Source organism: Pteropus medius, unplaced genomic scaffold, assembly GCF_902729225.1.
Source record: "Pteropus medius unplaced genomic scaffold, Ma_sr-lr_union100, whole genome shotgun sequence".
Taxonomy (NCBI): domain Eukaryota; kingdom Metazoa; phylum Chordata; class Mammalia; order Chiroptera; family Pteropodidae; genus Pteropus; species Pteropus medius.
Genome location: NW_024353908.1, coordinates 2,452,454 through 2,596,632, shown reverse-complemented (window position 1 = coordinate 2,596,632; position 144,179 = coordinate 2,452,454). Strand labels below are relative to the sequence as shown.

The window sequence follows — 144,179 nt, the reverse complement described above, 5'->3', positions numbered from 1 at the left end:
GGTAATTAAACTTGTTTTAAGTATTTGCTGGCTGCGAAATCTATTAACTGTTGTTGACTGTCATCAGCATGGCTTTGAAAACCTTTCATTTTTAAACCATGCCTCTGGGTCTCAGTATTGGGGATGTGTGTGTAAATTAAAAATACACACAAACGAGCATACTATATTCTAGCCCAAAACATATTTTAATCTGATTTAACCAATTAAACAAACAAGAGTGAATTAGGCCATTAGGCTCAACAGGGCTGCCAGGGCAAACAGCGTGGTATAGACGAGGCATGGGAGTTGTAAAGTGAATGTTTCTAGGAAAGAAGATGCTGGAGTGGGAACTGTTTCATGGCAAAGTGATGTTTACTCAGTGAGTTTCATTGTGAGGCAGCTGGAAGGGGGACCCTGGGGGATGACTCTGGGATGGAAACCCTGGGTTGGGGCTGTGAGGGTCCTGTGAGAAGGCAGTTGAGAGGAGTGTGGGTGAGGAGGGGAAACCAGAAAGCTACAATCACACCAGCAAGGATGAAAGAGTAATAGAACGCTAGTAGCACCAGATAGGCACAGCAACTTCACTGAGGGGCTGGTAAAATCCTCCTCCTGGGGGGAAAAAAAATTAAAAAGCAAAATATTATCCTAGAGGACATTAGAAAGCAGAACGAATTCTTTATAAAAATCAAACGGGGCCAATACTATATGTTGTTACAGCAAGTGAGTATCTTGAATTTCCTGGGCAGTCCTTAGTTCAATGGCTCTGTTTTGTAGTCTGACTGTGTGTTAGGTTATATGCCCTGATTTTGGGGTCAGAAAAAAGGACGAAAGTATCTGGGGTTAGAATCCCAGGGTGGCATCCAGACAGTTGGGACATATGAATGGCAGAACCTCACAAATTCAGGGCGAGAGTGGATTCCTGGATCCCACAAGGCAAAGGGTCCAATCGCCCTAGGCCAGGCCACTCAGCAGGGTTTCCAGAGGAAGCAGCCACTGTTTTTCACCTGATTCCAATTCTAAAAGTTCTACTCATAAATTCAAAAATTCAAATTGTTCTCTCTCCACCTGATGGAAAAATTTTATGCCGTGCTAAAGAAACCCGGGACAAAGATTTGTCTTATTGTTTTTTTTTTATTTTTTATCAGTTTCTTCATACACGTATATGTTTTAAAAATAGTTCCACTCTGTCAGTCCCCTTTTGCTGTTTTTATTACAGAGGTTGAAGCTACAGGATTTTTGGTGCAATTTTCAAAGACATTGGCTTTATGACAGCTTGGCTATACTGTGGAATAATTTCATAAGTGAAATTAATTTGATTTAGGGAATGGACAGAAATAGAGTTTAGCAAAGCTTGTCCACTAGGTGTCACTCTTGACCCAATTAAACTTGCGGTGTTAAAATAGAAGTACATCTATAAAATATTTATTTCCTTGGCTACGTAAACATGAATAACAGTGTCCCCATCTGTATGTTCTTAAGCCTTTTCCTGGTGATCTCTGTCATAAAAGGCGACCAACCATACATCAGCTCTGTGGAGGACTAATTCCTATCAGAGAGCCACTTTTATTAGGAGACCTCTTGCGTGGTGCAGCTGGCCGCCTGAGTTGGATGGAGCCTCCTCAATTCACTGATTGCTTTTTATGACACGGGACCCCGTCCCTTGGGAGATCACACTGGACTCTCCTGTTATTAGAGCGAGTGTTTCCAAAACGCCCCATTTCCGCTTGCTGCTTCCTGAAGTGCTGTCTCCTGGTCTTTCCAGGCCCTGCTTTCTCCAGCTCCACCTGTCCATCATCTCCACGCGCTGTCACCTGAGCACAGCCGCTGGGGAAGAGCCACTTATACAGACTGGAGATTGCTGAAGGACAATGTTCAGGGACCCTCAGCTGGGACAGGGTTGGGATGGGATGGAGTTGGGGTGGTAGAGGGAGGCAGCCTCTTCACTGACACCACTCTGGGAGCAGTGCAGGCAAATTGCTGCTAGCAATTTTGTATTTCAGAATATAGACTTGTTTGGTACAAGTATTGGCAAATTTTATTTGTTTCTCTTTTGCACTGCCTTCAGGGATAAAAACACATACAGTTTAGAGTTTACAAGAAAGCAACAATCTGATTCAGAGATTGTGGTTCTAATTAAAAATAGATTTCATTAGTTTAAAAATTGTTTTTTCTCTAAAATGTGAGTTCATCTTCAGAGAAGAAATAGAGCAATAACTAATATTTATATAGCACTTTCTAGTTCAGGAGGTTGTTACCTTCAGCACAACCTTGCAAGACGGGTGATTGTTGCTAACATGATTCTAACTAGGCCTACAACTGTAACGCCCCATGCTTGACAAGCTGTAATTTTAATCCAGACCATCTGACTCTAAAAGCTATAATGTCTGTTAAACCAGTGGTTCTTAACCAGGGTGTGCATCAGAATCTCCTTTCAACATAGGCACTTCTGGACCCATGCTGAACCTTCGCCATCAGAATTCTCCGAGTGATGTTGGGTTCATTCAATAAAGAAACACAAAGTATGTCAGGTAATGATAGATGTTTTGGGAATAAAAAACAAAGCGGAGTGAGGTAGCAGAGAGTGACAGGAGGTGCTATTTTATAAAGGCTCAGTTAGGGAAAACCAATCTCTCCCAGGAGGGGACATCTGAATTCAGATTCTAATGAAATGGAGTAGTAACCTTTATGGATGTACGTGGGAATGCAGAGGGAAAAGCAGATGCAAAGGCCCTGCGGCAGGAGTATGCTTGGTGTGGAGAAACTGCAAGGAGACCAGTGTGGCTGGAGTGGAGTTGATGAGGAGAGAGTACTAAGAGATGAGTCAGGAGGCAGCCTGGAGCCAGATGTTAGCCCATCAACTGGCATTGCACAATTTTTAAAACAGGTTCAGGTACTCTTCAAATGCTTTTTGCCCCTCTTTTACCTTGCCAAGCAATGAAAAAGAAAAACAGGGAAGATAAAAGCACAGCTAAAATACAGCCCTGATGAGTTGCCACCATTGCAATCATCATGAAGCTGCAGTTCAGGGCTGTTAGAGAGACCAAGAAGACTGAAAATGGTTAGTGGTGAATGAGTAGCTGCTAATTTGATAATCACCGTGAATCCGAGTGAAACAGATTTGTTCGCCTCACTGTCTACAATTTACTTTTATTTGTGATTGAATTGTAATTTCCATTTAAAATCATTATAAGGAAACAGTACGTTCCCAACACGCTCACTTAAGTACCATCCTGGAGTTTTTAGTTTTGCTTTAACATTAAATCTGGTCATGCTGTCTTTCATTCCTACCATCAGGGCTCTCTCTTAAGTAGATACTTTTCTTTTCCTTGTTGTTTTTATTGCATGGGGACAAACTACACATGCCTGGAGAAGTGATGATGGTGTTTTGTTTCTAAGAGAAGTGCACATTGGTTACATTTGATATTTTCTCTCAAGAAAAATATCTCCCATAATTTTAAGGAAAAATCTTTCATATAGATATAATTCAAAAAGTATATTTTTTAAAGCAAGAATAGAATGCCATATCCACACAATTTAAATATCGTTCTGAAGTGGATCTTAAACAATTAAATAACTCACTATGATGAATACATTAGATAGTATTAATGTTAATTTCCATTGGCTCAGATTTATTATTTTAAATACCATATGGAAAATAAAATGATATGCTATGATTGGTCACTTGCTTAAGCCAGCTGGAAAAGTAAGATGAGAAGGACCCAGACAAGAAATGCAGGTAACGTGGCCTGTCCTAGCACAGTCACAAACCTGTACTTTGAGTAATTAATTACACAAGTAGGGAATGACTTCAAAACATGTGCACCCTCTCGTGACCTCAAAATATCTTGGTAAAGTAGCAGGTTGCGAAACTGTATGCAAAATGTGGTCTTCTATTGGTTAGAACAAAATTCTTTGTTTACATATGCATTCCATAATGCCTAGGATGATATATTCACAGTATTGCCAGTGGTGTTCCTTTAATGGAAGGTGGTTTCTAGGCGATTTCATTTTGTTGCTTATCTGTTCTTAAGACGAACACATACTTGTGAAATGAAGAAAAACTTGTATAGTAAAGTTTATATACTTTTATATTATAAGAAAAACACCACCTAAAGTTATTATTAGTTTTTTAAATTATGTGTTTGTTGCATGATGTGAAGACCACATTCTGGTTTCCTCCCAGCCTCAGTGGTTGCTTTGTACCTCACCAGTGAATGATTAACTCCTGCTTATTTTACTTCAACACAAACTTTGCCTTTTACAATAGAAAACCGTAGCTTTAGTCCTCTGTAGTTTTTCCTGTTTTTATTATTATCCCACCAATTTAACACCGCAGAGGAAGGGACGATTTTTCCTTGGCCGTTAACACTGTTTTCTGGAGTTAGGCCTCAGGGAGCTCTGGATTCTGGCCCACAGTGTCCGCTGTATCCCTTTAGTCCACTAGAGGACAGCAGATGATAGGACTCATGGGCCAAGCTTCACTTCCTGTGTTGACTGCTTTTTGAGAGAAGCTAGAAATGGTCCTGGGATATCTGGCTGGGTGTCACAGTGACTATAATTCAGAGGGCCATACGGTTTATTTGTATTAGTGCAAATAACAACAGAATGTTTCCCTTCTCTTCTGAACTAGGGGGATGCAGAAAATTTAACTCCTGCCCCATTGGTGGGAGTTTCTGAAAATGCCAATGACACAAATCTACACCCTTAGGAGTGGGACTTGAGTACCAAATAAGGGTCCCTTTATAGGATTTGTACACTATATACTACATATTCTTGAAGGTTCTGGTTAACTAAATTTGAGGACGGGGCAGATATGAAATTGAGATATAAAACATAGGTAAATTGTTCTTGCTTTCAAGGTATATGAAATATAAAAGCCAGATGATATGATACAAATTCGACATGCAATTAAAGGGCTATAAAGGAGTGATAATTATCAAAGAAAATACTAGGGAAATAAAGTTGACTTGGCAAGGATTTGAAGAAAGTAATGTCTACAGAATAGAATTGAGATGGGGTTGAAAACTGGTGTCTGGCTACATCCAAACTGCAGAAGTACTTTGATCAGTAGAATGCTTTAATTTTGTTTTAAATTTGTATTTATTTAGGCGGGCATGTGCGTTTTAGTTTGCTATACTCTCCACCATTCCCTATTGTAGAATACCCAGAACTTCACACATTTCTCTTACCTTCCAAATCTCGGAAGACATTTATGATTTCAATCCCTGGCTTAGAGGAACTGGGGAAAGAGGACACAGGAGGGAGGAGGCAGAGTAGCATGAATGTTGTGCTAGAACTGGGAGCAGGTAAGTCACACTTGGAGGATGTGTAGTCAACTCAGACCAAGAAGCCATGTTGGAAAATAAGTTACAAGGAGCTGAGAGTAGTGGTGGTGGTTATTTGATCTGATACTAATGTAGAGAACTTTGTTAATTGCTCGAGGATGAGAGAATCAGGAAGTTTTGGAAGAAGATGCGGGAATCAACCTGGAAAAGTGCTGAAGATTCTGTTTCCTGTTCACTCTAATATCTGTTTTTTTGCTATAGGTTTTGATGACTAGAATTGCTCAGCTGAAAAGAAACAGCGAACTCTGGAGTCAAACATGTGACATGTAGGGATGCTATCCCTCACCACCACTCCAGACCTCACCACCTACCTGTGTCTCCCCAGAAAAGTTAGGGACTTGAGAGAATCAGCTTCCCACATCTAGGACATGGGTCTCTTCTTGCACGATCTTGGTAGCACCACAAGGTGCCAACACACTGCCCTGAAGTCAGTGCTGGTCCTGCTTCTGGCCTTGAGTCAATGACTCACTAGGGGCACAGTGATTTAATTGCTGCACTTCAGTTTTCTCATAATTATTTAAAGGAATTGCATGAGACAGCCTCAGAAGATTTATTTAGCATTAGTTTCTGATGATTGGAGCTCAGAAAAGAAATGCTGACACCCAGCTCTTACAAATAAACCAAGCATGAGTGCTCTTAGGAAGAGTATTGGCCTCATTGCATTGTGGGAGGAAATAGTGGGAGGAGAGGTGAAGAAGGGCAAAGAGTGTGAGGTCTAATAAGATTAGATCTGGGTTTCAATTCTAACTCCACCTTTTCCTAAACATATGACCTTGGGAAAGCCATTGAACTTCTGTGAGCATCTATTTCATTTGCAAAATGATGGCACTGGGGTGTGTTTGGCAGGGTTTTTTTTTTTTGTTGGAAATTAAATGAAACAGTGTTTGTAAATGTCTGGCACATCTTCATTTCTACTTCATCCCGGATGGAAGTCCTGGAATCCTGTCTGAGAGAGGGACTCTGAATGAGAAGGAGTGAAATCTTAAGGACACGGCGTTAAGAGTTCATCTGTATGAGAAGATCCATGGAGAGCATATGTGCTGTTTCCTCAATTAAACGTCAGTTAAAACTATGAACAGTTAATATGCTGTTTCCGAGCAGTTTTGATTGCCACAACATTTTTCTGTCACTCTGTTATCAAAAGAATCAAAGGAAGAATTGTGTTCAGGGTCCAGAGGTTGCTTCTGGAGTAAGTGGGAAAAGTGCTAGCTGCTAACTGGTGATTTGGCATGTGCCGTAAAAGAGCCTCTGACCAAAAAGCAGCTCTGCCTATGCCACTGAAGCCTGCAGGACGTCACTGGAGCCTTATTTCTTTGACATAATTCATCTTGTTCTTCCTAGAGTCATTTGGCCATCTCCAGCAAAAGCCGTGCTTTTCAACACACCTGAAGGATGCGATACATCCCTTTCCTTAACAGTGCAATTGTCTGTAGGAAGGAAGAGAGTTGAGTGGGGAGATAGGATGGCTATTGATTGAAGCAAGCCTCCAGCAGGTGCCTCTGTGATATCACAATTTCCTCTAGAAAACCTTGGTCATGAATCTAATAATAAAGTGACCCAATCAACAACTAACTAGAAGGGCCCATTTTATCTAAGTTTTGGATAGATATTTGGATGGTTTGTAAGGCATGATGGCACTAAATGCGATTTCATAGTTTTATAGCATAACGAAGAAAATTTCTTTGATTGCTTTTTCTTTGAAATGAGGCCTAGGACTACACATTAACCTCTAAAAGTCTTGGCGGCCTGTTTAAAACCTAGTCACAGATTCCTAAGGACAGAAGCAGCTTGGTTGAGGTTGGTGAGAGCAAGGCTTGGGGTGGTGTGGGAAGGAGTGGAGGTATAAGGTGGAGATTCCGAAGGGAAAGGAACCACAGTGCCTGGCTTTTAGATGGAAGGAAGAGAAAGAGCACTAAGATTTCTGCAAGGGCTGAGGAGCACCAGTCTTGGGAGTTGGTGAGGCGGGGGTGGTACAAGTGCTAAACTTAAGGAGGCACCCTCTGTCAGGTTCAAATGAGCACGGGCCTGGTGCCTGAGAGTGAGTGCCTCCTTAAATTTTATGTCTTGGAAGCTTGATTTGCTAATCCAAGTCCAAGCCCTGGACTGAGATGACTCGACATTTCTGGTTTCTCCAAGACAGTTTCAATACCATTTACTTTGATTGCTCAAGAGGTTCCGATAAAAATCTAAATAGCACAACTTTGGGGAAGAAAGTCTCAGATGAGTATAGAGCTTATACTATAGTAAATAGAGGTTACAGATTAACATATAAGGTAAAAAGTAAAAAAACCAAGTTTTCTCCAAACTAGGGTTTGTTTGTGTTCCAGGTACAGGCATATCTTGTTTTATGCTTTGTTTTATTGCACTCCACAGATGTTGTGGTTTTTACAAACTGAAGGCAAGACCCTCTGCCACCAAAAAATTGCGATTCGCTTTATTGTGGTACTCACTTTATTGCAGTGGTCTGGAACCAAACCCACAGGATCTCCAAGTCATGCCTGTATTCATCTGGTGAGCTGAGATTTCCTTCTTTTCCTTCATATTCTTTTCTCTTTCAACTCTCTCCCTCTATTCCTTTCTCCCCTCTTCCTTCTGCTCTGTGTGACACTACTGAAGTGACTGCCTTTCTTTTTTTTTTCTTCCTCCTTCTTTTGCTTCCCTTGCTTATAACAGATTCAGAGGGTATAAAAGAATCGAATATCTGTTTCACAGCCATTTCATAAACAATACAGGCTCCTTTCTTTCAGTACCACTAGGCAATGAAAAGCGCTGTAGGAGGACATTTGTGACAGTAGAGTGATGAATTCATGACGACTCTGCAGTGTAGACTTGAAACAGGTCCACTGTGTTTCTCTGCATTTAGCCGAGACCAAACTAGAATGAATGCCCATGGGTGCTCAGCTGGATACATGAAACAAAGAGGTTTTCTATTTTGTGATGAAAGGAAATAATTTGGGGGGAGGGAAAAAACCTACCCAAGCCAGAAGTTTAGTTTGTGTTTGTTTCAGCCAAATTGCTTCAAGCCCTGTCATATACTTCATATACTTCTGTGACCCTCCATTGTTGGAGAAATGTTTTTAAAGCTTTTCAGATGTTGTTAAACCTCTCCAGAAGTTTATTTTAAAATGGAGTTACTAACATAGCTTTTTCAATATTAGATCATATTCAACATTTTTCACTTGAGCAACTTGAACTTTTTGAACTAAGTTCCTTTTCTTCAAATTCCATTTTGAAGTAGTCACAACTCACATGAAATGGATTTCAGAAATTTATTTTAAAATCAGATAAGGATTAAAAAGGTCTAGTCTACCACAACAAGAGGAAGGATTAACATGGCTTATGCCATTCTCCTTATTCTTGTTTAAAATTTATCATGATAAAGATTATGCAATAAGAAAACAAACTTTCAGTCACGGGTGGAAGCCTAATGTGTGTGGTTTTGTATGATGCATACTGCACAATGCTGGGGACTCCCTTCACACTGGAGCCATTGAGCACTTGTATATTTATTATAGTAATTTCCTAGCAAATCACTTGGAAATGTTTTGGGGAAGGAGCTCCCCTTCAACACCCCAGTTTGAAAAGGTGCCATCTAGAAAAGCAGTGGCCCTGATGCTAATTTAATATTTAAAAGGTTTATTTTTGCTTCTTTGGTCCTAGGCCTCTAGCTGAATTGAAATGATTAATCTGGATTGGTTGAATCCTGCTGTGCTTAAACTTAGGACCTTTCTCCCAACTTGCTGATCATTCCAAAACCAACCAACCAACCAACCAACCAACCAAACAAACAAAGGTGAAGTATTTGCATACTTCAGTTCCCCTTGTTTTCATTTGCTTTCTCTTAGGCCTGCTTCTTAGTGGGTTCTTGCCTTAGTCCTTCTCTTATGCCAGGTGCTGTTCTAAGCTCTTTTCTTTTTTTTTTTCTTTTTTTGTCTTTATTGAACCATAATAGACAATTAATTGCTTATATATACATTGTACAATTCAACGAGTTTTTTTCCAGTTCTAGTTGGCATACAATAATATATCATTTTCAGTTGTATAGCATATTGATCAGAGATCCACATAACTCACAAAGTGATCACCCCCTTAAATTTAGAAACCTTCTTCCCCCTTACATATTATTAACTATCTTCCTCATGCTACACACACTACATCTCCACGTCTATTCTGCAACTATCCATTTGTAATTTTTAATTCCTTTGCCTTTTTTTGTCCCCTCCAACCCCATCTAGTATCCCTCTAAATATTCTCTGTATCTGTGAGTTTATTTCCACTTTTTCTTGTTGTTGTTGTTGATTTTGTTCTTTAGATTCCACATTACATGAAATCATGCAACATTTGTCTTTTTCTATCCAACCCATGTCATTAAGTGCAGTACCTTCTAGGTCCATCAAGGCAATATTTTTTTCCATCCCCTTTCTTTTAGTCTGCGTGTGTCTTTTAATCTGAAGTGAGTCTCTTATGGGCAGCATACATAGGGATCTTGTTTTCTTATCCCTTCAGCCACTCTGAAGAGGAATTTTCCACTCAAATGGCTAACCTTGTAATCAGCTCTTTGTTCTGCTTCTGTAGACATGCTTGTTGCATAGGCTGAAGGGCACGGTGACCTTGAGATCAACTGAACACTCATCCTTCCCTTTGCTTGTTCTGTCTTGATAACAGATGTATTGCCTTTGCTTGTTAAGTCTTATAAAGGTAAGGTTACCCCTGATTTCGGGGCCCAGATCTTCAGAGCACTAGCTCTTCTGGGACCACCAGCATAATAAACGTGAGTTCTCCAACTCTCTGAGTGGTGCTTGATTTCTTGCTGGTCTGATTTTTCTGCAACAGCTCTATCTTTTGGTTGGAGCACTTAACTCTTTACCATTTGAGGTACTTGTTGATAGTAATGTAGTTGTTACCATTCTTTATTCTTGTTTTTGATGCATATTTTTTCTTCTTATAGAAGTCCTTCCAACATTTCCTGTAATACTGGCTTGGTGATGATAAATTCCTTTAGTTTATTTTTGTCTGGGAAGCTCTTTACTTGTCCTTTGACTGTAAAGGATAGCTTTGCTGGATAAAGTATTCTTGGTTGTAGATCCTGAGTTTTTACCATGTTCAATATTTTGTGCCAAGCCTTTCTGTCCGGCATAGTTTCTTTTGAGAAATCAGCTGCCAGTCTTATGGGTGCTCCCTTGTAGGTAATTTACTGCTTTTCTCTTGCTGCTTTTGTTCTAAACTTTTGATGGATTCTAGCTCATTGAGTCCTGTGTTGTTAACCCTTTTTGAAGGATGAGGAAACTAAGGCTCAGAGAGAATTATTTGCCTGTGGTCACACAGCCAGTCAGTGGCAGAATCAGGATTCAAATCCAGGGAATGTGGCATTAAAGTTCCTACCACTCCACTCTTCTGCCTCTCCTGAGTTGGTGTGTTTTTCTTGAAACCTGTGCCACTGTATAAAGTCCTATTTTAAACTGCTCTGGTCATCCACTGTCTGACAATGGTTCTCTCCTTCATTCATTCTCATATTTACTCAGACCTCCTCTGGCCACTGTCGTTTGGTGCCTCACCAGACATCCTTGAGGACCAGCCCTAATTTGAATCAATTCTCTTAGTCTTGGTTCCCTCCAATTCCAATTTTTTGCCATTCTCTACTGACTGACAGCTGAGGTAGACTCTATCCACCCTGTGACAGATGAGGATAGAAATGGGCAATTGCTATTAAGAGCTATGTGATTCCTGGGCCTTTTTTTTTTTTTCCAACCTACCAATGTGGCAAAGCCTCAGGAGTCGGTGGTGTGCTGCCTTGGTCAGAGTATGGAGAAATGGAAGTCTCTTTTGTTGGTGGGAAGATATACCAGTGCAACTGCTTTGGAGGGCAATTTGGCAACCTGTCACATGCATTCAGAATATAGCTAGACTCTGACCCCATTTTAGTACCTCCACTACTGCCACCCAGATCTGAGCCACCACATTTTTCACACTGATTTTTCACCTCCTCTATGGTCTCCTTGCTTCCACTCTTGCCATTCCCCACCTCCCCCAAACAAAACAAAACAAAACCAAAAACACACATTTCAAGCATTTTAAAACAAAAGCCAGATCATGTCACATGTCCTTCTCAAATCTTTCCATTGGCTTTCCCTTTCATTAAGAGCAAAAGCTCAAATTCCCGTAGTGGGCTACAGGTCACTACATAACTTGGTCCGAGCACCTCTTTGATCTTATCTCTTATTCTGCCTCGTTCCCTTTGCTCCAGCCACACTGGCCTACTTGTTTTTCCATGAACATGTCAGTGATCTTTCCATTCTAGAGCCTTTGCATAGGGTGTTCCCTCTGCCTGAAATAGTCTTCCCTAGATATCTGCAGGGCCAGATCCCTTACCTCCTTCAGGTCTTTGATGAAACACCACCTTCTTCATGGGGGCTTCAAGATTGATTTAAGATTGCAACCTCTTGATCCCATTCCCTTTTATCCTTCTCTACTTATTTCTATTGCTGTTACCTATTTAATATGCTACATGACTGACTTATTGTGGTTTTATCTGTTTCTTTTAATGAGACTGGAAGATCCACAAGGGCAGACATACATTTTTCATTTTTGTTTATTGATGGTGCCTGGCAAGCTGTCAAGTAAATATTTATTTACAATACTTATTAACTATTTTTTGAATTTATTAAATGGCATTTTACTCAGCAATTCCATTTCTAGGAATTTACTTTGTGACACACTTATACATGTATACAAAACAATATAAACACTGCTAGTCATTGAATATTATTTATTATAGAAAAAGGCTGAGCAGTTATCTCAAAAGATTAAGCATTACCTGAATGGGGCTTTTTAAGGGATTGGCCAAAGTCTCAAACCAGATAGGAAAAAAGTTGGTTTGTGTTCCACTACTTCCTAGAAAGTGGGGCCGATGTTGAAGACCAGATAAGTTATAGTCAGAACTTCATTTTCTTTGCACCTCTGAGTAAAAACTTAAAATATATACATATGTAGAGTTGTACTTTTCCCATTACTCCTAAATTGATGAATAGGTTGCCAGTAATGCAAAAGCGTCTCTGTTTCTCCTATTCCTCATGCTCTCCACTTTTAATTCAAAATGCCTGATCCAGAAAAGGAGCCAGACTCTTTCCTTCTTTCTCCACTCAATGATCCTATTCTCAACTCCAGGTCCCTTAAGGCAATGTCAGGTCTTCGCTGGAGTGAAGAGAGGACATGAGACTTATATTGGACATGAGTTGGGGATTTTGAACAAATTAAAATGATATTTAACTGAAAGTGGCAAGAAAGTTATAGAATCTTCCTGAGAAGTCCTGTAGGAGAAAAGAAGATTCTTCAGAGCTCAGTTAAATTATGGTGCATGAACCAAAATTTACCTTGATTTAAACTCCACCGGGCTGATATTTTTCAATAAACTGGATACCTATTTCTCTATGTAAACACAGGAGCATGTCTTGGAAAACACAGTAAACTGTTTCAGTAATTATCTTTGGGGAAGGAGAGTTTGAGATGGGATTCGTGTGGGGAGAAAATGTACTTTTCACTCTGTACCCTTTTGAACTTAAAAAAAAATAGCATGTACATATATTACTTAAAAATGCAAATAATTTAAAACTAAAGTAATTAGAACTGTATGATACCAATAGAGCAGAAGGCCGAGTTAAGAAATAGCCCTGAAAGCTACATGTCAGTTCTATATATATTAAAGGAGTTTCTTACTAATGGGAGGAATAATTGTTGTGGGGTAAACCAGGGAACTTGTAATGGAAAGAAAGCGAGGTTTGCTGGGCATGAGAAGGAAAACTTCTTTACACTTGGAGGAAGATCTGTAGAAGATGGAGTAGGAGACCCTTGGACCAGAGATGAATGTTAGAAATCAATACAAACTGCTGATGCTTTTGCTTGAAGGGAGATAAAAGTTGTGACAGATGCCTGCAAAGCTTTTGGCAAGGAATGGGGTTCCATTTGGTATGATGCATTTCAAGGTTAAGCTCTTTTGTGTCATGTAGATGTGGCATGTTTTTGGCTCAGTGCTGAACCTTGGCGTTTGGGATTTACATAATTGCAGAAGGCGTTTAGTCAAGAGGCAATGAAAAATGATTTGGCTTACGACATTTGATATAATTCCTCACATTTATGTTCAAGCAATAGAAATCACCACCAACATACCAGGAAAGGATTCTGCCAAAGACGAAGAAAAGAGAAAGGTCATTTAGGTTAACACGTATTAAGCGTATTTCCCCACACATGATTAATTCTATTCTCAGTTGTGTGAAATAAATAAAAATTGTGGAATAATACACATTCTGTGTGTACAGGCAGTGGCTAGAGAGTGGGACAATAACCCTATCATATTCCTAAACTAAATAAGTGCTGGTTAAAGGAATTCTGATGAAATGAGGTGTACAGCTGGACGTAGGACTGGATGCAATAAATGTGGCCTGTCTACACAAATGCCTGCCACAGTTCTTTTCCATGATATTCGGAAATAAAAGGAGAAAAACTATAAAATAGTAATATAAATAGTCAAAAATTTAGATCTCTGCCTTGTTTTAGGATTCTTTGTCATTGGGGAGCACACTCCAAGGTGTCTACTGGATCTTTAAAAAAAGGCCACTATTGGCTTTATCTTGATGCTTGTTACTCATTTAAGCCACTGGATTTGATGGGGTCAGGCCAGTCATGTTGCATAGGGAGTGTAGGGAGTGTCTTCCCAAGGAAGAACTGCTATTCCAACTCCTCTTGGCTCATTCACACTCTTTCTACTGGATTTTAAAATGTAAGCTTTAGAGTTAACAAGTAGGAATGCTTCTATTGCATACAGAAGCCCTCACTCAAAATGGCTGGAGCAAAATAAAGATTTGGGTGGAGAGGAATATATAAAAATGGTGGTATATTGAATATATATAGCAACTAATATGAACCAACTATTGTAAGTATCAATGTTAATAAGTATAGAAAATGTGTTAAATGAAAAATAAGTTGGTAGATGGGTTAGTATTTAGGTAAATACACTATTATATATTACTTTGGGACAAATACACATGTAGTAAAAGTATAAAAATATGGGGAGAAACAATAGGTATCACATTTGGAGAAGGGGAATAAAGTAAGAAGAAGGATTTGGAAAGGTTACAAAGGGAGTTTCAAATACATCTATTAATGTTATTTTACTTAAAACAAATCTGGTGAGGATGGGATAGAGATGGAAGAGAAGGGAACAGAACTTGTTGAAAGCCTTACTGTAGAAGTAGAGCAGCTGCTTCATTTTTTTTTTGGATGGCAGTGTCTTTGCATTTCTGAGCCAGGACAGACAGTGGGGAGGGGCAAAGCATCTTTCTACCTTCTTTTCAGCCATCGGGTTTTCTGCAACCCAGTGCCAACACATTCATGGGTCACCAATTATATTTCACGATCCGATTCTAAGGGCTTTACAAATAATGGCCATTTCTCCCAGATTTTAACAATTAATTTCCAGTTTTAGTTTTCACTATTGTAAGTTTCCATCATTTTTTTTTTTTGTGGCGGGGGGAGGGTCTTATTAAGCATTTGTATTAGTCAAAATAGGCTAGACTATACTGTTGTAATAAACAAATACCCAAATTGCAGTGGCTGAATCCAGTGAAGATTTTTCTTTCTAGCTCCTGTAGTGTCCTATTTATATATTCCTGGTCACTAGGCTTTCCTCAATGCATCTCCTCAAAGAAGTATCCTCATTTATCCAGGCTTCTTACATTGTACAACTCTGCCACCTTCTTAGACATAGGGATGGAGAAGAAATATGGAGGCAGTTGTGAAGAATGTTTAATGGCCAGTTCTAAAAAAGTGGTGTACTTCACTTTTGGCCAATACCATCAGCCAGAATTCAGTCACATAGTCTCACCTAGATGCAAAGGGACCCAGGGAATGTAGCCTTCCTCTGTGCCTGAGAGGAGGATAAAATAGTTTGGTGAATCTATAGCATTGTCCAGCCACCAGATTTTATTGAGAATATAAGACCCTGAGACAGAACTTAAAACCACCACGTTTATTTTTTTAAATTTGCTTTTGATTATTTACTTAGTCGTTATTAATCATGTGATAAATACCTGCAAACTCACCAGCCAGAATAAGATCAGGGGCCCTGACAATACTCTACAACTAACTATATAGCCTTCCTTTCCTACATCCCTGACTCTACACAAGATAACCATCATCCTAAAACAACATTGATCACTTCATTGTTTTCTTTTTTTAAATCAAATTTTCATCTTGAGATAATTCTATATTCACATGTAGTTGTAAGAAATAACACTAAGAGATCCTGTGTGCCCTTTACCCAGATTACTCCAGTGGCAACACCTTGAAAAACTATACTATAATATCATAACCGGGACATTAACATTGATGTAGTCAAGATATAGAACATTCCCATCATCACAAGGATCAGTTATGTAGCCACACCAGCTTCCCTTGGGCCCTCGAACCCTTGTTAACCTCTGGCAACCACGAGATTTTTCTACTTTTGTAATTTTATAATTTCAAAAATGTAATCTAAATGGAACCACTTCCCTTTGATTAGAGTTTTTTTTTTTTTTTTTTCTCATCATATCCTTAGGAGAGATTTATCTGAAATTTGCATGTACCAAAAAACATTTCATTTTATTGCTCAGTAGTTCCATGATACGGACGTGTAGTTTGTTTAACCATTCACCCATTGAAGGACATCTAGATTGTTTTCAGTTTTGAACTGTTACAAATAAAGCTGCTATAAATGTTCAAGTACAGTTCCATTTTTGGTGAACATTCATCTTCATTTCTCTGAGATATGCCCAGGAGTGCAAATGTTGAATTCCATGTTTTAGCTATTCTAGTTCCCTGTCTTTCCATGTACTGTAAACTGTAGAATGATCTTGTATATAACTACAAAAAGTCTTGCTGGGATTTTGGCAGAAATTATGTTAAACCTATATATCAATTTGGGGGAGCATCAACAGCTCTACTATGTTGTCTTCCAATCTATGAACATGGTTTGACTCACCTTTTAATTAAATCATCTATGATTTATTTCATTACTGTTTTGTAGTTTTCAGCATACATGTCCAGTACATATTTTGTTAGATATATACTAATTATTTTTTGTTCAGTCATTAATGATATATTTTAAATTTCGGTGCCCACATGTATTCATAGCTAGTATATAAAAATATACTATGATACACTTCTATGATATTTGTCTTGTTCCTACAACCTTACTGAATTCATTTATTAGTTCTAGGAAGTTTTTTGGAAATTCCTTTGGGAACTTCGATTTAGACAGTCATGTTCTCTGAAATAAAACTGATTTTTATATCTTCCTTTCTGATCTGTATACTTTTATTTCATGTTCTTACATTATTTCACTGGCTAGACCTTCCAATACTATGTGGAATAAGAGGATACCCTTGCCTTGTTCCTAATCTTAAGGAGAAAGCACCAAATCCTTCATCATTAAGTATATTAGCTGTTGGGTTTTCTTTTTTCTTTTTTGTCAATGCTCCTTATCAAGTTGAAGAAATTCCTCTCTATTCCTGTTTTTCTGAGAGTTTTTGTAATGAATGAGTGTTAAATTTTGTCATGATTTTTTTTTGCATCTATTGCTATCATCCTGAGATTTTTCTTCTGGGAGTTTGTTAAGCTCTACTTGGTCATGGTGTATAATTATTTTTATATACTGTTGAATTCTATTTGTTAATATTTTATTAGAGATTTTTGCATCAATATTCATGAGGCATATTGGCCTATAGATTTCTTTTTTTTGTACTGTCTTCAGTTTTGTTATTAGGGTAATATTAGCTTCATAAATGACTCGGAAAATAGCCTCTCCTATTCTATGCCTTCTTCTTGGAAGAGATTTTGTAGAATTGTTATCTAAGGTTCTGTTAATTTTTTTTGTTGTTTAGATTAGGTAATTTCTATTTATTTCATTCTATTTTTTATTTGTCCATTCATTCTGCTGTTGATCCCCTTCACTGAGGTTTTCATTTAGTTAAGAAACGTGTTTCGTGTTCTAAAATTCCCATTGGTTCTTCTTATCTTCTGTTTCTTTGTTGATACTTTCTTTTTTTTTTCTGAGACTTTCTAATTTTTCATTTGTTTCAAGTGTGCTCATAATCAGTCATCAAAGCATTTTTCTGGCTGCTTTGCTACCTTTATCAGATAATACTAAATTGCATCTCTGTCTTTTCAACTATTATCTTTTCATTCAGTTTGAGATCTTGTTTTTTTATATGATGAGTAATTTTCATCATATGAAACCTGGACACTTTGGGTATTATGTTCTGGATCTTATTTAAACCTTTTGTTTTATTTGGCTACCTTTCTAGAAGGGTCAAGGTGTGCCGCTGCCTCATTCCTGCCGGGTAGATGTAGAAGTCCAGATTCCCTATTTTGCCTGTTTTGGCACTTGAAAGTGGGATTCCTACTAACTGCTAGGCAGGACTGGGGGTTCTGGTTCCTTATTAGGCCTCCACCAATACTCCCTGGCAGACAGGGTCTGAGTATCTCATTACTCTCCTCACCGGGCCTCCACTGATGCTATAGTGGCAGGGGTAGCCTCATTACTCCTGAGCGGTGATCAAGTCCTATATCTCCCCAAGGTTTCCTCTCATACTACCACAGTAGAGAGAGGATGAGCATCCTATTATAGCCAGGTTGGAAAGGGGAATCCAGGTTTCCCATGTTGTCTCCACCGAACCTGTCAGAGGACCTCATCATCACACCGTGGAGACGAAAGTTGTGGCTCCCTACTCCTCTTTGATACCACCCCTGTGTGTGGTTTGGAGTCCTTGTTATAGCCTGACTGGGTGGGGGATAGGGATAAAAGTCTAGAACCCCCTCATCCCCAGTCTTTGCTGGCATGGGTTGGTCTACAGTTTTTCTGTAGTGTTTTGTTGGAATAAAGCAATTGTTATCCACAGGTTTTCTGTCTTACTAAGCTGTCCCTTTCCTGGCTCTTTGGCTAGGCAGAGTAGGTTTTTGTTGAGGTGTTTTATTTTTTCTCTGAGTCCATTGTTGTTTTTATGTGGTTGGCTTCTCTAGCTTTAAGTCTGGAATATATAAGACAGAAAGGAAATCCAGGGAACTCACTACATATCCTTCCTTGGGTCCCAATCTCTCTAGATGATCTGCTTTTGTTTCTCTAACTCTCAGGCCTTGTGATGATTGTCTTAAATTTTTAAAAGTTAAATTTAAAAATTGAGGTAAAACTGATATAACATTATGGAAATTTCAGGTATACAACATAATGATTCAATGTTTGTATATAGTATGGTGAGATGATTGCCTCAATCAGTCTAGTTAACATCTATCGCCATACATAATTACAATTTTTTCTTACAAGGAGGATTTTTAAGATTTACTCTCTAAGCAATTTTCAAATATTCAATACAATATTATTAACTGTAGTCACCATGCTGTACACCATGCTGTGAAAGCCAGCCTCAGCAACCTGCACTGGAACTGCCACAGTGAGATCTGCAAGAAGGAAGGTCAGCTACTCTGAAATCCCACCATCCTCCCTGAGAGGGAAGTGGAGGAGTTCCAGTATGGGGGCTGTGAAGCAGTGGCACTAGATGGCGGGGACTTTGCTCCCAGAGAGAGCAACGGTGAAAGACAACAAGCAGCCCTTTATGAGTTGGTAAAATACATTTTCAATAAAGAAGAGGCCCTGCGGAGGCTGCCGTTCAATGTGAAGGTGATACGAGCTGGGTTCTGTGATTGGACTGCAGAGGAGTGCATGGGCTTTGAGTGTACCTTCCCAGTGCACCGAAAGAACTCCTGACCCAGGTAAACAAGGAGTGCATAGGTGGGTGGCTGAGTGTGGAACGCCACAACCTGTGGTGGACGTCAGAGCAATACGACTACTTCTCCCAGCAGATGCAGCTGGGCTGGAGGAAGTATGCCTGCCCATTAGGAACCAGAGACGCAAACCAAGACCTTGAATGTGGTGACCTGGAAGCCCTGGCCACCCTTGCGCCTCCCTGCCCCTGTCGCCTGTCGTGAACAACCTGGGCCCCAAACAGGATTCCCTCCCACGGAACCACGCTGGGCCATTGAGTGAGGACGGGCCCTGAGAGTTCCAACAGCTGGATGTGCCCCTGGCTGTGCCCTCATCCCGTTGGCCCCTAGCCCTAGCTGAGCTGGCCTTCTACCTCCAGGCGCAGCAGCTCTAGAGCCGTGAGACAGTCCCAGACTGGCAGTGGACTTGGCCCTGCCCGGGGCCCTCTCCGAGGGGCTGACTCATCTTCAGCCATGTGGATATGAACAGAGAGCCCGAGGAGGCCGTGTGTGGCATTGCGCCAGTGGCCTTTTTGGTCGCAGAGTTTGTATTCATTGGCATTAGGGCTGTGAATCTCTTCCTAGTTGCCCACCCAGAGTGCTGGTCTCTGGGCTGCACTTGGAGCCTCTGGCACACTGCAATGTGATGACCTACTGATCGTTGGTCACAGAAGGGCACGTGGGGCATGGACTGGACTTCAGGCCGCTGCAGGGCCTGCCTGTCAGGCTTCTGGATCCTTCCCCTCCTCATAGGCCTCCGCTAATGCCTTCTCTACTTCAGAATACTTCAAGGACTGGGGTGAGATATGGCCAGGCTTGAGGCCCTCCCGTGCTCTTAGTGTCTAGCACCTTGTCCTGCTCCAAGCTGCTGACCCCGCTGTGGGAATCATCACACAGCTGAGTATGGCGGGCCTAGCAAGAGGAGGCCAGAGAAGGCATCCCTTCCCAGCATCCTGTCAAATGTGGACAGACTTGCAAACCATTTTGATGTTATTGGCTGCCTGTGTTTCCAATTACAGAGAAGGGAGTCCCCATCCTGCAAGTTGTGATTGCTTCATCTCTAGTCACTTCTTGGCAACCTCCACTAACTTTTTACCACATTCATCCACATTGCCCACCAAACATGCCAATTGTAATAGATGGTGGCATCAATGTTGATAATATCTCCATCCTAAAGAGGTTGACTGAGGTGCAAACAGATTTTGGAAAACCTCCATAGCTTAGAGATGAGGGATAGGTATCATGACTGCTGAATTACTGCAGAACAAGAAGACTATCCATCTCTTCAGTTGTCATGTGATCTTTTAAACTCTTCCCAGAAGGAGGATATGACAAGCCCAATAGAGCGTTTGACTCTGACCTTCATTCTTCTATACTGTCTCCCCAGTCAGATACAATGGTCTGTGGTCACATAGTTTGGCTTCTTTATGTGCTCAGGGACTAGATGAACTGAAGAAACTGTAGCTGGCAAAACAGTGCAATGTGAAATATCTTTTTGTCTTCAGAAAAAGCAATTTCTTCTTTGTCGACTGCTTCTGTAAGTAGATAAGATTGACGGGTGAAAGAAAATTCTGTAATAACCTCTGTGGATGAGCAAGTAGACACTGCTGGGCACTGCCATGTTGGTACCAGTCAAGAATAAAGCAGACATAGTCAGGGTGGGGGGGCAGGTGAAATAGGTGAAGGTGGTCAAAAGGTACAAGCTTCCAGTTATAAAATAATTAAGTCATGGGGATGGAATGTACAGCATGATATTTGTCTTATATATTATATACAGGGTTTTTAGTTGTACTTAATGGGAAGAATAGAAAAAATACATTTATCTTCCTCAGAAGTGACAGCTGTTTTCCTTTTTATTTAGATTAATTGTGTCTCTACTTATTCCTATGTAACTTTTATTTTACCCTTTTTTAACTTTACAAAAAGAGTATCATGCTCAACCTATATTTTAGGGACTTTCTTTTTTCATATGAATATATTGTTAGGAGTCATCTTTAAGGCAGCAAATCCCTGTGTAATTCATTAGTTCTGACTGCTATATATGGTATATAACATATATACCACGGTTAAATAATTCAGTTGTCTGTGGATGGCTATTGGTGATAGTTACAGGTTTTTGTTATTGTGAATAATGCTTGTGTGAACAATCTTTTACATGTATCTTGTCTTATATGTGCTAGAGTTTCTCCTGATATATACCTAGGAGTGGAATTACTAGGCTGCAGGCTATGTAAATCTTCGACTATCAAAGATAATTTAAAATTCTTTAACAAATTGGTTGCACTAATTTAGACATTGCCATTAGCAATGTGTTAGAAATATTACGGATGCTTACTGAACTGCAGCCTAAAAACTCTCTCCAGGCAGTAAGCTAGAGTAATTATGAGACTCCTCTCAAATCGTCCCTCTCAGGCATCGCTCACTATCAATTGAAGAATATCTAAAAACTACTGTTGCATATATTTTGGCTTCTTTTTTTAAAATTTTTAGCAAGTTAGTCAACTAGTCCCTGATTCTTTATCTTGTTTGAAAGAAGTCTTTTAAAATCACTTTAACCCCTTTTTCTGTAGTTATTGTCTCTGTTTTTTATTTATAAAATCATTTTTGTCTTCTCTCTACTTGTCTTGATTAATTCTGCCAAATTAATCTGCCAAATTTGACTTTGTTAGTCTTCTCTATTTTACCTTTGTTTTCTTTTATCTTGTATTTTCTTTAGTTGTATCCTATTATTCTGTTTCAGATCTCATAAGACGGGCAATTCATTAATTTTTAGGTTTTAATTTTCCCCATAATATTCATATTTAAGGCTATAAATTTTCCTCAGATCACTGCTTTTGCTGTATCACATAAAATTTGATATAGTTTTAAAAATTCAAAATCCATCGTAGATATTTAAAAATTTCCATTATGACCTCATTTTACCCCATGAGTTATTTATCAGTGTTTTAAAAAAATTTAAATAAGTGGGAATTAAAAATTTGTATTTGTATTATTGTCTAACTTAATTGCATACTTATTTTTATAAAATTGTTGAAATTTTCTTTATAGTCTAATTCATGATAAATTTTTATAAATAATCATATGTACTTGAGAAAAATATTTTTATTTTAATTATCTGCTACAGAATTCAGTATAGGTTTATTAGGTTAGTTTTTAGTTGTGTCATTCAGATCTAGTATGTCTTTGCTCACTTTTTTTTTGTCTATTTGACTTCTCAGTAATTGTGTTGAAGTGTGTTGAAATCTCTCACTATGATGGTGGTTATATTACTCTGCCCCTGCAGTTTCAATAAAATTTACTTCATATACTTTAAGGCAATTGTATTAGTCACTATCTATTTAAAATCATTTCATTTTCTTGGAGAATTGAATTAAGTAGTGAATTGAATTATCTGTCTCTAATAGTACACTTTAACATTTATTTTATTTGTTATTAGTATAACTACAACTTTCTTTTGGTTGTATTTGCTTCATATTTTGTTTCTTATTCTTTTACTTTTAACTTTTGTTTTTTCTTATACTTTAGGTATATCTTTTTTAAACAGCATATTTTAGATTCTATAAAACCCAAACTGTGACTTTTATCTTTTAAAGTTTAGTTCATATTTATTTATACTAATTATTGATATATTTGAACCAATTTAAAGATCTCAACTTATTATTTCTGTTTTTTTTCCCCTCCTCTATTTTGATTTCTTTTATCTGCTTCATCTCCCTTCCTCCTTTAAATTGATAGCTGTATCTACTCAAAATGCTGATCCGGGAATTGTTAGTGATCTATAATGAAATAAAGACCTCATGCTAGAATGTAAATTAAAGCATTACTCCATTCAGAAAGTCCTTATGTAAAAATCATGTCAGCAATCATGAACTAAGCAATGTGGTTAGTGACCTGGTTGATATATACTCTGGAGCAAGATCCTTCTCTTGTCAAGAACTGATAAAGAGTTCACAGACAAGCTTGGTGGCCCTCACTTTGAGAAATGCTGTTTTAATGTGCTCTCACATCCCTTGTGAGAACTCAACTTTCAACATAGTATTTAAGCTTTTAAATAGGGGTTATTATGAATATCTTTCCTTTTTTACTTTGATAATAGATTTCTCACCCTTTCTTTATGATAGCAACCAACTTTAAGATAGCAATCAAGATATTCGTTCTGTTTTATTCATATATCACTTGTAGCATCTCTTGTATTTTTCTTTTATTTAAGAATATCCCTACCCTGTTTTCAACCTGAATCTTTGCATAGCAAAACTTCTGAGGAATATGTTTATAAATATTAGATTTGACTAATATTTGTACAGGATATAAAATCATAAATTCTGAGGTTTTTTTTTTTTAATACTTTGGAAATTCTATTTCTAGAGTCTTCCTTTAGTCAGTGTTGATTTTAAGCAATTTGATTTTATTCCTTTGATGTGATATGCTTTTTCTTTTTGTTAGTGTTTAGAATTTTCTCTTTATCTTTTTTATTCTTAAATTCTAGTATAATGTGGTGTGGATTTTTCTTCGTTTCTCCTCTTTGGCACTCTATAGACACTTTCAGTCTTAGGCCTGTTATTTTTTTAAAAATCTGGAACATTTATCTACATATTTATCTACATTATTTAAATATTTACTCCTCTTTTTAAAATTTCTTCTCTTTTTGTGATTTGGATTTTAGCACTTCTGTTTCTATTCCTTATTCCTTTGACTTCATTTATATTTCTCATTTCTTTGCTCTTCTTAGTGGTTTCCTTTTAAAAAGGTATCTTATCTTTGTGTTCTTTACTTTAACCATTGTAATCTTATCTTTAAAATATCTGCTTGACTCTTTTTAATGTATTTTTTCTTTTATAATATTGATACATTCTTCCATTTAAAAAATATTTCATTAAGCTGATTTAAAATTATTGGTTAAAATATTTTTGCTTCTGATGGAATCTAAAATCCAGATAGTTGTACTCCTCAAATATCTTTTCCTTTTGGCTTGTATTTTTTCTGGGGATACTTTTGAATCTGTTAAGCAATACAGATAGGAGAAGGCCAGATTCCTGTCTCTGTTACCACAGTCAACTCAGGGATGAGAGTGGGTTGTATGCATTAGCCCTAGAGAGGCCCAGGCAGTAAGTTAATCACTTCTCACCCTAAAATAACTCAAGGTGGGGCTTTGCTCTTTGCCCTTGAGGAGAGAGCAGCTTTAGGTGAGGATTGTCTTTACGCATAGCAACTTCCCATAGTCATTACTTCGGTTTCACACTATCTCACAGTGGCTTCTGCCATTGGTTTTTCCCTTATTTTTGAGATCACTTGAACCAAATATGAGTTGCTGTAGATTTGGGTGTGTATTCATTGTCCCAACAGTACCTGTTCTATTTTATCTTCTCTAGACTTTGCTGGGCTGCCTCTTATGCTGGCTGAAGCTACTCCTTTCCTTTTACATTAATTAAAAACAGATCTCTGTCTCCATCTCAGTGATTTTTCATACCTTTCTTGCTGTCTTTGGTTGATCTTGAGGGTGACAGCGAATAAAAATGCCTAGTCACCCTTCTTATAGGATCTAGAAATAGATCCACCCAACTTTTGCTACTGTTATTGGGGACCAAAAAAATATTTTCAGCACAAAGTAACATAGTTTTGTCTCATGATTTTATTTTTACAAAAGGCGTAAGTAGAAATAAAAGTAGAAAACAAAATACTACACCCAAGCTCTTTGTCTGTGTTCTATTTCCAATCTTTAGCCATATACAATCTAACTTTTTTATGCCGCAAGTTTTTTTCAGTTTATATTATTTTGAGTGTAATTCTTTTGATTTGTTCTTTTTGTTTACTTTTATAGTTCTATACTTTTTATTTTTATTTTTAATATATTGCATAATAGTCTAAAATATTATATGCTAAAACTTACCAAACCTCTCTTCGATTATTTTTTTTTTTATTTTTCACTACTAGATATGAGTATAACATCTTTATAAATATATATACATATATTGATTTACTGGTTTAAATTTATTTTAAGAATAAGATTACAAAGTCCATGAATTAAAACCTTGATAAGTATTGCCAAATTTCCCTTCAAAGAATGGTGCTATTTTTTTAATGGTTTTCTATACACTTATTCTGATCTATACTTAATTGCATATGCACAAACTTGCATATCACTTAAGACAAATCCTCTTCTGCCTTTTTACACTACTCTGACCCCATTTTTAAAGGATACATTAAATTAAAATGCTGATAGACCATCTCTTTTTTTAAACCACTATTATTTTCAAATGGCCCTGTAAAATCCTCTTAATTCTAATTCTAATTTAAGTAATTAGGAATATAAATATAAATTAAGACAACGGGTGACATTTACTCCCTCAGATTCTTGCAGTATAGCAATATAGAGAGCACGTATTACTTATATAGTTTGAGGCCTTAAGTGTCCCAGAAAGGAACAAAATATTTTTTGAAATCAGTGTTACTTCTATAGAAAAGTCTGACCCTTTCCCTCTGTTTGAAACCATGTAAGTCCTGAGGATTTCTAACATGCAAGAAAAGGATGGAGATGGAAAAAGGACAGATATTAGACTTCTTGACAACCCTAATGCCTGGTGCTCATTCTAGATTTTAATTTGATATAGAAAAATTCAAAACTGTAACATTTTTTACATATTGGAAGCCTGCTATTCACACCTGCTGTTATCTTTAAACAAATGCTCTAAATATATTGTTTACATTTTTATTGTACAATATAATTTACAAGATGCCTAAAATAATTATGACTAACATGTGCCAAGTTCTGTTTTAGATATTACATGTTTAATCCTTGTATTAATTTTTCGTGAATTACAAACACTGTCAAAATCGTGGAGGTTTACAATAATAAATGTTCATTTTTTCTCTCACAGGTCTGTGATTTGTCTGTGGCTCAGCTGGGCTCCAGGAGGCTGGCTGTGGTTCCAGTCTGTGGATTGGGTTCCCATCTGCTTCACCAACAGCTACCTCGGGCATGCTCTTCTATTGCAGACCACAGAAATGTAAGTGGGAAGGCTAAACCACACAGACATGTTTAAAACTTCTGCTTGTATCACATCTGCTAAATTTCATTAGTCCTATGCAAATCTCATGGCTAAGCTGTTGGCTCACAGTGAGAGGCACTGCAAAGTTACATAGGAAAAGTGTGGATGTGTAACTTTTTAAAGAAATGAGTGAAGAATTGAGAACAATAATCCTATGTATCATAATCCTCAAGGCAATTGTGCAGATTGTATATTGTTAATTCACCGTCATCTCCATCCCCTATATTATATTAAAGGTGCTGATTGTACTACATTTTAGTGGAGAAACCTAGTGTACTAGTCAGTGTGAGCTGCCATAACAAAATACCATAGACTGGATGGCTTAAACAACAGAATTTTTTGTTTTCACAGTTCTGGAGGCTGGGAGCCTGAAATTAGGATGCCAGCATTGTCAGGTTTTGGCGAGAGCTCTTTTCCTGCCTTCTGCCTTCTCTCTGTCTCCTCACATGGCAGGCAGAGGTAGGAAACAAGCTCTGTGGTGTCCTCTTATAAGCACTGAGCCCATTATGGGGACCCACCTTAATGACCTCATTTAAACCTAATTATCTCTCAAAGGCCTCCAAATACCATTGCATTGGATGTTAAAACTTCAAAATATGAATTTGGGAGAGTGACACAATTCTGTCCATGGTTCCTAGGGATAGCATTTCCCAGAATTCCTAGCAAACATAGTTCTGGGTCAGATTCTGTTACTGAGAAACACTTGGAGATAGCAAATGTAGAAAATTAGGAGAAGGTATTATTCTCTGGCAGCATGTGGGCAGGTAAAGAGCAAATGGCAGTCATGAGCTTTATTTTGAGTTCTGGGCATATTTTTTGCAAGTTATTTGCTTTGGTGTGGCCAGCTGAGATCATCAGCAGAGGTTTTCTTAGATTCCTTAAGCCTTCTGATCTCTGAGAGCCAATGGTGGATTTCTCTGACCTTTGCCTCTCCAGACCTTCCTTCCCCTGATTTTGTGAGCATTTGTCATATTTTATTGAATTTCAGATGCCTTCAATTGTGTCCTAAGAAATTAAAAAAATGCTAATTAGATAAAAAATTTTTTATCCCTAAGATTTTTCTTCCATGCTTTTAAAAAAGGTGCTTTCAGACTTAGATAGGTTTAAAAAACATATATCACAATCATATATACATAAAAATGCAAATATGAGCACAATAAATTTGCTGCTATTCTTGAAATAATTTCACATTCAGAAATTTTCTCTTGTGAGTCATTCTTCCACTTAGAAGCCTCAATATGTGTATGCGTTTTCCACTCGTCAGGAGGCATCAAGGGCATTGGTGTTGGATCATTTCTTAAAAGAGTGTTTCATCATTATCTCCTGTCATTTCTTCAAAGCTGCTAACAACTATTCTGCCAGTTTGGCTGGTGTTATCTTGATTTTATGTCAACTCATAGTCTATTTTCAAAGCGTCCTTAAATCATTTGTGGATACAAAGTGTGAGGATTTACAATGGTTCAGTCTGCCACCAGGAATGACCATAGTTTCTGTACTTCTCAATGAGCTAATTCTTTACCCATCTTAATACACATTCCTGTATCAAGAACTAACCTAATTGGGGAGTTCTGTAGGGTTCCTGAATATCTATTCTAAAGATTTTCAGCTAGCTCAGTGGCAATCCATCTATGTTTTTTTGAGCATATATTATGACATCTTGGGAGAAGACATCATTTTTGTATACTATTTTGCAATTTAAAATTAAATATAAAACCGTGGAATGTACAACAGCAAAAGGGAACCTTAATCTAATATTGACTTTGAGTGATAGAGATGTATCAATGTTGGTTCATTGATTGTAATAAATGTACCAGCCTGGTGTGAGATGTTGGTGAGGGAGACTGTGCATGTGTGGGAGTAGGTGGTATATGGCAACTCTGTGCTTTCTGCTCAGTTTTACTATGAACCCAAAATTACTGTAAAAAATAAACAGAAAAATTAAATATAACAAAAATACTTTTATTGGCAATTATGCATAGCTTTACAGGTTTAGACTATTTTTATAATCTGTGTCATGATCTCCATGTCTTTCGTACTTTTAGTAGTGATAATATCAGTTCTGGAGTTTCTTTAGCATTTTCTATTTGACTAAAATAATTTTATTAATTTTCTCAATTGAATGATATATTGCTGGAAATTAAGTAACTTCTGTTCACAGGCAGTAAAAAGTTTCTGACAAATTGATACTTAGGACCTGAAAGATAATCTTGGATGGTGTATGAATTATTCACACAAGCCTGTCTTTTACCTCTTTTGGATAATTTGGCAATTTTTCCTGTTTTCATTTCCCTCTGAACTTGGGTTAAAAGCAGAGCCTGAGACAAGAATGTGGGTGCATAGAGAGCATATTTAAAAAGTGATCTCTGGAAGCAAGTAACTCTGGGGCATTAACTTCACTATTAGGGGCATTTATTGCTTCCCACACCTCAATTTCCAGACTCCTCTGAGATAGAAAAGCAAAGACGCCCATATAATTTTGAATAAAGGGAAAGAACAATGACAAAGACAGAGAGGTGGCTACTGGGAAGCACTATGCTAGTTTTCTCTTTCTCATGTTCCTTGCTAGACCAAAATGCATTAAGTTAAGATTTGGTATGAAAGTATGACATTTATTCTCTCAACCTGTTTGCATCTCTGCCTCTTTAACAACTGCTTGAGATGGATGCTCTCTCTCTCCCCAGTGTATCTACTCTGCATTCTCTAATTCACTCCAAACACCTAGAAACCAATAGTAAATTAATAATTTGGCAACCTCACATAGAAGTCAGATCTTAGTGAGTCTGGTTGACATGCATTCATTTAGCAGAGCCTGTTCGCTCCTCATCACATTTCTGCACATCAGATTCTGGACTGTGGTCACTCCACCAGGCATTGCCATCCCAGGAGGCCCTGCCGAAGCAGCCTTCCAGGATTGGTCTTACTAAGTTAGAGAGGTGTTAGGTACTACTGGGAATAAAAAAGAAGTCCATGCAAAAGTGGCTGATTTCCAGGACTATAGATGCATGTTCAGGAGTAACCCTACATAATGGGCAGTTTACTAAAGTCGGCACCTCAAACTCTGGGAGCAGTTGAGAGAATGGAGAACACTCATGGAATGGAATGTTTTGGAAAGGCCCCGTGAGGGAGCCAGCTCTGAGCAGTGAATTTGAATTGGGGAGCAATATTGATAAAGGTCCATAGGATGCATTCTTTTTAGAGCCTGGGTATCACAAGTAAATGCCATTTTAAAATGTTAAATTAGTAGCTAAACTGTTTGGTAAGTTAGTTGAAGTCTGTATACCTTAAGAGCAGGCAGCTCAACTTGATTGTGGGACTGAGGTTTGAATGTAGGTCTAAATGTGATGTTTTCAGAGGAGGTAGGTGACTTACATTTAGCAATGTCCTTGGAGAGGCTTGGTGGCTTACTTTTATATAGAAATCTCAGTTTCTGAATGCCTGGCAGCTCTGGATAAGATCCATAGATCTAGTAGGACCCATAAAAGGAGAACATGGTGACTCGCTCTCTGGGGCATATTATGGTCCATTATGTCACCTGTGTTTGTCAGGCATATTATGGTCCATTATGTCACCTGTGTTTGTCACTTGCTGTGGGAATTTCTGTTTTTGGCCTGTTGGGTGATGCTGACCAGCTCCTGGGTAGACCTGCACCTTGTGAAGCCATGCCCTCTCTCTTCTTTATCAGTGGGGAAGAGCTGTCACCATTTGCTTTCCCATGGACTATAGTGGGATAGAGGCAAGGATCTAAGGTATCTGGGAGGAGCATTAAAACTTCCTCATTCTTTGTGAGTCTATGTTGTCTGTAAACTCTCGCTCCTTAGACAGGATACAATTCACTTTTAGCTCCAGAGGCCTTGAATGATGTAACGTAAGGATTTATGGTCACTGTTGGAAAGCATTGTGCTTGAGTCTGGGTTCAATGATGCCCCTCTGGGTGATTCTCTTAGATTCTTTGAGTCTCAGTTTTCTCTTTTACATAGTGGTTAATTATATCTGTCTCATAGCATCATCGGGAGATTAAATAAAATAATGATGTAAAGCGCCTGGCACAGAGCTCCAAAAATGTCAATTCCCTTATAATACAACTTAATATATCAGTTGTGATACCTGAAGTGAGAGCTTTAAAAATCCAATTTAAATTTAATGAAAATAATTAAGATGTTTATACATTATTTAAGAAAAGAAACATATAAGAACAAATTTGAATTTAAGCTAAAGGATTTTGGAGGTGGAAATATAGTTTTATTTCCTAAATGCAGTTGTTTCCAATGACTTTTATTTACTTTTGATGGAAAAAATGTCATATAGAAGTATAGCCTTGGTATAAAAGCATCTGATGAAATGCAGCTAATTAAACACATAAGTTGGTACAGACTATGTACCCAACATATTTTGGCACATAAAATATTTACTCTGATAGACTGAAGCTGTTACTCTGAACTGGGTCTGAGTTGTTATTGAAACTGAGTGTTTTTAATCTAGAAAATGATAATGACTTCATCACTTTTGAGTTTGTGTATCTGGTTTTAGCCTGGAATGAGATTTTATTGCCTTTTAGCTTTCGGTAAGAGTACTTACTCGATAGACTATCTCTGTTAAGATCCTGGTTTTGAAAAGAACATTAAATATTTGTTAATTTATATTTATATTTGAAACTCTAAATTGGTACTAACCATAAGCAAGTCTCCTAATTATAATTTTCCCCCATATATTCAGTTTTGTGTGAAAGCCAAGAACTCGAACAGTACAAAAAGTAGATCAGTTCAAAGTTTCTTTTCAAAATGCTTTGATGTTTTGGTCTCTGTGCTTCCCATTTCCTGCATTTGTATTAGAAAAAAGAGTATAGTTTTGGTCACGTTCTAAGTAGGTATATTTTGAAGGAAAAATGCCCCCAAACTTTCTGTGCTTTAAGAAAGCACCATTTGGGTTTATTTCAGTTTTAAGTTTACTTAGTGTATTTAAGTTTACTTCTAGAGATGCAAGTTCTACTTTAGTTCAACTTTAGTTTCCTTCACTAAGTCACTGTGTGGCTTTTAGAGATATAGGGCTTCAGATTAAATTAGGGGCATGGAATGAGAATTTACTAATGTTACCTAAAGCTCAAGTCTAAATGTTTTCCAGCTGTAAACCTGTACCATAGTGTTACAGCACAGATTGAGAAGGTTCAGTTAGTCTGGTGTGGGTGTGGCGCTGAGAGTCTGCATTTCTAACAGGTTCCCAGGTGATGCTGAGGACTGCTGGTCTGAGGACAACACTGAGTAGAAAGAGTGCAGTGCGCACATTTAAAACTTGACTGCTTGGGTTTGAACACCTGTTTTACTATTTGTTAGCTCTATGACCTTGAGTAGGGTATTTAGCTATTGTGTGCCTCCATTTGGCATCTGTCAAAATGAGAGCGATTAAAATAGCATTTAGCTCTAAGGGTTCACTTAAATAATAATCTATATAAAATATTGAAGATCTCATAGTAAAGTGATAACTACCAATAAATATTAACATTTATTTTATCTGGTGAAAATAGTTTTTAAAAAATAGGAGGGGGAGAGAAAGGAGTCCTAATATTTATTTTTGGTTGAGAAACATTTCAGTGCAATTCGGTGACTAACTATCTGTTTTCCTGGGACTGTCTTGGTTTTAGCACCGAAAGTCTTGCATCCTGGGAAATCTCTTACTTCTGAGCAAACCAGAACAATTGGTTACCTTTATGTTTTATATAGCTCTTTTTAAATATTCACAACAGTCTTGTGACATATGTACCATTATCTGAATTCCTCAGATAGGCCATGGCTAGGAAGTGGTGAAACCTCTATTTAAATATGCCTTTGAGTGACTTCAAAATCCTTGTATGCTTCATTACATCTGTTGTACATTCAAATGTTGTTCCTGTATTCTTACTTAGCCTTTCAAATTGGATATCAGAGGCATATTTGGTTTGGAATAAAATAAAGGGATAAAAGATCTTTAACTCCATAAGGTTATTTTAATAAAAAAGTCAGGGGGTAAATATGAATATATTGAGCACACCAGAATCATGAGACTGCCTGAATCCAAGTTCTGAGGAAAGGCATCTTATCCCCAAGACTTGCTTTCTCATCTGAAAGACTTGCTTTTTGTAGACCAAATGAAATGGGTTAAGATGAGGCAGAATATTTAAATAATAATGGGAAAGAGTGGGAATTTAGGGAAGGGGCAAGAGAAATCTGATTTATTACTTTTTTCTTCCCGATCCTTTTCTTTCTAGTCTTCTGCCCAAACTGGCAGAAATGTGTTCCTTACCTTTCTTCATTTCTCTGCCTTTGTAAGAGATTAACTGGAGCAGATACAATTGAGCTTTGTCAAGTGGCAACACCAAGGGATGCCTGAACATAAGGAAGTCCTCAGATTATCCCATTACCCTGTCTGAGCTTTTTATGTGACAGTCAAGAACCACATCAGCTGGAATCCTCCGATTAGTCTTTAAGAAACAAATGCTGTTATCTCCAAAAATATTTCTGCAAATACTTCTCATAGAATTTGTTCAGTTTTACTATTAAGAAAGCTACTGCTTATTGCCAAAGAAAGTTTTACAATGGATTCTAAATCAGAGTTTCCTCAGTAGCCTTGGTGAACTTGGGCCTTGGCAGATGTCATATTTTTTATGTTCTAAAATATGACATTTAACATAAAAACTTTAAAACATTAAAAAATTAATATGTTGACAAATAAAATATAAAATATAAGTAATAAAAATAAATTAATGCCAGTTATTTTACAATTTGTAGAATCAACAAAATTTCAAAGCATGGACACTTATTATGCTCATTTATTTATGTATATTTAAAAATTGTAAATATACATAATGTGTAATGTGTAATGGATTTGAAATATGTGAATCTGTGTTCAATACTTGGTTTTGTTATTTACAAACTTTTGTTTAAATAAAAGATGGAACTCGAAATGGAAATATTCCAATTTTATCTATTTGATTAGTTTGTAATTTTAATCGAAGATAAAACCTGTGAGTAAATCACTTTTGCAGATAAACTGCACAATTCAATAAAGATCACTAAAATAATTGAAAAAACCAATTATTGAAAAGTAGAAGGAAATTTTAGAATTATTTTATATTAGTGGTTCTCAAAGTGTGGTACCTTGACCAGCAGCATCAGCATTACCAGAGGACTTGTTGGATAAGAAAATGTTACTCTCTATCCCAGCTGATTGTTTCAGAAACTCTGGGGGAGGGGCCTAGCAATCCATACTTTAATAAGCTTCTCAGATGATTCCAACATGTGTTTAATATGAGAATCCTTGATCTAGGTCATCTAGGCGAGTGTTTGATGGGTCATTAGTATGGTTTGAGAATTAGAACCAAAATTGATGATTGAAATTGATGATGCACAAATCAGATAACTTCTTTCTCTGCCTTCTAGAAAAGTGATGACCATTGGGCAGTGTGGTGTTATACAAATAATTTGAATTTTGAAGTGTGAAAATTTAGTTTCAATTTGCAACTTTAAATTTGCAAGTCATTTAAGTACTTTGAGCCATGGTTTCTAATATATAAAATGTGGATAATAAATAGCCTCCCCTCAACTCAGTCTTATAGAGTCGTGATCAAATGCAGACATGCACAGGAGAGCAATTTTTAAATTATTCAGTGCTATGCAAATGCTACTTTCATATCATCATTACTATCAGTATGATTGCAATTCTCAAAACTTACCCTTCTCACCTCCCCTTCTTTGCCTCATTAAAATTTAATTACCTCTTGAATTTTAAGTTTTGTAAAGTAGAGATATTTTTGAAAAAAAAAGAAATTGGGGAATTTAAAATAAGAAAATAAACCAAAACCAGAGTTCTTGTAATTTCTTTTATATATGAAATGAGAGATATGGATTTTTTCTTTGTTTCATACATAATCTTTTAAGTCTTTAACCCACAGTATAAAATGAGTCAATAGCACACTTCAGTGTACCCTGGTAATAATAATGCATTTGGAACGTTAAGTGTCAAATTTCCCTCACAGATTTCAAAAATTGTTTTACATTTTTCAGGTTTAACCTCTCTTGACACCAGTGAACTTAAGGCTTGTAATTGAAGGATAAGTGAGCAAAAAAGCAGTTCAAGTGATAATATATCCATTTCAATTCCTATTTTCTGGACGGAGACCTTTTATGCTAAGTTCATGTGAGAATAAATTTTTATGACAAAATTATAACCCTCACATAGATTTTACTCAGGCAGACTGAGATCTGTCCTGGAATAATGGATTTTGTGACAATGAAATGCAAGAGAGTCTCCCAAAAGCTTTGCCTAAGGAATTTCTGACAGTAGCCTATATGCTGCTGAGATTTTCAAGATGCTATTATGACTCATTTCTACTCATTATAGAAAAATGGCTTGGTATTTTAATCATGAAATACAATTGTGTTGAAAAGGAGTAAGATGTGTAAAGGCATAATCTTTGAAATATTGCCATGTATTCATATTAGCTGCACTATTTAGTAAATGATATTGCTTTTAATGTGGTTTTACATAATAAAACCTTCTAATTTGGAAGGTCGCATATATTTGTTACTCCTAATTTGAGTTCCACTCAGAATTTTCTGCATGTCACTAGTTGAATAAAAAGGAGGTATCTTCTTCAACCAGAGGTAATCTGAACTTCATATAATTCTCAATAAATTTTTTCTTTTCTAAGTGGTAAAAATACTGCTTCTTCTCTCATTTCAATGGGTTAATTTTTTTGAGGGAAAATATGTAAAATTGCTTCCAAATATTGTAACATGTGCAGGCACAAATGTCATAGCATCTATAAGAGCCACATTTTTCTTCTTTTTTCCTCTCAGCTTTATTGGGATATAATTGATTTAATTGTGTAATTTAAAGTGTACAACCTGATTGTTTGATACACGTATATGTTGTGAAATGATTATCACAGTAGAGTTAACACCTTTATCACCTCACGTAATTACCTTCCTGTGTGCATGTGTGCGCACATGTGCTTATTGAGAACATTTAAGATTTACTCTCAGCAACTTTCAGGTTATGTAATTCCCAACATCCATCCATTTGGAATGACTAAAGTAATTTTAAGGTTTTTGCGAGAATAAGTTGCTAGGGGAGAACCTAATATGAACAGAGAGAATTTGTGTAGTCTCAGTAATCTGTTGTAAGTTTCTCTGGGAATTACTTGGTTATTTTTTTCATTTAAAGAAAATCAGTCATAGATGTTTGTCTTAAATGAGAAACAGACTCTTGGTCAATAAGCATGTTTGCTTAGCTAATGAGCACTTACGTAGTTTATAGAAACTATCCAATGTGTAGGATGTGAGGTGGGTACCTCTGATAAGACATTTTAAAATCAGTTTGGAGTCATAATGCCCATTGGAAACTCAAATTTATTTGCATTAGTAAAAAAAATCAGTAAGATGTTTTATTTTTCTCATCTGACAATGGAGATATGTGTCTCAGCCACTAGACCATACCAGAAAAAATTTCAAAATATATAACAACGTCCTGGACATGGTTCCATAGTATAGCGGTTAGCGTGTCTGCTTTACACGCAGAAGGTGCTGGGTTCACATCTCAGTGGAGTTATGGTTCATGGTCTACAGCCATGCCATCCTGAACAAGCCTGATGTCTGATCTGGGAAGCTAACAGGGTCAGGCTTGGTTAGTACTTGGATGGGAGACCATCTAGGAAGACCAGGTGCTATAGGCTAAAAAAAAAAAAGTTCCTTGAGTGAATTTTGTAGTAAGAAAACTAGAAGAGGAATAATGATTTAGAAGAATATTGTAAGAGACAGCATAATTTGTAACTTGGGCACAAAATTCTTTTACAGATAAATGAGAAATGATGAGGGAAGAATCACAGCACTGAGTACTCAAACTTTCCAATAAGTATAATTAATTTTAGTATTGAATTTTAACACTTTTTCATATGTTTATTTTCACAGTATATATGAAGTCAAAGAGGCAACATACCCTGAGATATCATGCAAATGCTATTCGATTAATGGTCTTGTTAGGATTTTTTATTTTTATCCACTCAAATCATATTTCTCTGATTGAGAAAACAAATATTAAATTACATAATAGCTTAATATGATGTTATGTAAAAATTTTGTGTTCTTTATAAACTGAATAAAGGATGAACCAAAATGATATTCAGTAATTGAGATTATTCCCAATTATCCTTTCATCTCCTCTATCTATAAACCCAATGGAATTAGAAATATTAACGTAAATTTTAAGGATAGAATTTCTTTCAGTTCTTTCTCAGTTGAGTAAGTGAGTATGAATGAGTATATAATTCCCATGTGGCATATTTAATGGAACAAAATTTACATTCTCATGTTCTGAGCCAGTTTTGAATGCTAAATATTTAAGTATAGATATATTTTTTATAAGGGACAACTTAATCTCATAACCACAGTTTTGTCTTTTACTTTCTTGACTGTCATTTTCCCCTCTTCCACTTATAAAGCAATTTTTTTAGTTCGTATTGGTTTTTCCCATACAATTTTGCATGTGAAACTTTCACCTACCTCATAACTATCAAAAACACTATCACCTTGCAGATTTGATAGCACTCTTTCTTTTACAGGCCCCTAAAGGATTCAAGAGGACTGTCTCAGATTATTTGTTGACCTGCTTTCTCTGGATCTTTCAGGATCCTCAAAAATTTTATCCAGAGTGTTCTGAAAAGGAAGTTTATAGGAAGTCAAGAAACTTTCTACTTGTCCTTCGAATTCTGGTGAGGCATCTGTGTTCTGGATTTCTAGAATTTTGACACCACTGTCACATAATGAGGTATTGAAGAATTAAGGTTGGGAAAAGGTATTTTATAACACTCTTCTTAAATAATAGGATTATAGATGACATAAAGGTATTAAGATACTCTGATTGCCCTTGGTCAACATGAGTTTCTCTTTTCGACTTGTACTAGATTTTCAGGCTTCCTTTCTTTTCTTTTTTTCTTTCTTTCTTTTTTAAATTAAATTTATTGGGGTAACATTGGTTAATAAAATTATATAGGTTTCAAGTGTACAATTCAATAATACGTCATACGTATATTGTGTTGTATGTTCTCCACCCAAAGTTAAATTTCTTTCTGTCACCATATATTTGACCCCCTTTACACTTATCTACCTCTCTGCCTCTCTCCTTTTCTCTGGTAACTACTAAACTCGTAGACAACAGGCTTCTTTTCTATTTATTATGAGGGTACAGCTCGCAGCTGACCAAATTGTCTTGGCTGTGTCTGTAACTGCCAAGAGATGTTTTGGCAGGTAGTTTCCTCTGATTATGGCAGGTGAAATTAAACTCTTTTGAATTTAATGTACACTATGTTGATGGGAACTGGTCATTTAAAGCACTATGACTCACTTCTGTAGGAACCACTTTATTTCCTGCTAGCACATCTTTTTGCTATTGTGCAGATGTAAACAATGCCTACTCATATTTAAAGATACACATGTGTAGGCAAAATATGTTTTTGAAAGTTAAAGATATTCTTGCTTATTATTAATGCTAATAGAGGACTGTAGAGAATATAGTTTATAAAAAACAGAAGATGAATTTTGGAATGCATTTTATTTTTATTATATTAGCACATTAAATGATGAAGCCACATGGTGAAAATCTGGTTCTGGAGAAACTGAGGGTTCTCATATCTTTCCTGTGACCCACTGAATATCACCTTGCAAAATATCCAAAATAATACTTTGTGCTGGCTTGAACTTTACTTGGAGCAAAGAAAGGTAGTTAAAAGCTTTCATTTAAAGCTATTTGATAAGGTGCCACTGAGAGTAAATAAAAACCAAAAGAAATAAAAGGACTTAAGAGCAAGAGTCAGGTGAAGTGGAAGCTTTATCTAGGGATAATTGAAGATGGACTTTCTGGAAATAGGCACAAAGAAGGATTACTTGGCTTATTCCAAACAGAGGACAGTTCTTTAGGAAGTATGCTTGAGGATATACTTGGCAATAAATTTGACAGCTAGCATGGTCTCTTTACAGGTTGGCTTTATCTGTGATTCTGGAAGAAGAAAGCCAAATTCGCCTTTATCTTGGAGCTCAAAGGCAAATGTATGTTTGATGCCCAGGTTGGATGCCCAGTTTGTAAGCCCAGTCTAAAGAAGAACCTGATATTGGGTCTGTAAAACATAAGCAATAAATATTTAATTAGAAACAATGCTAATGTTTTCCTCGAAATGGAAATTCACTGGAGTTAAATTAGCTATAAAAATAATTATATGTACAGTTAATTACAGTAATGAATGGGGGAGTGGTCTGCATACTACAGAGGGTAGAGTAAAATATAATCATGGCATTGGAACACTCTAGCATTTTAAATATATGCTGCATTTTCATACTTACATTTTCCTTAGGTCAATACTCTAAATTGAGTTTGTTTCCTGGGAACACACTGTCACAGATGGAGATGATCTGAGCAAGTGCAAGCAGCTGAGAAAATCAAATGAAGAGGGGTCACTGGTCATTGAAAACCCACCAAGGAAAACTATGTTTACAAACTATGCAAAGTTCTATTCTTTCTATTTCTATTCAGGTCTATTTCTATTCATATTGCTTGGATAAACTCTTATAGTTAAAAGACCAAGAAAGCATAAATCAGATATATCAAGGAGGTATTTAATCCCCTAATTCAACTTCTCCATGTCAATTTTTATGAAATTTTATGAAGAATGTCATTATTTGATAAAAGATTGAAATTATAAACACGTGAAGAGTTTATATATATAAGATTTATATAAATGCATATAAATACATAAATCTGAATTTATGTATATTTTGCTTTACATAATAGAAAAACTTTTTTGTGTGTACCTGAAATTATTTATGTTCCAGGACAAGTATTGAGTTTAATTGACATTAATATTTTAGGTTTGAAAGATGAGAATTCAAAGCTGTGATGAAGAAAGAGAAAAGGAATATTTTGGTAGAAAGAGATAAGGTTGGCTCTTAAGTTAACCAACAGATATTTCTTAAATCTTTAATATGTACAATGCACTTGGGTGGTTTAGGGTGCAAATGTGAAGAAGATGCTATTGGTGTATTTGGTAACTTACAAATTAGAGGAGAGAAGTCAAAGATGCAAACCAATAGAGACAGGGCAGAAATGGAAGCACCAGAAGTGAGGTACGATACCTTAAAAGATTTTAAAGAAAAAAGAGATTATGCTCAAATACCACTTTCATGATGGAGGTGGTATTTGCGGAGAACCTTGAAGAAAGGCTAGTACTTTTTTCCAGATGGAGATGGAAGAAAGGCCATCTGGACAGTGAACTACAAGGATGGGAAATCATGGAGGTGTTTTCAGGGGCCCATGAGATCCAGATAGACTGGAGCAAACAGAGCAGCGACAGTTCGTAGGCAAAACTCAGAAAACCTGATATATCAGGACAAGGTGTTTTGTTCAGCAGGTAATAAGAGTCATTTCAGTGCTGTATTTAGGATGGTTAATCTGGATTGGGAAGAGTAGAGACCAGTTAGGAGGTATTATGAAATAAAAACCTGAACTAGTGTAGGCTCGCTATGCTGGGAGTAGAACTGAGAGCTTGATGTAAGAAATATTGGAATGAAAGTCATAGAATTTGATAAAAATAATTGAGATTTCAATTTAGGTGGGTTAAAAAAATCTACATTATTAACAGAAACTGAAACTCAGAGAGTTTTGCTCATCTTTTTTCATTTTTTTTCCTCTTCAGATTAAATGAATTCTATTGTTTAATCTTTGAATTCACTGATTCTTCTCTTTCATATTCATTCTACTATTGAGCCACTCTAGTGAGTTTTTTAAAAATGTTTAAGTTATTGTTGTTTTTTTTTAGTTCTCTAATTCTACTTGTTTCTTTTTCATCTTACATTTCCTTGGTGAAATTTTCTGTTTTCATTTGTTTTAAGGCTATCTGTAATTGCTTATTAAAGCATTTTTACAATGATGACTTTGACATCTTTGTTAGATAATTCCAACATCTAAATCATCATGTCGGTGCTGGCATGCTCGTCTTTCTTCATTTAAGCTGTGACTTTTCTCACGTTTGCTATAACAAGTGATTTTTGATTGTATCCTGGATATTTTAGCTATTATGTTAAATCTTAAATCTTAACTCAAATCTTTTTTAGCAGCAGTCACCCTGTTTAAGTTTAGCATGCAGGCCCTGGTCTTCTATTGTGACTTATAGTTCTAATGACAATATAATTTTCAGAGCCTTTGCATTGATGTTTTGATTCGGTTGGTTCACCTAGTGCAGTGGGGGTCTCACTGATTCCTGGAGGTAACTGCTGCATGGGATAAAAGTGGTTTCCTAGCTGGGCTACTTGGTACTTCTAGGTGGCAAAAGCAGGCTCCAGCTAAGGAAGTTAGAGAGCACTTCCTGATGAGGAAAGGAGAAGAAGAGGAAGGTCCTGAACAGAGAACCTTATGAAGTATCTGTATATTGTATCTATATTTTGGGAAAATGTCTACTTTTAGAAGCTGTCAGCAGAGACAGAGTGGAAAAGAAGGAGGAAGCAGACCAGGAGAGTTCAGTGTCAGGGAAGCCAAAGGAATGGCAAGAAGAAAAGATATCAACAGGGTCTAATGTTGCAGGGAGTTTGTGGAGCTTGTAAGCTGAGATAATCGTTCTGGCTTTAGTGATCAAGAAGGCTGCCATTTTTAGCTAGAGTTGGGTTTAAGTTCATTAGGAAAAAAGCACATAAGGGTAAGAGTTCAGTAGCAATGGGAGTAGGGTAAATAGAAATTGTCTTGCATGGTAATTTAAAGTGTGTTCGACATTTTAATAAGCTTGGCTAGTTTCTAGCAGTACCAGCTCTCCACTTGCAGTTCAATAAACTTGTGATTTCAAAGAGTTAAAGAGTATTGCTATTCCGTTTTGACAAATCCACTTTATGTAAAACTTCTCATTAAGATTAATAGTGGTGATTGAGAATATATGTAACGTGATTTTTCATAATTGTGTGTAACACATTTTCTTTTATGATACCACATTTTATGTCTTCAAAACCTTAAATTTACAAACCAAAACTATATTAAGGCATAAAATAAATGCAACATTGAAAGCTTTTACTTGTGAGAATACATTATTATAGAACTTAATTTGTTGAATATGCTACTTAGCCTTTTATTATTTACATCTGTACCCACAAAATATGTGTATATTTATAAAATATAATAACAATCACTTGCTAAATACGAGATACCCTTATAAGTGCTTTATGAGTGTTAACTCATTTTATCAATTCCTATCACAACCTTATGATTTAAGTTCTAATTGCTGTTTTACAGAAGAGGAAACCTAGACGTAGAGAGATTAAGTAATTTGCTCAAAGACATATAGCTAGTAAGTGGTTGAGTTGGAAATCAAACCCAGGCTGCCCGTCTTCAGAGTTTGTGCTATTAACCATTGTACTGTCCTACCTACTCTATGCTAATTTATAATTCTCCCAATAAAGAGTCTTCCTTGAGACAATTTGTTTTTGTTGACAATATTTTCTTAATATATCAATGCTAAAAATTTTTTGTACTCCTTTCAAGGTACATTAGATACAAGAAACTTATTGAAATACAATCCAAACAAGCCAAAATAAAACTGAACTGAACTAGGAATCTGGTTTCAGCCCAAAGGAATTCACATAAAGTGATGCTGGTGAATTAATATATGTTTTTAAAAAAATATTATTGATATACATTAAACATAATAACCTGCACTTTTATATCAATACTAAGTGAAAATTCTATTTGAAGCAAGAGCTGAAGCTAGAAATATATGGTGATAAATTGGAACATTTTCTCTGCACTTCTGTTGTTCCTTAATATAATCTCACTTCAATATCTCATAGTATGTAGATATTGGGTGTTGTAAGCTACAAATTCAAGGTCTTGATTTTCTCTTTTTCAAAATAGAGTAAAAAACAGTACAGGTTGAGAAATAAGAGCAGATCTAACAATTTTGATGTGTGGGGAAGGCAATAAGAAAGGCACTTTGAACTTAACTTTTTGATTCATGATGCAACTCACAGATGGATAATAGTAATGATACAAGAGACCTGGTTCCTATTAATTTAATTAACTATTCTCGTTAACCAGGTACTATGTTTAGTTACTTCTAAGATGGTAAAAGATTGGATATGCTGTCAATGTGTAAATGTTAACATTTCACAATCTTTAACACATCAATTTTTGTACCATCTAAATATTTCTGCTTTGTGGCAAAGTGCTTGGTATACCATTTGACTGTGGTCTGGAATGAGATTTTTGTTCCTATTCTGCCCTAAAGTGATAAAATCTTTCTATATATTAATTTTACAGTCTATTTTTTTTTTTTTCTGGAGATCGGAGATCTCTCCACAGCCTGGGTTTTAAAAACGCTCCCTCAGATTTTTTCTTCTGTCTCTATCAAATCAAAGAGAGAAAATACTGGCAAGTACTGGATACTTTCTCCAAATTCTGGGACTTGTTAAGTAATGATCAGGGTATTGGAATGACTAAATTTTAATCGTGGGATGCCCTTATTTTTCCATTTTTACCAAGTCAACAACTTTACTACCCCTTACTTATGAATGTTTAACATTACATCAGATACTTTATTAAAGCAGTCACTCCTAAAAATTTTGAGCATCTATCAAGCTGCTACAGCCCTGTATGGAAGAGGCAATTCTTTCTATATCTGAATTCCTTAAAAATCATTTTAATATAATTAAAACGTTTAAAATACTGGTGCAAAGTTGTACAGAATAGTAATTCCTCTTTTCCCTATTCTCTCATTTTGAAAGTGACACATGATGGCATGGACCTATGGTATATTTGTCTATCTGCTCCTCCCAGTTACAATATGACTCCTTGAGAGCAGTTATTGTGTCCTAAATCTCACTTATCTCTCAAAGCTCCAAAGTGCTGGGATATTACATCAATGCTCCATAAATGTATTGCTCATTGAATGATTGTAATGCAATGCCATGCATAGCTCTAGTATGCTCATAATTTGCACATATATATATGCAAATATACATTGCATATATAAATATGGAAAGTTGAGAGTAACAATTCTTTGATTGTCTAATTGCCATTTGCAGAATTTGTTTCTGTTTAGAACCCTTTGTTCTTTACTGCCAAGAATATCTGTGTGTTTTTCCTGCCTCTGTTTAGAACCCTTTGTTTTTACTGCCAAGAATATCTGTGTGTTTTTCCTGCTTGAGATATAAGAGTTGCTCTTTCATCATATCTGGATGGTTTATTTGGCCAGGTTATTTCTCAGTATCCACTAAGTAGGCTGCCATTCTAAACTGGTGTTCTAGTCTGTTCTCTTGTTCTTTACTTTTCTCACTGTTGACTGCTCATGTAGCTGGGTATATAATCTGTTTTCAAATCTTGTTGTAACCACTTGTATGTATAATGAATTCCTGTCATGGCTATGTTGCAGTAAGATCTGTTTAGATGCTGGCAGTTGGCTGTGTCATTGTATTTTCTCTTCAGCCCTTTGATAATAACTGGTTAATAGGTGATTGCTGATGAATATTCTCTAGGAATGAGACGTGTTTGATTTTTTTCAGTCATTTTTCCAATTCTACTAAAGGGGCCTCCAATAAGTAGGCTATAGAAGTTGTATGTGATAACTCTGGCATTTTCAAATTTCATGGCAATTGCTGAGGGTGTAGACTTTTAGTTCCAAGTTTACGCTTTTAGCTTAGGTTAAAGAAGTGCTTTATAAGATGTGGCCAGGTAAAGTTATTGCAAGGAATCCATATATTCATATGCACAAATTATAAAATTTTAATCCACAAATTCTAAAAGTATAATGGAACTAAGCATATGTGTTTGGTGGTAGTGGATAGTTGATGAAATGCAGTCTTCATGCTAAAAATATTGGATGTTAAGGCTTTAGAGAGTAAAGCAGGCTAAACCAAGTCAAGTTTTGTGCTTTTAATCCACATTCACTCTTTTTGGATAAGTCAGGACACCTGCACTGTGCTAGAGATTATGTGTGTGAAAGGAGACCTGCAGTATCATCCTTGCTTTTGAGAAATTAAGTTTTGTTAACGAGTTAAGGTTTTGTAAGTGGTTTCACTGGCAATTTTCTGTAAAGTTTGGGGCTAAGAACTGAAGCTCGGAAATGGTATGGAGAAAAGGAGATTTTTACTAAAGTTATTTCCAAACTGACATCAGTGGGATCTAGCTACAAAAGCAGAAATGATCTCACTTCCCAGGGTCTGAATCAGTGATCTTTAGTGAAAACCAAATTAATTTATTTTCATTGTCTGAAAATAGGAAAGCATGATTATTTTAGCTTCAAAAACCAAATGGAAAAGCAATATGCACAGTGGTCAAGATCATGGGCTTTGGTTTTTGTTAAAACCTGGGAACGAATCCAAGTTTACCTAGTTACGGCTACTGCCCATGTTATAGGGTGTCGTGAGGATTAATTGAGATTGTGAAAATCAAGGGCTAAGCACAGTGCCTGACTTGTAAGAAATTTAAGTAATTCAAATACACACAAAGATGGAGAAAGTCTGAAAATAGTGAAGAATAAGAAGTGGTGTTGAGACATTAAAAACAACAGAACTAGAACCCTATGACCTTCTGTCTCAATCCATCCTGTAAATTTCACTTGAACACAATAGGAAGAGTCTGGTGAGAAAGACAGGGAAGTGGCTTTATATAGTCAAAGTGGCTGAAACTTGGCCTACACATTTTCTCACCAGAGGCTTGCATGAGGACAAGACCAAGAAAGTAAAAATTTCATTAAAATTAATTCATTTTAAAAAAAGAGTATCAACTTTGTACCAACTAATTCTTATTAATTCTTCTGAGGATAAAATGGTAGTAGTGGTGATGGGGAACAGGAAGGTGGATAAATTAAACTGTAAATCTGTCTTGATTTAATAACTTCTATTGACCTTGTAACCTTCTAAAAAGTTTAGTATAACTTGTTTCTAGAAGAATCTTATCTCTCCAAAGGGTGGAATCTGTCTCCTAGATTCACATATAATTCAAAATTGCCTGTTAAAACTGAAGCTTAAATTAGCAATTCCAGAAATTCTAATTTTAATTTACAAATTCTGTAATTTTCTTTAATATTTTAAAAAAAAGAATTAGGAAAAAAACTTACAAATTGTGGATGCTGTTGGGCCGTATATGTAGAGGGTTTCATAACGAGTTGATAAAATATTGGTGCCGATCTTTGCAACTTTGGCCTGGAGAGAAAGGGAAGTTAGGAATAATAGGATACTATATAAATGACATTAATTTACTGGGGATTGAGAAAAGTCAGTTTTACTGGTTATATGCCATTTGATCTAAATAAAATAAATAGTTAAATGAGAAATTTATTTTCAGTAAGATATTGTCATTGTGAAGACTTCTAAATGTGAAATCAGTTATCTACAGTAATGGTTTATCTCATTTTGTTTCTACACTTTCTTTTTTCTCTCTCTTTCTTCCCTACCTCCCACTCTCTTTTTTCTCTCTTCTTCCCTTCTATCCTTCCTTTTAAAAAACATGTCTTCTTCCTCTCAGATTTTTTTCTGGCTTCAGATTTTTGTCTCCTCCAAGTCAGTTGCTCCTTTGTTCCTTCTTTGCCTTTATAGGTTCCACATCACCATAGGACTTCCTTCACATTCGATTTTAGCATGCCAGGGGAAGAAAGGTAGTTGACTCTGCTTTAAAATAGTTCTGTTAAATTAGAGTTTTTCTTTCAGAGTGGTATTTAATGACCTTTAACACATTAATGTTTTGTGCTATGAGAATGATTTATTGGAATGAACCTTAGTGGAACATAGTAACATGTTTGTATTTTAAATGAAGATATTTTTTAGTCTATATGTATAACATATATAACCAAGAAATATTTTTTTCTTAATCAATTCAGTTGCTGTGTAAGAACTCTTACCTTACTCAAAGTGGTTTGTTGTGTATATTTGTATTTTTTTAATCCACAATACCATTTTTTTAAGGGAAGATTGAGATTGCATTGCTGTATCTTTGCATGAGTTATTAAAACTCATGGGTTCAGATTGGTTAAATAAATGACTCTATAGGCCACATATTGCTTATATATTTCCTTCATTGTATATACACAGATGGTTTTAATGATTGATCCAAATCTCTGCTTCCATTCAAAATTAAATGTGCTGAAACAATTGACTGAAGTCAGAATGACAATTGTGACCTCTTAATTTTTTTTTTTAAATGTGTGAGGCAGTGTTTGAAGCACAGCTTTTACTGGATCTAAGCAATTAAAAATATTTATCCATTTGTATGGATATTCATTTATTTATACTGCCAATTCTTGTGATTCATTGAAACCTAAATGTAGAATTTTTTTTTTCAAAGCTAACATAAAATAGTTTTCCTAGAAAGGAAAGGGCTGCTTAGTGGATCATATTTCTGGAAAGACTGTGTTCTTAAGGAGACAAAGGTTCACAAACATTCTTTGGATAGTAATATTTTTTCTTTGGATAGTAAAAGGGTTAATATAATTTCCAAGTTGATCAGGAAGATAAAAATACAATGGATCTTTTAATATCTGGTGTTTCTGGAACAGGAATAGTAGATGTGTTTGCTATTCTATTACGCTTTTGCTGTGTGTGGTTTTATAGTGTGACACACTATAAATATTTAAATATACAACAGTCTGTGTGGCAATGGAATTCTACTCTGGATGGCCTAGATATTTCTTCCTACTGGCTTTATCTTAGAATCACGTTGAAAGATCTTATATCTCTATACTTTTATCACTTGAAAAGTGAATCTAAGGATTATGATTTTAACTCCAAGGTCAACTTCATTGGCTCTTTTCTTTGGTATTAAAATATGGATTTTTTGTTAACATAACCCAAATTACTAATGAAGAACAGACTGAAAGTCAATAATGGTGTCAATGCATAAACCACAGGCCTTTGTTTACATACCAAGTCCTCATGGTTAGGTGGCAGGTCTGATGTATATCTGTAGGGAAACAACAGCATCTGGGATAGGAATGAATGGTGATGTAGGCCTTGATTGATTTCAGATGGCTTCGAATGAATTCAGTGACAGCTTTGGTCTCCTTATCAGATTTTGGAGCAGGGCCCCAATAGTTCTCCTTGCATGGGTTTTTAGTGTTAGAAAAAGCTGCAGAGGGCATGGATGGATGAGGTCACCATCTGCTCCCCATCAATACAGGCCCCACTTCTTCTGATGCAGAGACAAAATCTTTTAAATATTTTAGTCTCCCAAGTTTACAGGGCTGCTTCAGTGTCTCCGGCATCACAGTCACTGCAGACTAACTTTGTACACACAATTCAGTGTGTAACGGACAGCTCACTGGAGTATTCTTAGCTTTTTTTTTTTTTTTTCCTGCCTTTTCCCAGAATCACAGACTAATATATCAAAAGTAGCCCAGGGCCTGCGGCCAATAAGTCCCAGTTCCATTCAGCCCCAGCTCTAACTTTTTAGGGACTGGTGTAAATTACCTTCGAGCCCATGTCTCCTCAACCTGTTTCATCAGGCAGCTCTCAACTGGGATAGTTGCTATTATTATATTCATTATAGTAGAATAGTATTAAAAGCTGAAGTAGTATTTTTCACAAAGTTAGGCAAAAATTTACAAATTGGTGTAGTGGTGATTTTTCTTTGAATATATGTGATGATAAAGTAATACTTGTGTAGCAACTACAGTGTCATCTGATGTAGCAGGCCTTTGCTTATTATTGCATTTCCATTAAACCTTTTTCTTTGCCTCTGGTGTTTATTTTCACTAAACATCTGAAGAGCTACCTTATGTTGGTTTTAACCACTGGTGTTTCTCAACATTTTTCAAACCAGGAGGAGGGACCTGAGACCTTTCATCAGATTATCTGAATTTTTGTACATCTGGATTGTGCTTGATTTTTAGCAAGCTAGATATATTAACTGAGAGATGGTTTGATAAACAACCCTGCCCTCCACTACCTCCTACACAACGAAACATTCATAATACTTCTTTGGTAGTGATGATTATCTTTCATTTTTTTTTTAGATTAGAAAATTAACGCTCACCCATGGAACACATATTTTTACTGAAATAAGTAGGTGGTTTAACTAAATTTGGTATCTAAACACTTTATGTAGCTACTGTCCTTGAGATCAAGTCAACTCACAGTTCCATGAGGCGTTAAAGTTCCTGTTGATGTCAGTGCCGATGCATTTGGAGTTTTGGTTCTTGGAATGATTTTTTTCTCCACATGCGATTCTGCAGGATTCAATGATGGAAATGTTTACAGCAGATAGATTTGCATTTTTCGATTTGTCATTTTAGATTCTCTCTGCAAGTGTCTACAGCTTTATTTGAAATCTATCTAGTTAACCTGAGGCTCTTTATTATAAAGAAAAAATATATTGTTTTCTTATAACTTGTAATATTTTTAGAAACATAGCTTTTTATATTAGTAGGCATTGATAAAATAATTCAGTTAGTTTTAAAAACTGTTAATTAGTTTTCAGTATTAGAAAATGATCAACGATGTTCTGAAACTACCTATAGTTTAAATTATAACTTCATTACATCTTTCGCCATATATATATTTGGATATAATACAGGTCAAATTGTGACTGTTGGAGCATAATCTTTAGTAAAGAACTTGATGTGATAGTATCTGGCTGAAAGTTTATTATTAATCTTATTTAGCAATAGCAGGGCAACAAAGTATCCTGTTAAAAGAGAGACAGATATCTGAGTCACTCTTTTATTTTTGATGCAATTATTCCTCCTCAAATTCTGTCCCAAGTTGATGGAATAGAGTGACTTTTGCTTTGAAGTCAATGTATTCATAATATCTTTACATGACTTGTATTCGTAGCTAGAATATGCTTTTGCCATGTCATATAACATACATCATACAGCATATAGCATACATCATACATCATATAACATATAATTCCTTTATAATTACTGCTTTATTTCATTTTTTCACATTACCAGCGTCACTAGCAAATATTTCATATCATTTCAAGGACACTTATGCAACTAGGATATTGTGCTTGCCTTAGTCTAAAATTGAGATTTAAAAAAATATACTTTTCTGAATTGGAATTAACTGGTTACTCAAATCTTAAACTTAATGCATGACAATCAGCATGCATTAAAATCAGTAAATAACGTATTATCTAAATGCAAACAAGAAATTACAGCACCTGTGTCCATGACCAAATATATCCATCAATGTTGAACATAGGAAGAACATAAGCATTCATTCGGTCTAGGAGTTTGGTCATGATTTTGTTTTTTTTCCATAAGTTTTGCTTGCCTGTAGGTTTAGGGAAAAAATAAGCGATTGCTATAAAATTTAGCAACCATGTGGAAAGTTGTGGTTATAATGATAATAGCTACTGCTCCTTAAATCATTTGCCTAAGGTCACGTGATTTTAAACATATTTCCCCTACACTGTACACAAGTAAATGACCTATATAGATAATGGGAAAAAATGACACTTATTCAAACTAGTAAAATTAATTGAACCAAACATTCTTTAAAGGATCATTTAATTATTGAGACTTGTGGCATTCTAAATGTAGCATACCAAGATACATTTCATAGGAAGAATAGAGGCCAAGTGAAAATTTAGCTGTACAACTCGTTTTAAATGGATTATTTCCCTCACATCCTTTAGGTAAACATGGATTGAGTCTGTAGGCATAAGAATATATAAATATTAGCGAGGATTCATAAATTAATTATAAATAAGATTAAATAAAAATGATCTATTAAAAAAACTCAAGTTGATCAATCAATTTTTTCTCACATCTGACTGAAATTTCTCCAATTATCTGGACTTTCTATGGCTACCTAAAATCTCTCTCATCATTCTTGGAAAATCTTTTCCAGGAACATCCGTACTGAAGCTAAGAGTTGTCTTGTAGTCCTATGATGTGTGCTCCTTTATGGATTGAGTAAGAGGAGCTCTGGGCTCTCATCTGGAAAAGCGGAAACAACTGAAGGGATAAATCAGTTCTACTGGCAGATTCTTTCCTAGTGAAACGATCCATGCAAGTCATTATCATGCATATTCTATCGGTGTGTTGTATACAAAAGCTGAGGAAAGAGAAAGTTAAAAGATAGTAGGAGTGAGAATACAATAGAAATAGAGCGAGAGGAATTACAAACTCATAAATTTTTTAAAAAGTGAGTTATTTTTCTTTTGGAAAGGAAAATTAAATATAAAAATTCCAACTGCATGTGTGGCCAATGAAATGCCTAAACAGGAACTAAAGGCCTATGCTTTGAGTTTACTGAAAAGAAAGGCCACATCTGCGGGTAATAATATTAAGATAATTTCAGATTTTTCATTCTTAACTCCAGGAAAAACTCATATTGTAACCAAAAAATAATTCTTTTATTTTTATAAACTTTCAGCTAGAGTTCAAGAAATTTGAAAGAAGGTGTCAATTTTATAAAAATTGAATGTTGAGTAAAATCCAGAGCATTTATTTCCTGACAGCACCAAATATGAGCTCTTCTAGGTAAGTGGAACTGCTCTTGTTTGGAAACGGGTGCTCTACTCAGTGAAGTGCTAGAGATCTGATAGTCACAGGAGAATCATTCCAATTCACTTACCTGATAGACAAACCATTGACAGAAAGCTGGGGAGATCCATTCTTGTGCATGAATGCCACAGTCCATAAAAATAGCCTTTTTTCTTTCATCATTTTTCCCAATCTATTTAAAAATAAAGTTGAGATATTATTTTGCACAAATTTACACATTGATCACTTGTTGTCCAATAACTCATTCATATTCTCAAAGAAAATTTCCCCTGTCTCCTGTTGAATGAGTAACTCTGTTAGCATATATTGTTCTCAGGGAAAACCATGGCATATATCCTTAAACATCTATACATAGTTCATAGTCTATTACATAGTATATTTTTCAAAAGTTTTTCCTACTGTCAGAGTTGCTTTTAGGTTTTTTTTTTAAAATCACAACCTATTGTTTTTGTTTTTTAATTTTACTGCTAACATTCTTTGGTCTGAGAAATAAATTATAAAGTTCTTTTGTTTTTCTGTCTTCATAAACCGGGGATGTTTTACTTGCAGTGGAAAGATTTTATAGTTGCGTTCACAGTGGGGAGAAGGACTAGTGGTTGGATATTTATATGGATATTGCTTTGAAGAGAAGTTAGATTTGTTTTGGGTGGTTGGAGAGAATGAATGGTTGGGAGGTCAGAATAAGGAAGGGATTCCCAGTTTTTAAGAGAATGCTTCAGGGAGTGTGTCTTTGGATGCACAAAAATCCAGCAGAAGTTGAATGACAATTGTCGCTTCGGTTATAGAAGGGAATCTCCATCAACATGGGTGGAAATGCCTATGATTCCGTGATTATTAAATTTCTCTTTTCTTCATGACATTTTAGTCATCAGTTTCACTGAATTTTAATGGATGGAAATCTGTTTTATACATCAGGGAATTATAAACTCTTACAGTATAGATATAGGATAAAATATTTGTCTGGATTTGTCCATCGTGTCTGACAAATAGTTTAATCAGGGAGTTTCTTGGTTCCATCTAAAACCACCTGTCTCTTTTATTTTTGAATGGCTGTCTAGAGCGTAAATGTTCTTCAAAAAAAATAGTAAGACTTTTCATTGTATCAAAATTCACTGAATGTGTCAAAAAAAGAGCAACTTTTAAATTCATGTTTTCCAACAATAATAAAAATTGCTAGTTCCTGAATTATTTTTACCTTGAGAACATATAGTGGATTGTCTTCAATAGTGTTTCCAATTTTAATACGAGAGACCATTTCAGGACGCTTATGCACCATTTTTTCAGTCCAAGCAACAATCTTAAGAGCAAAACCAATTTTAGGAATTAGAATAAAAGAAAACTAAATGACAACATGTTTTTATGTTGAGAATAACTTTTTTTTTTTTTAGAAGCACAGGCATTATATACTGTACCTTGTCCCAGTTGTATTTTGCATAGCTGTGCCTGCCTGAGATATCTTCTTTGACATTGAACTGTTTATCTCTTCTTGTAGCTTATGAATCAAGATTCTGTTTAACAGGGGAATAATAAAATCCACATTTACCAAGGAAAGAAAAACACAGTTATCTTTCAGTTGCAAAAAATTTCTTTCTTTATCTTAGATCAGGTTTTCTCTGTTTCTTGATTATTTTCTAACCATTTCCTTTAGACATGTCATGCATCTGGCTTCATATCTTCCCATTTGTCTAGAGCTATGCTGTTTAATATAATCATCTATAGCCACACATGGCTATAGGCCACTTAAAATAGGGCTTGTCCAGAAATAGAGATTGCTGTACGTGTAAAATATCTTACTAATAATTTATATTACATGTTGAAATGATACTATTTTGGATATGTTGGCTTAAATAAAATACTTTGCTAAAATTAATTTTGCCTCTTTTTATTTTTTAATGTGGCTTCTAGAATATTTAAAATTACACATGTGGCACAAATTATACTGCTATTGGTCAGCACTGTCACTCCCAATCTTTCTTCAAAGCACACACACATTCACAAACACACAACGCAGGCAACAGTGGATATTCTTATGCGTAAATTTACTTATTGTTCCTGTCATTTCACACTTTGAGAGCTGGGAAAACTTGAGTAATTATAATAACAGTAAGCACTTACTTGGCACTTACCATGTACCAATCATTGTTCTAACCAACTCATGTATATTAACTAAATCTTCACATGAGATTATTATCCTCATTTTACAGAAGAGAAACTGAGGTATAAAGTGTTAAAATAACTTGCCCATGGTTACAGACCTAGAAAATGGCCAGGCTGGTTTGAAGAGGGTGAAAAAAGATGCAGCAAGAATCACTGGGAGGCTAGTGTTGGAGACCAGAAGGCTTATGTCTCTACCCTCTTATCTATTTTCATCTCATCACCTCATTGAATCCATGGCTATAGTGGTATCCTAATAGTCACCCATATAGTTATAGCCTCTCCCTTGAGCCTGCCTCTCCCTAACCTCTTCCCCTTCTCCTTTTGGCTTTCACATCCAACTGTCTACCTCACATTTTCATCTGGACATCCACTTACTTAATATGGTGCAGATACTGCTTTATACACATTATTTTATTTGGTCTTGTTAGTATTCTTGCCATTTTATGGATGGTGACATTGTTACTCAGAAAGCTTAACTACAATTTGTGTGTGCTGGAATTGGAAATTTGAATACCAGTTGACTTGTCTTCACGATTTATGCTTCAAAAATACCATTGTCATCATATTCACAAATTTTTTTTAATATTTTGTCTGTTTAAGGATTTTCTGTTGTGCTCTATTGATTGTTTTCTCACTCTTGTGTAAGCATCAAACCATATTTAATTATAGTTTAAATGTTGAATTTTAACATTTTTTAAAGTATCTCCCTATTCTTGTTTCCAAAGTTTTTGAGTAATTTCATGTTTTTAATAATTTTTTTGTCAGAATCATTTTAGAAATTATTAGAAAAAATGGACTTTTGATTAGAATTATATTGTTATGAATAAGTTTGAGAAGAATCTTATTATTAATAATAGACCACAATATAGCTCTTTTTGATTCTTCAGTAAAATTTTGTGTATATTTATTCATATATTTTTTATTGGTCTTGTGAATGGCTCTTTTCCCACTAAACAATATCACTGGTTATTATTTGTATATTTAAAAACTTATTATTTGTATATTTAAAAACTTATACTTATTTATTAGGCACTGTATTAGTATAAAAATTATCCTTTTACTTCTAAGATTTTTTTTTAATTATGTCTTTAAGGTTTTCTATGTAGTTATTCTGCAAAAATTATACTTTCTACTTTTTTCTAATATTTCTTTTTTTTTTCTTCATTGCATTGGCTAACTTCTCTGAACAATGGAAATAAAAGGGGTGAAAGAGGGTATTCCATTTTTTTTCTGGTTTTAACAAGAAAATCTGTCTTTCACTATGAAGTATAATATTGATTTCCATTTTGAGATTAACATACCAGTGTTTATAAGATCAAATTATTATTATTATTGTCCATTGATGTATGGTTGCATTAAAATTTATTATTAGATTCCTTAATATGTTAAATATTATGTTGCAGCCACAGGAGATTCACAAACACTCTCACAAAAAGACTTGTTTATCTAATTTTAGATACAGTTATAAAAAGTTTGTTTAACCTTGGAGAAATGCATTGGACAAAAGGAAAATGACTTAAGAAGGAAGCATACTATCCATAGGTAATAGCTGACAGCAAAAAACAAAAACAAAAAACAAAGTAAAACTATCTAGATAGAGGACTTAGGAAACACAGGGGTCAGATGTAAGTCCAAATGACCCAACATATTTTAGGAACTAAAATGGTCCTTAAGGATATCATTCCTTTATAGTAATGAAAATTTGTGTTGATAATGATAATCGCTCAACAAAAGTAAACTATATTCAGTGTACTCTTTTTCAGGATAGATAAATATTTCTGTGAAATATTTAAAGTAAAAGGCTTTTTAAAGTTGTATTTCTCTGAACAATTTATTTAAATTATCTTACTTTCCATTAACATCATATAAAAAAAGACAGTACCCTACTTTTGTTGATGAAACACATATGAATTTTCCTTCTATTAGAAATGAGTCCTATGTAGGAAAATGCTATCTATTTTTAAACATTTATTCTAGTCATTACAGACAGTATCATGCACTCTTTCACTTCCATAAATCCTGTCAAATAAGAAATCAGGAATCTAGTGGGAAGAGGCTCTGTGGTCAGACATTCTTGGGTTTCAACCCTAGCTCAACTACTTAATACTTATGGTGATCTTGGGCAGGTTAATTATCTTTTTGATTCTCAGTTTATTCACTTTCGCAATTGTACCGAACATGCCAGGCAGGATTGTGCTGAAGATGAAATTAAGTGAAATATGAGATGTACTTGGCATGCCATAGGCACTCAGTTAATTTCAGTGTAATAATAAAGATGAGTCCCCAAACTGACACAGTTTTAACGTGCCTTTAAATGACGCTTTCTTGGTATGTACTTTTTTGACTCTGATTTCTTCAATTTCTTGTGATACTGAACTGTGACACTGCAGCACCCACTCCACTTGTTGGTTTTTTCTTGCTGATCTGAGTTTGGAGGCAGAACATAAATGAGGTATACTCCTAATTAGAGTTTATTTAGCACATGAGACCAAATACTGCTCATGAATATTGATTCCCATTAACAGCACTGACAAGCACATTATTATGTACATTATATGCAACTCACTGTTTGCTTGGCTTTTGACTTATGATGAATCTGGGATTTCTGAGGAAAAGAAATTATGACAACCATTTTGGAATCGGGTAGGACATGTTGCGCTAAAACTCAGCTGAAGCCTGAGAAGGTTGAGAATTATATTTTGGGTGGTCACTACAGACATAATTAATTGTTTCAAGCTCTAAAAAGGGCATTAATAGAAATAGAGGAACCAGGCAAAAAAGAAATTTTATGGTCCCAAAGGTTGATTTCTAACACAAGAAAGTATTAATCACAGGAAGCTTGTATCATAGAATATTTTTAGACTTAAACATATCAATTTAGCTCTTGTGATAACAGCAGCAAAAGAAAATCATGTGAGCTAAAATACGACCTTTCCACAAATGCAGCTGCATGAGGACATCAGAATGGTGCCAGCTTGTTGCTGATAGGGACTAGAAATTAGGCCTAAGGCTGAAAATTAAGTACTAGAGCCAGATGTTATTTTCATGAGCCCTTTCACTAGGCAGGTTTAGGCAGTTAAACCAAATTACTTTCTCTCAGATATAACTTTAGCACGCTAATATTTGCTTAATTTATTAAAAATATTTCTAAATGTTGGTGAAAGGATAAATAATTATTACCGAGGATTTAATAATATAAATGATAATGCTTATCCAGTCTTTCTTATGTGTCAGGCACTCTGCTCAGGCTGGTATTTACATTTTATCTTTTAATCTTCACTTCAACACTATTATTTGGGTACTGTTATCACCCCCGTTTGTACAGAGGTTAGGTTCCTTTCCAAACTTCTCACAACTGATAAAATACAGAAGTTGGGATTGGAACCTAGAAATGTCTGACCTTGCGTTGTGAACCATTACACAACAATTCCTGCACACAAGGAGTGAAATCCCTGGATATTGCCATCAGAATTATAGTTTTCGTAGTCTACTGAGGCTTGGGCTAAATTTGCCCAGATGACCAGCTCTTCTAGAAACCTGTGTCTTAATGTCAAGGAGCAGATGAAAAATTCCGAAGAGAGATAAGATCAATCCCATTTTGACAATTTCAGGGTGCCCTCCTGCTGCTGCTTTTAGAGAAAAACAAAGGAATGGAGAACTGTGGGCTAGTGTAGAGTAGTCTTTCTTTCCAAAGTTTTTCTCTCCACGGTTTCAGTTACTTGCAGTCAACCATGGTCCAAAAATATTAAACAGAAAATTCCAGAAATAAACAATTTGTAAGTTTCAAATTTCATGCTGTTCTGAGTACTTCACTTCATCATTTCACATTATCACAGGAAGAAAGGCGAGTACAAAATAATAAGATATTTTGAGACTACATTCACATAACTTTTATTATAGTATATTGTTATAATTGTTCAATTTTATTATAGTTATTATTAATCTCTTATGGTGCTTAATTTATAAACTAAACTTTACCATAGGTATATATGTATGTGAAAAAACTTTGTGTGTGTGTGTGTGTGTGTGTGTGTGTGTGTGTAAAGCGCAGTGGGGAAGGATATTTCAGGGAGGCAGAGTCATTGTTATGGTGCCTTATAAACTGTTCTGGACTGCCTCCCTCCCCCATGCCCACATTCTGGCAGGATATAGACTACTTAAAAAGCATGATTTCAGGTTCCCCATAACTCCCTAAATGGGTTACCATGTATCAAACCCAGCACTTACTGACGTGGATTTCCCAACATTTGAGCCATACCTCAGTGTTGGATAATAAACTTTCAGGCTCCAGTTTATTTACTAGGAGGGAAAGGGGGCATTTGGTGATAGCTTCTAATTATCTCCTGTTGCACAGTGTGTGTGTGTGTGTCTCTGTGTGCACGTGCGTATGCAATTGTGTAAACACGTATAAGTGGTTTTCTTCCCTAGATTTAATGGAAGTAAAGGAAACAGGCAAAGAGTGATTTTATGATCCTAGTCAATTTTCATGAAAACCCTATGAAACATTATTTTAAAGATGAAGAAAATGAGTTAGAAGTTAAATAAATCACCAATGTTAAATACCTAATGCACAATTTAAGTGGCACTGGACCCAGACAACCTCACTCCAGAATCCACATTCTTACCTACCACTCCCTCTACTTTCCACTAAGACTAACCTCTCTTCAACATTTTTAGCAAGTATCAACATACCTGTTTTACTCTTGGGCAAGTAATATATAAAAGTGTAGAGCAGAAAGAAAATGAGTGGAATGAGACAGAATGATTTATTTGATTGAAATACTTATTTTATAGGAATGTATTTATTTGGAATATGAATTTGTGTCTAACTGAACATTATTAGGCAATTAGGCATTAATATGAAGTATTGATGATTGCTGTACCAGTTTGGTATAGATCTTTTTTGCATTTACCACATAATCTTATGTGGATCTTAATAAGATTCCAGTTAATTAATTATCATTTGAATTTTATGTTAATAGTGGTATTCTGAATTACCTTTCATTAACTCTTTGTTTTCTAATTTTATATTTTGACCAAAGAAAAGATATTCTAAAATGTATCTAAAATACAAAAAAAATTAGTAAAAACACCAGGGTTTTTAGCTGCTGAATCTAAATATGATGTCTGCCCTTTTAGGCTCAGTTCGATGGATGTGCTTTCTTTTAGACATTTATTTGCCAGTCTGTTCAGGTTGGTTAGTATATACATATTATTTGTTTTTTGGATTTGGCCTTTTATGATTTTGTAACAGTACAAATAAAAAGGGAGCAAATATGCTACTTTAAAATCAAATCTGTCTTAGTAATTTAATTTTCTGAAAATTAAAAAAACATCACACACAGATGCTTTAAACTAAATAGTGGTTTATATGCACTGTCTAATGAAGGGTGTCTAAGTAAATCATTGTGTCAAACCAGCCTCTTAATGTGGTTTTATTCAGACTGGTGCCTGGGTCCAACCAGATGTTTCTGTTCTTAGAACCCTCTTCTGTTACTGACTGACACCAAGTAACACATATAATTAATATGCAAATAAAATTATCTATATAATTAGTACTTAGAGACAAGATTTTAAATAGTTCTTGTCTGTACAGATCATTTTACATATTTATATTTCTGAGGAAGGTACCTATCTAATTATGTGGCTTTCCCACAACTGTGGCTAATTTGGACCAATTTCTAGAAATCATGTCCTAATTAGATCAAACTAATTTTTATAGTTAGTTTAACACTTTGATTTTTGATGTAGATAGCAAGGAAATATCTTGGCTTAAGGCGAAGTGAAAAACACACTATTTTTGAGGGTCTGGATTTAGACCTCTGTTTGAGTCAGAATTGTTTCAGGCTGGGAGAGGCTTGTAGAGGACCCAGAGGAGAGGGCTGATGTAAACTATTTGATAAAATGAGAGGATGTCAGCCACCTGCCTAGGTGTCTTCTGTCACAGCGATTTGTTCCATTATCCATACTCATGTCAAGCAACTAGCTTTTTGTTTACATTACCAGGATATTAAGGAAAACGTAATACTTCATTTTTACCCTGCTGTTCAAACCAAACTATACAAAATTGGCTAGCTAGAATTTATTTTAGCTTGGACTGAATACTTTGTAAGAATTAGTTGATCACAACAATCCAGGTCAGGTGTATATTAATGAAGTAGAATGAAAAGTGTAAAAATCAAGGCACACATTTGAGAAACCTGGCTGTGAAGTGAATTGAGAGACACAGTCACCAGGGGGTCCATAGGGTGGAGGGGCAATGTCTTTTAGATGGAGGAATCAAGATGTCATCTGAACCTTAATATAAGCAGAGAGTCTACAATGTACTACTAGTTTCTGCAGTCTTGAAGGTTTATTGCTTTAAAAGAGTTAAATGCTGATGCAAATTAATTTTGAATACATTTTCCCCATTTATTAACTTCTACATTTGTTTCACATCCCTTTTCAAACAACAGCAAAAACAAAGACAGATCAACAACGGCCTGCTACTTTTTAAGCCATTAAGCCATGAACAAGAGTTTTTTTGTTTGTTTATTTACTTGTTTTATGTATGTGTTTCCTTAATTTCAATAGGGTTTATATTTATTAAGGATATTGTAGCAATATTATAAATATAACCAACTCATGATAAGTAGCAGTAAATCCTGCTCTGCAATGTATTATAGAATCTTTGTCTCAGCGGGAAGAAGGCCTTTTGAGCTACAGCACTAAGTTAGGGAGCAGGGACATGAAATAGCAAGTCAGAAAGAAAGAACTAGTGCTTGGCAGTGTTTTGAGTGGTGAGGATCTCAATGAAAAGGAGTCCTGGGATGACGAGGACTGGGAGAGTTAAAATAGCATCCCTTAGTACATAAAATCGCTAAATGTTTGACAATATAAAAACACATTTGTATTGTGTTGATTTGTAATAGTCATTGTTGGGCTCCCTTCTTGTTCACTGCTCCAGGGCCCAGACTGTGCATGAGCCATGGCTGGTGCTCAATACATTCTAATTTCTCCTTATTTCTCTGTGGCACCACGGTGACTTATTTTGGCATCTTTGGCCATTAAAAAATTCTCTCCTCTTGGATTTAAGTCTTACTCTATTGCATTGCTTTTGCTTTCTCTGAGGAAGAATTTTTTTCATAAAGATTTATTTATTTAGTATATATTTTACATACCCTCATCTCTGACTTAAAGATGAGAACTGTTATTTGGGTCTCCTTTTATGTATCAGGAGAATTCAAATACAAAAATGTTATGCTGGTAGTCACCGGTAGTGCCTGATAATCTGCTAGGGTCGTGATGAACATGGCTAAACCATTCTTGCCTGCTCATGTGCACTCTGTCCTCACTAGGGGCTGGTTTTGGAGATGGCAGATGTAGATAATTGTCATTCTTGCAGATCAGAGCAAACATAAGATGGAGTCTGAGTAGCCAAGTGTGATTTCAACACCTCTATAAGCAGGCCTCAGTAATCTGTTTGGAAATCATTTTTTTCCCAGTTAAAAAATAGTACTTCCCTTTCAATTTTAAGACTCCCCAAACTTTGAGTATCTAACACATTTTAAGACTGAATAATAGGACTTACTCATAGTGTATTTTATTTTGATCCAAGGCAGACTGGATGAACTGGAATTTCTTTTCACTAACTTGGAAATCCACTGTCATGTTAGCAGCTACATGATGAGTGGCATCTGGATACCAGAAAGTCAAGCTGTGGAGATGAGGTCAATGTTAGTCACAGCTGTTTGCTCACTCGACATACATTTATTAAGAAATGACTATGTGTCATACATCATGTAAGGAATTTGGATTCAGTGTGACTAAGGTATGGTCCCTTTTCTTAATAAGCTTATGAGATTTTTGCAAATATATTTAAGAACTGTTCAATATTAATGAGTGGGAAAGAAATCATCTGTACTGATCACTTTTACAGGAGCATAGTATCTGTAAATACAAAAAAATATGATCAGCTTTTGGTTAATCTGTTTGCTTCTATGGTCTTGGTATTGATTGAGGTTGTTTCATAATTGATTTAACCACAGCATCTGTCTCTAATCGGAATTATAGATTAAATATATGGCTCCTTACCCCGCTTCCCAATCCAGCCCTCAAAACCAAATGTCCCTGTAAACGCTGGAATTCCTGGAAGGTTTGCATCCAACAGAAGGTGTAATCTTCAGCCCTCTCATTTTTATAGCAACGTCCTTGGGAAAGTTCCTAAAACTCTTTGAGTTTCAGTTTGCTCCTCTAAAATATGAGGCTAACAGGGCTCCATTGGGAGTGTTGTGAAGATTGTGAAATAGCTATGAGGTCTGGGATATGCAGACATTTAATAATTGCTGACTCCCTTCTTTTTCTCTTCCTCTCGCTGAGAATTTCAGAAATTTGGTAAATGGGCCCAGAAGGATAGCATTTAGGTTAAGATAATTTTGAGAAAATTGCAATTCTTGTTCTTCAAAACTGCACTCAATTATGAAACCCAATGAAATACAATTCTCCAACCTGGGAAATGTGAAGGAAATGCTGAATTTCCACTCATCACACCAAGCTTGTGGGTTTGTCTAAGTCTACGTGGCTGTTTCGAAGTTCAATCCCACTCTACCTCTAGGTCAATCATTATGAATCAGCTATGAACTAACTAATATTTATTGGTTTATTTTGATCACAAAGCTACAGCTGAATTGGACATATGAGAGATGGAGTGTGATTTAAAGGTGAGTTAGCCAGGGCCATCTAATCATAATAGTAGTTTCTCTATTCTAACAGGGTAATGTGGAGCAAGAGTTTAGGACTCAGTGAACTTTCATGAACATTTATTAAACAGCAGGCACAGAGCCGGATGCCACCATTATAGAGGCTAATGAAGGATTTATGAGAAGCAAGAAGCCTAGTGTGAAAGACAGCTATGTATGCATTTCCAGTGCTGGGGAGAAGCATAATGTACTCCAGGAGCACAAAAAGCAATCCAGACTGGGTCATGAGAGGTGATGGGCAGAGAAGATTTCTGTAGGAGACACTGTCTGAGCATTTTCATTAAAGAATGAAAGTTAGCCAAGTAAGGAAGGAAATACATTCCTCCTGAGAAAAGGTGTGTAGGGCCAAAGTGGGTGAGTCTTGGTGCTCATGGAGTTTGAAGGGTAAGAAAGGGGGTGGGAGAGGAAGAGGTTGCTGAGGCTGGCAGTCTGGCAGATCACGAAGGACTTTGAATACTCCACTAATACCAATAGAAAATGCTTCTCCAGTGCTTATTATGGCCAGGCCCACTTCTGAGCACCTAAATATTAGCTCACTTAGTCTTTATAACAACCTTAGCAAGTAAATATGATTATTATCCCATTTGATGGAGAAGGAAATTGAGACCCAGAGAAGTTAAGTAACCTGTGTAAGGCTACAGAACTGCGATTGGAACCTCTGAAGACCGTACTCTTTCCATACTTGGCTACATCTCATAAAAACTTTTAAGGGAGGAATGTAATCAACAAGTTTTAGAGATAGCAATCAGGTTGCCCCATGGACTGGCTTTGTGGGAGAGAGGACTAGAACCCTGAATACTAGAGGAGGGACTGGCTATTGAAATTGTTCCAGTAAGAGGTAGAGCCAACATGAACTTGACAGTAGCAGGGGAATGGAGAGAAAAATATGGATTTGAAAAACATTTGGGAATTAAAGTAGGTGCAACTTTTGATTGACATGATGTGGAGATAAGGGTGTGTGTGACTAGGATAAATCCCAAATTTGGTCCTGGGTTTAAATCTGATGTGTAATCTTGATCATTTAATTTATTGTCTTTGAACTTCAATTCTTCTGTTTTAAGCATGTTAAATTATGACACTAACATTGAAAATCTGTTGGAGAGTTTGAAATGATGTGCGTAAGGTGGCTGGCATGGTGCACCTTTTGCATGGGAGCAGCTGAATAAATGATAAAATGATTACGTTAACATGTTAGATTTTAAAAGATTGATCTAACTTTAAATAAGAGTTCCCTGTTCCTGGAAAGGGTCACATCTTGACATTATCAGCCAGGTCTTTAATGTTATCAGTTAATAACATTAACAGAAATTATGCTGCTGGTGAAGATGAGGGTGGGAGTGAGCAAAATGAGGCAAAGTACAAGCAAGGAGGGAAATGAGGCCCTCATGAAGCTGTCAAGGACATCCCCTTCTTTCACAGTTTCAGCTAGAAAAAGTTCTTGTTTGCAAAGCTTTTGGGAAAGAAAGTGGAAGGGAAGTGGTAATCTGGGGAAAAACAAAACAAAACAAAAAGGTAGTATTGGTAATTGGCTCAATTATCCAAGTGGCTCCTGCCATTTCCCCTTACCTTAAAGCTGTGTAGAGAAGGCTTCTATGTCTTTGGGCATTAAACATAAAATAAAAATGAAGCAGCTTTTTAGAGAACAGAAAGAAAAGGTAAAAATGATTTACCTTATTGGTTTTGGCTAAGTCCTTTATGATGTTTGCTTGTTTTTCATCCTGGGGCTTCACGTGAAGCACCTTCTCTCTTTAAGAAAGCAAAGGATGAAAAATGTGAGCTGTAAAGAAGCATTCTTTAATCTTCTCACACAGAGACTGGAACACAGGGTGATAAGAGTTACCTGTCAAAGTGGACAGGAGCAATCGCAAGGGTGGTAACAATCAAACCTATGGGCGGATGAACCGCATGGTTCTTCTTTGCCTGCCTCCAGACCCTCTGCCAGTTTTATGCCTCAGCGTTTATCTGAAGGAACAGCTGATTTCCTCTTAGGGTTCTGGTGGATGAAATGTCCCGCCCCCCATCCCTGCCCCAGCCCATGTTTCCTAGTTGGAGAGTAAGAGGTAGTTGGGGTGGCAACACTAACACTGAACGCCATGCTAATTGTATACCTTTTACGAAAGGGAATACCCATTTTACAGATGGGGTGGGAGGCAAATTTCTTTTTTAGCAAATAATTTGTCCAAGTTAGCAGAGCTAGTATGTCCACAGAGCTGGGATTTGAACCCAGTTCCTGGTTCCAAAATACTACTCTACCATATGCTTGAATTGAATGATGGAAGGAACCAGTTTAAATTTACACTTGGAACCTGAAATGAATTTGGGTATCTGGCCACAGAACCTTGGTGGGTGCTCCTTAACAACATAAAATATATTTTTGAATCTACATTGTAAATTGCTGAATTAAAAACATGTAAATTATAAAACATTTCGAATATACAAAAATACGATAAATAACCTGGAAAAAATTGATGTGTTCATCATCTGGATTTTATGATGGTTATACGTTTGCCATATTTGCTCTTTACCTCGCTTTGTAAAGAAGTAAACATTACAGAAAAAGCTAAAGCACCCACATGCCTGCTCCTTTTCTCTTCTCCCTCCATCCTCAGAGGTAGCCCCTATTCCCAAAGCAGCTTGAGAACTCATATAGGGCAAGATAACATTAGCTGCTTTCTTCAGGGTCTGGATGCCCAATAAATGCTCTTGGAAAGCTGAATTAATAAAAGTCATTTATAGGCCATTTAAAACAGTCTCGTGTGTGTGGGGTGTCTGTAATATTGAACACGACTCAATTTATTATGGATTATTTGAGAGAAGGCACCTTTACCTAGAATCATAGGTAATCTAACAGAGTGAGTGAATTTATCTAATCAGATAACTTATTAGAATTTCCTTTTAAAAACTACCTCTTCACATTGACAAATGTATAGGTGGTCACATATGAAACTTCTCAGAGTCATGGATGCATATTTTTATTATCAAAATGATATTTTGGGGGAGATTATAAATTATAAGTAGCAACAATAGCTTCATTAATTTCTATCTGATAGGTGTGCGATATATGACTTTTTTTGAATGCCCCCAAAGGTCCCTTTGCCCCAGTCTGCATGTAAGGAAGAGGAGGGTTTTATAAATGGCTTCACGTTTTTGACATTAGACAAACTTATCAGCACTAGAAACTTCCAAAACAAATTCTTGTTTCATTGCTTCTTAGGGCATGTTTGGCCGGGGTACAGAGGAAAAGAAAGACCTTGACTTTGGACTTGGATGTAACCTCAGAGCGGTTTCCAAACACTGGACTTCACCTTGAGCAGGCTGCCTAGTCATTCTGGGCCTTGGTTTGCTCATCTGTAAAATGGGGACACAAATCTGACTTTAAAGAGTGGCTGTGAGTGCTAAATGAGATAGCATATATAAGGGACTTGGTGGATGATAGGTAATAAAAAGGCATACCCATATCCTCTAGACAGTTGATAAAATCATCAGGTTCTGTAAACAGACTTACAGTTGACCAACCGTCAGACTTCATAACTGATAAATATCAGCATATATCATGTGGTAAATTAAAATGGTGGCTGTGGCATTTAGGGGTGAAAAATCTCTGTATTCGTAGACTACTTCAAAAAATTTTTTTTTATGTAGTAGCTTTGCTTTTTGGAGTTTTATTTTCTGATTCTAAAAGTAAAAATGCTCATCAAAAATAATTTAGTAAAATACAGAAAATTTGGGAGGAGAAAATAGAAATCAGCCTTAATTCTAACTTTCTGATATATTTTCTTAAAGCCTTTTTCAGTGTGACTAGTTTTAAAGCTGTGTACAGAAGGCTTCTATGTCTTTGTTTTTAGGTCAAGTAGCAAGGACACTTCTATTTTATTTTGGGATCCAAGTAAATGAAAGATCCTGGTATCTCTCAGGATAATACTCTGATGATAAATAAATATTTGACTTCTTAATATCTGTTGCATATTGCCAGTTCCCTACTTCTGGAATAGAACATAAACATGTGATGCTTTAAAGACCTCTCACTCTTCCCCTATCTGTTTAGGCCCTGAAGAACTGTACAATAGATGGATTTCAAGAATATACTGGAGTTTTTTCTCAGAATGGGTATGATTTCTTGGCAAGCATAATTCAGTACAACTTTATATTACTGCATCAAGATTTATAAAAGGTCTTGGCATATGTATGGAGTAGGATAAATAGTTGTTGGGACATCATATCATTTTAGGATTGACTATATAAAACGATATATCCCATAGGTTAAATTAATCTCTTTAAAAAGAGATTTAAACTTGAATGCTTCACATGGCAGTAATTTTCCATCTTTCTGGATTTTTGTATTCCTAGGATTTTTCAATAGTGTATGTCTAGCCATGGTTTAAAACATCACTTTATTTTTTAAAACTATGCTTTTCTGCATAGTTTTTTCAGACATCATTACAAAAAATATTCTAGAAAATGAAAGCAGAAGTTTTCTTGTGATTTACTAGAATCTTTCAACTAATTCTCTATCTTAAAGTCAAATTCAATAAACTTCTGGAATATCTTTAGACAGTCCATAAAGAATACATTGAAAGAAAAATTTGTACCCTTAGTCGTGGATACTGGATTCTTTTTTTTTTTTCCTGTCTTAATAGAAATATAATAGACAATTAATTGCTTGTTTTTACATTGTACAATTCAATGAGTTTTTTTCAATTATAGTTGGCATACAATAATATACCAGTTTCTGTTGTGTAGCATAGTGATCAGAGATCCGCATAACTCACAGAGCGATCACCCCACTAAATCTAGTACCCTTCTTCCCCCTTTCATATTTATTATGACATTATTAACCATCTTCCCCATGCTACACTCTACATCTCCATGTCTGTTCTGCAACTATCCACTTGTACCTCTTAATCCCTTTGCCTTTTTTTTTTTTGCTGTTGTTGTTGATTTTGTTCTTTAGATTCGATATGTATATGAAATCACATGGTATTTGTCTTTCTCTATCTGACCCATTTCATTCAGCACAATACCTGCTAGGTCCGTCAAGGCAATATGTTTTTCCATCCCCTTTTAGTTTGCGTGTGTCTTTTAATCTGACGTGAATCTCTTGTAGGTTTCTTAACATTGAAACAAAACTGCCTTGTAGAATGCTGCAGAAAACTTGTCTTCATTAGTTGCAGCAAAGGTGGCATTTCTGGACAAAGATCTGGGTGTGTGATTCAGGCAGTGTCAGACGTGGCTAAAGGGAAGTGACGACCTGCTCAAATGAGATGACCTGAGAGGCTCATCAAAACCCCATTTGGCACCCAAATAACCTCCTTAACAGTCATAGTTCTTCCTTCTCTTCCTTCTAGGCCTGAAGTTCACTGACCAATTCGTACAGGATAGCTGGCCAAAGCAGATGAACACATGGGATTTGATTCTAGGTATGTAGAATTTCCAGAATCTGGACCAGAAAACCAATTTTGCTATTTCATAGCCAAACCATTGGAGAAAGGAAAAATTCAGAGGGCTGTTCCTGAGCTGCTGGTTAGTTGCTCCTTTGGGGAGATGAGAACATGGAACTGAAGGAAGGGCCCAGAGCCTGTCCCGGGCTCTCAGGCTGGGAGAAAGTTAAAGAAGGGAGGATGAGTGGTGCCCTCACAGCTGGTGTGCAAGATTGGGCAGGGCCCTCGGCAATCTCTGGTCAGCCCGACAAGAGGGATATGGATGGCACTATTGCACTGGGAAGGACTAAGGTGGACTCCTCTTTCTGTTTTTTTCCCCCCTTGGTTCAGCTTAGGCAAGGAACACTCCTAGCCAGTTAATTGTTAAGTTTCGGTTGGCAAGAGATATAGCAAAAAGGTCTTTGAGGCAAGATGTTACACGGGATGTTAAATGAGAATGTTTGTGTATTTGCTTCCCTAATCTTTAATCTTCTTCTTAAAAATTTCTTGTAATTTTAGACAAAGCCCATACATATTTCTGATTTTTATTTTAAAGCACTCAATTTAGGGACTTCGGAGAGTTCTTTATTATTTACTCACATGACTTCTGAACTTAGGGCCACGGGACCCCTTAGATAGAGTGCTAGATGCAGAGGAATTCCTGTGGAACTATCTATGTATTGAATAATATACCTCCAGCAAGAAAACCACTCAGGTAACTACTGTAGAGTTAGCCCTCTGATTCACAGTATGGATGTATAACTTAAGTAGAATGGGGGAAAGATAATTTAGCTAAATTACATCTATTTTTAAATTGCCATCAGTCCTGCTTAAGAATTTATGGGAATTTCTTTTTTTGCAATTAAGGATGCCTCTTTCTCTCTTCCTGTTTAAATAATGTATTACTAAATTATTTAGGAAATGATTGCTTGATAAATTGTAGCAGCTGCACTGCTACCATCTAGCGGACAATTAATGCAATTAATCATTCTGTGGCTTGACAACTTCCAAACAAACGGTTGTTACTTCATAGGATTCTTTTTGTATTATTTTCTGTCACATACTATCATTTAATTTTTTTTTATTGAGGTAATGTTGGTTAATAACATTATATAAATTTTAGGTTTACAACATTATAATAAGATATCCGTATACTCTATTGTGTGCTCTTTTGGTGGTGGACACACAATAGATTTTTTTTTTAGAATTCTTTGAGTAGAACACTGTTATAGATATTTCAACATATTATCCTAAATATGGAATCATATTTTCCTTGAATCCACATAGTAAACGATGAACTAACACTTTGTTCTATGATTTTAAAATGAGAAATGCCCCCAAATTATAACTAAATACATATTATATTTTAAAATTTGAACTTTGCACTATGCTCTCCAACATTAGCATGTTCAGTTCTAATTCTGGAAAGCCTCAAGTCATGGAGTGATTTTGGTACAGCCAGGGCTCCGGGCATCCTCTTGGTTTACTTCCAATCTGCTTTCCATACCTTAGCATTGTTGATGTTTTAAAAACTGATCATGTCATTTACAACTTAATGTCTTTAATGGCTTTTCATTGTTCCTAGACCAATGTTCCAAATTCCTGACATGATTTCTAAGCTCTGACTTCTAAGCTCTCCCCACCTCTCTCCTTAGCCCCTACAAGTGCTCTTCTCTCCCCAAGTCTCTAAGTTCTGCCCTCTCTAACTCTCTTCTTTCAGGTTCTGAATAGTCACAGGGCCTAGAAGGGGTGCTCCCTTTGTCCAGCTAATTGTGACCTATTCTTCAGATTTCAGCACTTCCTGAAAGAGCCTTCTTTCCCACATCAGGTGGGTAGACTTTTTATATGTTTTTTTTAGGTAGTTTGTCCAACACTTGTTTAATGTAAATTAAATCACAAATTATTAAATAATAGGTTAAATGGCTAATTCTTTGTTTCATGTCTGCCTGTATAATCACCACTAAGGGCGGAACCATTATCTTTCTTTCCCATTGCTCTGTCCTCAATTGCTAAGCGTGGAGTAGACCGCTCATAAAATAACTTGAATGAGCTGAAATGAAAGCTAAACCAAGGTGGGGTTTTTCACCTATACTGCATTTTGCAATCTTAAATTTCTCCTCATATTTCTTATCTTCGCAAGCCCGGCATTGTAACTCGTGCACTTCTGTACTCTGCCAGAGTGTTGGCCAATCCCCCAAGGACTTTAGCTTTTATATTGCTCACCTGCATCTTTACCTGTGCACAGCTTGTTTAGTCATTCGTTCACATCATTTTTTTTCTCAAAGAAGTAGGCAATCTCTCAAGTTTTCCAATTATAATGATTCATGTTTATTAGGACAAATATTAAAAGATCCAAGTAATTTAATAGACCCAGAAGCTTAAAAGAAGGATTGGGATCTAGCAACATCGAGGCAAACAAAACTTAGAATTCGAGATAGAAAAGAAATGAAGTGTGAGCATTTAGAAATAAGGCTCTCAGCATTCTTGACTAGTACAGGTGTTCCAGGACATAGCTGACAATGTGTTTGATCGCCAGCATCGTCTCCTCACAGGTTGGCTGGATCTGGGATTCAGGAAGGGCAAAGCCGTATCTGCCTTTATCCCGGAGTTCAAAGGTGAAGGAATATTTAATTCCTTGGTCATAAGCCCAGTCGTCAGAGCCTCCGGCAGCAGGATCTGAAATGTGCAAACAGCAGAAAGAAATCTTTACATCTGGGAGGAAACTTTTTAAAATGTCAACTTCCTTTTATAATTGTAGATGCTGCACTGTGCAAAATAATATAGGTAGGCCAGTTTGCCAGTAAACTGGATCACAAAAGATATGGGCGGCTATTTTAAAAAAATTAGTCCAATCTTATCTCTAAGCCTACTTTGTGGGAACGATGTGTTTAATACACTAGGAAGTAGGTAATTTGTAATATATAAACTTCTCAGTGTGCTTGTATGCTATGGTAAACTTTGCTATCTAGTATGCAATTTGTTAAATATATATATAAAATTTCTGAGAAAAAAAAATGTGTCTCCCAGGAAAATAAGGAAAGCTACATGGTGATTGGTGAGAGGAGAGGACTCCAAACCTGCTGAAACTGCAGAATGATGAAACTGGAGCAACTAGAGGGCAGGGCTGTACCTTCATTTCTGTTTCCTCAGGGTCTCGCATATGTTCTGGCACGGACTGGATATTCATTCAGTTATTCATTCAATAACAGTTATAATGTATTCATTTATTCATCTACTTGTTTGTTCATTTTTTCATTCATTCATTCATTCATTCATTATCTATTTATTCAGTCGACAATTGTACAGCCCCCTGAGCAGCAGGCTTACCTTTGGAAATGTCAGGACAAGCAAAGGACTCCCTCCAAAGGCTTACAGTATAATGAAAAATTAAACCTCATTGAAATAGTTTGAATAAAATATACAAGAAGTTCGCAATGTATGGATAGATGGGTAATTTTTGCTAGAACCCCTCAAGAAAATAACGTATTCCATCTGATTCAGAGCAGTTTTAATAAAGACAAGAATATGGAAAACTGTATTCTACGTAAAGCTGTAAAAAAAAAACCTCAGGTTTGGAGCCTCTCCATCTGTAGTGGAGGCCTCTTGATGACAGGATTGGGCTTTTTCTCTTGTATTTTTAGTCCTTTCAGAACTGGGGCAGAAAGAAATCATGCAAAGGCAAAGGAAAATATAGGTAGAAACTGAAAACAGAACCTGAAGAATGTTCCTTCCCAGTGAAATCTAAGCTCTCTAGCATCCAAGGCTCTACGGTCTAGCCCCAACCTAATTCTCTTGCTGTGTGTCTCTTGTCACTCGTCTGTACACACTGAGTGACCTGTCAAGAGGGACTGGTTTGAGCCTGAAGTAGCCCTCGCACTGCAGTCTTTTAGCCAGGAAAACACTCCCTCTTATGCTTTCCTCAAGCAATTGTCTTTCCAGATAAAGCTTCTGTGTCATCATTCTGGGGAGTCATCCCGGACATTGTGGGCTGGGTTGGTTAGTTCCTGGGTGCGCTCTTTCCTTGTGCATCCTTCTGCCCCAGCACTACATGGCTATGTTCATTTTTCCTGCTTTCCTACTGTGAATTCTTTGGAGACAGTGCTGGTCTCCTTCCTTCCCTTTCTCCTTTCCTCTTGCCTGCTCTCCATCTTTCCTTTCTTCCCTAGCACACGTAGTAGGTGCTCAATAGATGTTTACAGAGAGCAAATGTTTCTGTGGGTTGAGAGGGATATTTCTCTCTTTTTTTTTCTGAACAGAAAACTGATGACAAATTTTACAAAAAAAAATTCACTGTCAGGCAAAAGCCATATGCTTTAAATGATCAGAAAAGAAAAGGCTCTGGGAACCATTTTTCGCCTTTTTCGGCATGCAGTCTCTGCACAGTTCTGAAGCCAAGACTCACAGATTGTTGTAGCTCCTGGGCCATATGTGTACTTGGTACCATACAGTGTGGCAAGTTCTTTCACGGTAGCTTTAGCCAGAGCATTCTGCAAAAGAACCAGTAGTAAGTGAATAAATAAATAAAAGCACTCACTGACAAGCAAACAAATACACATTATTTTTAAGACATTGAAGATGTGTAAGTCATAATTCAGGTTAGCATTTTATACTTATTCAGCGCCCATTCCAATTTTTCCAGCTAACTTAGTCATACGATCCAGGTGATTTCCATGAAAGGATGTCTTCCCTAACCCCCCAAGCAGTCACTCTGAGCTACCCTCTGTCATACACAGAATGTATCATATTGTGTCAACACCATTTGCTGGCCTCTGAGTTCTCAGTGACTTTTCTGTCTTTTATCTCCGTGTCCCCAGGGTCTAGTTTAGGGTTTGCCTCTTAGTGGTTGTCCAGTAACTATTTGTTAAAACTCAGAAGATGGTTAGCTCTCTTCTTACCCTATTATTTGAGAATTAGTTCCTTCATTTATTTTAAATCATTGTTGCAGTAAAGAATGAGTCCTAGGAATAAGTTCTGTTTTAGTAAGAGGACAATATTTCACTTCATTTTCTTTTTTTCTTTATATAGAAATTAATTGGTCTTTTTTTTTTTTTTGCTGGATTTCTTATTTGGCTTGTTTAACTTTTTTTTTTTTTTAACTTTAGTCAGTTGGTAGAGAACGAGGTATAGTGATCTGTAACTGTCCCACATATCACATTTATTGACATAGTAAAATGTCACTGTGTGTTAAAAGTTTAGGTTATGTCTAAGGATTAATTTAGCATATCTATCTTGTCTCTAGAACGTGTAAGAGAAAAGCAGGCAGCAAAGCGGTCTTTATGATTGTGTGAAGAGGTCATCTATCTATTACAGGCAAACAAACACAAATCAAATGCAGACAACCCCCAACAAAACCCAAAAACTAGCTGGAAATGTGGCAGGTTATAAAGCCAAGATAAAGTTGTGACAGAATTATGGAGGTTAGGGCACAAGCATTATTTTCTACACATGAGAATGACTGAATAGTCAATGTAACACTCAGTGACAGTGTAGAAATACTTAAGAATTGTGGGTTCCAAGGACGAGGGGAAATTTCAGCTTGGAAGATTTTTAGACTGAATAATTAGAGAAAACTGATTCTATTTCAAAATGCAGAACATGTGAATTCCAGAATTAAAAAAGTAGCAAGTATTAACTTATGTGTATTTTTTTTTTTTTCTTAGAAGTAGCATCACCCTCTCAACAGACCCGCCCCCTGCTGGCCCCCTGCACTCAGTTCCTTAAGGAGACAGGCTCCTCCCTGCACAGTAAAAGCCCTGACATCTGCTGATGTGCTGCTTTCTTAAATGAGTCACATGAAAAGCAAGGCCTGCTTAGGCTGTCTGGGGAATACTGATTTTGCAAACTGATTGTTTACCACAGGAGAATAAGTCACAATTCATCCTGGTTATGGAACAAGCTATCTTTCATACTTTGGCATTATACTTATGTCTTGTACATATGCTTGGAAAACTGTGAGGTTGGTGATGAAATCGGAATAATTTTATTTTTACAATGTAGCAACTTCTCTTAGTTCTTTTTCTAATAATTAAAACCAGTTTAGTAGAAGCTTATGTAAAATTGATGAAGGCACATCTGTAAGACTTCCAAAGACTTAATGCTTTACCAACAAAATGCTAAATTAGAAAATTTAAAAAGAATAACAAAATTTAAATTATGATTTTCTAGTTTGATCCACTGAAATAATGCAATCAGTTTTTTGGAACTAACATATTCTCAGAGTTTTGGGTCAGTAACTTGAAAATTTTAGGATTTCACTTTCCTTTTTTCCAAACTGGTAAATTAATTTGTACTTTCTCTTACTGCACAAACTCTTTATTGTCATGATCCACAGGTATAGTTTCTTATTCTGACCAGCACACTAAAGCTGGTTCTTCTCACCACCCTTTAGTGTAGGGTCTAATGCCAATTAGATAGGAATAATCTACGAACATTGCATGATGCTCAGAGTAGATTTAAAATCATCTTTTAGAGATGTGAAACATGGTAAGGTACTGATCTTTTGATAGGCGATCAGTATGTTTTTACTATTCAACAATTTCTTTAACTTGCCATTATCCAAGGACGTCTCTAATTCGTTATTTTTTCCATAAGGCAGAACCTTTGATCCTTAAAAAGTTTTATTACTTCCCTAGTTACCTTCTTCAGGCTTTTCATCTGTTCTGCCCCTCCTTCACAACTTAACCTTGAATTACTCCTTTTATTTAGCAGAAATGATTCTAATAAGTTCCAAGGATCTAAGGTACAGCATATGACTGTAGTTAGCAGAGCTGCGTTGTGTACTTGAAGTTTGCTATGAGAGAAGGGCTTTAATGTTCTCACCATAACAACAATAACAAACTGGTAATTATGTGAGGTAAAGGATGTGTTAACTAATGTGGTAAGCATTTCACAATATATACGTGTAACAAATCATCATATTGTACACCTTGTGCTTACACAGTATTATATGTCGATTATATCTCAATAAAGCTGTAAAAAAGAAGATATGTGATATTTCAGGATTAGTTCTAAATGTGAAAAGTTGTGAAGACTAGAGAAGATTTAAGGCAAGAAGATCATTGTCATCTATTGACCTCTTGTGTGTCAGTTGACCTTTAAGTCTCTCAATATATTTATTGGTGTAACATAATATTTAAGTTATTCTACAAAACCTCAGGGGGCTACTCATGATCTGTTACCTCTTTTGACTTAACCAACTTATCAATTTAGTTATAACTACCATTCAGGCCACATAAAAATGTTCTGTTTGCCTTTCCTCCAAGTGATAACCAAGTGCTTTCTAAGCCTCATGGGCATCTTTTGGAAACAGTTGCTCTTTCTTTGATACTGAAGCAACATCTAAGATTGATATTATCTTAAAACTGCTGCCGTTTTGTTTCTTTCGCTGGTGCACATTGTGGGAATATGTAGTTCATGCCTCAGCTTTGGCTCTCCTTGTCCCCTGTTGCTCTCTCATCTGAATATATAAAGCATCACTCATCTAATGAATGCCACCTCATCGCCACATCCTTCAGTGTCTCTCGCCTTCTATTGAAGGTTAGCCTCCTTTCTTGGCATAAAGAGTGTGATCTAGTCCCTCCCTTCTTTCTCAGGCTGCATCACTTGCTGGATATCCTCATGTTCCTTCCAAGCTAGGTTTTCCTGAGCTCATCCTGTACACCCTTCCCCGACCCTTCCCTGACTCTCCTTACCTTACTCTCCCTTTGTTGGAATCCCCTTTCTTTGTTCACATGGAGAATTCTATTGTTCTTCGAGATTCAGTTTTAGTGTCGCCTTTTTTGTGAAGCTGCCCTAACTCTCTTAGGGAGCATTGAGTCCCCTCCTTTGTGAGGGCTCACACCTCTATCAGAGTTTCTATCACTCTATGCTGTAATCAGTATATTTTTTTGCATTTATTTATCCCCCAACCCCCACCCCAGGGGAACTCCTTTTGAGAAGAGATTCTTAACTATTCATTTTGTGTCCTCAGAGGATTGCACAGCACCTAGCACATGGTTGCTTGAATGAGTATTATTTTAGGACTTCAGGGCATTAAAGATGGGCCTGATTGGATGTGTCTGCAGAGTGCTGAGCTCTGCAAAAGTTGAACTATAACCCACCTGTGTGGAGATTGGGGATGCTTGTGGGGTGGGTGGCAATACCATGTAGTGATAATTGACGGGTTGCCACATTTAGACATTGACCTCTGCTGTTCACTTTACTTATTTCCATTAATTTTTTAAAATGAAATCTGTAGACCCTTTCTCTCAGTCCCTCAAAGCCAAGACAAAAAATGTCAGAACAGACATTAATGAACCAAAATATCATATTTTAAATTCCAATTATCTTAACAAAAACCCCTGTTATCAGTGTGGGTCTTTTCTTTTGAAGAGTTCAAATACTTTCACAAATGTTACTCATTTATCTTCCCAACGTTATCTGTCCACATTTCATCGACGCAGAATTTTCTAACAGAATGGAATGCTATGGAGGGTAGCATGCTCAGTGGGAATGTTTCAACCAAGCTGGGTGGCTGACCCCTGCCAGGAATAGGAGAGAGAGAGTCAATTCCTGCATTCACTCAAATGTTAGAGTGGTAACTCCTTTCCCTTGCTTGGCTCTGTAAAAATGGACTAAGACGGCTGACCAAAGACTCACAGAAGCAATAGCACATCAGAGAATGTGATCTACATCTTGAAAAACTCCAATTAATGACACTTTCTATACAACCTGTCATTTGAGGGACATCTTATATCCTTGCTCAATGGGTTCAAAATAAGAACTAACATTTACATAAAACTTAGACTCTACAAAGAACTCTCGATAAGAGCTAGATATTTTTATCCCCATTTTACAGATAAAAGAATTGAAACTCAGAGAGGATAAAAGAACTTTCCCAAGGGCACGCAGCCCTGGTAAGTGGCTGACTTGAGCTAGGTTCTTCTTGCTTTAAATCCTGTGCTCTTTTTCACTTTTTCTTGTGGCCTTCAAATACTTCAAACGAAGTGTTGCTGGAGCTGGTTTTACCAATTGTAAAGAACAGATGGAAGCTAAATATAAATCAGCCTTAGAGAAAACTTTGCTTTCAGTCAAGGCCAAACATGGCCAGCCTTTATTAATCCTTAGATATGAGATTCCTACCACGTCTTATGCATGTTCTCTTTTGTCACCTGTTTTCTTAAAAAGAGGCCTTGGTTATAGAGCAAAAGACAGAGAGAATCTAAAATGTCACATCTAACTCAAAGCCCAAGAGACAAAGGACCAACTAGTGTAATGTTCCCACAGGCTCTGAGCTCCAGGGGGCTGGTGAGATGAATAAGGTGAGGGTGTTTTTTTCCACAGACCTGTGTTCCCAGGTACATGTGATCAGGAAGCCCCTGTCTCATGACCATGCTTATGGTCCTCATTGCAACCTCCACATACACAGCTAGTGTCATGACAGGGCGGGCTGCCTCTAATCCTCCACTGGTCCATTATTACAGTACAAAAAAACAAAAGCCCCAAACGGACTTGGAGGATAAACCAATTCAAAGGAAATTTTCTTCAGAACTTTGTTTCGAACCTGAAGTCCTGAGTTTAATCATTCCTCTGGGTGGATGCTTGTGATAATGGAAGCATCAAAATGATCTTTAACTGTAGTTTCCTTCCTCTGTTCTGTGATAACGGGTAACTTACACCAAGGGACCAATGAGGAATTTAACTTTTATAATTTTGATGTAAAAGGAGAAGTCTGCAAGGCCTACAAGCAGGCCCTGAGAAGAGAGCCTTTGGGACTTGAAAAAACAAATATATTTCTGAGAAAAAGAAAGAGGGTAAACAAGCACAGCTCTTAGAAAAAGGCAAGGAGTTAGGGAAAAGCTTGGCTTAGGAGAGAAGAGTCTGCCTATCTCGGCAGAGCCCATGGGGAATGTGGGAATGTTTTCACTGATGTAAACCAAATTTTTTCTTTGGCTGATCTACAGACATATTTTTAAGCTCTTTAAAATTCAAGGAGAATGTGAAGCGTGAGTCAGCTGAAATTTTAAAGTCCAGATAATTTTTTTTGGTGGAAGTGGTGCTTCTTCCAAATAAAGATTAAAAAATAGATAGAGAAGAACAGGGTCTCTTGAACTTCAGATTTGCAGAACGTTGTAAACTATTTGTGAGGAGGGTGTAAGATTCTGTGAAAGCCAGGCACTTTTGGCTAGGAATGCATCTCTGCTCTTATCTTTGTTTAAAGCAGGATTTTTCAATTTCAGCACTCTTGACCTGTGGGCTAGATAATTCTTTGTTGTGGAGATGACCTGTGCATTCTAGGATGTTTATCAGCATTCCCTGGCCTCTGCCCACTAGATGCCAGTAGCACTCCCACAGTTATGACAGCTAAAAATGTCTCCCCAACATTGCCATATGTCCCCTAGGGTCAGGAAGGGGGCAAAATTAGGAAAAAGGAAAGTCAGATAAAGAATGTAATTATGGTAAAAAGAGTGTATTTTATAGAAAAAATTTAAAGAGGAAGAGAACTGGCTTTAAAGGTGCTCTGAATCATTATTTTTTTCTATTGACAATAGTGCAATTGTCCCCTAAACACTGCTTCTAGTTCATTCCTGTTAAAATGATCACTACCATCAGGGTTGCCAGATTTAGCAAAAAATATAGGATACTCAGTTAAATTTAAATTTCAGATAAACAATACTTTTTCAGTATAAGTCTGTCTCATGCAATATTTGGAATACGCTTAAACACTAAAAATTAGTTGTTGTTTATCTGAAATTCAAATATAGCTGGGAGTCCAGTATTTGACCTGCACTACTATTTACCAGGTCACTGGCTCCAGGTCCTCGCTATGATACAGGATTCATTTAAGTTCCTCCATAATCTGGTTACCTCACTCCCACTCTTTTCTCACAAGAACATTCAAAACAGGCTGACTCCCTTCTACTCCACTCCATTTTTCAGTCCCACTGTTGCACATTCACTGTCCCTTCTCTTTGCCTAAAATGAACTCTTTCCTTCCTTTGCCTCCCAAATTCTGCCCATCCTCCAAGGCTCACAACAAATTGTATCTGCTCTCTATAACCTTCACTGAATAGCTTCATCACATATTGCTATATCCCTGCCCTGAATTCCTATTACGGTGCCTAGTTGGAAACACCCGTTCTGCACTTCTCTTGAATGGTATCTGATACCCGAGTCTTACTATTTCAATAAGCTCCTATGTTCTCAATCACAGGAACCATGTTATGCTGAACATTTAATAGGTGCTTGGTAAAATTTCTGGTAATTGCCTGAAGAACAATACTGACCAGGCCCCGTAGGAGAATTCTTACAGGCCAAGAAGTCACTTAAAATGTATTAATGGTAAATCAGCAACCAGTTTCTCTAATCAAAGAAATTCTGCAATTGTCATTTAATTATTTATTATTATTATTATTATTATTATTATTATTATTATTATATTATTACTTTTTGCTTTTTTAAGTGAAATGAGAAATTCTGAGAAAATTCCTGAAGCAAATGTTTTGTGGCTCAAGTCCTGTCTGCCTTAGCTGCTGGTAGCCTGTCTGACAGTGGGACTGTGGCCTTGTTACTCTTATTAGTCAGGGACATGGTGACAGCTGTGATTGGGTGTGCACATGGCCCTGCAATTGTCGACCTCCTAATCACAATATTGCTTCCCTCTGAATTTTATGTTTATCTCTACCTAATCATAGTCTTGTTTTATACTCACATGTTTGGGTGGAGCAGTGGATTTCTATCTTGATGGCTCATTAACTAAACTGCAATTAAGAGGTAGTGAGGTACCACTAGACTGGAATGTGTTAGACTTGAGAAATAGATTTCTATCTTTTGGTCAAGTTTAATAGTTTTTCAGAAAGACTGTCCCCTTTCTCCTGGTTAATGAATACATATCTATGGAAATACAGGCTGGAACCATAAAGACTGGGCCCTGAGAAGTCAGGTATCTAAATTCTTAGCAAATGTCCAAGGACAGATTTATGAAAGGCTTTTTCTGATGAATGTTCTTCTGCAAAACAGCTACATGGGGTACCAACATAGAACATGGCCATACAAATAGTTGTGTTTGTCTTTGGAAATTAGGGCTGCCTAGGAAATTCTTCGAGATCCACTGGTTCTAGGGCCTAGACTGCCTCTACTACTGCTGTTGGCTCAACCAAGGCTTCATTGTCTCGGCTGAAAAATGAGAAAACAGAAGCAGAGAAATTCCAAGATTTCTAACTGAAAAATTCTGTGCTTCTAATGCAGATATGTGGTGTGAGATGCATGCCCTGGATCTTCATCTTTATATGTAGAGTGCACATCAGCTTTTCATTGGTCACTTTGGGGAGTGGGTCAAGATATCTTGTTGACCTGTTATTATTCTGGGTTCCTGCTTGAACTTAGAAGTGGTATAATAATACTAACTATTATTAACAGTGTCATGTAAGCCTCTTTGTGGGGAAAGGTGGGCCAAAGATTGGGATCTTCTTCATACTCAATAAATGCAAAGATATGGATAAGTTTGGGAGTCTTTTCAATTATGTCTCCTAGTTTTTATTTCTGACAGTAAAGAAGTCATACAATTCAATATTTAATTATCCTTTTACATTTTGGAAATGTAAGTATATTCTGTATCTGGGCCTTAAAACTTCCTTTGAAGATAGTGATACTTTATATTGAAAAAATCAACAGTGAGGATCTGGATAGTTTATGAAATCATTGGAAACTCACAGTGTACTTAGTATTCTTTCTTTAAATAATATAGTATGTGTAAAAGTGGATTGCAAACTGGAAAGCATGTAAGATAATATTATGCATGTAAGATAATATTATGATTCCTCATGCTTTTTACTGATCCACTAAAGATATATATATATTTTTTGGTAGCCTTCTTTGTAATCCATGATATTACTTCTGTTTTTTTACTTCATTGATTTTTTGCATTTCTACCTCTGCCTTTCTTTCCTCTGAAGGTTGTCTCATTATACGAGCAACTGTCAGGCAATCTACATGTAAGATATTTCAGAAATGAAGCCACAAAAATTTTCATCATGACTCAGATATCAGAAGATTGCTACTTATGATATGTCCTAGATTTGGGTAAAGAATGCTAATATAAATACAGAATAATTTCCTTCAACCTAGAGTCTTATTCTCCTTGAAGCACTAATTTTTGCTACAAAAATAATGTTATAAGCTTTATAAGTATAAAGAGAAATAAGAATTATATATGAATATATAGAATATATATTCCAAATTTTGTATGAGGCAAAATCTGCTTTGCATTTCTTTAAGAATATTCTGACTTAAATAATGTGGTATGCCCAGAATTTATCCTCGTGATCTTTTTCTGCCTTTTATTTTCTGCCGTATGATCCCACTTTTCTGAGAATTAATATGGAGGCACTAGATTTGGATGGAACATTCACCTTTCTAGATCAAGACTTTTACTTTTTCCCCTTGATACCCTCATAACAAATGGAAACCATGAAAAAACTAATGTTTTTCTCTTTGAGAGACTCAAATTCTCTTTTGACTATCCATATATTTGTAATAACACTACAGTTATCAGTTGTTCTAGCAAAATGTGCTTAGGAAGTAAGTGATTTGGAATTATACAAAACAATAAAAAGATTAAAAGGATTTGTAGTTATTCAAAAGATTTAAGTTGCTTTGGGTTGCCAAATTAAACTCAGATCTCCAGTGAATTAAATAATCAAATAACATTTACAAGTGGCATTTATATTTCTTTAAAGATGCTAGACAAAAGTTTAATCATAAAAAAATTATTGGAAATTAAAGTAACTTTTAAATTAACTAGAGCAATGTAAGTGCAATTAAGTTTTGCATTTTAGTCACCTATCTTATTTAGCTCTGGAAAAGATAAGATGTAGCATGTACGATTCCTTGAATTTATTAGTTCTATGAGTATAAAAATAAGATTTATTCTGTGGTTTGTACTTTTTTGAGAATAGATTATGAATATTTTACTTTTATATAATTCTGTTTATTCCACTTCTTTGCCAATTAGAATTTAAAAACAATTTCAGAAGACAAGATTTCTAATATCTTTTTTACTATTACCTCTTTTCTTGATTTGAAATGAAGAGGTGATTCTTAGAGAACAGTATCAGTGGCTCACTTTCTGCTGGAATGGCTTCACACACCACTTGGGGTGCATGTGAATTGGCCCACTAAACCCACTAATTCTGAGTTGTGGGTCTTTTCCTGCATAAAACTCCCATAAGCAGTAGCAAAAATTATTCAGCATATTCTAAAGATAGAACTTACTTGATTCTTTTTTAAAAAAGGATAATCTTTAGACTTTTAGAGTAGCCCAGATACTGTGCTGTTATTGTATGGAGCCAATGGAATGACAAAGCTTTTCATTGCTAAAAGGGCTTAAATCGATTCTCAAAATAAGAAAAGGTATAGAAACCTTGTGAGGCTGTTCAATTCCAAAGTACACGTTGAGCTTTTCTGTTAGCATTAGTCTTTTAGAATTTATGTTTAAAACTAGTTGCTATTAAGCAAACTGGATATTGGTTATTGTTACTTAATATGGTTTACAATTTTGGTTTTACTATTTTACTTATTAACTCATTAGTGCTTAGTTTTTATGGCTTTGTCTTTTTCTCTTCTGATGTGGTACAATTTAAACATATTCACACAAATTAAGCAAACGACATAGCCCACTGCCTCTCCTCTGGTGGCCAGAAATCTAGGACTGAAGTGAGGAGCTAACCACACCCATTTCTGGGACCTCAGACCTGTGACCGCCCACTGGGGACACTGACAGACCAAGTGTAACTGGAAAACTGAAATATTTAATGGTTCTAACTAATGATGTTTTCTTTTGTGTTTTGGCTACAAATAGAGACAATGGGAAACTTTTTGGAAAATAGTATTTTTTTAAAGGACTTGGCCAACTGACAATTAACAATCATTTTTCTAAGAGGTTGAGTTATTTTTCCATTTTGTTCTTCACAAAATATTTACAGCATTACAAATTTTATTTGGTCTCCGAAGAACTAAATCTGAAAGTACAAAACAACAGTTTCCCTTTGTTAAAGTTACTGGGTTTTCAAATTTATGTATTTAAGGTAAGCCAAAATCAGTGTCATTGTCTAAGTGGAATACTTTTCTGTTATTTATTTATTTATTTATTTATTTATTTATTTATTTATTTTTGGCATAACTCAAATGCTTTAAATCTTAATCTTGTTCTTTTAGATCAGGTCCCAACTTCTGGCAGCCAGATGTTTCATAAATTAAAAAAAAATAGTTTGAAGAATTCAAACCTTATTTAAAAGAATTATGCATTGATGTGTGGTATTTGTTAATGTGAATGTTATAAAACTCATTTAGCTTTTGATGTTATTATATCTTGATTTTCCAACAACATTGCTAGTTTTTTGAGTGAGGAATACTTAAATTTCTTTGCATTATTTTCTATATCTAGTAAGGACCCATCACTCATTTGTTCATTGATTGATTTACTTCTGTGTCTCACTTAATCAAACAGTGAAATAAGGATCTCAATTTTAGGATCTTATCACTTCCCCAGTGTCAACCAAATGTGCCACATTCCTAATGACATCTGTCATGCTCTGCCTATGTCAAATCCAGCTCAGGGCAACTTGACAAAAACAACTTTCTGATTAAGATAATGAATGAGATGAAGAACTTTGATTATCCCAGATGCATCTGAAATCATCATGTGAGTCAGTATTGTAGTGAAACAGGAGGAAGTAGAACTATTGTCTTTGAAGATTAATGAATAAACCACATGGGTACCATTCTCTACATCAAAATAATATTTCTTTTAGCTAATTTATCTAGCCAATTTCAGATTCTTTGTAATGGAACTTCCAGAAATTGTTCTTACAGTTTTTTTAAAAAAAGTAAAAAATTTCAACAGTGAAATACTATTTCTACTATCATGACTACTTACCAACTCAGCATTGTTCTCTGTGAGTTTGTAATCATAGGAGTAAGGGTAAAGCAGCATCTGGGAGTATGAGTGGATCGTCAGATATGCTTTGATGGAGGCGAGGTTTTTGCGGATGAAATTAGCCAGGGCCTTGGTCTCTTTTTCAGACTCTGCAGCAGGTCCACAGTAAGTTTCATCACAGGGCTTCTGAGAGGCTCCGATTGCTGGAAAAACATACATTATTGTTAATGGTAAATGGTCTTCTACTGAAGTTCTCACAAGGCGTGTTTCAAACTTTCAAATTAGAGAGTTAAAAACAAGTGGTTTTCACAGGACTATTCATAATCATCCTCATATATGTATACGTTTAGTCACAAGATTAGGGTAGTAAGTTTTTAAGTTAACAGTAAAAAGTTGCATGTGAAATCACCAATGTTTTCTTATGTAGTATTATATAATTAGGTCAATGTAGTGTAAGAAAATTAATAAGTATGGGACAAAATATTATCCATGAGAAATTTTTTGTGCTATTGTAATTATTTTCTGAGAGTCTCATCACGATTTTATCCAAATAACTATTTAACGATGGTCTCCTCTAAATTGTACATTTCACAAGTAGTAGAAGTAAGTCTGGCTTTTTCAGTCTTGTGCTTCCAGCATCTAGCACAGTTGGGAACACAATAGAGCACATAATACATTTTTATTGACTGAAGAAATAAACTGTTTATTGTCTATGCTTTCAGAAGTTAGAATTCTAAAATATAAAATTTTACATTTTTCTTGTTTTAGACACTATTGTGTTTTTCTACGTTATTTTTTCGGCCATGCTTCTCCACAGACACATGCAAAATGGTCAGCCAGATACTTACTGCACCAGCCAGCATTAAAATTTCTGTTGGGGTCTGTGCCAATGCAGTTAGTTCCAGCATGGGTGGAGCGAGTCTTTCTCCACATTCGGTTCTGAAAATGGTTTATATGGTTAGGACAAGTATAATAGAAAGTGGTCAGTTTTAATTTCATCAGCACCTCTCAGTATTGGTTCACATACCTTGTTCCAGGTGTAGACGTAGCCATCAATATTGAGCACAGGCAAGATATAGAAGTCTAACTTGTTGAGAAATTCTGTCATGTGGCTTTCATGTCCGTAGGTGCGAACAGCCTGTGTATGAATTATGAAGCAGAATTTCATGTAGAAATGAAATGTATGATGCTGCTAACATTTACATAGACTGGATAAATGTTGACTTTGGTAATGAAAGCAGTGTCCCTTATGAGGTAAATATTATTAATGTTTAAAAATCAATTAGCAAAATACTACTAGTTTTGTTTAAAATACTTGTTTCCAGGATATTCTATTTCATCCCTATATAACCCACAGAATTATTTCTTTATTTTAACTTTTTATTTTAAAGATGAATAAAGACTTAAAAAAATTAAAAACTTTTAAAAATAAAATTAAAGACTTTTAAAGAATGTATGTACTCACTTCCTTTGAAATAATGATGGCGATAACTATTTTTTAAAGTTAGTAGGATATGAGGGTAAGACCCATTTCTAGTAAGTTAGGAATGTCTACGGGTGGCTATGCATTTTCCTCATAACATCATCCAGAAACATTTAATTTTTATGAAAACTGTAGATAGTCTCATCAGAAGGAGTGTCTGACATGGCAGGAGAATAAGAAAGTCTTCCATTATGAAATGAGCTCACACTGATGGATTTTGGGGAGCCTCTAATTAAAGCATCAAGCTGCATCATGATGGAAATCTTCTCCTTACTCCTCTACTCCTTTTTCTTGAGAAGGGAACACTGTTAAGGGTTTGGACTAGTTCTCCAGGCTGAGTAATGTGGACACCTATCTATGAATGAGGACCACATGCCCATTTATTATGTTCTCTTAGTCACAGTCCCTCAGCCCTAGAATCATTTTAACTTAAATTCTTTTCTAAGCTCTCTCAAATAGACTTTAAGATATTTAAGGCTTCTATGTGTTAATAATTTTTATATACTCTTTGTGACTCTATACGTGTATATTCATTACGATAACATACGATAAAGCATGAGTTTTTTAGGTTGGAGCAGCTATAGAACCATATTCTTTTAATGATCTATGATTGGAGATAACCAAAGTAATGATAAAAGCTCTATCCTTCTAGAGGACAGATGGCGAGACATACACTAAAGTTAAATGGTGCCCATTGGACACATGTTTAAAAAATAAAACCATACAAATAGAGACAGAAGTGCTTCATGGATAAAGATTTATATTGTATATAATAATATTCTTGTATTTTAAATCACATTAATATTTTAAACCTTGAATTTTAAAATAATTTTAGACTTTTAGAAGAATTGCAAATACAGAGTTCCCGTATACCCCTCACTCAGCTTTCCCTTATGTTACCATCTCACATAACCATGGTACAGTGATCAAAGTGAGAAAATTAACATTTGTGGAATACCATAAACTAAATTATCGGCTTTATTCAGATTTCAGCAATTTTTTCACTAATGTATTCTTTCTGTTCTAGCACCCAATCTAGGCTCCTACCTGGCATTTGATTGTCATGTCTCCTTAATCTCCTCTTATCTATGACGGTTCCTCAGTCTTTCTTTGTCTTTTTTGGCTTTGACACTCTTGAAGAGTACTGGTCTGGTTATTTTGCAGAAGATCTCTCAATGTGGGCTTGTCTGATTCTTTTTTATTATTAGAGAAAGCTTATGTATTTTGAGGAAGAATATCACAAAAATGATGTGCCTTTCAGTGCATAATATCAGGGTCCATGGTACTGATTATGTCTAATACTGGTGATGTTAACCTCAATCACCTGGTTAAGGTAGTTTCTGTTGGTTTTCTCCACTGGAAATTTTTATTTTGTAAATTTATATATATTTTGGGGGAGATACTTTGAGACTGCAAATATCTTATTTCTCTTTAAGCTTTTACCTATTGGTTTTTATACCTATTGTTGATTTTCTTGAAACAATTATTACTATGGTATTCTAATGGTGATTTTCTATTTTGCTCATTCTTTGTACATTAGTTAGTTGTGATTCTGTAAGAAAGAATTATTCCTTTTCTCTTATTTATTTATTTAACTGTCTAATTATATCAATATGGGCTCATGTATATTTAAAACTTTAATTTTTAAAGGGCTTTCACATATCTCTTATCATTAGAATTATAAGGAATGAAAACAGTATCATTTAGAGAAGTGACTAGTATGTACTGCTTTCTTTTACGCTGAAGTATACAATGACTATTATCTAGGAGATAATGATCAGGTTAGTGGTTTATCTACAATTATTAACTTTTAAATTACCTATCCATCATACTACCTGTCAGCCTCTCCACTGAGTGTGAAAGTTCAGATGAATGAAATCCAAATAAAATTTGCTAAATGCTTTTTAAAAATTCTTGCCTTATAAAGGTCTCTTGGTGAAAGTTGAAATTAATATCCAAAAATGGGAGCATGGAGTTATGATTTTTTTTTCTGTTATTCTCTTTTATTTTAGCTAGGTTATAAGGAATGGATTGAAGTAAAATAATACTTTCTACTTCTCTCTGCCAAAAATCACTCTAGATACTGACCTCTCTCACAAACCACTGGCAAAATGCAGGGGAAATCCACTCTCTGGCATGGAAACCACAGTCCATGAAAATGGCAGGCTTATTTTGTCCAGCTTTGCCAACCTATTGCAGACAAAAGGAAAAGGAAAACTGATTCATCACATTCAGGGCTTAACACTCGCTATCCTTCTGGGCTTCAGATTCAACAGGTGAAACCTGACAGCAACAAGAGATATATCCCATGATTAAATTAAAACATAATACTAGCACAGTATGTTCTTGACACAGCATTTGAGCCGAAGGCTTACATGTCTGTTTATTACTTTTATTAAGCTTGACAGGCTCGTATTTTCAGAAGATGCTTGATTACTCTGCTTAATTGTACTCACGTGGAGGTTATTTTCAGCTGCTATTATTAGGTGACATGACCAAGACAACTGGATGAGTAATTAGAAGTAATCATGATTGTTGCTAATCTTGTAAGAATTTTTCCTTCTCTCCCACTTATTCCTCATCTTTTTACTTTCTTCATTAGAATTACGTGACAAAAATGGCATTAGAGGATGGCAGAAACAAATTGCTGATATGCTTTGTAATGTTGTCTGATAGACATGAAGTTTATGAACCTTTTTAGCAAATGAATTTGCAAACAACATCTGGGAGAGAAGAATTTCATCAAGGTAGATGATCATTTACATTGCTTACAGGAATGTGGTCAAATTTATGGGACATCTCTTATTTAATTGTATTTTTCCTTTTGAATAAATAAAAATAATGATTTAAAAATCCACACATGATAAAAGAAGCTGGGGAATCCATTTGATTCCCTGAGAGATACAGGCAGGGAAGGAATTATAACAATATTGGGGATGAGCATATCTGTGAAACAGATGTTAATGTGTTAGAATTCATTGATTTAAAGCCCTCGGGTATGGCAAGGTCAGGGCTAAAAACAATTACCTTGAGGAGGTACATAGTGCGTCCTTCAAATGTGGTGCCGATGGCACTGCGAGAGATGAGGTCTGGGTTCTCCTTGGCAACTTGTTGAGTCCAAGCCTCTATCTACCAAATGGAACCATGTGGATTAATGTGACATTCTTGGTTCGATTCCTAAAGCAATGCCTGACTAAATCATGTGCACATCATACCGTTTCCCATTTGTTGTACTTCTCATAACTGTGTCCAGTTGCACGGGCGTGGCTATCAAACTGAGCCTCCAGCATAGATCTCAGGTTGCTTATCAATACTCTGCAATAAACCAAAATGGGTGCTCCTGTGAATATAAATGTATTTCCCAGTGAACACATGTGAAAACGCAGAGTCACTGCATTAGTAGATGGTACGACACATTCTCCATGGAGTCACGTGTGTTCTCTGATTGTTCCAAATGTTCTTCAACCTCAGCTGATTATCATAAAGATTGAATAAATCATTGAGAAGGATACTGGAGAATGTGAGCAAGGCAGACTCTTCCTTGACCCAATTTCACGTATTTGGGTATCCTAGGAACCTAAACTTGGAAAATGGTTTACCCTGGTACCTGGGGTATTCTAGGTCAGGTACCTAGAATACCCTATGGGCTGCCATGCAAAAGCATGCACCTGAGTCCTATCTGTGGTCTTTCTTCCTCAGGATTTCCCTGGTTTAGCACTAAAGGTCTCACGTCCCAGAACCTACTCAGTCCCAGGTAAACTGAGCCAGTTGGTCACCTGAGATCTTTCTCTAGGTTTTGAGAAAAGTATCTTGATGGGTGGAAATAGAGAAATATTAACAAGCTAAAAATTTATTACAGAAAAGAATACTGGGTTTAAAGGCCTACTTCCTGCTTGCCTGTTTTTCGGCTGGTTTAAAGTAATCTAAGAATAGTTCTCTAGTAAGGTAATATGGAAATTGGTGACAGAAACTTGAGGCCTGCTTATTTCTATAAATGATGCTTCAGGTGAAATTTCCCATTATAAGAGGTAGGCCTGAGGGTGTATATATGTGCGACTTCGTTTCTGTTTGCTGCTTGTCAGTGGAAAGTGTGTTCTGGAGGGACAAAATTTTATGAGCATTAATGTCCTTAGTCACAGTGCCGTGAATATTATGGACAGAGGCCAGCTTGCAGAAATGTCTATTAACCACAGTCAAGCCTTGAAACGTTTTTATCTGACACACAGAGAACTGCAGTTGCACATCAAAAGTCTACTTCCCCTCCGGCTGCCCCAAGGGCGTTCTGATGAAGTATGTCAGAGACATCCTCTGAACCTCCCTCCTGGTCTCTCCATTTGGTTAACTTGGGCATGAACTCGTGTCTGTTTATGGAAAGTGCTATAAATTAATACTAAATGATATTTGCTTCCTAGCAAAAGGCAAATACTGTCTTAAGGTCTTAAGGTAGATTTTGTTTTAAAGGAAAAGGAGCAGATTTTAAAATTTATTCTATGGAAAGAAAATTTCTCATTGAGCAGCCATCAGTACTTTGTTAGTGCATTAGTTTCTATGGCTGCTGTAAATTACCACAAACGTAGTGGTTTAAAACAACACAAATTTGTTATTTTACACTTCTGTAGGGTAGAAGTCCTACAGAAGTCTCACTGGGCTAAAAGCAAGGAATCAACGGGGCTGTGTTCCTTTCTGGAGGCTCTAGGGAAAAACTTGATCCTTGCCCTTTCCAGCCCTTAGTAGCTGCCACATTCCTTGGCTCTTCGTTCTCATCTTCCATCTTCAAAGCCAGCAACAGCGGCTCAAGTCCTTCTCACATCACATCATCTGACCTTCTCTTCTGCCTCCCTCACCTACTTCAACAGACCCTTGTAATTACATTGGACCTATCTGGACAATCCAGGATAATGTACCTATTTTAAGTTTAGCTGCTTAGCAACCTTAATTCCATCTACAACACTAACTCCTCTCTGCCAGGTAACGTAACATGTTCAAATGTTCTGGGGATTATGATAAAGACATTTTGGAGGGACAATCATTCTGCTTGCTATAGTTAGGGACAATGATTAGAGTAAGTGCTATAATTACATTCAATACCCACATTGGATTGTTAGGGAAGAAGGTGGAAGTAGAAGAAGTCCTGAATTAGAAATCAAAAGTTCAGGGCCATAGTTTTTCCTAACTCATAAACTGGGTTGAGAAAAGTAATTTAATCTCTGGGCCTTAATTTTATGATTTTTAGCATGAGGGCATTTGATTAGCTGATATTTAATGTCCTTTTAAGTTTTAAGATGCAATGACTTGAGTCAAATTCATAGACCTTGGTCATTTATCTAGATGTCTTCCAAGGTTTATGAAAAAAAATTAAACCATGGTAAAGTGGCTAGTTACCATTTTCGTAAAATCTAGGAAAACAAGAAGGAAACTAATGCCTAGAGTATAGTTTAGGAAAATAATTTTCAAATATAACTTAAAACTAAAACAAACAAAAACAAAACAAAAACCTTGAAAACAAAAAAATTAACAAGCAGAAACTTTTAAGAAAACAACTACATTCTATGATCATCAAATTGAAAGAACAAATCCTGCCTAACAAGGATGAACTTCTCTGACCTGATGACAAAACTAAAAAATCCAAGAGGAAATGACATCTATTTTCACTTTATCAAGATTTTCCATTGTCAGCGAGCAAGTAATACATCATCTAGATCGCATGGCTTCTTAGTGGGTGCCTAGAGAAAAGAAATCATTAGTTAATTGCTGCCAGGCATTCCACAGCCTCAGGACTTTCACTAGACATTTGTATCTAAGACTGTAACCATGGCAATGATTTCTGATCTATCAAGAACCAGGTCTGAGTGGAGGGGACAGCAGAGCTCCCACAGCGTATCAGTGCTCTTTCTCCTGCAGCCAATCGTCAAGTTCAAATTATTTAGGAGAATCAGTCAGTGGTGTTTCCTTTGGTACTAAGATGAGACATTCTGTTAGAGTTATTACTATGTTAAATATTAAACATTTTCATCAATACCCAGGACAAAGAAACATTTAAAAAAATCAGTTAAATTTAAGACGATACCTAAGAGTAAAGGTATCCTCTGGTAACTTGCAAAAGAACATCAGAATGAGGTTGAAATTTAGTGCTGACTTCAAATAATCCTTTCCAGCCCTATGATTATTTGATTTTATTAGATTTAGGACAAAGCACTACATTTGCTACATTACAAAATATTATAACTAAATAATGAGCTTCTGTTCTAGGAGATTAAAACAATGCCTCTTAATGTAATACTGCATTACAGCTCTAAAATATAGAAGCATGTACACTATTTTGTACTTTTATATGTTCCTTTTACAGTGCTATCCAACTTTATTTTTTTTTTTTAAACATGCAGGGACTCTCAGCAAAGCAAGGAATACAGTGTCTGAGAAGGAAAGACATGACTCAGTTTTTTCTGCCTTTCAGATTCCTGATTAAGGAGCATTTGGTCAGTTCCTGGACTATGTGCCCTTGCTATTTAAGAACACTACTATATACCCACTGTTATCCCAGTATACTTTCCTGTGTGAATCTGACATATGCAGACAAATGATATTGTAGACGCTTAGCAACAATCAGTCTCTTGCTGGATTGGAGGGGGCAAAGACAAATTTCCTGTGATGTGTAGAAAGGAATTCCATGGAGGGCCGCCCAGGGAAAGGGTCTGTCAGTGTGGCTTCAGACCATAAGTTGGAGATTGACACCATCCAATTCCTAGTCTTTCTGTACCTAGGGGTGCAACATACGCATTTAAAAATAGTTGTTTTTCTTGGTGCACACACTGTGAAATTTTTCCCATGGTGGTTCAGAATCCAATTAAAGTTGCCAAGTAATACAAGTCTTGGTGAACAGGATCAGAACCACTGTAATAGCATCTGCGAGGCTATTTTGGTAGAACTTGTGCAGTAGATGGTTCCTGTTGTATAAAAACACAACTGCAAGTTCTTACTGGCAGGAAACAATCTAAATACAAATTAGTTACCATATGAGGTAATAATGGGATGCACAGGGACTGCTTGTAGCCCTGGCAAGGATATTGCTGGCATGCTTCTCCAGGATTTCTAGGGACTTATTATTATTTAATATTTAGAGAATCGTATGCTACGAATATGCTAAACGGTAAACAGAGAAGCAAAAATTAATAAGCTCTTAGCCCTCAGGGAACATCCTGTGTTCTAGATGAGTCAACGTGCATGCACAATTCCCCAAAAGTTTACCCACTAAAATATATGTATGTTTTCCACCCGATAAAAGGAGATCGATATGTGATTAAAAGCCATTTTACTGCTTTGTGATATGAATTAGGACATCATTCAGGTAGCTGGAGTTAGCTTATGGTCACTGATCTTCCTTTTGTTTTTCTTAAAGAATTATAAAGAAACCATTATCTTTTTGATTGTTACCGAAGATCCCTAAAGGCTAGGAATTTAGAAGTCCTCCCTAGTGTAATAAGAAGGGCAAAATGTCACAGACATGAATCTTAATCACGTTTTGAAACTTACAGTATTATATCTTTGTTTTTAAAAGACAGTCAGTTCTTAAGGTCAAATTTTGACTTCCCACAGGCAGAAGCAGATAGCTAAACTGTGTGAAGCACGATAATGGGGTTAAACACAAGTTTCTGTTGACCTTTAAAAATGTATAATCTCTCTCTTTGTACAATACTAAACCATAGCAGCATTCTCAACAATAGTAATATCTATTACAGTTTATTTACATATTGTTTTATTTCATCTTCACAAAAGCCCTTTGAGAGAGACAATGTATCCTCATTTTATATAGATAAGAAAACTGAAGCTCAGAAAGGTTAAACAAATTATCCGAGGTCACACAGCCAGGAGGTTGCAGAGCCAGGATTTGAATCTGGGCTGGTTTTTTTACCCCCAAAGCATTTACTTGTTGCATTATGCTGTACCACTTCTGATGGAGGTATAGATTTTATAAATGAAAATTCTGATGTACTAGCATAAATATTATTCTGCATTCTTGAAATGTGAAGAACAAGAGAAATTGTCTTTGAAAATTATGCAGGTCACATTTTCTCAAAATGTAATGAAGACTTGAGCTTGTGGTGGGGGATTGTTGGATAAGCATTTGAATGTTCAGGACTGGAGCCCAAGACTGTCTTTTTCTCCTCACAGATCCACTCCCTGGAGGAAGAGCTCTGCCTTGAACTATGGACCTCACTTCCTTCCTCCCTCTAGTGTCAACACAGTCTCCCCCAGTTCTAAGCCTAAGCACACAGTCTGTATTCTTCCTAGAATGTGGTTTTTTCTTGTCTTTGGCTAATTCCTACTCACCTTTCAGTTCTCAGCTAAAGCCTCATTTTGTAGGGCGGCACTTTCTAATCCCTAGATTTGGTCTATTCCCCTGCATCTCCAGCTCTTTACTCTTCTTGACATCTATTATACATTATTGCAATCTTTTGTTTAAAGTCTGTTTTCTTCAGAAAGGGTTGGGGCCATATCTATCATTTTCGGTACTTGGTGTATGTAGGCACTCACTATTTATTGGATGAACAAGTGGACAGCTGCCTCTACTTAGGAGGACATGCTCATCTTAAGAGGCTTAGATGGACCAGTGTGCTATTTGGGGAGAGGAGACATGAGTGATCAGCTTAGCCAACTCTACTCTAGGCCTCTGGGGAACCACTTTTCTTTTTTTCAATCCTTCTCTTCATGCCTTCTTTTATTATTTGAGATAGGATGGGGCTTTGTGGGGGAAACGGACAGAAGGACCACTCAGTCTGACTCTAGTCTGGTCCTTAACCTAGAGGAGCATCAAGAGCCCTCGTGGCTCACAATAGGTCTAGCTACTCACCTGGAAAGGAGACTTGATACAATCTGGGACTAAAATGGTGTCTAACCGATAATAGAATGTCAGCTGGTGTGGCCTGTAGTCTATATATCACTTGTTAACTGGTAGTAGGTCAGATATCTGACTGAAGATTTGGGGTTCGAGAGTCAAAACCATTTTTGTTAGAGTAATAACTAAACACAAATTCTACCAGGCCCAAAGTCCTAAGATTCAGAATTTAGGGCCTGCTCTGCCATGACCTATTTGTGGGGCTCTCAGAAATCATGGTCTTAGTCTTATTTTTACCTTCCCAGGGTTATTCAGAGGCTTGGATTAGACCATACCTGGGGGAAAATTTTAATAGTTATAAAACATAAACTTACTCATATTGTAGTTCATTCTGCTCCAGAAAGTCTTCCACAGTGGAAATATCTTCTGCTTTAACACGGAAGTCAACTGTACTGTGAGATTTGATTAGTGTGACAGAATCTGGTTTCCAGAAGTCGATCTGAATTAAAAAAATAAGATATATTGTATTGGACACCTATAATTTAATGGGTGAATTATCATTGGCAAACATACTATTGCTCTACTCATTGAGTTATTTTCAAACTCAAATTATTCATGAAATAAATCTTAGAAATATCTCTTTGAGTGAACAAAAGTTGGGATGAAGTACTTAGATGTCAATAAAAATGTTTACACATATGTACATAGCCTTAATTGATTATCAACAGGCATGAAGAACATACAATTATTTCCCATAATGCTAGTTAGTTGCAGTATTCTAAAATGACTTTTTCTATTTATTGATCTTCTGGAGCAATTGTTTATTACAATAACAATGTTTGTGGTAATGAATAAATGTGCTGAATGAGTGATGATGAACAAGAGCCACAAAATTTAATAGAGAGAAACTGAGCTTTCCTTTTTACTTTTTAATGCACTTAATATATGAATTTATCTGGGAACTCAATACTTTTCATCTCATAGTAATGTGTGGACCCAGGAATGTCCCTGACCTGTGGAAGATACAAAAAGGAAGAAAACTGTATCTTTCTGTAGTGGTCATCGTGATACCATGGCTAGAAATAAAATATTCTCAAGGATCCAGTAAAGTACTGGCATTTTCATTTGTTTAATTATTCACCAGCTATTATTGAGGACCTACTATGTGCTAGGCTCTGTGCCTAAGACTAGAAATACAATAGTGAGCAAATCAACCATGGCTTCTATTCTCAAGGGGGAGATTTTAGAGAAAATTATGCACAAAAATAATAGGATGACATATTTGATAATTCTAATGTTTGTCTTTGTGAATTTGTGATTTCAAGTCTCCTTTATCCATGGAAAAAATATTAACTGAGGACATGCTGCCTCTTGTAGGAAACTGGGAAGGGAGTTTGAGATTGTTTAATAAAAACTGGTGAGGCAAGATATTAGAGATTGTTTAATAAAAACTGGTGAGGCAAGATATTAAGATGACTCAATTTCAGATGTACCTGTGGAGAATCCAATAACCTATATCTTGTCCTGGGAATCTTCAAACCACTGTAGATATCTAGTGGCTGCCGAGTCAAGTCAGGGCCACGTGGAATGTCAAGGCAATGGGAGGCAGGGATACCGGGATTACATCAGGAGGGATTCCAGAAGAAAATGTGTAAGTATGGTTATCACTAAGGTGTTAAAAGGAGAGAGTCCTGATGATTTAATAAGGACTGGCTACAGAATGTGACTTAGTGAGTCAAAAGTGAGAGGATAAAGATGAGATGTTAAAAGGTAGTAGAGGAAATATAAAGGCATGCCACGATAAGGACAAAGAAATCAAGGAGCTGATAATGAAGTCAGCCAACACTGTAAAGAGAAGGGTAGTGAAGACAAGCACATTATAAGAGAAAGCAGATTTTTAAAAGTTAACTCTAAATTTGTGTTCCGAATAAACGCTTGTCATTCCAAGGTGAGATAGGAGAGAGAGGTGTATCTTTATTATAGACACAGGAATTTAGAATTGGTAAAGCACATAAAGTCCTCCAAGCATTTGTAGGCAAGTTGGCAGTACCCTGCCCATACACAACCCTGGGACCTGTTAGCGTGCTCGGGAGACTCCCCAGTGCCAAGAAAGGCATCTTTGTGCTTGAAAGCTCTTACCCTGTGATTGGAAAAAGACAAGCTAACAGCTCAAGGCAGGCAGGAAGTGCCAAAGAAAGAACTGTTTCCAGAGAAGTGCTCAATCAATGACCCTGGAAGTGGATTTCTAAATATTCCCTCACTTCCCAGGTGGGGTAATTCTGAAGCATGCAATTTGCACCTTTTCCGAGAGTTTCTCTGCAGGATTAAGCACTAGTCATCCTCTGTGGTAGCTGGCTTAATAGTGCCCCGTTTGTTGGCTGCCTTCCTTCCCTTCTCTGTATCACTTCCCACTTCTCTACCAGTGCTCCTTGCACTTCTCAAGTAAAATCTTTGTCCTCAAATCTTTGTCTAAAGGTTTGTTCTGGAAGGACGTATATTAAGATGCCAGTTTCCCACTTCGAGCAACAAATGCCTGCACAGTCTCCTTGGTGACGGTTCCAATACAATGTCAAGTACATCTAGTACCATTTCAGAAGTAAGCCTAATTATTTTATGGATAGCTTTCTTTCTCCTAGTAAGTTGAAAGTTGCCTTCCCTGATCTCCTAACCACTTGCTCATTGGTCTTGGCTCTGCCACATATTGTGGTGGTAGAGAGAGGGAGAAAAATATATACATTCTGCAGTGAGAATAATTAATTCTTTAAAATAGGATGGATAAATATCATGAATATATTTGAAAGAAGACTTGCAGACCCACCTGAGTTACCTTAAAATTTTCAGTTTGACGTAGAGAAAATTGTTCAGCAAAACACCAACATCTAACACTATGGAATGCTACAAGTATGATGCAAACTTACACTGAAGTTAGTCTCCAGTACTTCTTGGGAGAAATGGAGCCAAAAATTAGGAGCAACACTATAGCCTCAGATTTTTATCAATGCACCAAGTATGGATACATCCTTGAATTATATGTTAAAAAGTTATAAAACTGAAGTTATAAAATTACAATCCAGGCAACTGAGTGACAAAGAACCATAAAGAACATTTGTTGGAAGATAAAAGAATATCTTTAAGTGATAGCACTGTGGGAATGTCAACTTAATTAGCCAGCTGTTTAATAACTAAATAATCCTTTCCAAAGTATATCACAAAGTTAGCACAAAAACAAGATAAAGTAGTGTGTCTATTTAACTTAAGGTAAGTAGTTTCTATCTTAACTAATTCTTCTGGGAATAAGATAGGCGTGTACAAGAATATTGGTGTTGGAGATTTTTGATTCTTCACAAATTGACACAAATTTGCTTCTTCACATTGCATTTGACTCCAAGTTGAGTATCTTATAGAATTTTCATTTATCTTGATGGAATTTTCCTTCGTTATTGGAAGAGTAAGTGACTTCTACCCTAGGCCTTATTCCAGACAGTGTAGCGGAACTTACTAGGATAGTAGGAGTGATGTGAACATTGGAAGACTGTAATCAGGTTACTCTGGATAAACATGTACCTTAAACTAGAGAAACGGAGTTCAAGAAAGTACAGAGAAAAGAGAGTAGGTTTTATGGTGAATGTCACCAGTAAAGGAACAAGTGTAATGCTTATTGCAAGGAGATAAGATAAAGTCCTTACTATACAATTACAGATGAAAAGGGAGAGGTGGCTAGCGTGGTCATAGTTCTCTCCAATACATTCAGCTTTTAAAAGGACATGTTCAAAAGCTGGGAGGAAGGACACATGGCCAAGGATGAATACAAAGACTAGATGCCCTTGTAATGTTCTTATCAGGAAGGCTACAGTCCACAATATGCTGTACTTGCAGGATTGCTAAGGAGAATAAAAACCTCTTCTTCAATCATGTTGGAAATAAATAGATAAAGAAGAAGTATGCAGTCCCACTGCTTGGAACTAAAGCATGATGTTTGTAGCTGGAAGAGAGAAAGTAGCCTTATTAAACTCTTGCTTAGCTCTGTCTTTTCCAAAGAGTTATACTGTATCTCGTTTCTTCTGCTTGTACTGAGAGATGAAATTAATATAAGTAAAGAATTTTTCATATGTTATAATTTTAGCAGAAATAACCTTCTTTGGAAAGAGAAAACTGAGGCCCAAGGTAGATGAGGAGAGAGGAGACTGGCCATGTAAATTGCCTTCCAAATCCTGGGTGTAATGATGGCAATAATAACAGACACTTACATAGCTCTTACTATACATGTTCTTTCCAAGTGCTTTACTTATATTAATTCTTTTAAATCTCACAATAATCCTTTACTATTATTCTCCTCGTTTGGTAAACAAGAAAGCTGAGACCCAAGAAGTGTCCAAGGTCCAGCTAGCAGATGGTAAAGCCAGGAATTAAACTCAGGCATTCTGCGTCCAGATTCTCAGCTTTTGACCACCATAAAACAATGAATTTTAGGTAACTAAAAAAGTACAACAGATGTGATGGCAGAACTTTCTCAGCAATCTTGGAGGAATCAGAGCCTGAGGGATCACTGAGGAGTTGAGGGGGCAAATCTTGAATTTTATAAAGAGGAAAATGGGTGAATTCCAGAAGCAGGAGATCCTGGAGCCAGGCATGGATTCTGAAAAGCTGCAGAGTAAACTGGAAGCAGATGGATTGTGAATGCTTAGAAAAGGAAGCTGTGTTCCCTGGGAGCCTGCATGGTTTAAAGCAAGAATAAGTCAGGCTCAATTAACTTCATCTTATTATTGGAAGAGACCAGTAGCCTGAATGCTGAATCTGGATCTTAGCAAAGCATTTGACCTAGTTCCCCCTGCATTTATATTCTTCTTTACAAGCTGAAAAGCATGGCGTTATCTGTAGGTAACACCCCACTAACATGGATAGTTGAGCCAACTTATCCAAGAAAAGTTGGTTAATGAATCACTTTCAGTTCTTAACACTATGTCTGGAACATTGGAGACTCATAATAAATAGGTATTGAATGAATGAAACATGAAGGAGGCCTCTAATTCTGTGCTGACACCTGACTTAATATTTTTCTTTATAAGTGACAAAGATAAAAGTTGAGAAGGCATGCTTATCAAACTTTCTGGTGATGCAGTTAGGGGGAGGAATTATTACCCTGAATGCTTGAATTTATTTTTAAAATGATCTTAGCACACTGAAAACATGTTAGCAAGATAACTTTTGACGGGGTAAATTTAAAATCTTGCATTTAGGTTAAAAAATCAATTAAGCAAGCACAAAAGGAAGAATATCTTGCTTGAGGATGATTTACGTGAGAAAAAAATAACCTACTGGTTTTGATTAGCCGTAAGTTTGCTAAGAGGATGCCATAACTGTTCAAGATGCTAAGAAGAATCTTGGGCCCCATTAATAAATGTCTGCTTTATAAATGAAGGCAGGCAATGGTCCTGTGGCATATATTAATCACAGCACACCTTGAAGTCCATTGTCAATTCTGAGAGCTAGATTTTTAAAAACATATAGACAGAAAGATTGAGCAATATTCAGAGGTGATCAGAATGATTAAATGTCTGTAAACCAGTCCTAAGAGAAATGATGGAAGGCTTGAAAAAGATAAATCTTAGAGGTAAGACAATATTTGGCTCAGCTAGTTCCAGTGGGTCAAAGTTAGAGAAGGTAGCTTTCAGCTTTATAAAACAATTAGAATGATTTTTAAGGCAAATAGGCTACTCTAAAAAGCAATATTCTTACTATCCCTAGAAATACTCAAACAGGTTTTATTAGGGCTAGCAACCAGAGATGCTATTTTTATGGAAGAAATTTCAGATTTGAGTGGAAGACTAGAATAGATGACTTTTTATTCTCTTTTAATTCTAAACTTCTGAATCTGTTTCAGATTATGACACTTTCTACCTTCCTCCTGCCCCCATCTACATTTTAAAAGCTAAAAAAAAAAACCTGTAAAAAGAAAGATATATAAATGGATAGATGGATAACAGATATTTAAAAGCTAGTAGATTATTTTGGTTTATATATTTAGAAGAAACAGAATTGGCAAAAGTGAATTATTTGTGATCAGCAATAACTTCCTGCCACACTACATATATAATTAAAAATGTCAGTTTTCATCCCACATTCAGTGGATTTTTAAAGAAGTGTAGAGATTTTGGTTTCTTAAAAGTAAAAGTAAGGAAATTGCTTATAGCTTTTTCCCTTCTTCCCCACCCCCGCATGTTATAACATTAAGAGAGCCTGAATCAAGGTCGTGAAAACTCAAGCTGTTTGATTTGGAATGAAAGAAAATCAAAGAGAACAGATGATATATGAGATGTGGAAATGAATTTCAAGTTGGACAAAAGCCCGGTTTTTTGGTAATATCCAAGTTGATCATTTTTCTTTTTTGCCTTAGAAGGGAAGTGACTGTACATTAGATGTTCTATGACCTTTACAACAGTTCCAACTCATCCAGTTGTCATGTTCTGTCAGCTCTTTAAAAAGTTACTTTGGATTTATAATACTGTAGGGCTTATGGCAATCTAATTTAGGCAGAAAAAGAAAGTATGTGGCACTCAATGTTTTTCAAGTTTTTATTTCTTGCTACAAAAATGTTATAATTAATATTTCATATCATTCTTCTTTTGATGGAACCACAATGCAATCTAAGTAAGTGTGAAGCCAACCTATAGTGTAGAATTGTTATTTACCTGGTTGGTGCTGGCCAACTCATGGAGTAAGTCGATGTGATTTTTATCTTCAACATTGACGCGGTACACCTTCTCGCTAAATGGTGAGATAACACAAGAAGAAGAGAGAATTTAAAACTGAGAAATATATTCATATTCTTGAGCTAGCGAGGAAGAAGGACTGGCTCATTTGAGTTGTTTACTTACCCTTCGAAGTGCTCACCAGAATGGTGAGCCGATGCTAGGGCCACTGTCCCAAGAACCAAAAGCGCCAACATTGTGCCTGACTAGGTCTTTTGGGTGTGTTTCATCTGCTTTTATAATTCAGAGTGTTCTTTGTTTTCTTCTTCTGATTGCAAGTAGGCACTATCAAATCTTGATTAATAGTTTTCCTGGCACTGTTGCCTTGGTGGCTATGTAAAGTCTGAGAGGATATCTCTTTCCACACCTGTGAAAACAGCAAGTAATCTCAACTTCAACCTATCTAATTTGAATGTCAGACCTTGAGTAATCTAGAAGTAAGTGAGTTTTAAATAAGATGCATTTTGCAGTCATATGTTTTTATTTGAACTGAGAATTACATACAATAAATTCTATAGATTTAAGTGTAAATTTTGATGAGTTTTGACAAATGTGTATCCCCATGTAATAAACATTCCAATCAAGGTATAGAACATTCTCATAACCCTGAGGAGTTCTTTTGGGTACAATTTTAGTCTACTTCTGTATTCTCCTCTGGCAACCGCTATTCAGATTTCTAGCTTCATACATTAATTTTGCCTGTTCTAAAACTTCATGTAAATGAGGTCATACTGTATATTGAAAATCTTTTATGTATTTATTGACTATTCGTAAGTCTTCTTTAGTGAAGCATTTATTGAAGTCTTTTGTCTTTTTAAAGAAATTTGCTGTTTGCTTTTAAAAATTGTTTTATAGCTCTTCTTTATACATTCTGGATACAAGTCCTCTGTTAAAAATATATATGGCAAATTTTTTTTTCAGGATGTGCCTCACATTTTTATTTTCTCAATATTATCTTTTGATGAACAGAAGTTTTAAATTTTGATGAAGTTTTAGTTTATCAATATTTTCCTTTTATAATTCATGCCTTTAGCATTATTTCCAAGAAATTTTGCCTATTCCAAAGTCTAAACATATTTGCTTATGTTTTCTTATAGGAACATTGAACTTCAGGGTTTTATGTATGCTGTGAAATATGGATCAACATATTTTTAAAATATAGATATCTAGTAGATCCAGCACCATTTGTTGAAGATTCTTTTCTTTCCCCATTGAATTACATTGGTTTCTTTGTCAAAATTCATTTGGCCATATATGTGTGGGGATAATTTATTGACTTTCTATTGTGTTTCATTAATCTATTTGTCTAATTTTATATGCCTATCACAATGTCTTGGTTACTAAGCTAAATAGTAAGTCTTAAGGTAATATAGTATGTAAGTCCTCCAACTTTGTTCTCTTCCAAAATTGTTTTGGCTATTCTAAGTACTTTATATTTCCATATATATTTTAGTTCAACTTATCAATTTCTATGATGAATTTTGCTGGGATTTTGATTGAATTTGCACTGAATCTATAATGCATTTTGGGGAGAACTGATATAATTATTACATTGAGTCTTTCAACTTATAAGCATATTATCTCTGTACATTAATCTGGATCTTTGTCAAAAAGTGTGAAGAGTCTGAGATTTTTATCCTACCTGCAAGTTAAAAAGTTATCTTGCTAGAGTTTCAGAGTTGCTGACAGATGACAGGAAACTCCTGGGCCAGAATCAAAGAGCTTTGTTATTTATGGCATAGGGGGCAGCATAAGCTTTATATTTGTGTCAGTACTTTTATGTTCCAGTACCACTGGGATGATGTGGAGGTGGGCCCACATGGGTACTGGGTACATGGGTTTGTGTCACAATTGAAGTATAATGAATTTAGGAAACTCTCACCTTTATGAGGGAGCTGCTAGTAAATCTGCCCAAACTTTGCCCCAGAAGAGACGTTAGCTTTATTATCCTGGAGAACAAATGGAACATTCCTTTGCCCTAGAGGGAGATGCCATTTCTATATTCCAAGCTATTTGCTGTAAAAACATCTTTGAAAAGATAGTCCAGAATAAAAGCTGTCCTGAGACATACAGAAGCAGAGTGATCCATGGAGAATTGTCTCTCAACACTTCCTACCCCCTTCTATATACTCTTGACTTGAATGTGCTACTCTGTTGTGCTACTTTGATTAATCTGACTGATAGGGGCTGGGACCAAATCCATTCAATTTGTCTATGTGGCATTTAATTAAGATTAATATCGATAGGACTCCAAGCAGCATGAGAGATCACTGTATAACACTGACCTCAGCCATGCCTCTCAAGGGTACTAAACCCAACAAGCTGAACAAATTTCATAAACCATATTGTCTGCTTTAGAAAATCAGATAGCTTTCTTCTTAAATTTCCGTATCAACTATTCTACTTTGCCTGAGGCAATAATACGGGTACAACAGAATCTATTAGCTATTGTGCATACTACACCATGGCCTGCAATTCTATTATGCATAACAACCTTGGTCTCAACTAGCTATATGAAAGAGAGAACCGTTATTTATGTAACTGAAATTCCAGCAATAGTTCTGGCTTTACAAATTCAATCGATAATGATTGTTAAGCCTGGGTCTCTCTTTTTGGTCAGTTCTGCCATGTGATAACAGGATGGCTACTAATAGGTCTAATTTTACATCCTACTGGATTGACAATCTTATTGGAAATATGGTTTTTTCTTTCTAAAAATTCTATCCCAGATCTTCATATTGAATCTCTGGACTGACATGGCAAGTGCCTCTCGATCCTTGAAGCAATTCTGTGGTCAGGATAATGGGATGTACTGATGGCAGGGCCTAACTCATTTGACCACCCCTAAAACCTTGGCATAAGCCACACACAAAATGTATAATAAAGCTATTACTGCTGCTGCTGCCACCCTTCACAAGATGGATCTTGAGCAGTCCTCACTTGTGTTTGTCACCAGCTTCTAAGTCAAAGTCCCAGTCATAAGCATAGGTCAGTGCTTAGCTACAAGAGAGGCTGGGAAAGCGAGAGTCTGACTTTTAACTTCAAAAGTAGGAAGGGTCTCTGCCTCCTATGGTTCCTTAGCTAGAGCATTCTCAAGACTTAGAGAAAGGATTCAGATCTGGATGGCTAAAAATAATGACAAATATATACTAAGGGAAGACATAATCATTTGTGAATGACTTGTGGTGTTGTTACTTGAAACTGTAAACATATAAGAGAGTTAATTTCAATTGATGCTTTCTGAATCCAAGTAGAGGACAATTTGGATTTTCAGTTAGTAATTAAAATTTGTTTTTGTTAGTTGCAATAATTTTTCCATAAAAATTGAAATATCTGCTTTCCATCTCATGTTTATATGTTTAAATTCTTTTTTAATACACAGCTTTGGTGATTAATAAGCTGAAAGGGACCTTTGTGTCTGTTTGTGTTTAATGTAACAGCATGAGATTTTAGAGAGTCTGTAAACTGCCCCATGGTGTTATAATTCATCTTATGTAATGTCTCATTTTCTAGAAAAGCATTTCCCCAAGCATATTCCATGGTGTTAAATAGGAAAGGGTTCTGAGGTCAAATATGTTTGCTTTAAACCAGAACAAACAAGCTTTTTAGTGCAGGACTTTTTAGAATCTTTAATGTGTATTGTAAATCATCAAAAAGAGACTCTGATACAGCATTTCTCAAATGTATATGATGGAAGTTCCAGGTTGGTTAAATCCATCTAAAATTAGAAGACTTAGGACCATTGCTACATTTCATTGTGTTTGACTATGGAACATTTTCTTCAAAAGCATCACTTAGGACCAATGATTTTGGGAAAACATATTGAGCAATTCTAGACAGAATTCACAAATGGAATCACATTAAATTAAAAGTTTGGCCCTGTGGATTCAAGGCCAAAGAGTTTATTTTGACTTCAATGTTAAGGTCCCTGGGCTAAGTGCTGTGGAGTATTCAGACATGAAGAAGACTTGATTCCTGCTCTTCAAGCCCTGCTGTGCCAGACATGCAAGTGGTTAGGTACAAATATTAAGGGAGGAGTTTTCTCGACATCCTTTTCTTCGTTTGTTTTAGATTGAGGGTTTAACAGTTGGGTCAATTGATGATTCTGGGTAAACCATTCTCTCAACTTGAATGCTACCTTGAACCAGTAAGTGAGGAGTAAATAGAGGGTTCTTTTTCACTATAGGACAGATGATACAAGGGAAGAGAAAGAAATCAGAGGATATGTAATTTCAGTTAAATCAGGGAAAAAAGTTTTAATGACTGGGATTAGTTAAAGTGCTCTGTACATATATTTGTGTTTATTGGCTATTGAATAGGAAAATTTTTATATAAAAGTTGTTTTCTCAGAAATCCGTTGTCCTCGTCATTATCATCATCCTATCCTATCACCAGTTGCTAGACCATTTACTATGAAAGGAGAACACTTGCTTTGATTCTGATGTTAAAATAGAATTTTAGGTGATAGAAGAAGGAAGGTTCTAAATAGGAGATTATTTCTGAAAAGAATTAGCTTTTGTTTTTGTTTGCATCCAATCAAAATAACAAAGTGGTTCAGTCAATTCAGTAAAGATCCTTCTCACACCCTTATCTCAAGTGAACTGTCCAGTTGTTTGTGAGGCAGCCAGAATTTCCTTGCAACTTGATGGGTATAACTGATTGATGACTCAATCTATTGGTATTGCTCCAAGGAGGGCAAAAACAACCTGAAAATGTTATTCAAGTACACCAATGGCCTGTCAACTTTGTGTAATTATATTTAATATTAAAATAAACTGCCTTTTAATGGATATGAAGAGGGAGGCTAGTAAACATTTTCTTGGCTGGCTTTTCTCTCTGGCATCTACTGATGTTGGGATGTGTGTGTGTGTGTGTGTGTGTGTGTGTGTGTGTGTATAAATATGATCATCATCATTAATAGACATAGTATGCATATTTCTGATGAGAATGTTGTTCATTATTGAATTGCAGACCAGTATTTTTGAAAACTATGAGATAAACAAGACAACTGTATCTCATAAATCTTACCACCTGACTCATCATTTGGAAGTTCCTTATTGAAACAAGGAAAACATCTTTAATCATACAAATATTTGGAAACTACAAGCATATCTCTATTTGGAATTTGGGTGATAATTAAAATGGATAGGTTATGATCGATTAACTCATGAAGAATGGGTTAGTTAAAAGGCAATTGGTTCTCTTTCTATCCTTATATCAGCACTCCATCAACAGGAATTAAGAAAATAGTGTAACTAGGCTCCAGCTCCTGGCTGAGGGCAATTAATCAGGACAAAGACGCAGGGCGGCAAGTTGAAATGGTGCCAAATAAATCAATCTATTTTTGTATACACATTTATCTTTGTTAATTCTTATACACCATCTTAATATTTTGATCTTCAGTTTGTGTGTGAGATGATGGATTTTAGGGAAGAATTCTCAGGTATTTTGAATTATTTTATGAATAAATTACGTTATAGTTCCATAGTAACACCTTTACTTTACTGGAAACAAAAGTGTAAGAAGATGTACATTTCTACTTTTAATTTATATATGAGAAATATTTATTTTGTTCTAGTTTGTAAAGTAATGGGGAACTACTTTTATTCTTAAAATGCTGTAATAGAACATGAAAGCTCCTTAAAACCTTTTGAAGAAAGGGCAGGGTTTTCGTAAATAAATGTTAATATGGCTAGAGAAAAAAATGTCATATGGCTAGAGAAATAAAAGCATAAAATCAATTAAAAAAAGAAAATGTCGATATTTTCTGACAACTTGTTTACTATTTACCTGATATGAATCTTCAAAAAGGTCTGTGTTCTACTCTACATGGCTTCAGTTCAATTTCAATTTATTCATAAAATTAGTTTGGAAGGGCAACCTCCAGGCACACAGGTAATATAGCTGATGCTGTCATTTGGAAGTCTGTTTCTAAACACCAGATTGTTTTTTCCTGTTCCCAGATTTTAAGTCATTGAGATGCTTGTGTTTCTGTCTATATTACTATAAGGACTTTTATAGGCTGACCCTATGACAACCACTCTGGTTGAGACTTGAGAGTAATAGATCGACAACAGATTCTCTTGGAATCATTTGAAAAAGTTGACATTTGGGTGCTCAGAAAGAAGATCAGCACAATGGATGTTAGCACATGAATTTTCACTGTCAGGAGTGATATATTTTAATGTTGAAATGTTTTACAGTTCCTTTGGAGGACTAGGTATTATATTATCATACCTCTATGTAATAAAATCCTTGAAAGTACTCTGAGAATTAAATAGCTAAATCGACACCTTGAATGAGGTTTAAAAGAAGATTCCAGAATCTTTGTTTAGTCTCCTTTTACCTCAGAGTTTTAGTCTCCAAACGCAAGGAGGATTGAGCTTGGTTCACGATTAATGATCTAATTTTGTAGCACTGCACACTGCTCCCCAACTCTGATGTGACTCGAAGGCAAGTCCGTTAAACATGATGTCAGCAGGAATTATTTTGACAGCCGCCAGAAGGGGTAACATAATACCTGAGAAGTTTTCATTTTAGAATGTGGTGGTCTAGAATATTGGTCTGATACACAAACACACACACACACACACACACACACACTAATGGAAAATCAATGATAGTAGCAGAATGGTCAAGAGAAAAACCCACAAAGAAATGTGATCACATTGATCAGTCAAACAAAACACACAAAAATCCCCTCTAATTTCAAATTAGAAGAGCAGAATCAAAGGCACATTCTTCCTCTTGATGGTCTCTGGTATTGCTTTACTGCTATGAGCAGTGATTCTAAACCACATGAAATGCCACCCCTGATACACAGAGTATTGGCTGTGGACAGATCTCTCTTAATCTGAGGAGAGTGCCTCTAGATGGGTTATAGTTTTCATTCTCAGGATTGATGACCCAGCATCAGATTACATGATAAACTTGCTCAAAGCATGGTCTCATGTTTTCTAACAGTGTTAGATAAACATTCAGTATCTGCATTTCAGAGCAGTAACACAAAGATAAATCAAATAGCAAATTAAATTTAGGTATGCCATCTGCTGCCTTTATTTTATGAATTCCAGCCCATAGGACATAGATGGGGCCTGAATGTATAATCCATTGTCTTTTCTTGTTGGACTTACCACAAACATGGGACAAGTGTTCAACCATGCTATTGGTCTTCTTGGAAAGAGTAAAATTCACAAAAGTAAATTTTTTTTGGATGTTGTAAGTTATTTGTTTTAATAAAAATAAACCACAACAGAAGAAAAACCAGCATGTACTCGTTTCTTCAAGTGCAACATCTCAGCAGGCTTTAGGAACTCATCCACAAGGGGTAAATTGTTTCATGCGTAATTGTAAGCAGAACTGTAAAAAGCCATATTAGGCTTCCATGATTTTATTCTCTTCTCTGGTAAAAGATCATTACTTCTCCCTGGGCCCCTAATGGTTAAGTCTTTTACAACTTTTCCATTTCCAAGAAAGTTCTTGATTTCTTCTGATGGTTACTCTTATGGGATGTCTTTACTTCACAGTGATTTTTTAAAGAAATTATGTTTTTCCAGTGTTTCTGAGGAAATTTTCAATTATACTTTCAAAACTTAAAATTTAAAAATTCTCCATTTTTGGAAGGAGAGTCAGTATATTTTCTTTGAGCAGTTTAATGTAAAGTATGACTTTGGAAACATGAAATTACATTTTGGTGCTATCATTTGGAGATATTTGCATCTTTTATTGTCTATTGCCAATCTGGTCCTTTAGCAGCATTTGCTCAGATGCAGTGGTTACCAGGACTGGTAAGAGCTGTTTTTCAAGGACTTTTGTAGATTTTCAGCTAACACCAATAAAATGAATTCTCTATTTTTGAGGCTAATAAAAGTCTTAATGATATGTGCATCCAACAGATGGGACAGAGGGCATTTTGGCAGTGGGCAGTTGAAATCTGCCCTCGGTTGTTTGTATAAGGCTCTCACTAAAGTCAATAAAAGGTAATTTTCACACACAATTTAGTTCAGAGTATAAAATGTGGAGAAGAGTTTGCTGGTTTAAGTCCAATGGGCATAAGGGTAGCAGTTGGTAAAAGTTTTGTTTGATGGCAAATTGTAACTGGCAGGCTGACAAGTTGATCAAGAGAAATACAGGACCAAGTCACAAACTGTGGACAATGGCAGGGCTTCAGAAGCAAAGCAAAGGACACAGCTGAAGTAATTATCACCAACATCTCTGGTATAAGCTTTGATGATAAACAAACAAACAACAAAAAATCCCAAACTCTCTTTCTCTCTTTTTGTTCTCAGTCTTCTTCCTTTTTCACTCTCTCACTCATACCCGTTTTTAAAACCATTCGTTTGTATTTCTACTTAGCATTTTGTCCAACAAACAAAATGTTTGCATGAATCAGTACTGCGTTGTAGGAATATCATAATAGGCATTGGGCAGATGCAGAATATATACTCTGGCTGTGTCGGATCAGATGTGCGGCTCAGATCTCCCGACATGAAAGAGGCACTCCACACATCCTTCCTGGTTATGGTGAGGAGTTATCATGTTTAGTGCAGATAAGGCTTTCAGAGGACTGAGAAACAATCTGGAGAACAGGTTCATAAGTGAAAATTATACATAGAAACCATTAGTGACTTTGTTCTTTCATGCACTTATTTAATGATTTGTTAATAATTTATGCATATTAATAGCTTATATTAAAAAAGTCAAGAATGTTTTTGACAAGCATTATTTTATCTGATGCTGGTGATTTCTGAATGTGGAAATGTATATGTGGAAGGCATGCAGAACAGGTTCATATTCTGGTTCTTTGAAGGCAAGTACTGTAATTCTATATACCAAGAATACATGACAAATGAGAAATGAGTTTATAGTTATGAAATTAGTAGCCTTTTGTTAGGCCACTGCAGGTTTTCACAATCTTAACAATATTGACATTTTGCGCTGGATAATTGTCCTATGCATCGTAGGGTGTTTAGCAGTATTCCCAGGCTCTGCCAATTAGATGCCAGTAGTAATTCCCCTTTCGCCCTCTGAGTTGTGATAACCAAAAATGTCTTCAGACATTGCCAAATGTTTTCCTGGGGCTAACTCTCTTCTGTTGAGAACCACTAGTCCACCGATAGGATTAACTTGCTTCCAAATCAAGCTTAGGTTTCCATGAACTTTTAGAAAGACTGTGGACAGAGATGGGGAGAGAACTCAGAAAAAAGATATACATGTAGTGTGTTTAGATTAGACATTGGTCCTGATTTTTTGATGGCTCCATCAGTATCCCTAAGAACTTATTAAAGCATTAAGTCACAAGACAACATCAACCACGATGAGGTACTTTATATGCTAGCACAAAACCAGTGCTTGTTGCAATAGAGTATTCTCTGGAACTGTGCAGAGCAGAGAGGTTGGTGGCCTTGGGCTTTGTGAGGTGAAGTGGAACAACTATACCCAGGGCAAAAGAAATGCTGAAGCATGACCTGAGCAGTGGAAGCTGTGATGTGACAACCTGGAAAGCAATAGCAGTTGCCTACAAAGGAGGTGGCAATTACAGAGCGGGAATCTTTTCTTGAATAGAGGTAACTTGATTTCTCCAAAGTTTCTTGGCATTTGTCCTTTCTGAACATCTGCAAGTGCTTCTAGTCCCCCAGGGAACCTGAGTTCACTGCACAGTCCAGCTGGGCCTAGAGGCTGTGACCGCAGTAAATAGGCCTGGATGCTTTCTTATTATTCCTCATCCTTCTTGGGCTTGATTCCCACTACCCTTTCCAGGTGAAGACAAGCTGGGGTAGGGGCAACTAAGAGGTGTTAATGCTTATTTCTATATTCTTTATTTTAGTTATTGATACCGCCTCCCCAGAGTGAAGTGAAGTGAAGTATAGGGACCTATTTCTCGCTAATTCTTGTTTCTTTGTGATCCAATTGATTGGGAAACAAAAATCCAAAAATTATTTTTGTTATCCTTGATATTTTCCCGTAGACTGTAGCATGTTCTGGACCTTGGCCTACCTATTACTGTTAGTAAAAATCTGTGCAAGCACTAGACATTCCTCACATTTTTTCTTTCACCTTTAACATATTTTTAAAAAGAAAACGGTTATTTTAGAATTCTAGAGCCAATGTAATTTGCTAATTTCTGAGTTCAATGTAATTTGCTGATTTCTGAGTTATGGAATTCTTAAAAATGTAACTGCTCTGTAGGTGATTTAAAAGAGGGTAGTTTCAAGATTGAAGTGAATGGTACATTTTCATTTGAAATGAGACTGTGCTTCAGTGAGTTCGAGTGTGAATACTGAAGTATATTTCAGAGGTAGGGAATTATAGATGATTGATGAAAACCTGATTAATTGCTCAGATCTTTTCGATAACAGGCTGTTTCAAGTTGGCTTTGGTCTTTCCAGATGCCATAGTCGCCTAAACAGACTAGGCATTTTCAAACATCCATGCCTTTGCTCATGAGCTGCCAGCTGCTTGAAATATCTTCCTTTCTGAAGTCCAGCTGAGGAAATGCTTCATCTCCTTACGATAATTTATTGAACCCAAGGCACAGTGTCCTTCTTTCCCCCCACACACATTTTAATGTGTCTGAATTTGCTGTATGGTTCTTACAATGAATACCATATTATAATCAAATTGGTGACTTTTTAAATTAATGGGATGTAAAGTAATGGTTTATTTTATAATTGATGGCAATTTAGAATTGATGAAATACAGTATCTGAATCTATACTGTCAATGTGTTATCCAAGTGGAAATGCCCAGTAGGTAGGTTGGAAGTGATGGTGTGGACTTTGGAGAGCTGAAGGTGTAAAATACACCCACCCATCCCAACATTCTCCAAAGTCTGAATCCATTATAGCATCAACTCTAAAGCACAGAAGCATTCTACTGAGAGGTGATGTAAAATAAGGATTGATGGGGAAGTAAATTTACAGAGCTATGTAACTATCACCAAAATCCTATTTTAGAATCTATCACCTCAAATAGATCTCTCAGGCCCCTTTGAAGTCAATTCCTGCTCCCAACCTCAGTTCCAGGTAATCACTGATACGCTTTCTATTTTTATTTTTTATTTTTATTTTCTGGGCATTTAATATAAATGGAATAATATAATATGTGGTCTTTTGTACCTGGCTTATTTCATTTAGTGTAATGTTTTTTGAGGTTAATTCATGTAGCATTTATCAGTAGTTTATTCCTTTTTAATGCTGAATAATATTTCACTGTCTGGATGGACCACATTTTGTTTATCTATTCACTGGTTCATGGGCATTTAAATTGTTTTTACTTTTTGGTTATCATGACTAATGCTGTTAAGAACACTCACATGTAAGTCTTTGTGTGGATGTAGGATTTCATTCTCTTGGGTAGGTACTGAACATTTTCTTGATCAAACTATGATTCCTGTTCTCAAGAGCAAGAATTTGTTCTATAGATATCTATGAGATTTTCTTTTTACATGAGTTTGTATTAAAACCTTGTATTGAGTTATATACCTAAAAATTAAAATACTAATTAGTATATGGATATGAGAAGTGCAACTAATGAGAAGTGTTCAGATTTACTTGGCATCTGGTACAATTTACTGTCATTCACTAGTACCTACCTCCAGTCTTGTTGTCTGGAATAAAAATGACATATATATTATATTTACTACTCTGCTAATGCCACCAAAAAGCCTATCAATTGTCATATCCAGGCTGTCTGCTGTGAGGCAATGTAGCAATCTAATTCTTTAAAACTGTGTCCTTGAATATATCATTTCATCCCCTCCCTTTTTGTCCTTTTATGGTTGAAGGACATTTTATATTTGAAAAATGGGATTTAGGTTGATTTTTAAAGAGGCCAAGATTAAAAAAAGTAATTTGTTTTAAAACCTTTCAAATCCAGAACAACATGTAGGATAGTTAATTTATAAGAGAAGTTAAAGAGACTGGGAAATTTCCTCCACCTTGATTTGCTCTGTTCTCTGCCTTCTTATACTACAGAACAGTCTAGAGTTTAATTCTACATTTGCACAGTTTTGACAGTATGAATAGGGAATATGTGATGATGATGAATGTTAATATATTGATATGTTAATATATTGTTAACAACAACACTTCTCAGGACATTTCTGCTAAATTGGTAGTGATAGATTAAGAATATGGTCTTCATTCATTCCTTCACTCACTCACTCACTCACTCACTCACTCACTCACTCACTCATTCATCTATTCACTAAACTAACCTCTTATTATTTCTAAAGATATCTCTATGGCATCTTCCATGTACAAGGCTCTGGGCTAGGCACCTAGATTACAACTGTGAACAGCTGTTTAAATCATACACAGTAAAGAAAGAAGCTATTTAACAGATGGTTTTCCAAACTAATTAAAAAGAAAGATTTGATTTGCTTTAGAAGAAGAAACTTGCAACTTTTGGTTACTTGATTTAAAAGATCTTTGGGGCTTCCCTTCAGCTCTTTGGTTTAATGGCTCATTCAGCATTTTTCCTGAATCACCTGTGGGTTTGGTATTTAGCAGCATCTAAGACCAGGAGAAACATGACCAAGGACAAGAATCATCATTCTATGAGGTGAAAGTTACAAGACCTCCAAGATGAAGTCTTCTGAATCCTCTGTCTCTTGTTGAAACCTAAGGAGAAAGATATAAATATTGTTCAAAAATAAAAATATGAGGTTAATTACAAGCATTTCATGAAGAATAAAAATATCGTTTTGTTTTATTCATCTAAAATTATTTCACATTTCCTCACACCATTGATCTTATACAAGATGCTTAACGTTCTGCTTCATTCAAATGTGACGTAATGGGTTCTTAGTTAAAAAAGTCTGCATTCTTGGTTACTAGATTCCTAGATGAAGCATGATTTAATTTTTCAGTTCAATCTTTTCTAGGTCAAAATGAGAACTCATCAGATAACATCTAGGAAGTGGAACTTCTTATAAATTAAAGAAAATGCTAAGTTTTGGAAAGAATGCTTAAAAACTAGTAATGCTAACATCTAAGAGAAAAGCCATTTTCAACATAGGTATATATCAGGTTACACTTCAAACTTATCAAATCTAATTCAGAGGATGGCGTTGTCCAGTTACCCTACAAAGACAATCTCACCGTAGTTCAAAATCTATACATTTTTCACATTCAAAGAGGGGGTCATGGGAAAATCCAGTCTACAGCTTGTGGGTCAAAAGCACAGGTGACGACAACCAGAACTTTAGATTGACATTTGAAGTTGGGGAGTGGTCAAGTTTTGTGAGACTGAGCCCTTAACCTGTGGGATTTGATGCTAACTCTAGGTTGGATAGTATCAGAATCGAGTTAAATTGTAGGACACCCAGCTGATGTCATAGAAAATTGCTTGGTAGTATTGTACACACACACGCGTGCGTGCGCACATGCCCTAGAAGTATCAACCAATATCAACCAATGTCAAATTAGTAAGCACATTTTAAATATGTCTTATTTGTCAGTGCAATAGCTTTTAAATAGAAAAAATGTGGTACTAATCTATCAGGATAGAAATATAACTATGTTCATTGTCTACAGGGAATAGGATCAGAGATGATCCGAGTTCCATAAATATGCCTCCACTACCACAAGCCCACTGGAGAAAGTGAGGATTTTGAATACCAAAAGAAACAGGCCCTAAGGAATACTCAGCCTCCTGTTTTCTCCTGGCGCTATGCATATGCTGATGGTGGCCAGGTGGAGGATTTGGCTAGCCCAGCTAATTGCTTCTATCTGGAGGAATAAGCGAATAGTGCAATAACACTGCGCTACCCTTGGTACAAATTAAACTGCACTAAAGTACACTTAGAAGAAATTAACAAAGCTCCAGAATGGAAAGTGACTTTAAAAAATTCATTCTCTTTTTATTTCAGTTTTACGATTAATGGGAAATGAATAAATGAAAAGACCAAGGAGAGAGAGGAAATAGTAAGACATTATTACCACAACACAAAGTTTTTATAGATACTATATTTGAATATATCGAATAAAGGAGTTGGATTTTTAATCATTTCCCTAGTTTTAAAGATCACTATTACTTTAAAAAATTATTATTTTGGAAATCCCCAGGCTAAGCCAATGTACTTTGGATTTTGAAGTACAGAAATCACAAAATTTTAATTTATTCTCCCTAATAGAAACAATGATAGCTGTCTCTCCAGGTGGATGTGATTTTTCTTTAAGTGGTATCAGGGGAGATGACATAGTCCTAGGTATAATATGAGATGCTTATACTTGACATTAAAATCATACTTCTACCAACTTTGTGTGTGAAGTATGGCATAGCATTAACATACTATTGGTATATATTTCACCATCTAAAAGGAGAACAAAGGCATTCCTAAGGAGGTAAAAGGCATTCCACATCATACAAAATTCAACTGTGCTTCCTTCTCATAGTTTGAAGTATTATCTGGTCAGTTGGATGATCAACTAAAGACTGTCACCATATTATTTACTGAGAACTTATCTGTGCCAGGCTCAGCACTATTAACTTTGCATGGATTGTCTGTCCTGATTTTATAATTACTTTATGAATTACTCCTCTCTTATATTCGAAGAAACTGAGACTTAGAAGAAAGTAACTGCTCAAAGTCACACAATTGGTCAGTAAAGCCAGGATATGAACCAGAGACATCATGTTTATTTGTACTTGAAACAACAAGAAAGGAAACCCTTGGAGTCTGGAAAGGGATGAGTCATCTAAAAAAAAAAAGTGTGAATTCAAGTGTGGCTCTCGCATAGATGCTTCCACATGCCTCCTGATTGGGTCTGCTTCATGTTGAATTAAGAAGAAAATAACACGAAAATCTTCATGTCAGAAGTAATTGGAATAGACATCATTTTTTTTGGCGAGATAGAACAGTATTAAGTATTTTTTCTCAATTGACATTCTTATAAATTATTTTTTTCAGACAGTTTTCTATCCAGGTGGCTGAATTGTTGTTGCAAAATTAGTTCAGATAATCTTACACAAAATTATATAAATATCGTTACATGTGCTTTATTGAAATGAAATAGTTAACATTTAATTAATTCACTCTCATTGGTAACTCCAATCTATCTGGCACAATTTGAAAACAAACTTTCATTTATGAGTCTCGTTTTACTATTGTTTCCATATTTATTCAGTATTTCCTTTAATTATTTACTAGGGGGATATAACAGTCTTCTGCATTACTCAGTGGTGACCCAGAAGGCTAACCAGAGAATTCAGTGGCATCTGAGAGAATAATCATATAAGGTGCTTCTAGAAAGGAGGGTATGTGTGTGTGTGTGAACTAGTATTATAGTTTTGAGTGCCATTGTATGGTTGTGTATTCGAGGTACGTGAATAACAATTTTAAATGCTTGCGCTTCCTCGTCATCTCCTTGAGTGTCAAGAAATATTTTTAGGGTTTTGTTACTACTAATTTCTATTATGATATGAGATTAACTAATGTAACCTTAGTTTCTATAGAATGAAGTTGATATTTAAGTGATAAAAATTATGCCTGCAAATATTCTACTTTGAAGATTGGATAACTTACAGACTATTTTGACTAAAATGTCACAAATAATTGCCCATTTTCATCCTGAGCCGTGGAAGCTGCTTTCTTTCTTTTATTTATGCCAGAGAGGTCTGGCCTGGAGCAAGCTGCATCCTTTTCATAGCTTGGTTTTATTTCAAGGTGCATTTCTTTCTTTGCCCAAACCTCCACTGTTTGCCATGAATATACCAATTCAAGGGCCTTCCCGGATGGGCCTGCCCATGTGCTGAGTGTTATCAAGAAGTGGATTATGTAAAGTGAGAAAAGAAAATGTAGTAAAGAGGATGAGAGGAGGAAGTAGAGAAAGAATGAAGAAAAGACAGATTCAGAGAGGAAATATCGAGAAACTGCAGGAAAAGGAGACAGGGAAGGGGATTAAGAGACACAGGACAAATCTGGGGAAATGGAAAAATAGAAAGCAACAGGGAAGAATAGAAAGCAACAGAGAAGACTCTTTTTATCCTGTATCTTTCTTCTTGTAATTCAAGGTTCTCAAACTGAGCTCCATGGAGAAAATTCAGGGAGTCTGTGAGTTGGGATTTGAAAAGAATTACATCTTTATTTTCTTTCACTTCTAACTGAAATTTGGCATTTCCCTCAACTATGAATACAGGCCACAAACTACTACAATACTAGCACCATGCATGACTTTGCAGAAATAAATATTTTCATGTCACAGTTTAATCATTGCAGGTATCTTAAAACATTGCTTATACTCATAAGTACTTTGAAATCATGGTAGTTGCTAGACTTGTTACTAGATCTTATTTAAGGCCGTAACAAAAAAGCACATATACTATATTGTGTATTTGGTTTTTGGATATTTTATAACTGTAATTCAAAATAATCGGTTTCCTTTTTAATCCTAGGAATTTTATTCTTTTTGCATTTAAAAATGTTATTCTGAGAGGGGATCCATAGGTGTCACTATATACTAAAGGGGTCCGTGGTACAAAAAAAGTTACGAACTTCTGCTGGACAGCAAAACTTCCCATATGAATGGCTTACAGTATGCTTGAGATATTTGTGCTCTCAGTCCACAGGGCGACAGGTTGCCTGACCTCAAACAGCCTCATCTGTACAAACACTAACTTTATGTGTTCTATGATGTGAGAAAAGTTGGGACCACTCTCTAAGTTACTAGTGATTTGACTCTTTTAATATTGGTTTTCTAAAATTATCTCATATATGGTGTTCTTATCTTTATTTTAGGGAAAAAGAAGGTTAATTACAGAGAGAAACAAGAACTTAGAGCCACAAGAAGCTCTATGAATGAGACTCAAGAGTTCCTGGGGAAGAGCCCCTCAGACAAGAACAAGATCATTCAGTGGCCAGGGAAAGTGGAGGCCAATAAAAGTGACTCTTTTTTAGCTTCTTTTATGGGACAGAAGAAGATGGCACACTGATTCTTCCTAAGATATGTACTACCCCAAAGTCTAGAGACTCTTTTCTATTTGTTTGGGCATAAAGTCCAAACTTTGATCCTTCCCACATTCATATCTGACCAGCAAAATTTTTAATTATTAAGTTTCATCACATAGAGCATTTCACTAACAGTGTCTTTAAACATAGGTATTAAAGGGCTAATTTCTTACAAATATCCAAAAATTCCTGTAATACGTTTAACTACTTAGTTTTCATTTAGCCATTTTCGTTTTTTATGTAAGATATAAGGTTAAATTTTAATTTAGAGTCACATTCTATATGTCATTTAATAGTCCATAAATATGTATATATGTCCATTTCACCTCAGTTTTTAAAAAATAAAATTATTATTTTTCAATAAAATTATATTATTATATTCTATTGGATTGTTAGTTCTTTTTATAGACTCCTAAAGTTTTCTCTGTGTCCCTTAATGTCTGAGTCCCTAACTTTGCTGTAAAAGGCTTTAAAAGAAAATGGAATCCTTTTCTCTTTAAACCATAACAAGTAACGACAGTCCAAGAACTATGCAGAAAGTGCCACACTCAGATGAACAGTACTGAAGTGAAGAACAAGATCACTAACCAGCCATCGATGACATAGCCTGTTTCTTGGTATCCAGGAGACTGAAAATCATTCGTTTTTCTTTATCTAGGCCACAGCTGTCTGGGGCCTGACTCCAATTATTTTGATCTGGTGAGGCTTCTTGTTGGCAACGTAAATGCAGTTGAGTAGGGGCTGTAATGACATAGTAGTGACAGCTGAAATACATTTCCTTATTTTGATCTAGGTGAATGTTCTCAGTATTATTGCTGGAGACCATATGCTTATTCCTCTTACATGTGCAGGAAATTTTTTTAAAGAGACCAAAAGGTATTTTTTTCCTCCATTCAACTCTGGACAAAGAGCAATTGTGAGCCAGTGTTTGTTAATCCATCATATTATAAAGTATGAAAATCAATAAACTGAAAAATGCAAAGTATCCCTATGTACCCACCAACCCCTCCATGTCCAAGGAATTTATTCATCAGGAGAGGTAGCAACACAGCAGATTTGTTAGCTTAATTATGATGTATTTCCTTTTAACTAGTTTGTATGTAATAATTGATCAAAAGTCTTCATAACAGGCTTCCCAGAGCAATTCATTAGTTTAGTAAAACAATATGAGTAATAGTTGGAGCACACTTGCTTCATTTTGTTAGGAAAAATAAAGCAAAGCAGCTGTAGTTTAGTGTAGATGGCCACCAGAAACAGCTGATTTATCAAAATGAATTGATCTTGGCAGTTTCCATTCTGGGGCTTAGATAGAGCAACACAATTAGAATTCAGTGCAGCTCATGTAGCCAGAACAAAGTAATGTTGGCTCATTTTCCACTAACATTATTGGTTACACCATGGATAGAAAATTCAGAATTTACCCAGTTGTACAGATTAAGCCACACATTTAAGTGATAAATGGAATAAATGGAATAAAAACATTCCCTGCTCTCCTTCAGCTCAATACCTTCTTTTAAATCTGGACCTGCTATCTTATCCCAAAACACAGAGCACCAATAATTCTAAAACACATTCCGGCATATCAGTAGAACAATAGACTGAGAGAGTTAAAGTTGAGCTTGCAAAATGACCCCCCAGTGAAATGGATTATTACTCGGACTCTCCAGAGAGTCACACTTTGGGGAAACCCTCAATCAATTAGTGCATAGAATTCTGATTTTTAACCATCGATCATAGCCCTGCACAGCTGCATACATTCAAAAATTCTATCATTTTCCAATCCTCACTCTCCTTAAAAACCGTGGCTTGATTCATTTGGTTTAGCAGCTGCCTCCTTGCAGCACATGCCTCGCAGACACACAGATTACGTCGCTAACTGGCCATCTGTGCTCTACAGTCGCCCGCACCAGCTCCAAATCTTTTTAGCTTTCCTTTCCAAGCTCTCAGTGGGAGACTTGACCCTCAGGTACTGGGAAGCAGTCAGAGATGCAAAGAGCTTGGAATCACAAACAAGGGGCACAAAGCTGAATGACTCCACGAAAGTGGCCTATATGAGAGTGTGACCAGATTTTCTTTTTAATTGTAGAGAGATGCTGCAAATAACTCAAATTTATTTTCACATTACCTACCTCATCTTGCCTGAGAGGACCAGGCCAATGCTCATTTGTTGTTGCCACTAGGCTTTTAAGGTCCAAATCAGGCTCTCCCTCTCCCTGCCAGGAAGAATGCTCAGCTGAATTATTATCTGCCTCCAACATTTCCTCATTCTGGAGAATTTGTGGCCTGCCTAACTATGTTGTCTTGGGTGCCAAGTCTGTTCTGGGGGGACAAACTGTAGAGCTTGGCAGAAAGACAATGAACTTGCTCACGTGCTAGGAAAGTAAACCATGGTCATAGGGCTAAGAGAAAACAAATCAAATCCCCAAATCCCACAGTGAAAAGTCTGTGGTTTGCTGCTGAAGTCAAGAGTGAAAGATCCAGGCCTGGACTCTGCTTAGAGGATGGTATGACTGAAAGGAATTTCTTGAAACTCCAGGTCTGCTCCATAGCCCTTGATATCCATTCTACTCTGGGTTAAAGAACGTTAATTCCCAAGAACTGCCAAGTTATTATGATCAAATGTATTCATGAACCACAGTGCAATGGAAATAAGTTAGTAATCTGGAATAAACAGAGAACAGGCTAGAGATTTGATTTGTACACTAGTATTGTGCTTTCCTCTAGAAATAACCATTATTTTACCCTTCAATGTGCAGAAGCCAGTTTGAATAAAGAAATGATTGTGAGGACTAGTAGCCTGGGATCGGCATCACAGTCCACCTCCAAAGCTAATGTGCATTTCCACCCTTCTCTTTGACCAAGTTGTTAGAATAAGAAGTAAACTGGATTTCTGATGACTGAGCAATGATGAATTCCTTTCCTTAAAGGTTTTTTCGATCAGAGCAGATCAGGGTATTGTTAGCATTTCATCCAAATCCTCTGTAGTTGATTAGTAGCTCTTTTTGCCTTGGTTCCCTCTACTCATGACCTCTCCCAAATTAAATGTCTTCATAGATGTTGTTTTCCACATATTTAAGAGTATCAGTCATATCCAACAAAGGAAGGCCAGAGGAGATAGCATGACTTTGGGGCAGGGCACTGAGCTGGGGGCAAGGTGCACTGGGTACCTGTGTGATGTTGAGTGAGCCACTTAACTTTTCTGAATATAGTGTTCTCTGAAAAATGAGAGGGTTCTCTTGACAGTGAGATCTTCTTATGACCCTTAGAAAAATCAAACAATACCTCATGCTTTCAGCACATATGACAGAACTACATTAGTATTTGTAAATATAAGCTACATATGTTAGTTTCAACATGATACAGATAAAAAATAAATAGTATATCTAGGTATTAAAAAAGTCAATGTATTTTCTTTCATCCTCTTCCTATTCTTCTTCAATTTATAGCTTTGCTATTCCCCAAGAATTCTAAGAATAATGTTATTTAATATAAGCAGGAATTGGAGGTAAATATTTTGTGGTATAGTTTTCTTTAGCAGTTTATGAGAGAGGTTATTCCTGACCATATACTTATAGTGTTGTGTTTTCATTGTAGTTTAGGGCTTTCCTCACCTAGTCTCTTTCCTTCTCCCTAGAGCCCTATGTCAGAGGCAATGAATGCTTAAGTAGGCTCTGTCAGGAAAACTCTTGGTGACCCTGGAAACGGTATTTAACCTTTCCATGGATCAGCATTCAAATTGCAAAGCAAAAATGACAGGAGCTGCCTCCTTCACAAGTCTGTGAGTTATGACTAAGAAAATGGATTGTAAAACACTCTGGAAATCCTAAATGCTACAGACAGGTCTAGTAATGTTAATAATGCACCAGCTCATGCCTGGCGGCCATTACCAGACCCTTAAAGCCAGTTGTTTTGTGGTAGTCCAGGTCGTTTCCTACTGGAAATGGCAAGAACTCAAATGACAAAAATTCTCATCAGTATTAGATGGTTGTTATTGGGAAAACTCAATTTTCTGATGTGTCTGTGAAGCATATCGGTGCTATTTATAAGATAGGGTTTCTCCTGTGGTTAAGCCAAGGTTATGAACACTGTTAGTATGGCTCCTTTCACCAGCACTAAGTTCACAAGGGTCTCTTTATAACAAAGTTTTTCTTTTCTTTTTCTTTTTTTTAGAAGGAGGAGAAAAAAGATTTGGCATAAACTACATGACAGCAACAATGAGGCTTTCTTACGAATAAAAGACATTGACAATCAGCCCCACAGGGTTTATGTAATTTGAGAATATGGCTTTAAAATCATATTACTGGTGGCATTACCTAAGATTAATACAGAGGCCATTTACCTTTTTATTATATGTTTTATTAGCACTTAGAAGCTTGATTTATGAAAGAAAAAAATTGAATATGGTGTGTCGAAAGATAAAGACAATGTTACAAAAATTAACATAAGAAGGTGGGATGCTACACTCCTCAGTTTTAGAAGAGAACGTTGAAAATTTTCTGCAGAGAGTGGCTGTGGGTTACCTGGGAGGTGACCTTCCAGGAAGGGCTACTTAAACAAGAATGTAAAGGAGGACTTCTTTGGGGAGGTGGTGATTGCGGGAAGACCAAAAGGAGCATGTTTGTAATGGGGCGTGGGGGAAAGTAGGAGACCAAAACATGCCTAGGATACAGAATATACAAATGCCCTAAGGGCGAAAGAGGTTGGCCTGTTTGAGGAGCAGGTAGAGGAATAGTGTGGCTATAGTATTATCAATGGGTGGAGCATGGCAAAGTAAAGTTTAAGAGATATACAAATAATTTTTTTTTATTAAAAATATATAGTTTACGAAGTTACTATAACATTGATAAATCAAATGTTATGTGTTTGTAATAAAGTTCTGTGCATAAATTTTAACACAGTGACTCCATTTTCAGAGATTCTAAAGATATGATTATATTTATAGAAAGAGGTTTATCTAGGATGTTTACTTCAGTGTTGCTTTTGTTTTTTTTAATCATACTTATTCAGTTTCCATGGTTTTACTTTTTATCTAGTTTTCTACAAGATTGATCATTTTGTCATTCCTTATTTTTTCCTCTACTAATTTGAAAGTTTTTCATTCTTTTTCTACTTTATTCTACCTTTGAAATTTTCATGTGCCTTCTTAAATTCTAATGTTAAACACTACATCTACCCTCCTCTGACCTAATGAAAGGCCCTGGCAAATTCTGAAACCTTCCATTTGTTTGTTTTTGACCAATGTTTTAGTCCTCTTGTTTTATTTATTTTTACATTTTTTATTATATTAAATTTATTGGGGTGACGTTGGTTTATACATTCTGTGAGTTTCAAGTATACAATTCTATAATACATCATCTTTATATTGCATTGCATGCTCACCCTCTTAAGTTTAGTTTCCTTTTGTCACCATGTATTTGTCCCCCTTAACCCTCTTCATCCTCCCTCCAGCCCCTTCCCCTCTGGCAACTCCCATACTTTTTGATGTGTCTATTAGTTCGTTTTGTTTGTTTGTTTTTTGCTTTCTGTTTTATATCCCACATATGAGTAAATCACATGGTTCTTGTTCTTTTTCATTTGATTTATTTTTCTTAACATGATACTCTCAAGATTCATCCATCATGCATGTTGTCATAAATGGCAGTATTTCATAATTTCTTATGACTGAGTAGTATTCCATTGTATATATGTACCACATCTTCTTTATCCTATTATCCATTGAAGGACATTTAGATTGTTTCCAAGTCTTGACCACCATGAATAATGCTGTAATGAACATAGGGGTGCATATATCTTTACAAATAAATGTTTTCAAAATTTTCAGGTAGATACCCAGAAGAATTGCTGGGTTATATGGTAGCTCTATTCTTAATTTAGGAACCTCTGTACTGTTTTCCACAGTGGCTGTACCAGTTTATGCTACCAGCAGCAGTGTATGTGGATTCCTTTTTCTCCACATCCTCTCCAACACTTGTTATTTCTTGTCTTGTTGATAATAGCCATTCTAACAGGTGCGAGATGTATCTCATTGTGGTTTTGATTTGTATTTTCCTTATAGCTGGCGAAGTTGAGCTTCTTTTCATATATCTGTTGGTCATTTGTATGTCTTCTTGGGTCCTCTGGTCATTTTTTAATTACATTTTTTGATTTTTTGTTGTTGAGTTATATGAGTTCTTTATATATTTGAGGCATTGTTTGCAAATATTTTCTCTTATTCAGTTGGTTGTCTTTTCATTTTGTTGGTTTCTTTTTTTGCATTTATAGTCATATAGCATACGGTTTTTGATTTATTTTTTCTTGTTAGCATCACTTTTTAAAAATTAAATTTATTGGGGTGACATTGGTTAATAAAATTATATAGGTTTCTTTTGCCATGCAGAAGCTTTTTAGTTTGATACAGTTCCATTCATTTATTTTTGCTTTTATTACCTTGTCTTTGGGGTCAGGTTCATAAAAACCTCTCTGAGACTAAGGCCTATAAGTTTAGTACCTATGTTTTCTTCTATGTATTTTATTGTTTCAGGGCTTATATTTAAACCTTTAACCCATTTTGAGTTAATTTTTATGTATTGTGTCAAAAAGCAGTCTAGTTTCATTCTTTTGCATGTGACTTGCCGATTTTCCCAACAACATTTATTGAAGAAGCTTTCCTTTCTCCATTGTATGTTTTTGCTTTTATCGAAATTAGTTGTCCTTATATGTGTGTCCCTTTGTTTTAAAATAATTTCTGTTCTAGGTTTTAAACAATTGACTTATTATTAGTTGTGCCTGCTCTACTGTTTGATGTTTTTATTTTTAATATGAAAAAATTTCAAACCTAGAGAAAACTTCTAAGAATATGATAAAGAACTTTATTTTTTTCCTGACATACTTAAGAGTAAGTGGCCAATGTGATTCCCTATTACTTCCAATGATTTAGTGTGTAATTCTCACAAACAAGAAAATTCTCCAGCATAAAGCAAACATCAAAACCAGGAAATTGACATTGATACATTACTACCATCTAATCAGACCTCATTAAAGTTTGTCAGTTGTCTCAATAATGCCCTTTACAGTAAAAGGATCTAGCACAGAATCACACATTACATGTAGTTGTCTCGTCTCTTTAATTTCCTTTGTTCTGGAACAGTTCCTCAGTCTTCCTTCCTTGACTTTCATGTTGAAACTTTTGAAGATTACAGCCCAGTAATTTTGTAATGTCTTTCAGTGTTTGTATCTCTGATTCAGGTTATGAATTTTGATAGGAATATCACAGAAATGATACCATATTCTTCTCATTGCATCCAATCAATTGGCACATGATTTTGATTTGTTCTACTGCTGGTGATTATAACCATGATTAAAGTGGTAGCTGTCAGGATTCTCCACTGTAAAGGTACTCTTTATCCCTTTGAAATTAATAAGGTTTTTGTGAAGAAGAACTTTGAAACTATACGAATATCCTATTTCTCATTAAACTTTCACCAAGAAGCTTTAGCATCTGTTGACGTTTGTTGGCTGAATTAATTATTACTCTGATGGTTATCAAATTGTGATTTTCTGGTTTCTTTATTCTATTTCCATTTATTCATTAACAGTCTACTGTAAGGAAAAGCTTCCTTTTCTTCACACATATTCATTTATTATTTATATCAGTATGGACTCATGAATTCCTGTTTTATTCATTGGATTATAATCGATTGCAATATGTATTTTTATTTACACTCAAATTGTCCAAAATTTGTCTAGGAGTCCTTTTACACTGGTGTCTGTGTTTTTGCTATTTCCCCATGATTTTTTTTTATCATTTTCTTACTTTCTGTTACAAAGATATTCCAATCTCACCTTATACTTTCCCTGCCCTACCCTTGAAAGCAGCCATTTAACCAAAGAAGCCTGGTTCTTGTTTTAGTGCAGAGTGGTTATTTAGAAAGTGAGATCTGAGTGCTATAAATCTCAGTTCTCACTCACATATTCCCTCTCTCTCTCTCTCCCGTGCATGCATAATACATATACATAAATATATGTATGTATGTATACATGTATATATTTCTTTTATTTATTTTTATTTTTTATTTATTTTTATGTTTTAGGTGAGGCAACCCTTGGTTGTCCTCACAGATTGTAAGGACCTTGTCAGTTTACAATCCCTTATTATTTATTTATTTTTTTATGCCTACAGCACCTGGTCTTCCTAGGTGGTCTCCCATTCAAGCACTAACCAGGCTCACCCCTGTTAGCTTCAGAGATCAGACAGGATCGGGCTTGTTCAGGGTAGCATGGCCATAGACACATGTATATATTTCTACATTTATTTCCCAAACTGTTTATATTGACAGCCATAAGTGTCAAGGATACCTTCAATTCCAATCAATTTTATTTTTTCTCTTTTCATATTTACCATTCTTTTCTCTAATGTGAGGAAAGTGACTCCTATTATCCTTAATATATTTATTTATTGCATCAGTCCTACCCATATGTAGTCCATTTCTCATCGCAACTGTGACCCCATTCATGAACCTTGTATGGACATCCATCTTGATGAACTCTACTTAATGACTTTTGAACTGAAACTTTAACATTATTTAAAAAATAACATTGCTTATATATTTTTATATCTAGAATTTCTCTTTAAAAAATACATTTATACCTAATCTGTTCTTGACACAGAGTTTCTGTTCTTTTCTCTATTTCTTAGATTATTTGAAGCTTACTTTCATGTTTATTTGCAAGATTCTTTTGGACTGCTCTATTATCTTCAATTCTCAGAGTTCAAATGATCCCATTAATTGCATCTTCTAACTCTGCTTCAATGTGGCTTATTTCTGTGTAGGGCTTGTAATCTTTTGCTCTGAGCAATTCTTCAGTAGGGGTTGTTTACTACATAAATCCCAGTGTCCTGGGTTGTAGACTTTTCCCTGTGGAGTCATTCCGAGGAGTGATTTTGCATTTGCCTCTTCTAAGGATTTATGAGTTTTATTGGTTTGGACAAACTGTTCTGTTAGTTTCTATGGTGAGATTTCCATATCCTGGGAATATGATCCTCATCTCATGAGTGGCACAGGTTTGGTGTTCTTTTCCTACAGGTTATTCTTTTTGAACCTTGTCCCTAAGTACATGACTAACTTCCTTGTAGCTTTCTGAGGCCGGCAAACTGAGCTTGTAGAATAAAATGCACAGCATTCATGGCTCCTGCTTTTAAACAAAGTTTAGTTTTGACTCTCATGGGTGTGACTTCTCCTCTTCCTTCTCCTCACTTCTGTTAAATTCCTGCCCCTAGCCCCCTATGGCTTATATCTGATTCTTTTACCACTGATGAGTTTTATCTTCTACTTTTCCTTAAGACTTAGTTTTCTCTTTATTTCTGACAGTTAGGAATTTCCTTATTCTGTTTTACACCTGGCTATATATTAAGATAGTTTTTTAATTTTGATTATTTTGTTATACATTAGTGCATATTTTAATCTTTTGACTAGGGAAGTTTGTATTGTTTCTAGTAATGAAGATAGACATACGTTCAAATCCTGAATTGCCAGTTTACTGGTCACTTAGCCTCATGTCATTTCCATGTTTTCTTTTCTGTGAAAAGAAGAAAATAATACTCGACTGGGCTGTTCTGAGATACTAAGCACCTAGTTCAGCACCTGGCACCTAGTAGACTTCCCATAAATGGTTGTTATTATTCATATCAACAAAGGATGGTTGAAGAATTATATAATTTAATGTTTGAAAGTGGCTGACACATTATAAATATTAGATATTAGTGAAACTTGAGTCACTTTCAGAGGAATTATTATGCTGGTATTGAAAAGCATCACAAAGCATTGTGGTACAGAGGAGGGGGCATGAGCTTTGGCATAAAATAAAATAAGGTTCAAGTTTTTACTCTTGTTTCCCAGCCTTTTAGAGGTTCGATTGTTAAATGGAAATACTTTTTTTTTTTTTTAACCTCTTTTGGCAGATGTGAAGGTCTAGTGACCTCCTGACTTCTTATCACAGTGGTAAGAAACTTACTAGGGAGTAATTCCATTTTAATGGAAAAGTACAATGGGGATATAATTCAACTAGAAACTCATAGTGGCAGAGGTTGTTTGTGACCCAGATTCATTTTTAAGCTCTTTAAGACCATCCAGGTGTAGACATTTTATTCTCCCAGTTTTTCAAGTTGAGGAACCAGCAAGATGCTCCCCCTTTGAATTTCTCCTCTGGCTTTCTTGCTTGAAACAGACAGCTATTAGTATTACTAATGTTTATTAAGGGCCTGATGTCTACCACATGTTTTGTCATATATTACTTCACTCTGTCTTCCCAATAACCCTGAGGTTGGGCAGTATTCCTGTTGACAGATGATTAAACTGAGGCTTAGAGAGTTGAAGTGACTGGCTTTAAGCTTACATGACTCATGGGCAATTGAACAAAGACTAAATGGCCCAATCCACTGGACTCTGATTCCTCCCTGCGATTCAAATTTGAACCTCTCACTGTATCCGCAAGAGACCTGTGTCTATCAGTTGAGCCTGCTAATGTAGAAAAATGGAACTCATGATATTGACTCTCATTTGAAATAGGCAGACTTGCAATCTAAAATTGAATCTGAGTGGGGCAAGGCAAGCTGACTCTTTGCCAGGCAAGAGGACATTTAGCTAAGACAGCAGATTTGCACTGGCAGACTCCTGATCTGATAGCACTTTTTACCTTGGCACACTTGAAACTGTTCCCATGTGGTTCTGTAACAGGCGGAACCATTGGCAAAAGTGGTCTCCATGGGGGCTGCATGCCTCCAAAGTATCGAATGGCAGATGAGATAGTGGAAGTAGCCCATATAAATGTCTGGTTCATACAGTCAGATGCCTTGGGTTTCTCTCCAGGACAATTCTGTTAGGTTCTACCACGGCACACTTGTGATATTTTCACATTCAAAACCTGCATTTTGTGCATTCGTATTGGGTAATTAGGTGTTTATCTACTCAGTTTGCATAACAGGCATACTGACATTTTTATGTGTAACAGATGTGATTGTCATACTCAAGACTGATGCAATTTCAGAATATGGCTTTATGATAATACCACAAATGGTAGACCCTGCAGAGTTTTGTAAATAATTAGCAGCAAAAGAAAAAAATGTGACCTTCAATGGCTTATTATTGGTTGAGATATTGTCAACGGAAATATTAGAGTAGAATAATTGCTGGTTTATTTTATGTATTATGATCTGCAGATTCTCAAATGTAGGTTTGTGATATTATTTCTTAATAAGACTATAGGTATAGTCATGTGTACCGAGATGTGTTTAATGAAGACTATATTCTATTATACAGGTTTACTTTTTTGTCCCATTATTGGACCCTTTGAAGTACATGCTAAATTCATATATTTATAAATTATGTCATTATCTTGTGAATAATTACTGCATTTTTTGTCTTATAAGGATCAATTTACTAAATGTAAAGTTTTAAAATGTACCACAATACCAAAAAGTCTCTTTTGGCATTCTTTATTTTTTTAGAATACTGGGAGCTTCAAAAATAAAAGAGACCTAGATCCCTCTTGATGTTGAAAGGCTCTGGTTTTCCGTTGTTTTGTGTTGCATATAAATATTATCTATCTAAATATAAGCTATAAACTTTTAGAAAGCTGGAGCTATATTTTTATTTATTTTTGCTATTTATTATTTCCTTTGTGTATGCTTTGATTTTTTCTTTTTTACTTTAGTTCTTGAAGAGGGAGTTTAGGTTATTGATTTGAGAGTTTTTATTAATGTAGGCATTTAATGCTATTAACTCATCTCTTGACACTATTTTACCTGTATCCTATAGATTTTGATATATTTTCATTATTATTCAGTACAATGCATTGTTTTCTTTTCCTCGAGAATTCTTTGATCCATAGATTATTTAGAAACGTATTGTTTAGTTTCCAAGTGTTTGGGGATTTTCCTTTTCGTTACTGATTTTTAGTGTGACTTCATTGTGATCAGAGAACATACTGTATTAGTTTACTAGCACTGCCATAACAAAATATCACAGTCTAGGTGGCTTAAACAACAGAAGTTTATTCTCATAGTTCTGGAGGCTGTAAGTCCAATGTCAAAGTACTAGCAGGTTTAATTCCTGCTGAGGCTTCACTCCTTGGCTTGCAGATGACCATCTTCTAATGTGTTCTCACATGGCCTTCCCTTTGTGCACACACATCTCTGGCATTTCTTTTCTTATAAAGATACCTGTCATATTGGATTAGCGCTTTGCTCATGATCTCATTCAACCTTAATTACTTCCTTCAAAGGCCTGCCTTCAAATACGGTAACTTTGGGGATTAGGACTTCAACATGTGAATTTTGGGAACAATGCAGTCTATTACACACACTATGTATGATTTCAATTCTTTTTAATTTGCCAAAGTTTATTTTACGGTCCAGGATGTGGGGTCTATCTTAGTATATGTTACGTGAGCACATGGGAAGAATGTATGCTTTCTTCTGTTGTTGGATGGAGTGTTCTATAAATGTCACAAGTTTTTGGTCAATGGTATTGTTGAGTTCTATATTTTTACTGATTTTCTGCCTATTTTTTTCTGTTGGTTTTTGAAAGAGGGTGTTGGAGTCTCCAGTCATAATTATAAACTTGTTTATTTCCCCATTCGGTTCTATTAGTTTTTGCTTCACATATTTTGCAGCTCTGTTGTTTGGTGTATACACATTTAAGATTGCTACATTTTCTTGATGCATGGATCTTTTTCTCATTATTTAACATCCCTTTCTGTTTCTGGTTATTTTCTGTGCCTGAAGTCTACTTTATCTGACATTAACATAGCCACTCTTACTATCTTTTGATTAATGTTTGAATGATATATCTTTTCCATCTTTTTACTTTCAACTTGCCTGTATCATTATATTTGAAGTTTCTTATATATAGCTTATAGTTGGGTCATATTTCAAAAAAAAACTCCATAATTTTCTGTCTTTTATTTGGAACACCTAGACCGTTTATATTTATAGTAGGCAGAAGAGTGTCTCCACACAGATGTCCACATCCTTATCCCCAGAACCTGTGAATATATTACTGTACATGGCAAAAGATAATTAAGGTAGCAGATTGAATTAAGATTGTTAAACAGCTGACCTTGACATGGGGATAACTCAAATATCTGGGTGGGAACAATGTAATCACATGGGTCCTTAAAAGTGGAAGAGGAAAGCACATGAGGTCAAAGTAATGCAATGTGAGAAGGATGCAACTTGCCTTTGCCAGCTTTGAAGATGGAGGAGGGAGCCACAAGCCAAGGAATAAAAGCAGCTTTGGGAAGCTGGAAAAAGCAAGGAAATGGATTCTACACAGCCTACAGAAAAGAAGGAAGACTTGCTGACTCCTTAATTTTAGCCCAGTGAAACCTGTGTCAGGCTTCTGACCTATAGAATTGTAACATAATAAATTCATATCGTTAATGCCATCAAGTTTGTGGCAATTTGTTACAGCAGCAATAGAAAACCAACACAACATTTAATGTAATTATTAGGGCTTGTTTTTACTTTTTGTCTTCTGTTTGTTCTCTCTGTTTTTCATTTCTGTTTTATTTCCCCTGAGTTCTGTGGATTATTTAAACATTTTTTTAAGAATTACATTTTATTTACATGTTTTCAAGTATTTTGTATTAGATAGCTTTTTTTTAAGCTTTTGTTTTTTTTTTGCTCTAGGTATTACATTATATAACCTAAATTCTCAATCTACTGCTTCTATCATTTTACCTTCCTCTATTTATAAATTGTCTTAAATATTTCCTCTACATACATTTGGAACTACATCAGATAGTGTAATACTTTTTCCTTCAGCTGTTGAACATAATTTAGAAAATTTAAGAAGAGAATGAAAATCTATTGCATTTTTCATATTTTTGCTTACTGCTTTTTTTTTTGTATCATGAGTTTCTAAGCTTCTTCCTTTTATTTCCTTTTTGTTTAGAGACCCTCCTGTAACCACTCTTTTAGAATAGTTCTCTTAGTTTCCCTTTATTTGATAATGCCTTGATTCCCCTTCATTTCTGAGGGACATTTTACTGGGTATAGGATTCTAGGCTGACAGTAATTTTCTGTCAGCACTTGAAGAATACTGTGCCTCTTCCTCTGGCTCTATAGTTTCTGATGAGAAATCCACTGTCAATGTAATTGTTTTTCCCATAGGTAAGGTGTTATAGTTCTCTGGATACTTTCAAGGTTTTTTTCTTTGTTTTTAATTTTCAGAAGTTTAATGATATATTTCTGCATAGATTTCTTTATGTTTATTCTGCTTGGGGTTTGTTCAGTTTTTAGAATCTATAAGTTTATGACTCTTGCCAAATATGGAAAGTTTTAAGCCATTATTTCTTTTGAGTACATTTTTAGCTGTACTCTCTGTCTCCTTTCTCTCTGGGGCTCTGGTGACACAGATGTTAGATCTTTGTGATAGTCCCCCCGGCCCCTGAGGCTCTGTTTACTTAAATTTTTAAATATATTTTTTTAGTTATAGTTGGCATACAATACTATGTTAGTTTCAGGAGGATAACATAGTGATTGGACATATATAACTCATAAAATGATCACCCCAATAAATCTAGTGCTCCTCTAACACCATACATAGTTATTATAATATTATTAGCTATATTCCTTATGCTATACTATCTCCATGACTGTTAGTAACTACCAATTTGTACTTAAGAAAAATTATTTATTTAAATTAGTTTCAAGTATGCAATACATTGGTTAGACATCTATATAGCTCATAAGTGATCCCCCCAATTGCACTTTCCCTCCCCTGACCCTCCATCTAGCCAATGCATTAAGGCTAACTGCATTCCCTATGCCGTGCTCCTCATCCCCGTGACCATCTATCAGCTACTAATTTGTACTTCTTTAATCCCACATCCCATTCTCCCAGCCCCGGAAACCTTCTTACCCTCTGTCCATCATTAAATTGTCCACTATATTTGTGAGTCTGTTTCTGATTAGTTTGTTCTTTTTGTTTCTTAGATTCCACATATAAATGATATCATAAGGTATCTGTCTTTCTCTGTCTGACTTATTTCACTCAGCAGAATAACCTCTGGGTCCATCCATGTTGTTGTAAATGGTAGGATTTCATTTATTTTTTAATGGCTGAGTAATATTCCATTCTATATATAAACCATAATTTCTTTATTCAATCATCTGTTGATGGGCATTTAGGTTGCTTCTGTATTTTGGCTATTGTAAATTGTGCTGCCATGAATATTGGGGTGCATAGATCTTTATGAATTATTTTTTTGATTTTTTTTGGGTAAATACCCAGAAGTGCAATTGCTGGGTCAAAAGGTAAATCTATTTTTAATTTTTTGAGAAACCTCCAGACTGTTTTTCATAGCAGCTGTACTAATTTGCAATCCCACCAACAGTGTATGAGGGTTCCCTTTTCTCCGCATCCTCACCAACACTTGTTTTTGATTTATTGATGATAGCCATTCTGATAGATGTGAGGTGATATCTTATTGTGGTTTTAATTTGCATTTCTCTGATGTTTAGTGACCTTGAGCTTCTTTTCATATGTCTTTTAGCCATTTGTATTTCCTCTTTGGAGAAGTATCTCTTCTGTAGTCAATGGTCTTCTGCCCATTTTTTAATAGTATTTTTTTGTTGTTGTTGTTGTTGAGTTTTGAGTTCTTTATATATTTTGGATATTAACCCCTTATGAGATGTATCATTAGTGAATATTTTCTCCCAGTCGGTTGTCTTTCTGTTTTGTTACTAGTTTCCTTTGCTATACAAAAACTTTTTAGTTTGAGGTAGTCCCATTTGTTTATTTTTTCTTTTGTTTCCCTTGCCTGAGGAGATATATCCGAAAAGAAATTACTGTTAGTAATATCATAGAGTTTACTACCTATGTTTTCTTCTAAAAGTTTTATGGTTTCGGGTCTTACATTTAAGTCTTTAATCCATTTTGAGTCTATTCTTGTATATGGTGTAAGAAGATGGTCCAGCTTCTTTTTTTTTTTTTGCGTGTATCTGTCCAATTTTCCCAACACCATTTATTGAAGAGACTGCAATTTGTACTTCTTAATCCCCTCTCCCTTTTTCACCAACTCCCTCAACCCCCCTACCATTTGGTAACCCTCAAAATATTCTCTGTATCTATGAGTTTGTTTCTGTTTGTTTATTTTGTTTAGGTTCCACATACACATGCAATCATATGGCATTTGTCTTCCTCTGTCTGACTTACTCTGCTCAGCACACTACCCTCTAGGTCCATCATGAAATATCTTTTCCCATCCCCTTACTTTTAGTCTGTGAGTGTCTTTTAATCTGAAGCGACTCTCTTGTAGGCAGCATAAGTATAAGGATCTTGTTTTCTTATCCATTCTGCCATCCTGTCATTTGATTGGAGCATTTAATCTTTTTCATTTGAAGTAGTCATTATATAGATATGTAGTTATTGCCATTCTTTATTCATATTTTTGCTACATATTTTTTCTGCTTTCTAAAGAAGTTCCCTCCAACATTTCCTGTAATGGTGGCTTGGTGATGATGAACTCCTTTAGCTTTTTCTTGTCTGGGAAGATCTTTGTCCTTCGACTCTAAGTGATTGCTTTGCTGGATAAAGTAATCTTGGTTGTAACCTAGGGTTTTCATCATTTTGAATATTTCGTGACACATCCTTCTGTCCTGCAAAGATTCTTTGGGGAAATCAGCTTCCAGTCTTATGGGAGCTTCCTTGTAGATAACAACTTGCTTTTCTCTTGCTGCTTTTAAAATTTTCTCTTCTTTTTTAACCTCTGACATTTTAATTATGATGTATCTTGGTGTGGGCCTCTTGGGTTCATCTTTTTTTGGGACTTTCTGTGCTTCCTGGGTTGTGTGTCTGTTTTCTTCACTAGATTAGGGAAGATTTCCATCATTAGTTTTTCAAATAGGTTTTCAATTTCTTGCTCTTTTTCTCCTTCTGGTACCCCTATGATGCAAGTGTTACATTTGATGTTATCCCATGGGCTCCTGATGTTATCTTCATTATTTTGGATTTTTATTTTCTTGTTGCCATTGTGATTGGGTGTCCTCTGCTATCCCATCCTTTATTTTGATGATCTGATCCTCTGCTTCCTCCACTCTGTTGTTTCCCTCTAATACACTCTTCATCTCAGAAATTTTAGTCTTCATTTCTGACTGGTTTCCTTTTATAATTTCCATTTGTTTTTATGGTTTTTATCTCTTTTAAAGTTCGGATTGTATTCATTTACTCTTCTCCTAAATTCTTTGAACATCCTTATAACCAGTGTTTTGAACTCTGTATCTGGTATATTGCTTGTCTCCATTTCGGTGAATTCTTTTTCTGAAACTTCATTTTTTCAGATGGGACATGTTTCTTTGGCTCCCCATTTTGGCTGCCTCTCTGTGTCTGTTTCTATGTTTTAGGTAGGGCTCCTGAATCTCCCAGTATTAGTAGAGTGACTTTATGTAGTAAGTGTGCTGTGGGGCCCCAGCTGTAGGCCAAGATCGGGTGCAGCCTGTGTACCTCTGGGAACACTTGGTAAGAATTACAAGCAATCTGCATACGGCTGCCACCGTTGCTAGGCTTATAGGTGCCTCAAGGGGTCAAGTCCGAAACCAAGGCTGGCTGCCACTAGTGCAGGGTTTGGGGCTGCTCAGCAAGAGGTACAGGGCATGCTGAGGCCAAATGCTGCTGCTTTGGGTTTTGAGAGCCTTTGAGAGATTTTATGAAGTTCATAGCAGGAGCCAAGACAGCCCATTTGTATGAAATGAAATCTCTGGAAGCAGCTTGGGTGGGCCCACAAATTGGGAGAGGCAGAGTCGCAGGGAATCCCCTGGGTGGAGTTACCTAAGTTATCCAAGTTAATGGCACCTGTGTCTGCAGGCTGGGAGTGGGGAGAGCTCAACAAAGGAACAATGGCTTCTGCCTATACTTTTGTTTGGGAGCAAGCTGCCCCTCCAGCATTCTGCAAGAATCCCGACAGTTCAGCACCTCTCTGTATGTCCCTGGTGCTCCTCGAGCAGCTGTCCCAAAGCAAGTGAGCTCAAAGCAAGTGAGACCATCAGAGAATAAGGCTGGGAGTGAGCCTTTAAAAAGAAGGTCTCTGTTTCCCACAGCCCTCCGTCTCACTCAGCTACACCCTCCACTGGTTTTCAAAGCCAGAGGTTGTGGGAATGTCTCTTCCTGGAACCTTGAGCTAGGGAGCCCAGTGTGTGGCCGGGACCCCTCGCTCCTCAGGTGGGGAGGTGTCTCTGCAGCTAAGACTGCTCTCTTGATTCTCGATCGCCACTCACAGTTGTACGACAGGGCCATTTTGCATCTCTGCTTTGCCTCCCATTTTGAGGTGACCTGTTATTTGAGGTGACCTAGTTGTAAGGCTTCTGTTCATCCAGACTTCTGGTGACTCCATGTACTGGTTGCTCTGTGGTTTTGTTATAATTTTGGTGTGGTTGCTAGTGAAAGAGTGTACAGCCTTTACCTTCTAGCCATCTTGAATCTCACGTTCAACTTTTTAAAAGTCATTTTCTCACTGTTTTTCAGACTAGATAAATTCTATTGTTTTACTATTTCTCTGGTTCTTTTCCTTATTTCCTCCATTCTGCTATTGAGATCATCCACGGAGTTTTTTATTTTGGTTATTTTTCAATTCTAAATTTTTTTTCAGTTCTTTATATCTTCTCTTTGCTAAGACTTTCTATTACTTTGTTGAGGCTTTTAACTTTTTGAAAGATGTGTTTAAAGGGTGTTCAGAATGGCTCAATGAAACATTTCTATCAAGGCTACTTCTAAATCATTGTCAGATAATTCTAGCATTTTTGTCATCTCAGCGTTAGCAACTATTGATTTTCTTTTTTCATCCCGTTTTACATTTCCTGGTTCTTGGTGGGATGAGTAATTTTTTATTGGAATCTGGACATTTCACACATTTTATTATGAGACTCTGGATCTTATTTAATCCTTCTGATTTATCTGTATCTGACACTGCTATAGTAGGGGAAGAAAGAGTGCTACCTCATTGCTACCAAATGGAGTTAGAAGTTATGCTTCTCATTTAGCCTCTTTTGACATCTGAGTGGGGAGGCTCTTTCTTACTGCTAGGTCAAGGTGGGAGTTCTAGGTTATTGTTTAATTTCCACTGACACCATGGTGGAGGTGGCCTTGCTATAGTGAAATTCCTGAATTTCTACAGAGCCTTCTCTGATACTACCCACTGTGGGGAGTAGGAGGGGTATCTGGTTACTGCTGGGAGGGGGTGGAATTCCAAGCTCCCCAGTAGTCTTCACTGGCACTGTGGGAGGACCTTATTCCTAGCTGGTGGAGATGAAAGTTGCAGCTCTCTATTTGGCTCTCTCTGACTCCACTCTGGCAGGGGTGTTGAGGCACCTTATTACTGCCTCATGAGGGTGTAAGTAGGCTCTGCACTTAGTCTTTGCTGGTGTGGGTGGAGGTGAGGCTACAATTTTTTTCTGTGGTATTTATCTGGAGTACAGCAGTTATTATTTAAAGTGTTCTGTCTCTCTAGGCTGCCCGTTTCCTCGTCTATTGGCTAGAGAGAGCAGGCTTTCATTGGGGCTTATTTTTTTTGTGCTCTTTGCTGTTTCTGGATTGTCATATTATTCAACTCCAAGTCTGGTATATATGAGGCAGAAAGAAAACTCAGGAACTCACTTGCATCTCTTTTCTAGGGTCCTGAGGTCCCTAGCTAGTCTGCTTCCTTCTCTCCACCTTTCAGAGTCGTCTTGTTTTTATTTTATGTATAATGTTCATCATTTTACTTGTACGTAGTGGGAGGAGTCAAGAAAAATACCTTTACAACATCTTCCTAAAAGTGGAAATCCCAAGGGGCTACATTTTTACGATTCCTTTGGTATTTCTAACTGTTCCAAATGCATAAGTGCCAATCACGTTTTGGGAAACACTACTTTTAGGAGATAATATTTGATCTCTTGTGAGGGGCTTATCTACATTTATTCATCTTTTCATTTGACAGATATTTTTCTAGGTTTAGAGGATACCACATTGGCTTCTTAACTGGTCTCTCTGTGTCCGCTTGTGCCCTCTCCCTAATAACATTTATTCTCCACATGGTGGCCAGGATGAGCCTTTATAAAAGTAAAGCAAATCATGAACTTTTCTCCTTAAAATACTCCAGTGATTTCCCACCATAATTCAGAATGAATTCAGAGTGTTTACTATGAATAATTCAAGTAAGAAAAATTCCAGTGTGAGGAGCACTGGAGTTCTGAATTCTAGCCCTAGCTCTACCACCAGATAAGAGTGTGACCTTGAGAAAACATCTCATTTCTCTGGGCCTCTCTTTCTCTGACTTAAAAATAAAGGAGTTTGGTGAGCCATCCAAAACTCGCCACTATCCCTAATATTCTGTGAAGATAACATACATGAAAACTTATATACTGTATCTAAAATTTTTTATATTTTTATAAAAGTATAAATCTTCTTGTCTCTGAATAAATCCAAAAAAAAAACTACAACGATGTTACTTAGAATAAAAGTCTTATAATGGTCTATATAATCACTGTAAAATCTTCACATTCTCCTCACTTTTTGATTGTCATTCTTTCTGCCTGGAAAGCTCTTCTCTAAGATATCATGATGGCTGACTTCTCATCGCCCTTGCTCAAGGTCACCATCACAATGAGGTATTCCCTGATACTACCCTATTTTCAACTGAACCCCTGTCTCCTCCCCTGAACCTGGCAATCACTATCCTTTTCTCTGCTTCCTTAGCACGTATCACCTATTTATTCTATGTATTTTATTTACTGATATTCTATTTATTTTGCTTATCCCATTTATTATCTTCTTCTAGAATGTAATTTCTATAATTGCAGAGGTTGTTTATTTTATTTTTCAAATGTTTCTTAGGGGCTGCATATTCAACAATTTTAAAAGTGTCACATGCTCAAAAAGATTTGTTCGATGTGTGGACACTGAGAAGAAATTAATATTAAGGTGGATTCCTTGTATTTAACTGGGCCCAAATTCAAAATTAAGAGTGTAGTAGCCGTCTACTGACCAGGGCCTTTCACATGCTCTGCACGCCAGAAAGAGCCCCAGTTTTAACCCTTAGCTTTGTGCGCTATGCCTGGCCTGTTTGCCTCCTCGGAGTCCACCCCTGCAGAGAAGTTTCTTGTTTCTTCATTATGATACTACCACTAGACCAATAGTCTGCAACTTGCCACAACCAATCAAAAGTACACAAAATGTACCTTTATTTTCACCTTTACCAACCAATCTGAACTGTTAATATGTGAAGCCTTCATTTGCATAAGTAGACCTTTGAAGGAATTCTAGATGGGAACTTTTTCTACGAAAGATGGCTTCTCCTTTGCCTCAGGGAGACTGTGTCTCCTTGGTTTGCAAACTGGTTTCTTGACTAGTCTCTCTTTTTCTTTCCAGTGACTTCTGGTGGATTTGTTAACAAACGAATGGTTAAATTCATGCTAGTTGTGCAATCTAACTTTACTTTGTCACTAACAATGACAAAGAGGAAAGGTTAAAGCCCTTAGACCCTTCTTTTCATTAGCTTTCAGGTTTGTTAGCATATATCAGTTACTCTGCACATTGAACCAAGCTCCAGAAGGTGCATTTCATTTAACTGCAATATCAAATCAACATGGGGAATCAAATTCCAGCAGCATTTGGAACACACGAGAACAATATTTATGCCAACAAAATGTACAACATACCATCTACCAAACCTATCAAGATTTTATAGGTCAGAGTATGATCTCACGCAGAATAAAAACACAAATTTACTCAGCACGCAGGACTGTTATCAAAACTTTTACGTGGATGTTTTAGCCCTTGGCTACTTCACTAAATGCAGGTGCTGAGCTATGACTGGAGATGTGGGGGAGGTGTGCGGAGTCCTTCTTGGTGTGTGCATTTGTATGGACCTGGAAACCTTAGCTAGTGTCTTATCTGCTCACTTTCATTTCCCCTTAGAAATGAATTGCTGATGTGTGAACCAGGAATGGCTCAAAGGGAGAGCTGGAACTATTATTTTCTTAATTTGTTTTGAGGTGGGATTTATCCTACTGTTAATAATCCTAAAATGCCACATGCACAGGAGCATTTTGTTTGAAAAAAAACTGGAGACATAGATGTTCAAATTTTCAGTATGCCACCAACTTTGAGTTTGGTGAATATTGAAGGGTATAAGAAGAAAGACTTTTTAAATAAAATAAATCTTGATTTCTTTTAAGCCAATTTTTCTGATGACCTCAACATTCTTAATTAGCAGTGCCCAGCCAAATCCTGGGTCTTAACTATGAAATGTAGAAAAAATAAACTGAAGCCTGAAGGAGAATCTTCAGTTTATTTGGCATCTGTGCCTTTGGCTTCCTTCCAATTATTCTGGATCTGTGGAGATTTCTGCTGAGTTTTCAGTAACAAGTGGGACCTGATATTTCCTAAATCTATCCATGAGGTCAATTTTATTTCTTGCGCATACTGTTTATCTCATTCATTAACAAACAATTGGGATGAGAAACAAACTGGCCTGGACAGAGGCAAACTTTCCTAATTCATGTTAGCATATGAGACAAGGTTGCAACATCTTTATTCTCTACAAAAAAAAAAAAAGAAAAAAAAGAAAAAGAAAAAAAAGGATCCCCCCACCCCCCAAAGAACAAACAAACAAAAAAAGCAAAGCAAAAAAGCCCCAAACCAACCAAACAACCAAACAAAAAGTTCCCGTCTTTGGATTTTGCAAAATCTCTAAGTCTTATGCTCTCCTTGAGAACAATTTTGCTCATCAGGCATTGCAGACATTATTGGTAGTATTTACCTCTTGCTCTTTTGTTTTATGGAGAACTAGGGCTTACAAAAAATTCCATACATCATTTAAAGGAAGACAGATTGGAAATGGAAGCCATCATTAAGTACTGAAACATGAAATCCTCAGTCCGAACAGTAGCTTAAAAAATTCATCCCCTCTTAGATAAACTGATTTGGTAAAGCCAGACCGATTAGAGTCTCATGTCCAATATGATGTGTTTATAATGTTACAGGTTATTTCCTTTACTTTCCTAATATGTTTTTAAAATTTGTTTCAAGTTGATCCAGCTGCCTCTAGTGGAGTATACTGAAAGCAAAACTGTCCTAAGTATGACAGCTGTTGTTGAAAAACTGACTCGATTGGAACTGCCTCAACAGCAAAGTTGTGCTTTGTAAAAGTCATACACTCAGAATATTTGCCCTTGTGATAAGCTTTCACATGTAGTCTGTCCTGATGGTAATACTGAGAGCATACATCCTTCCATTTTCTGTTTCTGAGTTATAAATCTTTCCAAGAAAGCAAAGAAAGACGAGATGTTATACACATTTATCAATTCAGGTTCAACATTTTCTACACTGATTTCACAGTTATTTTCGTCAGCTATGCCATGTATCACAACGTGGACTCAATTCTCATTAGCATTAACTATGTACATTTGGATTTACTTTATGATTTTTGGCCTGATGAGTGTATTATTTCCAGGTAGGTAGATAATATGACAGTATATTGTTTTAGGTGGGTCTCTGGGAAGGAAATGGAATTTATAAAAATAATCTAATCCATGTGGACATTTTCCAGCTCATCTTGGTGCTCTTTTAATCCAAGCTTTTTCTTAAATACTATATTTGCAATTTAAGCACTGCCACATGCTGCCACTGCCATTACAAAGATACATTAGATTGATAGAATAATGCTGCATTCTTTATGACTGGAGAAAATAATGACTTCCTCTGTTCTTTCTAATCATGTTTTTATGGTTTGTTTTCCAAAATATTGCATACTTGACCTTAAAAGGGGAAGACGACTGCACATTTCATTTAACGAGTAATAAAAAGTTGGGTTCTCATTTTGCATTTAAACCTATGGGGAATACATTTTACTATAAGATATTTTCATTACGATCCCCAGGTCTCAGAGAATTCTGGCTGACTGGCTGCTTGAGGACTGTATGTCTCAATAATTGAAAATAGACGCAATGGACTTTGACCTATTTTACTTTCTGTGTCTCCAAGTTGAAAACTACTTTCCAGTCTCCCATGAGATTTTAGGAAGCCACTATTTCAAGGGAAAAACAAAACAAAACAAAACAAAAAACTCATGCTTTATTTTCCCTCCTTCATCACTATGTTACCTTTCAATGGTTCTCCCATTACAAATTTTAGAATAAAGGGTGATAATGATACTGTTTGTCGCACCTTATTTAAAGGTAGAGCACTTCCTAAATGTGCTCTTCTAAGAGAAGCATGTTATTTGAACATTTTTCTTCTTTAAAGTATATATTTAAGAAAGCTGGTCTTCTTCAAACCTTCAATTCTCTTATATCAGGCAATGTGTTTGTCCAACATCATTCATATAAATGGAAAGACCCCAAATAGAACATAAGGATAGTTAAAAGTGTTTTAAACACTTTTATAACTCCATTTCTTAGGAAATGTAATGACATTGTGGATAAGACAAAAAGCTAATTTGGAACTTTCCCTTTAGTAGTTAAAAACCTGAACTCCCCCAATTTTTGCTACATAGATCTTACTCCTAAATCATGAGGTTGAGGGATAAAATAATTTTTATCTAAAAAAATAAAAACAGGTTCACAAAATTTTTACTCGTCACTTTGGGGCCAGAGACTTTTAGTAAAAATGCCCTACATTTGTATAATGCAGTGTCTAAACACTTCAGTAATTCTGATTAACTTAGTAAATGGCAAAATTTACGTATGACTCTGATAAGCCATAGATTTTAGAATTTTTACCATAGTAATTGGAGATTGTATAATATTCATCCTTAAGAAGTCTTTGGAAATTTCAAGTAATATATTTTAGAAAATATATTTCAGGGAATCTGTATGCTTTATTTTATTCTAACTAGCAACAAATGGTATCATTTTGATTAATCTGTTTTCCTCTTGGACTGATTGTACAAGTTCTCTTTGAGGTTCTGTTACTCTCATGCTACTCTCGGCTTCAGTGGAGTATTGAATCTATGTTTCATAGCCTCTTTCCAGAATTAATGATTAGTTTTAATGAAGTATAAAATATAATCCATCTAATTCATTTAATGATCATTTAAGAATTTGATGTTTCTACTGCTTTCTAACAGTGTAGAAAACATGTTTCTTTTACCACTAAGATTTATTTGATGAATGTCAACTCTTTTTAAAATATCTAAGTGGATAAGACTTAAAATTTACTCAGAAGTTGGTGACTAAATTGTCACTCAGTCTATATATAATCCAGATAATGTACTGCCACTTTCTAAATGAGTTTTTCAAACTTGTTATTTTAAGTCTTTATAATTGACACTCATAATCACAAAAGCTCATTCCATAAAGGAGGATATTTGCAAAACCTGTGTGGAGGTTCGTATGTGTATAGGAGAGGTGGCATTGGGGGGTGATTTTATAGATCACTATGCACTGAGCATGCTAAATAATTACATGGGTCTTATTTCGCAATATGAAATTGTATGTTTGGAAAGCATATCACAACTCAATAATTGTGAATTATGCCTAATTTTAGTTTCTCAGCTCTGACTTCTGGTTTCCTTATCATTGCTTGCAGTAAAAAGACAGAGTAGGAAGCCATGGGACTTTCTTATAAATCAATGGAAGGATTTAGTTATAGGATCTTGGAACTGTTAGGGACTTTGGAACTCATCTAATCCAATCCCTTAATTTTATAGAGGAGGAACTGGGACTCACGTTGGTTAAGCAACTTGCTCAGGGTTCCACAGTTATTAAATTGTGGGCTCATTCTACTTCTGGGCTATTGCCATGCCTTCTAAAGTGTTATTTCTGTGGTATGTGGATGGGCTTTCTTAGGCCTGGTATCTTTGGACTAGATGGATTCTCTTATCTGGTTTTATTTTATTTTTAGACATCAACCTTTGCTTTCAGTGCCATCTTATTCCATTTCCTCTGGTGGCATCTGGATCTTTGCAGGTGTCTTGCTGTAGCTATGTTGGGCTTTAGGATTCTGAGAAATCACACCAGAAGTTTGGCATAATATGGATCGAGTGAAAGTAAATTAGGAGTTATTGAAATGTACACTAGGGAGTTCAGCCACAAAATTGATGGAAAGACTAAGCCTGAACATACAAGTCTTCTAACGTGTTTCACAATGCATTTTTTTGTGCCTGCATTACCTGCATTACTAATTTTTATAAGCATTTTTATTGAAGCCAGAGCAAGAAGAATGGGAAGTTTATGAAAGGATAAAAACATTTCTTTCTCAATTTCCTTGAGCTGTAGTATGAATCCCTTGACCCTGGTGGCTGTTCATAAAAACATGTGTTTGTCAGAGAAAAAGATATCACCTGGTATCCAATCAGTGAAACACTCATTCTTGTATGTGTGTATGTGTATGTGAGATTCATATTTTCTTTGGGCTGGCTATGGGATATTACTCAACAAGCTACCTTGAATTCATTGTAAAAATTTCCCCTGGACTCTTTAACAAATATATTTTGTATTTTTTACTTTAATAACTGTAAATATTGAAGATACCTTAAGAAACTCCTTTAAGATATTTGTTACAATACGTGAAAACCTTCTTGGCTTTCAGCTTTCATTTTCATGAAGTTCTTTTCTCAGTGATAGTTGTAGGCATATTTGTGCCATTGCGAGGGTTATGTGTTTCCACCTTTATGTTACAGAATAGGAGGGCTGGCCTCTTAAGTGTGTGTGGATGTACTTAGAGCTGGTTGTGGTTGACACAAAATAATTAGAACTGTAAACTATTATATAACTCTTCTATTATTTATTGGGAGCTTTAGTTAAAATGCTGGCACTGGCCAGTTACCAGGCTCGATTTCGCCTTATAAGTGAGGCTAGCCCAATAAGAATTTGATGCTTTCTTTTCTGAAACAAACAAAAACAGCTTTGGAATTGTCAGGAAATAACAGCAGCTCTTGAAGGCTAATCATTACCAGCTTTTATCATGTTGTTGTAATTGTTGCATGAATTCTGCTTCAATCAGGGAAAAATATGCTTAAGTGCCAGTAAAAGTTTTTACGCTGCTATGAAATTTTGCAATTTATGGCTTTGCACAGATTTGCCTGTGTTACTAGGCAACACCTTATGTGTCGTTCACTCAAATTATTCCTTAATTCCTGGCATCAAACTCTAGCTTGAAAAACATCACCACCACCAACAAAACCATAATAAACTTTTATAACATAGAGTTAAGTCTGATGACTAAAGTGAAATGGAAGTTGTGATGCTGAAAATAAGCAGTATTAAAAAATACACTGGACAGAAAATAATAGGAATATTTAGAGCTTAACTGTATTTAT

At 36.1% G+C, this 144,179-nt stretch overlaps 2 protein-coding genes, 1 long non-coding RNA gene and 3 pseudogenes across 3 annotated transcripts; 2 read left to right on the top strand and 4 right to left on the bottom strand.

Annotated features, from left to right (window-relative positions):
- The first annotated feature begins 6,782 nt into the window (after positions 1–6,782).
- Positions 6,783–9,106, top strand: LOC120593796 (uncharacterized). Its single transcript, XR_005650447.1, has 3 exons — positions 6,783–7,597; positions 7,698–7,835; positions 8,985–9,106. It is a non-coding gene; the product is annotated as an uncharacterized LOC120593796 (long non-coding RNA).
- Positions 9,107–18,015: 8,909 nt separating this feature from the next.
- Positions 18,016–19,340, top strand: LOC120593775 (mesoderm induction early response protein 2-like; annotated as a pseudogene).
- A 687-nt stretch (positions 19,341–20,027) lies between these two features.
- LOC120593774 (methionine aminopeptidase 1D, mitochondrial-like) lies at positions 20,028–20,736 on the bottom strand (annotated as a pseudogene).
- A 17,363-nt stretch (positions 20,737–38,099) lies between these two features.
- Positions 38,100–66,616, bottom strand: CPA3 (carboxypeptidase A3). Its single transcript, XM_039851705.1, is given in 18 exon segments — positions 38,100–38,264; positions 38,266–38,300; positions 45,273–45,357; positions 47,074–47,135; positions 47,138–47,275; positions 48,283–48,358; positions 48,360–48,374; positions 49,316–49,408; positions 49,411–49,428; positions 50,737–50,838; positions 51,862–51,963; positions 52,079–52,146; positions 52,149–52,174; positions 60,394–60,519; positions 63,206–63,307; positions 63,402–63,496; positions 64,139–64,272; positions 66,583–66,616. Coding segments are annotated over 18 exon segments (1,476 nt in total).
- A 2,666-nt stretch (positions 66,617–69,282) lies between these two features.
- CPB1 (carboxypeptidase B1) lies at positions 69,283–100,170 on the bottom strand. Its single transcript, XM_039851741.1, has 11 exons — positions 100,083–100,170; positions 99,897–99,972; positions 93,582–93,706; positions 87,590–87,689; positions 87,402–87,503; positions 86,463–86,564; positions 83,919–84,029; positions 83,740–83,830; positions 82,892–83,094; positions 71,381–71,465; positions 69,283–69,654 (listed from the first exon to the last, which is right to left on the bottom strand). Exons 1-11 carry the CDS (start codon positions 100,151–100,153, stop codon positions 69,467–69,469), a joined length of 1,254 nt encoding a protein of 417 aa, XP_039707675.1. The 5' UTR covers positions 100,154–100,170; the 3' UTR covers positions 69,283–69,466.
- Positions 100,171–125,055: 24,885 nt separating this feature from the next.
- On the bottom strand, positions 125,056–125,173 carry LOC120593860 (uncharacterized; annotated as a pseudogene).
- Positions 125,174–144,179: the final 19,006 nt, after the last annotated feature.

What these genes read in the sequence shown, in the direction of transcription:
- CPB1 (XM_039851741.1), bottom strand. Translation starts at nt 100,153, where the DNA reads ATGTTGGCGCTTTTGGTTCTTGGGACAGTGGCCCTAGCATCGGCTCAC. An exon ending in AGTTGGCCAGCACCAACCAG is followed by an intron (nt 93,707 to 99,896) that starts GTAAATAACAAT and finishes TTTTTAATTCAG; the next exon opens with ATCGACTTCTGGAAACCAGA. An exon ending in CAGAATGAACTACAATATGA is followed by an intron (nt 87,690 to 93,581) that starts GTAAGTTTATGT and finishes GGTTTATTGCAG; the next exon opens with AGTATTGATAAGCAACCTGA.